Source organism: Pipistrellus hanaki, assembly GCF_964339955.1.
Source record: "Pipistrellus hanaki genome assembly, chromosome: X".
Classification (NCBI taxonomy): domain Eukaryota; kingdom Metazoa; phylum Chordata; class Mammalia; order Chiroptera; family Vespertilionidae; genus Pipistrellus; species Pipistrellus hanaki.
Genome location: NC_140524.1, coordinates 83,448,091 through 83,592,269, shown reverse-complemented (window position 1 = coordinate 83,592,269; position 144,179 = coordinate 83,448,091). Strand labels below are relative to the sequence as shown.

At 37.3% G+C, this 144,179-nt stretch overlaps 1 pseudogene across 1 annotated transcript; it reads right to left on the bottom strand.

Moving 5' to 3' along the window:
• Positions 1-12,623: 12,623 nt before the first annotated feature.
• LOC311615501 (cerebral cavernous malformations protein 2 homolog) lies at positions 12,624-13,518 on the bottom strand (annotated as a pseudogene). The gene has a single exon. The product of its transcript is annotated as a cerebral cavernous malformations protein 2 homolog (transcript).
• Between the last annotated feature and the right edge of the window lie 130,661 nt (positions 13,519-144,179).

The following is a 144,179-nucleotide window of genomic DNA, read 5'->3' as shown; positions in this document are numbered from 1 at the left end:
GTATGTGTAGGTGAAGGTCCACAAAGGCAAGAAAATAGGGATAGAAAGAGACTTGGCGATAAGCACACAATGCAGATGATGTTTTATTAAATTGTACTTTGAAGCCTGTATAGTTTTGCAAACCAATGACACCCAAATAAATTCAATTTTTAAACAAGATGTAGATGTTTGATTTCTTTATTTTTTGTTCAGATTAAGTCTTAGAAAGGGAAACTCTTGGATTCAAACACTCATAATTGATGGAAACTAATTGCTATATTTACATGTTTAAGTGCTTCAAAATAATATAGGAAAGAAAAAATATAAAATGGATATATGGGGGTAAATGATGATGGAAGGAGACTTGACTTGGTGTGCTGAACACTCAATACAGTGTATAGATAATGTGTTGTAGAATTGTGCACCTGAAACTTGTATAATTTTGTTACCCAATGTCACCCCAATAAATTCAATAAAAAGTTAAAAAAATCCAAAAGATGAAAATTTGAAATGCTTAAATTAAGCTTCAAAAACCAGGGCAGGCATGGCCCATATAAGGATGAATAGAGCAAAATTTAAACATTACATAGTCAATGTTAACTTTTGGCATTTTATGTTCTGCCACTTTGAAAAATATCAGAATGGATGCTGCTTTTAGTTACTATTTTAGGTTAATTTTCAGTCTGCTGTTTGAAGTTCAGGGTGATCTTGTGTACAATATAAATCTCATTATATCCATGTGTACAATATAAATCTCATTGTATTGATTTATCCACTTCAAACGTGGTATGACTGTATACTTAAATGATCAGTTCATATACAATTCATTGTTTGTAACAATGCTGACAAAATCCTCTTGTTTGTTTGTTTTGGAACCACAAACCAATGAATGTGAATTACCTTTAGTTTATGGGGCAGGCATTATACAGTAAGATTTATATCTCTTATCTTAGGTTATTACTATGTATACTAAATATGTTTCTAGCCATTTTCTAGGTAAAGTAAAAGAAATGAATGCATAGTTATATGGCCAGGGAATAGGATGAGCAGAGTTTGAATTCCTATCTTATTGACCTTTATGTTCAGGATCCAGGTTTTTGTCACTTTGCACACAGCTTCTTTTGGCATAAGGAAATTGTTTTCAATAAATATATTTCTATTATTTCAAAACATATACCTAATTGTTCCTATATTAGTATAGTTCCTATTTGTTGGCTCACCACAGAACTGTTTTTTCAGAGCATGCAAAGCCATGCTAAGACAAAGTCTATGATAGCCACCTACTATTGCTCTTTCAACATCCACTGATCATTTCAACTTACCCACAGAATCTTTCCTCTTTGCTATATGCCTTAAGACCAATGTTGATTGTGCTCTACTTCAGTAGCACTTTTCCAGGCATTTTGAGCTTTGCATGCCTTGATGTCCTGCTGCCTGAACTCTGGCTTGCTGCCTGTTTTACCTCCTTATCTTCCCCCAAATATGCTGTTTCTAATGGAAGCAGAGGTGATATGAAAGCAAAGCAAAGAGGCCCCGGCCATATGCATGCTTCCCAAAGGTACAGTGTCTTCTGTGTAACACTCTGAAAGTAATGCAATTTTTAAAACACCTCTTTTTGGCTTAAAAAGAGATATTTTAAAAATAAAAATGTCAATTATTTATCTTTTTTTTCTTACCCAGGTCCATTCTTTAGACTGTGTAGGCTGAAGAGCTTTGTGGTTTAGGTTCTTTTTTTTTTTTAAGTTCTTTATGATTTATTTTTTTTTTTTAGAGAGAGAGAAAGGAAGTAGAAAAGGGATAAAAACATTGATGTGAGAAAGAAATATTAATTGGTTGCCTCCTGCATAAACCTCAACTGGAGATTGAACCATAACCTGAGTTTGTGCTCTACCTGGAAATCAAACTGGCAACTTTATGGTGCATGGGAGAATGCTCAACCAACCGAGACATACTGGCAAGGGCCTGGTTTAGATCCTTAATGAATGTATTATGAAGGCAATGCTAATCAATAACGAAAGTGCCTCTTTCAGTCTGCCTGCCTACATACTTATCAACCTATATGTCATTTCTTTCTCTCATTTCTTTACTAGTTCAGTGTTAGGGTAATGGTCACAATGTGGAAAGATCAGAGTAGCATTTGTGACAATAATTAGCAGTATCATTGAAGAAATAGTTATTGCATTTCTAAAATTTACTGCTATGCAATTGACTTCTTTATCTCTAAATTTGATTTTAAAATTTTGAAAAGAAAAAAAAAGATAATTGCATGAGGTGATGATTTTTTTCATCTACAGTGCTTTAAAAAATAGAACTTGGAAACATACATGAAGATAAGCATAAGCCTTTTCAACAAATTGTGTTGGTAAAACAATATTCACATGCAAAAGAATGAAGCTGGATCCTTGCCATCCGTCATATACAAAATATAACTCAGGACCTAGCCAGTTTGGCTTAGCGGATAGAGCATCGGCCTGTGGCCTGAAGGGTCTCAGGTTTGGTTCCAGTCAAAGGCATGTATCTTGGTTGCAGGCACATCACCAGTAGGGGGTGTGAAGGAGACAGCTGATCAATGTTTCTCTCTCATGGATGTTTCTAACTCACTATCCCTCTCCCTTCCTCTATTTAAAAAAATCAATAATAATAATAAAAAAAACATAACTCAGAATGGGTCAAAAAACATAAGTGTAAGAGCTAAAATTCCAGAAACTCAGAAAACATTGAGAAAAGCTTCATGACATTGGATTTCCCATTAATTTTTGGAAATGACACCAAAAGAATAAGCAACAATAACAAAATAGATAAATTGGACTGTATGGAAATTAAAAATTTTATACATCAAAAAAACTATCAAAAGAGTGAAAGGTAACCCAAATAATGGTAAGAAATATTTGCAAGTCATATGCTAAATATGGGGCTAATTTCTAAAATATATAAAGAATTCCAATGATGCAATGACAACAACAGCAACAAAACAACCCAAAATATTTAAAATTGTACAAAAGGCTTGAACAGACAATTCTCTAATATACTATGGCCAATAAGTACATGAAAATATATTCAACATCACTAATTATTAGGAAAGTGAAAATCAAAACAATGAGATGCCACTTCACACACTTTTGGATAGTTATAAGGCTATTATATAAGTCTCACTTATTATTTAATCTAATGAACAAAATAAAGTGAACAAAATGGGTCCAGAGGCATGTAGGCATGATATATCAGGCTGATATTGCTCACAGGGGAGGGGATAGATGGGAAGAGGTTAACCAAAAACTTATATACATACTATCTAATGGAAGAGGAATATGCAAATTGACCATACATCTATCACACCCACAAGCCACACCCACCAGCCAATCAGGAGCGAACATGCAAATTAACCCAACCAAGATGGCTGCAGCCATGGAGCCAGCAGGAGGCTTGGGTTTACCCGGCTATAGAGGAAGCCCAGCTTCCCCTACACCCTGGCCAGCCATGGACTCCACTCAAGGCTACAAAACTTTCAATTTTAGAAGATAAATATCCCAACAAAAATGGTGGCAGCCACAAAGCAAGCAGGAGGCTTGAGTTTCCCTGGCAGTGGAAGAAGCCAAACTTCCTGGCCTTCCGGGCCTCCACTCAAGGCTACAAATTTTTAATTATAGAAGATAAATAAATCCCAACAAAATTGGCTATGGCCAAATAGCGAGCAGGAGGTTTGGTTTTCCCTGGTGATGGAGGAAGTCAAGCTTTCCACCGCCCCTGGCCTGCCCTAGCCTTCACTAAAGGCTACAAAGTTTCAATTATACAAGATAAATATATCCCAGATACCAAGGCCTCCACTTGTGTCACTATGGTGTGTGGCCTGCCTGGAAACAACCACAGGCCCCTTGCCCAGGCCACGCCATTCTCCAAGGGAAACCCCATCCTGATCCAGAACACCCTTCAGTCAAACCAGCCGGCTCTCACCCAGGCACCAGGCCTGTATCCTATCTAATAAAAGAGTAATATGCAAATTGACCATCACTTCAATACACAAGATGGCTGTCCCTATGTGGTCAAAGATGATTGCCCCCATGTGGACACAAGATGGCTGCCATAAGATGGCCAGCAAGGGAGGGAAGTTGATGTTTGCTGTGATCAGGCCAGCTTGTGAGGGCAGTTGGAAGGGACCAGGCCTGGAAGGGTGGGCAGTTGGGGGTGATCAAGCCTGCATGGGAGGGAAGTTAGGGGTGACCAGGCCAGCAGAGGAGGAAAATTGGGGGTGACCAGGCCTGCAGAGAAGGGCAGTTGAGGTGGACCCTGGCCTGCAGGGGAGAACAGTTGGGGGTCAACCCAGCTGCAAGGGAGAGCAGTTAGGGGTGACCAAGTCTGCAGGGGAGGGCACTTAGGGTCAATCAGGCTGGCAGGGGAGCAGTTAAGACATCAATCAGGCTGACAAGCAGAATCAGTTAGGGGCAATCAGGAAGGCAGGCAGGTGAGCAGTTGGGAGCCAGCAGTCCTAGATTGAACACGCCCCCCATGCACGAATTTTGTGCACTGGGCCTATAGTATATGTATAACCAATGGACACAGACAATAGTGTGGGGAAGACCTGGGGTGGGGCAGGGACTGGGAGTAAAGGGGTAGAAGGGATGAAATTTGGGAGACATCTGTAATACTTTCAAGAATAATGAAAAAATTAAAAAATAAAATCCTGCCATCCTCTTGACTTAGCATCACCCCCCTATAGAATGGGGCACACAAAGGTACCTACCCCATAAGGACAAGATGTTAAGATACTGAAATTTTCATTTGAATTTACCGTATTTTCCGGCATATAAGACGACCCCCTAATTTTACAGTTAAAACATAGGTTTAGGCCTATATTCGCTGTATAAGACTACCACCCACTTCCGAGGCAACACCAGTTCTTTTTTTAATAGACTGCCTCTCTGACTCTGGCCAATGCAAGCAGGCTTTTTATGCATGCAAATTACACATGTTCTGTACCCGAAGCTACACTGTGTTCTAGTAAAAAGCCTGCTCAGATTGGCCAGAGTTAGGGAGGCGGTCTATTAAAAAAAGAACTGGTGTTGCCTCGGAAGTTGGGGATAGTCTTATACAGCGAATATAGGCCTAAACCTATGTTTTAACTGTAAAATTAGGGGGTCGTCTTATACGCCAGAAAATATGGTAGACTTAAGTTTAAGCCTGGCCTCTGCCTGTTCCCATTGAAAGATGACACAGTTTTCCCCTCTGGCAAGAGATAGAGTTCAAAATATGTACACAGATAATAATTTAATAAAAAAATTAATTAATTAATTTTTAAAAAAAGAGAGATGGAGTTATTTTCTGACACCCATGGGGACTGTTCTGGGACCCAGCTGCTTCCTATAATGATCCCATTTGTTAAGCACTTTCTCTGTGTCAGGCTCTGGCTGTGCCTGCTCTGTGTGCCTGTTCACTCATTTGAGAGACAGGTAATAGGTAGAAAGATTCCAATGGGAAAGATGGGTGGAGCTCCCAACACGGTGCCTAATGTTAGGAGCCTGGGTTCTGTGGTGAGCCCTGCCCTTCTGAGTCCTGTTATCACAGTGGTGGCTATATAACACATCAACTACAGTTCTTGCACACAGCAGGGGCTCAATAAATGCCCTCTTTGAGATTAAATAAACCTGGATCTAATCCTGGCCCTTAGGCTTTGGACACCTCACTTTCTCCTCCTGAGCCTTGGTTTGCCCATCTGAGAAACAGATTCACCATGGGAACTGGGCAGGAGCAGCACCCAGCACCCAGCAGAGCCTAAGACTGAGTGGCCAGAATGGCAAGTATTAGGTAGAGCATTCTTACCTCGGTGGGATGGCAATGACCTTTCTTCCTGGCAGGTCAGTGGGCCAACCTGCCCTTCAGATTGTGACACTCCTCCCCCAACCATGACCTCACCCCCAGAGTGGCCAGTGGAACTCTGAGGGGTTTGTGAGGTCACCCCATTCTGCTCCACAAACACTCTTGTGAGGCAGCAGCAACTGGCTGTCTGTCCCAGGGAAGCTTCAGAGACCCTGGGACTCTGGAGCCGTGGTCACACCAAAGCTCCTGAGAGGGACACAGAGCATTGGGAACCAAGGACACTCCAAGTGCTGACCCCGGGAGGCCAGAACCAGGGGCAGAACTGTCGTGGGCTTGCGGAGTGTCATTCAGCAGTTCCGGGAGGCCCACCGCCACCAGGCCACCATGGTCCTCAGGTGGCTATTGCTCCTGGTGATGGCTCTGCTCAAAATCACGACAGGAGCCATGGACTGTACCTTCTGTGAGCTGACTGACTCGTCTGACTACCCTGGCATCCCCATGACCTGTGGTGATGACAAGGAGTGCTTCATGGGCAAAGGGACAGACCCAGGCCTCGGCCCCATCATCAAAAAAGGTACCATGGACATGAGTTCATATAGTCGCCTTGAAGAGCCTGTCACCTACCAGGGCATTACCTACAGCCTCACCTTTACTTGCCGTTATGGAGAACTGTGTAACAGGTCCCTCAACCCCACCCCCACAGGCAGCCTGAAGGTGGGGGCCACCTGCCTGGCACTAGGCTTGCAGCTGCTGTTTCATTAACTGAACAGTGTGAAAAGCAGGGCCTGGGGCTGGTTTGAATGCTCCACTGCTCCTTGTGGGTCCTGATCTTCCCCATCCCCTTTCCCCCATTAAATGGCCAGAGGATGTAGACAAAAAATAAAATGATAATGATGATAAAGCTGTACAGTACTTTTTCATGGCAATGATAGTGTAACCAACTTTAGAAATAAGTAATAGTTCTCATGCTTTTAGAACTAAGGGGAGTGATCAGTTGAGAAAATTATTCAGATAATCTAGGACCAGAGGCCAGATATTTAAATTGTGGAAGGTGTTTGCTAAAAAGAAAATACAGGCCATTGTTGGCTGAACTGCATGTTGATATTTTAAGAATGGATGTATCACATTATTTAGCAGTTCTCAAATTTCCCTGAATATTAGAAACACTTGCCACCCTCAGATATTAAAACAGAATCTCTGGGTTTGGACCCAAGGCATTGGCTGTCTGTTTTTTCTTCTTTGTTTTACCTAATATTTTATGTTATTTCCAGGACTAAAAATACACATATGATAGGCTGTATAATAGGCTGTATAATATTGACCCACAGATCATTAAGGTGCTTATTATTTTTAAATATTTTTCTTTATTGATTAAGGTATTACATATGTGTTCTTACCCACCCTATTGTTCCCTACCCCTCTACTCATGCCATCACCCCCGCCCCTAGTGTCTGTGTCCATTAGATACATGTCCTTTGGTTGATCTTTCCTCCGTATCCCTACTCTCCCCTGCCTTCCCTCTGAGGTTTGATGGTTTGGTTGATGATTTTTTGTCTTTGAATCTGGCCATGTTTTAAAGTTCCATAAGAGTTGGATGGAGGGGTCAATGGAGGATAATGATTTCAACAACAAGAATAAATTTTAAAAAAACAATACAATAAAATAAAGTTCCATGAGTACCACTGGCAAACCAGAGTGACACATTCTGCAAGATTTTCTTGGGTGATTGTCCAAATTGGAAAGAAGTGAAATTGTCGTTATTCACAGATGGCATGATATTATATATAGAAAACCCTAAAGATTCCACCTAAATACTACTAGATTTACTAAATGAGTTTGGTAATTTAGTTGGATACAAAATCAACAACCATAAATTAAAGGCATTTTTATATACCAACAAATGAACTCTTAGAAAATGAAACTACAAAACAATCATATTTACCATTGCAATAATAAAAAATAAGATACATTGGAATAAACTTAATCAAGAAGTTAAAATACTTGTATTCAGAAATCTACAGGGCATTGAAAAGAGAAATAGAGGAAGATACAAACAAGTCAAAACATATACCGTATTCATGGGTTGGAATAATTAACACCTTTAAAATGTCCATAGTACCCAAAGCAATTTAGAAATTCAATGTAATCCCTGTTAAAATACTAATGACACAGTTCACAGATCTAGAACGAATATTTCCAAAATGTATATAAAATAAAATAAAAACCCTGGATAGCCCCAGCAATATTGAGCAATAAGAAGAAAGTTGGGGAGATCACAATACCAGATATCAAACTATACTACAAAACCAGGATAATAATAATAATAAAAAAGCCTGGTACTGACACAAACAGGCATATAGATCAATCTAACAGAACAGGGACCCCATAAATTGAACCACATCATTAGGGTCAATTAATATATGACAAAGGAGGCAAGAACATACAATGGAGGAAAGGCAATCTCTTTAATTCAATGGTGCTTGGAAAATTGGATAGGTACGTGCAAAAAAAAAAATGAAACTACATAAACAACTTACACAACACACAAGAATAAACTTAAAAGATGCTCATGTAAGTCATGAAACTAAAAATCCTAGAAAAAAAAAAAAACATAGGCAGCAAAAACTCACATAGCAGACATTTCAACAATATATTTCCTGGGGCAAGAGAAACAAAGAAGAAAATAAACAAAGGGGACTACATCAAAATAAAAAGCTTCTGCATAGCAAAAGCAAGTATCAGCAAAATGAAAAGGAGACTCATATTATGAGAGAACATATTTGCCAATGACACATTTGATAAGGGGTTAATTTCCAAAATATAATTCATACAGCTAAAAAGAAGGGAGACAGATAACCAGTTTAAAAAATGGACACAAGACCTGAATAGGCACTTCTCCAAAGAGGACTTATAGATGACCAATAGACATATAAAAAATTGTCCAATGTCACTAATCATCAGAGAGATGCAAATTAAAACTATAATGAGATATCACCTCACACCTGTCAGAATGGCTACAATCAATAAATCAACAAACAACAAGTCCTGGCAAGGATGTGGACAAAAGGGAACCCTAATACACTGCTGGTGGGAATTCAGATTGGTGCAGGCACTATGGAAAACAGTATGGGAGTTAGTTAAAAAAAAAAAATGGAATTACTGTTTGGCCAAGTGATCCCACTTCTATGATGATTATATATTAAGAATCTCAAAACACTAATCAGACAGAATATATGCACCCCTATGTTCCTAGTAGCATTATTTACAACTAGAGGCCTGGTGCACGAAATTCATGCATAGGGCATCGGGGCGGGGGGGGGGTGGGTAGGGTTGTCCCTCAGCCCAGCCTGCACCCTCTCTAATCTGGGATCCTTCGATGGATGTCCAACTGCCTGTTTAAGCCTAAATGGGCAGTTGGATATCACTCTCACAATCCAGGACTGCTGGCTCCCAACCGCTTACCTGCCTGCTAGCCTGTTCATCCTTTAGCCACTCCCCTGCCAGCCTGATCAACATATAACTTCTCTCCTGCTGGCCCCATTGCCCCTAACTGCCCTGCCCTGCAGGCCTGGTCACCCCTAACTATCCTCCTCTGCTGGCCTGGTTGCCCCAAAATACTGTTACCTGCTGGCCTGGTCACCTCTAACTTCCTTCCCTTGCCAGCCTGGTCACCCCTAACTGCCCTCCCTGCAGGCCTGTGTACCCCCAAACTGCCTCCTCTCCCAGCCTGGTCACCCCTAAATGCCATCCCCTGCAGGCCTGGTCACACCAACTGCCTTCCCTTGCAGGTCTGGTTTCTCCCAACTGCCCTCCCCTGCTGGCCATTTTGTGGTGGCCATCTTGTGTCCACGTGTGGGCCATCTTTGACCACACAAAGGTGGCCATCTTTGATCACATGGGGGTGGCCATCTTGTGTGTTGGAGTGTTGGTCAATTTGCATATTACCTCTTATTATATAGGAGGACAGCTAAGATCTCAAAACTTCTAAGTGTCCATCAGTAGTTGAGTGGCTAAAATAGCGATGGTATATTTACACAATGGAATATGACAGGGCCCTAAAAAAGAAGGATCTCTTACCCTTTGCCACAGAATGGATGGATTGGAGAATATTATGCTGAGTGAAATAAACCAGTTAGAGAAAGACAAATATCATAGGATCTCACTTATAAGTGGAATCTAATGAACATAATAAACTGACAAAATAAGTCCAGGAGCATGGAACAAACTAATATATATCAGGTGGGAACAACAGAGACAGGAAGATATTAATCAAAGAACTTTTATTGATTTGTTCATTTGAAACTTGTATGGTTTTACAAACTCACGTCACCCCAATACATTCAATAAAACATTAATTAATTAATTAATTAATTAAAATGGTATATAAAAAAGTGTATTTTCTAAATTAACCATTTTCATACTTGTATCAAGATATAATTTTTATATATCACTAATAACTTATAGTAAAAATAATCTACACTAGTAAAAGAGAAAAATGCTAATTGACCATACCTTCTCTACACCCACAGCCAATCAGAGTGAGTATGCAAATTAAACTAACAAAGATGGCGGTTAATTTGCATATTCAGAGTGAGGGAGGAGTGAAGACTAAAGATAGTATGGAAGGAAGAGGGAGCAAAAGCAGAAAGCGAGGTAACTGCAGGAGGGAAAGCATGGGTTCGGCAGGCAGCAGCAGGTGGCAGTGGGAGGCATGGTACATGGCAGCTGGCAGCTGAAAAATGCAGTTGGCAGTGGAAGGGAAGGCACAGGCAGCGGCAGCAGGAGGGAAAGTGCAGGGGGGGGGGCAGTGGCTGTGGGAGGGAAAGAGGGGGGTGGGGAGTGGGGAGCAGAGGCAGCAGGGAAAGCGCGGAGTGGGGATGGAAAAGGTGCAGTGGCAGGAGGGAAACCCACCAGAAGTCCTGTTCTTGCAGGAATCTTCCTGCAATGGGCATCTATTCTTTAATAAATGAGTCAAAGTTGTTCTTTTGAGTGGTAATGAGATCTGTAATAAGGACCAATCTCACCTTCCTGCTCTGACACACAAATAGAAAATTAAAGAACTTAATTTCTGCAATCAGAATAATTGGTGTATGACAGTAGAAGTTGGAAATCAGCACAAAATGTAAGAGAAAAGGGGGAAGAGATGGGAAATAAGATAGGGAAAAATAAAAGAGAGAGGAGAGGGAAGAAAAGAAAGAGCGAGGGAGAGGGAGAGAGAAAGAGAGAGAGAGGAGAGAGAGAAGGTAAAATGTTATTATACATATATTTTTTATCACAACTTCAGTCCTTTGACTTTTAACTTAAGGGAAAAAATTATTGTATGTCTTGCTGTAGCTTCATCAATTTAAAATTGCAATGGTGCTTACAAATCAATTCTGATGATACCAATGTTTCATGACACTTTAATTTAATCAGATCATCATAATTAAATTTTCCAAGTGATTAAATCACCTTTTATAAAGTATATTACTTTTATTTCAATTATTAATTAAATTTAATGAACATAGCAAACTCTCCTGAGTCTTTCCCTAAGCTATTGTCTGTGTTTCCTTACACCCCGCCAGTTCTTTTTAATTTCCAAACAGCAATAGATTGAGGACATAAATGCAGTAAACAAATAAGTGGAATTCAGTATATCTTGAAACTTGTCCATGAAGAATGATCATACTAATGGAATCAATCTTAGAAAATATTTAAGACTAGTATTTGTGTGGATATATAATGCCAAAATATAGAATATAAATGTTATTTCTGGTGTCATACATTTTGACTGATAATGAAACTAATATTTTAATATTTCAAATTTCAAATGTCAAAGGAGGAAGAATAAGACAGAGAAGAAGAGGTAAAAACAGCAGGAACTGCTGCCACCACTCCTATATTTCTTAGAAGAAATGATAGAAGTTTTTCAAAAGATAGTCTAAGAATGAAAACTATATTTTTAAAGATGACACTAACTCAAAAAAACATCAAAAATGATCAATTCAGGTATAGCAATAAACTATCATTTTGCAAGTTACAATCCACAATAAGCAAAAGCAAAAGGACAGACTAGAAAATTTTTATGTTTTGGAAAATTGATAATTGCCCACAATAGCAAGTATGCATTTATTCTTTTTTTTTCTTCTTCATATTGCAGTCAACTTCTTTAAAGGTTTCTAAGAGTTTCCATAGGAATGTTATGTGTAAAATCAACATCTGTGTGGGGTCTGGCCTACAGGATATCCCGATACAGCTGTGTGCAGGTGGCATGGGGTAGCCTCTGCCCCACATCAGAGTCTCTTTCACAATAGAGGGCCATATTTGTTGGGGATGGGGATGGGGGAGCTGGGAGGAGCAAGGGGCTGGTCCAGCCCTAGCCCTACATTGTGAGGACAGACCAATGGGAGCTTTGGCACTGTCAAGTCAAGTCCTGGTCCATCCTGGAGCCCAGCACCTTGATGTCATTGCTGATGTATGTGATTATGTGGTCCCATTAGTTCAAATTGAAGGTCATGGATTAGTTGTTGGAATTGCCTGATTCCCTGTTCCTATTCGATGTGGAAGTAAAGGTGGAGCTCATTGCCTGCCTGTATTGGCTGAAGCCGTCAGTGATTATGTTGTGGCTGTCCTTTTCCCTGATTGTCTTGAGTGAGTTCTCAAAGTGCTGGCTGTCATTCTCAGGGTTGAAGGGCCACAGACTGAGCAGCAGGAACTTACACCTGTCCCCACAGAACTGCAGCAGGTTCACACAGAACTTGAGCACCAAGAACTGTTGAGGTACTCATGAAGCAGAGCTAAAAACTGCTGGATCTCCTGAGAGGAGATCTTGTTGTGCAGTATGGCATGCAGTCCTATAGTAGCTCCATGGCCGTGGTGCTCAGCTTGCTCTTGTGAAGTGTCTTGGCATAGGGCACTGTGAACATGCAGGACAAGATGTCACCTGTGTGCAGCACTCAGGAAAGAAGAAGGTGCTGGCATCTATCTTGTATGACTTCTTCATGTCCACCTTGGTGGAAGAGTCATCACTACTGTGGGAGGACAGGTGGTAGTTGGTGTCAAGGTCCCATCAAATATAGCTTTGTCCATAAAGTTGATGGTGAAGTCCGTGTACATGATCTGGAAGATCTACCTTCGCTCCTCTATTGCCACATTGCTCTCCATGGCCAGCATCACCAGGCAACAGACCTCCACAGGCCCCACTCTACTCTACAACATGGAGCTTGTGGTTAGGCCTCTGTAACTTTTAACACGCATACTCTGGCTGAGGGAGACACTGGGTTCTATTGGTGTTTTCAAGACCACCAAGTGCAAGGCATCATGCCACATATAGGATATAGCCTTGCCACATATAGGATGTCATAATGGGGACCCTGAGGATGCTTTCTTCCCTGTCCCTCCAGGCCAGCTTGACATTTTAGGTAGACAGGCTGATGAGCTCATCATGCTCCTGGATCAACTATCCGAGAAGCTGGTGAACTCTGTTTTGTTGTCTATGAGATGCAGGTTCTCTGCCCTACAGGATGGTTTTAGGTTTATGGACATTAACTTATCCAAATACTTTATCTCCTTCGCAATGTAGTTGCTCAACAATCTGTCAGGCTTCACTTACTCAGGCAGGGACAACACCCCAATGTGCATAGGGCACTGCTCTGTCATCTTATCTCTGCTCTTTTCACCTTTGAAGATGACTTTCTTAATAGTGGACATAATTCCAGGTTTCTTGCCCTTCTTGCCATCCTCCTCCATGTTACTGAGTGGTTCCCACAGCCCTGACTGCTATGAGAGCCCATGTGAGGCATAAAATGTGTGCATGTAAAATATTTGAGTCTTGCCCTTAAAATATTGTGGGCAGACTTTTCTGATTCTTCTTGATCTCTGGGGTTTAGTAATAATAAGAGGTGTCACCTTGGGCCTATAATTAGAAGCTATTTGTTGATTCATGGACTTTGTATCTAATAGAATCGTGAAAGGAAAAAAAAAATTCTACAACATTTAACCATTTGGGGATATTTTTGATACAGTAATGTATGATATTCCCTAATAATACATTATTTCACAAAGTGATAATATCCTTATTTTATAAAGATATCCTATAACAAAAAATGTAAGATTAACTATATAATAAAAAAGTAGCAAAAAAACCATTATAAGGAAATGTAATAAAAATAGGTCTTAAGCATATGAAGAGTTGCTAAATTAACTCATAAAAGAAAAGATGAAAGCTGAGATTCCACTGAGAGGGCATTTTCAATTATCAGATTGACAAAGACCTGAAAAGTTTGGTGAAATGCTATGTTCATGAACATAAGAGTGAAAATACACTTTTATGTATTAATGATTGGAGTACAAAAGTATAACATTCACATGCACACATACTCCTTGCCCTAGCAAATTTAATTCTAGGCATTCATCATATAAACATACATGCACCAATGTGAAATGGCATACCGTATTTTCCAGCGTATAAGACGACTTTTGAAACGAAAAAAAAATCAACCGAAAATCAGGGGCAAAAGACCAAAATTGCACAAAAATTACCTGCAGATCTTGATGGCAAAGTAAGTCTTTTCTTTGAAGTGGGGGGTAGTCTTATACAGCGAATATAGGCCTAAACCTATGTTTTAACTGTAAAATTAGGGGGCCGTCTTATACGCAGGAAAATACGGTAAATAAAAGGTAATTTATTTCAGCATTGTTTGTATTAAGAAAAAGTCAGAAGTGACCTAAATATCCATGGTAATATATTGGCTAATTAAATTATGGTATGTCTAGAAAATGAAAAACTATAGCATCCTAAGAAATATTGAAGAAATTCCTAATGCACTGATATGGAAAGTTCAAGATATATTTTATTTTTTATATGAAATTATCAGTGACAATGGTTAATAAAATTAGATTATTTTCAAGTGTAACAATTCTACAATGCATCGTTTGTATATTGTACTGTGTGTTCACTACCCAAAGTAAAGTCTACTCCAACATTTATCCTTATTTACCCTTTACTACTTCCCCCCACCACATTTTCCTTCTGGTAATTACCACAGCATTGTCTGTGATAAAGAGTTTGTTTGTTTTTTCTTAATCCCTTAACCTTTTTTACCTAACTCCCACCCTCTCACCTCTGACAGCTGTCAGTATGTTCTATGTACACTGTATATGTGGGTCTGTTTCTATTTTGTTTGTAAGTTTATTTATTTCTGTTTTGTTTTAAATGTATTTTATTGATTTAAGAGAGGAAGGAAGAGGGAGAGTTAGAAACATCAATGAGAATCATTGATTGGCTGCCTCCTGCACGCCCCCTACTGGGGATCAAGGCTGCAAACCAGGCATGTGCCCTTGACCAGTATTGAACCCAGGACCCTTCAGTCTGAAGGCTGATACTCTATCCACAGAGCCAAACCAGCTGGGGCTTGTCAGATTATTTTGTTAATTAGATTTCACATATAAGTGAAATAATATGGTATTTGTATTACTCTTACTGGTTTATTTCACTTAGCACAATATTCACCAGCACCACCCATGCTGTCCCAAAAGATAAGATTTTCTTTTTTTTTTTCTTTTTTTTTAATGGCTGGCATATTTACCACAGATTTTTTTATCCACTCATCTACTCAGAGGCACTTGCAAAGTTTATAAATCTGGGCTGTAAGAAGTAGTCAAATGGCCAAAACAAAACACAATGAAATCCATTTGAAGTTTCAAGGACTAAAACGGAGAACAAAACAATAAAGACAATACCATTCAACAGCAGGAATTTAACAGTGATCTTGGAAAGTGCATGTATTTTCAACTTATTTCTCATAATGTGCCTAACCTCATTTTGGGAGAGAGTGTGATATACAGAGAGAATGAACACTCCAGAATCTTGCTATTTGCTAGCTATGAGGTCTTAGACAATTCAAATAATCTTTATATCTGCTGTTTCTGTAGGCTCAAAATAGAAATATAATCAGCTAAGTTATCATTTTGCTGTAAGGATTAGAAAGTTTGTGTATTGCCACACATGGGTATGTGTATTTGTGTGGGATATACAGAATTGCAAATGTACAATTTTTTACCTAACAATAGCTAATAATATGGCCATAATCACCATTCTTTCTTGTATTCATTCTCCACAGTGCTCCTGAACCCCTTCAAAAGACACTGTTCTTTTTGAGAAGCTAAAAGCTGCCCACATAACCCTGTCTTGATTGATAACCATGCATAGTATATTCAAGAAATCCAGTTTGATTCTAATATTCTGCAACCTGTCTTTCTTCCTTAAATTCTGGGGTTAGCTAAATATTGTGTAGTGCCCGAAATATATGCAATGTTTGTGGGCTTTTTTAAAAAGGAGCAGAAATAACTTTGAATACAATTATTAAAACAAAAAAGAGAGTATGGAGATCCTTCAAAAATTACAAAAGAAAATACATCTGCCATGTGGCCCTGAAATACCACTTCGAGATACTGATCTGAAGGAAACAAAAATACTAATTCAAAAATTATTTTTAAAAGATGTCTTATGTTCATTGCAGAATCTGCACTAATAAAATAGAGACATACAAATTGACCATCACTCTGCTACACCCACTAGGCAATAAAAGTGAGTATACAAATTAACTCAACTAAGATGGCATCTGCCACTGAGCTGGAGTGAGCAGGAGGCTTAGGTTGCCTTTGGCAAGGGAGGAAGCCAAGTTTCCCCCCTGCCCTGGATGGCCCTAGCCTCCACTCAAGGCTACAAAATTTCAATTAAGGAAGATAAATAAATCACAACAAATATGGCAGTGGCCATGGAGATGGAGTGAGCTGGAGGCATCGGTTACCCCCAGTGATGGAGGAAGCCAAGTTTCCCGCCTACCTTGGCTTGCCTAGGCCTCTGCTCAAGGCTACAAAGTTTCAATTAAAAAGGATGAATAAATCCTAGATACCTACTTCTAGCCAGCCCTGGCTTGTGCTTGGGTCTCCGGGGGGAATGGCCAGTCTGCAAACCATCACAGGCCCCTTGCACAGGCCACCCCATGCCCCAAGGGAACCCCCACCTTGATCCAGGACACCCTTTAGGACACACCAGCCAGATCCGACCCATGCACCAGGCCTTTATCCTATCTAATAAAAGAGTAACATGCAAATTGGCTGTCACTCCAACACAAAAGATGGCTGCCCCCATGTGGACAAAGATGCTCCCCCTATGTGGACACAAGATGGCTACCACAAGATAGCCAACAGGGGAGGGCAGTTGGGAGAAACCCAGGCCTGCAGGGAAGGTAGTTGGGGAGGACAAGGCTTACAGGGGAGGGAAGTTGGGGGACAGGCCTGAAGGGGAGGGCAGTTGGGGGGGGGGGCCAGGTCTGAAGGAAAGGGTCATTGGGGGGTACCAGCCCTTCAGGGAGGGAAGTTGGGGGGGACCAGGCCTGAAGAGAGGTAAGTTGGGGGTGACCAGGTCTGTAGGAGAGGTCAATTGGGGGTGACCAGGCCTACAGGGGAGGGAAGTTGGGGGTGACCAGGCTGGCAGGGGAGGGCAGTTAGGCACCAATCAGGCTGGCAGGAGAGTGGTTAGGTGTTGATCAGGCTGACAGGCAGAAGTGGTTAGGGCAATCAGGAAGGCAGGTAGGCGAGCAGTTGGGAGCCAGCAGTTCTGGATTGTGAGTGGGATATTTGACTGCCCAAAGGGGGCCCCCAGTTGGAGACAGTGCAGGCTGGGCTGCAGGACACACACAACCCCATGCACAAATTTTGTGCACCGGCCTCTAGTTATTTATAATCGCCAAGATATGGAAGAAATACAGATGTCCATTGATAAACACAAAAATAAAATATGGTACAATGAAATATGCTTATCAATAAAAAAAAGATTTTTTTTTGTGTAATAACATGGGTGGAACTAGAGAGCATTATGCTAAGTGAAACAAGTCAGACAGAAAGAGACAAATGCTGCATGATTTCACTTACATGTAGAATCTTAAAGAAACAAAACAAATGAATGCACAAAATAAATCAGAAACAGATCCATAGATAGAGAGAGCAAGCTAATTATTGCCAAAGGGGAGGTGGATTTATAAAATAAATAAAATAATAAATAAGTTCTCTGTATAGAGTGTGAAGCAAAAGTACAGAAGTAGTTGATTAATTATTGAACAAATGGAAACCCCACAAAAAACAATGAGAACAATAAAAATAAGTTATTTCAGCTCCTACCAGAAAAATACATTTTATCTGTACAATGTAAGGCAGTAATGAGCAAAAATAAAACAAGAAATACACTATGTAAAACAAATGAAGGGGAGAAATAAATCACATTTAACAAAAGGAAAGCTGACAATTTTATATGGTAGCATACATCCTTGGCTCCAGAAGACTTTAAGGATATTAAAATAAAATTATATGCTTTACTCCACCCATAAACAGAAATCATATCTGAGTTAAGTAAATCCAATGAATATATTTTGTAAACATATTTTCAGATACATTTTTTTCCTTAAGAATGTATCATAAAATGTATAGTTTCAACATTAGGGAATTTATACTTCATATTAAACTTTAAAGGAAAAATATGATCATTATCTCAATAGTAGAATTTTCCTAATAATTTGAATCAAAGAGAATTTACTGAATTTGATAAGCAGTGATATTCAAAAATTTACAGCAAAAATCGTACTTAATGGACAAACTTAAGGTACATTCCTCTTAAAATCAGGAACTAGTCAAAGATGTTCTTTAATACAAACACAAATTATTCTTTAACTTGTGTTACTGACCATTGATATAAGACAATAAGATGGTAAGAACCTGTGAGTAATATTAGGTGGTCAGACTCCAGAGACTTTACAATTTAAAAAAAATTAATAAGAAATGGTCCCTGCCCTTGAGGAACTCAATCCAATAAGAGAAATGGCATCTATCTTTAGGCAAAGGGTAGAGACTGGTGGAAGAAGTACTCAGAAGATGATGGGTTCATTTCCAATCTTGGCCACACATTAGCATCACCAGGGAGAACTTTTACTAGTAAACATCCTAATATCCAGTCCACACTCTGAAAGTGGAATCCAAGCATAAATGATTGCTTAAACTCTCCAGATGATGCCCACAAGCAGCCAAGATTAAAAGAGCAGTATCTCGCTTGACTCAGAAGAAAACATCTGGAACACCTCTTTCTTAGAAACATTTGGCAATAATGTGGATAAGAACAAGAGGTGGAAATAACAGTTTAGTTAAAGGAGAAAACAGAGTTATGGTATGCTGAGATAGAAACAAAAATTAATTTTTAAGATATACCTGGAGAATAGCTGAAATCGGAATAGCTGGAGTGGGAAATAAGAAAATGTTTGTTTGTTTGTTTGTTTTTTGTCCTAGAGTTTCTTTGTATGGCAAGGGAAATTATTTGGGGTTGGAAGTTGGCATGATAGAAAAATGGAGAGAGAGAGAGAGAGAGAGAGAGAGAGAGAGAGAGAGAGAGAGAGAGAGAGAGAGAGAGAGAGAGAGAGAGGAGAGAGAGAGAGAGAGAGAGAGATTCATACATATTTCCCCATGTTATGAAATGCCCATGATAAATACTGAGGCCATGTATAGTTTTATGGTTGACAGCTTCAGCTGTATATCCAGTTGACAGATGACATCAGTTGTCAGCCATATGAGTTGACAATCTTGGACATAAAGTCTAGTCTAGCCTTCATAAGTCTGTACGGCTAGTAACTATTTTAGTTTGTTTAGCTTCTCTCCTTGTATAACTGCTAAATGGATTATCACTGCTTTTGTCAAGTACAGAAACAAATTATAAATGGGAGGAGGGTGAAGAAGTCTAATGGTAAAATACAGGTTTCAGATTCTAATCCAGTTTTAGAAATCACTCATAAAACTATAAAACTGAGCCGAAACTGGTTTGGCTCAGTGGTAGAGCATTGGTCTGCGAACTGAAAGGTCCCAGGTTCGATTCCAGTTAGGGGCATGTACGTTGGTTGTGGGCACATCCCCGGTGGGGAGTGTGCAGGAGGCAACTGATCGATGTTTCTCTCTCATCAACGTTTCTAGCTCTCTGTCTCTCTCCCTTCCTCTCTGTAAAAAAATCAATGAAATATATTAAAAATCTATAATAATGAAGGCTGGTCTAATTGTAGAAAGGCCAATTTTACAATTTCTAAATCATTCAATTAGATGGTTATTCATACACCCTTTTTGATAACTGTGTAACTCTCATTGGCACCCAAAAGCACAGGTCTTTCCAGGAAACAATATAGCCATTTCATTACTTTCTTGGGTCAGCACACAGATTTGCTGAGCTAGGTTTCCAGAATTACTGAGTCATAAAAAAACAACAAAAAAAACAACAACAAACAAACAAACAAAAAAACACACACAATTGGGCCAAAAGCAGTCAATTGGAATAGTCAATACCAGCAGCCCGGGAATGAGAGCCATATAGAATCCAGTATCCACACTAGAATATCCAGTTACACCATCTTATATAGTTTTTCCTCTTCTGGTATTACATTTTAAAAAATATTTAATGAGATCTAATTCACAAATCATAAAACACCATTTAACTGAAAAAAATCAATGTTTTTTTAGTATAGTCACAGAGTTGTACAATAATCACCACAATCTAATTTTAGGATACTTTAATCACCCTGAAAATAAATCTCATACCCAATATCTGTTATTCCACATTCCTCCCTCCACTCTCAACTTTAGGAAATCACAAATCTACTTTCTGTCTTTGTAAACTTAGCTCTTGTGGACATCCTATCTAATAAAATAGTAATATGCAAATTAACCATCACTCTGCTATGCCCACCAGCCATGCCCTCCAGGCAATCAAGAGCACATATGCAAATTAACCCAACCAAGAAAACTGCGGCCACATAGAGAGCAGGAGGGAGGCTTGGGTTTCCCTGGCAATGGAGGAATCCAAGCTTTCCACACAACCTGGCCAGCCCAGGCCTCCATTCAAGGCTATAAAGTTTCGATTATCAAAGATAAATGAATCCCAACAAAAATGGTGGCAGCCACTGAGATGGAAAGAGCAGGAAGTTAGGGTTGCATTCAGACATCTCTTGAGGGGTCCCAGATTGGAGAGGGTGCAGGTGGGACTGAGGGACATCTCCCCTGTGCACGAATTTTGTGTTCTGGGCCCCTAGTCCTATATAATAAAGAGTTAGTATGCAAATGGTCATCACACCATAATGCCATAATGGCTTAGAAACTCAACATTGGGCAGAGAGGAATGGGGACCAGCCAGGCACAAATGAGCTCACAAGAGAGGAATGTGGACCAGCGAGGCTTCAGCCTGGGTGAGGGACAAGCCACCTACCCTATGGTCCTGGGTTCCAGTGGCTGTGCCTGCACCTCTGGCCCAGGAGAGGCACAAGCAGCCTGCCCCATGGTCGCAGGAACCTGTCATCGGGACCCGGTAAATGATGCCTGCTCACAGTCCCCTATAGCTGCCACCAGCCCTGGTGAAGCCAGCCCAGGTCCTGGGTGCCTATGGTTGACCAGAGGAAGGGAGGCCCATGTCCTGGGTGCCTGCGACCAGCCAAAGGAGTTAATCCCGGGTCCTGGATGTAGGGTGAGGCAGAAGCAGTTAGGGGCTATCAGGCCAGCAGAGGAGCAGTTAGAGCACATGTGTCAAACACAAGGCCCGCGGGCCAAATCCAGCCCGCCAGGCCTTGCAATGTGGCCCGCACCGCACTGTCATCACTGCACTCCGCTGTCAGTTTATGACATTGTCAGTTTATGACTGTTCAGTAAACCATTCGGCCCGCGATTTAGGCTGGATTTTAGATTTTGGCCCCTTCTCTGATTGAGTTCGACACCCCTAAGTTAGAGGTAATCAGGGCAGTAGGGGAGCAGTTAGGGGCAATCAGGCAGGCAGGCAGGCAGAGGGGTTAGGAGTGATAAGTCAGACATACAGGAGAGCAGATAGGAGCCAGCAATCCTGGATTGTGAGAATCATTTGGACATTCCCCAAGAGGTCTTGGATTGGAGAGGATGCAGGCCGGGCTGAGGAACCCATCCCCCCTGTGCATGTATTTTGTGCACCAGGATCCTAGTTTCATATAAAATGAATTAAATATGTGGTATTTATTAATTAGCTTGTTTCACATAATTATTACAGTGTTCACCCAAGTTGTAGTGTATGTAAATATTTCATTACTTCTTATGACTGAATATTTCATTCTACTGACATACCACATTTTGTTCATCTATTTATCAGATAAAGGAAATTCCAGTTGTTTCATACCTTCTGGCTATTGTGAATATGCTTCTATGAATATATGTGTAGAAGTTTTTGTTTGAACACCTGTTGTTTATTTTTTGATATATCCCTAGGAGTAGAATAATAAATATATGTTTAATATTTTGAGGAATTGCTAAATTGTTTTCCCAAGCAGCTGGACTATTTTACATTTCCACAAGCAATGTGTCCTCATCTTCACTAACAATTATAATTGTCTGTCTTTTTTTATGATAGATAAATCTAGAAAGTGTTAAATAACACTTGTCAATTCCTGATAAAAATGAGGCTTTCATTTTTATAAAACTTGCCATTGTAATCAAAATACCCTAGTATTACTGGCACAAGAAAAAGCATATACTAGTAGATCAATTGAACAGATCAGAGAGCTTAGAAATCAATCAATGCCATTATGGTCAATTAATATTGAACAAAGGAGGCAAGAGCATACAATGGATAAGAGACAGCTCTTCAACAAATGGTGTTGGGAGGTTTTAAGTCATTATTTGAATGCATTTTTATTTTATTTTATTTATTTTTTTTTTACAATTTTTGTCTCTTTTCTTTCTGGTACTCACATTAATAGTATGTTGGTTAGCTTTGTTCTGTCCAGGTTTATCTGATATCTATGAATTTGTTTCTTATTTTTCATCTTTGTTGTACAGATTGCATAGTATCTATCAATCTCTCTTCAATTTCAGATTCTTTTTCTGTCAGCTCAAATCTGTTGAGCCCCAATCTGTTGAGGTTTTTTCCATTTATATTATTGTATTTTTCTTTTTTTATGTTATGTATTTTATTTAGTAATTAATTACATTTTGTATTATGACATAGAAACCTGACAGTTTTGGGTTTTGGGGTGTGTTTTTTTGTTTGTCCCCCCCCCCCCCCAGATTTTTAATATATTCTAATAAAAACAATATGCAAATAGACTGTACCTCCACTACACCCACCAGTCAATTAGGAGCAAATATACAAATAAACTCAACCATGATGGCTGCAGCCACAGAGAACAGGAGGGATGCTTTGGTTTCCCCGGCAATGGAGGAAGCAAAGCTTTTCTCCTGCCGTTGCTGGCCTAGGCCTCCACTCAAATCTACAAAGTTTTAATGATAGAAGATAAATAAAACCAAACAGAAATGGTAGCAGCCACAGAGCTGGAAAGAGAAGGATGCTAGGGCTTCCCCTGGCAATAGAGGAAGCCACGCTTCTGAAGTTCTGGCCTTCCTTGGCCTCCACTTCAGGCTTTAACAATTCAATTATAGAAGATACATAAATCCCTACAGAAATGGCTGTCACCACAAAGCAAGCAGGAGGCTTGGCTCCACTCCAGGCAACAACATTTCATTAGTAGAACATAAATAAATAACAGATACCAGGGCCTCCACTTGGGTTGCCGGTGGGTGTGGCTGGCCTGCAAACCACCACAGGCCCCTTGCCCAGGCCAGCCCACACCCCAAGGGAACCCCCACCCTGATCAGGGACACCCTTCAGGGAAAACCAGTCGGCTCTCACCCATGCATCAGGCCTCTATCCTATCTAATAAAAGAGTAATATGCAGATTGACCATCACTCTAACACACATGATGGCTGCACCCATGTGGTCAAAGATCCTGCCCCCATGTGAACACAAGATGGCCATCACAAGATGGCTAGCAGGGGAGGGGAGTTGGTAGGGACCAGACCTGCAAGGGAAGACAGTTGGTGGCAATCAAGCCTGCAGGGAAGGGCAGTTAGGGGTGACCAGGTCGACAGAGGAGGGAAGTTGGGGGTCCCCAGGCCTGCAGTGGAGAGCAGTTGGCGGGTACCAGGTCGGCAGGGGGTGGCAGTTAGAGATGACCAGGCTGGCAGGGTAACAGTTAGGCATCAATCAGACTGGCAGGAGAGTGGTTAGGGGGTGATCAGGCTGGCAGGCAGAAGTGGTAAGAGGTAATCAGGAAGGCATGCAGGTGAGCAGTTTGGAGCCAGCAGTCCTGGATTGTGAGTGGAATGTCTGACTGCCCATTTAGGCGCAATCATACCAGGATCAGGCCTAAACAGGCACTCTCACATCCTTTGAGAGGGCCCAGATTGAGAGAGTGCAGGCTGGGCAGAGGAACACCCCCCTGTATGCAGGAATATATATATATATATATATATATATATATATATATATATATATATATATATATATATATATATATATATAAATTCAAGATACATTTTTATTTTCTTTATTGATTAAATATTATATACATCTCCATTTGCCCCCATTTGCCTCTCCCCAACCACTCCTACCCCCTAGCACATGCCCTCACCTCCACTGATATCTGTGTTTATTGGTTATGCTCATACGAATGCATACAAGTCCTTTGGTTGATCTCTTATCTCTGCCAAACCCTTCCTTGCCTTTCTTCTGAAGTTTGACAGTATGTTCAATGCTTCTCTGTCTCTGGATCTATTTTTGTTCATCACAATAGATGGCAGTTGGTGTTGTTCATTATATTCCACAAATGAGTGAGATGATGTGATATTTATTTTTCTCCAACTGGCTTATTTCACTTAGCATAATGCTCTCTCCATGTCAATCCATGCTGTTGCAAATGGTAAGAATTTCTTCTTTTTTACTGAAGCATAGTATTCCATTGTGTAGATGTACAATACCACAGTTTTCTAATCCATTCATCTGCTGATGGGCACTTAGGCTGTTTCCAAATCTTAACTATTGTAAATTGTGCTGCTATGAACATATGGGTGCATATATCATTTCTGATTGGTGTTTCTGGTTTATTGGGATATATTCCTAGAAGTGGGATTACTGGGTCAAATGGGAGTTCCATTTTTAATGTTTTTGAGGTAATGCCATGCTGTTTTCTATAGTGGCTACACCAGTCTGCATTCCCACCAGCATTGCATGATGTTTCCTTTTAAATTCAAGAATTTCCTTTTGAGTCTTATAATTTCTCTTTATTGACATTCTTTATCTTTTGAAACATTGCCATCATACCTTCTTTTAATTTTTAATGTGATTTTTTTTGCTATTTAAACATATTTGTAAAATTTTATGTCATTATCTGGTAAGTCTAACATCTGGGGACCTTCAAGGTAACTTCTATTGTCCATATTTCATTCTAAGTATGGGTCACATTTTCATGTTTCTGTTAATATCTCATATTGTTATTTACTGGAAATTTTAGATAATACAATGTAGCATCTATTAATATTAGTCCTCATAAGCTTCTTGTAGTTGATATCTGATTTTATATTTCTTTAATGACTTGTATGTACTTCTTTATCAGTCTCTTTCTCCTATAGTGTGCAACCTTGGTATTTTTTTTCCTAAGGATGGACATTGTCTTCCTGTCAATGAATTTGTTTTTCATTGTTTTAATCCTCACTGAGTTTATTTTTCAATTGATTTTAAAGAGAGTGGAAGGGAGTGGGACAGAGAGAAAATAGATGTGAAAAAGACACATTGACTTGTCACCTCCCACAGCTGTTCTGACTGGGAATTGAGCCTGCTACCAAGGTACATGCCCTTAGCCAGAATGGAACCTGGGACCCTTCAGTCCATTGGCCAACACTCTATCCACTGCGTGAAATTGGATGGGGCTATTTCTAATTTTTGTTGTACTCTCTTTTATTATTTATTTATTTATTTTAAAATGTTTGTTGTTGATAGTATTACATATGTCCCCATTCCACCCTTTAACCCTCTCCATCCAGACCTCATCTCACCCCCAGTCTTCACCACATTATTGTATGTGTTCATGGGCTATGAATATGTGTTTTTTGATAAATATTTTCCAGTTCCCTCCACCCCCATTCCTTCTGAGATCTGTCCGTTTGTCCAATGTATCCATGACTCTGATCCTATTATGCTAACCAGTTTATTTTGTTCATTAGATTCCACATGTGAGATCAAGTGATATTTATCTTTCTTTAACTGGCTTATTTCTCTTAGCATAACAGTCTGTCCATCCATGCTGTTGCAAAGATGAGTTCCTCCTTTCTGTAGTACTATAGCATTCCATTGTGTAATTGTACCATAGCTTTTTTATCCACTCATCTACTCATGAGGACTTGGGCTTTTTCCAGATTTTAGCTACTATAAATGGTGCTGCTATGAACATAGGCATGCATATATTTTTTTAATGATTGTTGTTTCAGGTTTCTTAGGATATATTCCCAGAAGTGGGATCAATGGGTCAAATGGCAGTTCCATGTTTTATTTTTTGAGGAAACTCAATACTCTTTTCTATAGTGGTTGTACCAGTCTGCATTCCCACCAGTAGTGTACTAGTGTTCCCTTTTCTCCATATACTCGCCAACACTTTTCATTTGTTGATTTGTTGATGGCAGTCATTATGACAGGTGTGGGGTGATATCTCATTGTCATTTTGATTTGCATCTCTGGGATGATTAGTGATTTTTGAGCATCATATCTAATAAAAGGGTAATATACAAATTGACTGTCACTGCAACTCACATGATGGCCACCCCCATATGAACATAGATGGCTGCCACAAGCTGGCTAGCAGGAGAGGGAAGTTGGGGCAAGGGGAGGGCAGGCCTACAGGGGAGGGCAGTTAGGGGTGATAGGCCTACAGGGGAGGATAATTAGGAGCGACCAGGCTGGCAAAGGAGGGAAGTTATGGGTGATCAGGCCAACAGGGGAGTGCAGTTAGGGGTGACTAGGCCAGCAAAGGAGGGCAATTAGGAGCAATCAGGCTGGCAGGGGAGCAGTTAGGTGTCAATAAGGCTGGCAGAGGAGTGGTGAGAGGGTGATCAGGCTTGCAGGCAGAAGCAGTTGGGGCAATCAGGCAGGCAAATGATTGAGATCCAGGAGTCCTGGATTGTGAAAGGGATGGCCTAGACTGGAGAGGGAGCAGGCTTGGCTGAGGGACACACACACACACACACCTGTGCATGAATTTCTGAATTTCATGCACCGGGCCACTAGTATTGTCATATGTCTCTTGGCCATCTGCATTTTTTCTTGCAGAAGTGTCTTTTTAGGTTCTTTGTACATTTTTAATTGTCCTATTTGTCTTCCTTTTGTTAAATTGTCTGAGTTCTTTATATGTTTTGGAAATTGCCCCTTTATCAGATGTATCATTGGCGAATATGGTCTACTATGCAGTGGGTTCTTTTTTCATTTTATTGATGGTTTCTTTTCCTGTGCAGAAGTTTTAATTTTGATATAGTCCCATTTATTTATTTTCACCTTAGTTTCCTTGGTCATATGATATGTATCAGTAAACATATTGATACATGAGAATTCTGAGACTTTACTGTCTATGTGTTCTCCTAGGATTTTTTTTTATAGTTTCTTGAGTTACTTAATGTCCCTTTTGGGTTTATTCTTGTGTATGTTATAAGAAGGTGGATTCGTTTTACTTTATTGCATGTATCTAATTTTCCCCAACACCATTTTTTGAATAGACTATCTTTCTCCATTGTCAAATATTATTTGGGTTTAATGGCTTGGGTCAATTTCTAGGGTCTCTGTTATGTCCCATTGACCTATGTGCCTGTTCATGTACCAGAACTAGGCTATTTATATTATAGTGGCTTTATAATATAGTTTAACATCTGGTATTGTGATTCCTCCAACTTTGTTCCTCTTTCTGAAGATTTCTGAGGTTATTCAGTGTCTTTTTTGGTTCCATATATATCTTTAGAATATTTGTTCTAGATCTGTGAAATATGCTGTTGGTATTTTAATACCATTTTTTCTTCTTGTCTGATTGCTGTGTTAGGATCTCCAGTACTATGTTGATAAGAGTGGTGAAAGTGTGCCTTGCCATACTAGCAGACAGCAGCTGTGCATCGCTAAAGGTTGCCCAGGACCAAATCAGAGAGGGTCAGACCTGCATCACCATCATTTGTCCACCATCCATTACTGACATGTACACATAAGGAACTGTTTAACATTGAAATTGGGACTTAAAAGAACTGTTGGCCCAGAAAGAAACTCACTGCAGACTGATTTATTTGCCTCTCAGCATAACCATTATGGCTTGTCTTATTTTTGGTTCTTACAAGTGTATTTTTTGTATCACATGATCTCACACATCTAGGGGAAATAAGGAAAAAACATAAACTGATGAACAAAAACAGACACAGAGACAGGTAATTATTGATCAGACTGTCAAACCTCAGAGGGAAGTTAGTGGATGGTGGGGGAAAGGGGAAGAGATCAAGCAAAGGACTAGTATGCATGCATATAAGCCTAACCAGTGGTCACAGACAACAGGGAGGAGGGGGCATACGTGGGGAGGGGTTTCAGATGGGAATGGGGGGAAGAGGACAATTATGTGATACCTTAATCAATTTTTAAAAAAGAGTGGTGAAAGTGGGCATCCCTATCTTGTTCCTGATCTCAAGGGAAACAATTTTGGTTTTTGCCTATTGAGTATGATGTTAGGTATAGGTTTTTTATGTATGGCCTTTATTATGTTGATATATGATCACTCTAGTCCCACTTTGCTGAGATTTTTTTAATCATAAACTAGAGTCCCAGTGTACAAAATGTGTGCACAGGGTTGGGGGGAGTGTCCCTCAGAGTAGCCTGCAGCCTCTCCAATCTGAGACCCCTTGAGGGATGTCCAACTGCCCGGTTAGGCCTGATCCTACTGGTAGGATCAAGCCTAAACGGGCAGTCAGACATCCCTCTCACAATCCAGGACTGCTGATTCCCAAACTGCTCATCTGCCTGACTTCCTGGTTGCCCCTAACCACTTCTGCCTGTCAGCCTGATCACCCCCTAACACTCCCCTGCCAGCCCGATTGATGCTTAACTGGTACCCTGCCAGCCTGATAGCTTCTAACTGCCCTCCCCTACAGGCCTGGTCACCCCTAACTGCCCTCCCCTACAGGCCTGGTCTCCCCCAACTGCCCTTCCCTGCAGGCCCAGTCATCTCCAACTTTCCTCCTTTGCTGGCCTGGTCACGCCCTAACTGCCCTTCCCTACAGGCTTGATCGCCCCCCAACTGCCCTCCCTTGCAGGCCTGGTTCCTCCCAACTACCTTCCCTGCTGACCTAATCGCCCACAACTGCCCTCCCTTGCAGGCCTGGTCCCTCCCAACTGCCCTCCCCTGCTGGCATCTTGTGGCAGCTATATTGTGTCCACATGGGGACAGGATCTTTGACCACATGGGGGAAGTCATCTTTCATGTTGGAGTGATGGTCAATTTGCATATTACTATTTTATTAGATAGGATAGAGGCCTGTTGCATGGGTGGGGGCCAGTTGGTTTTCCCTGAAGGATGTCCTAGATTAGGGTGAGGGTTTCCTTGGGGCGTGGGGCAGCCTGGGTGAGGGGCCTGTGGTGGTTTATAGGCTGGCCATGCCCCCTGGAGACCCATGTGGAGGACCTGGTATCTGGGGTTTATTTATCTTCTACAATTGAAACTTTGTAGCCTTAAGCAGAGGCCAAGGCAGGCCAGGGCTGTTGGAAAGCTTGGCTTCCTCAGCTTCCTCCATCTCCTGGGGCAACCATCGCCGCCTACTCTCTTTAGCTTCATGGATGCCACCATTTTTGTTGGAATTTATTTATCTTCTGTCATTGAATCTTTGTAGTATTGAGTAGAGGCCTGGTCCAGCAAGAGCAGGTAGAAAGCTTCTCTTCCTCCATTGCTGGGGAAACCCAAGCTTCCCGCCTGCTCTCTGTGTCCTCACCCATCTTGGTTGGGTTTATTTGAATGTTTGCTCCTGAATGGCTGGTGGCATGGCTTGTGGGCATGGCTTGTAGGTGTAGTGGAGATATAGTTGATTTGCATATTACTCTTTTATTAGATAGGGTGTGTACTGGATTTTGTCAAATGTTCTTTCTTTGTCATGTGGCTGGCAGTGACTGTGTGACTTTTTATCCTTCATTTTGTTTATGTGATGTATCACATTTATTGATTTGTGGATACTGTAACAACCTTGCATCCCGGAATAATTCCCACTTGGTCATGATGTATAATCTTTTTAATGTATTGCTGGATCTGATTTTCTAATATTTTGTTGAGTATTTTAGCATATGTGTTCATTAGGGATATTGTCTTATAATTCTCTTGTAGTGTCCTTATCTGGTTTTGGAATTAGGATAATGCTGGGCTCATAAAAACTTGGAAGCATTCTGTCCTTTTGAATTTTTTGGAATAGTTTGAGGAGTATAGGTATTAGTACTTATTTGACTGTGTGGTAGAATTTGCTTGTGAAGCCATCTAGTTCAGGACTTTCATTTGCTGAGAGTTTTTTTTAATTGTTGCTTCAATTTCATTAGTTGTTATTGGTCTCTGTGCTCTCTTTGAGACTCTGTTTTCTTGACTTGAATCCCTGCCTGTCAGATATTGCCTGTCTTTGAGGCTTGTTCCACCCATCACCTATGCATAGCTCTGTGCTATGGAACAGGGGCTGGATGCAAGAAAACCTGATTTTCACTAGCTTCCCCATCAGGATACTCTCTGTGAGGATCTCTCTCTCTCTCTTTCTCTCTCTCTCTCTCTCTCTCCCTCTCTCTCTCTCTCTCCTCTCTCTCTCTCTCTCTCTCTCTCTCTCTCTCTCTCTCTCTCTCTCTCTCTCTCTCTCTTTCCTCTCTTCCTCTCTCTTTCTCTCTCCTCCCCTTTTCTCCCTCTCTGTCTCTCTGTCTCTCTGATCACTGTTGGTACATCTGAATGCACATGAAATGGGGGAACTGGTGTTATTTTTTGATTGCTGCTACCACCCACTATTAATATTCCACAGCCTAGGATTGCAGAAAATGAGAATCTGCCATTTTTTACATGCTAGAATAGTTTCTAGGAAGCTGGAGATGATAGAACTACCACTTGCCTGCCAAGCCCTCTGGGGGAGATCTCATGAACATATAAAACAGTGTGAGAAATGATTTTCTTTTTTTAATTTCATATACTTCCTGACCCAGATCCATTCCACCTAGCAAGAATTTCAGGTGGAGAACTGGATCCCACACAGCCACTTCCAGCAACATGATATAACTTTCCATAGATCAGAGAAATAAAACTGACATCTACTAATGTTCGCTGGCTACCAAAATCACTCTAAACAGCTCTTACGCCCCAGGAGTCTAAGGGAAATTAGAGCTGCTACTTGGCTTCTGAAGTTACTGGAAGAGTAATTTTGTAAGGCAGAGGCATAGGGATGTAATTGCAGTCACTAACTCAAATGCCAGGGACTCATATTGTTTTTACCCCATCTCCATAGATTTTATTTAATAATTTTCTCAATTTGCTATCAGCCATTTAATGAATCTCCAGAAACTTTGAGTGACTGACTTTGTTACTTGTTATGAGCTCAATAGATGTCTGTCCAGAGGAGAGTGCTTGATGAACTCCTCTAACCACCATTACCAAAGATCTACCCAGCCATTACTGAGTGCAACTGAATAAGTCACAACAGTTAGAACCAACTAGGTGAGACTAGTTAACTCACATAACTGTTAAATATATAAATATATTGTTGTTTTAAGTAACTAATTTTGGGATGGTTTCTCATGCAGTGAGTGGTAAATAATCAGAATATATTGTTGAATTTGTTTCTATTTTTTCTATTGTCTACTGTCACTATTGACTGAGTAAAAGTTGTAAATCTGTATGAAGAAAAGTAAATAAAATAATTATTAGCATACATAAACATATTTTTAAAAGACATATTCACATATTTTTGGAAATTACATATCATGAATAGAATTTTTCATTATCTTTTCTAGGTTAAAAAAGTCAAGCCAAAATATATTTACAATCCTGTTTTAAATACCACACTCCAGGTGGACAATGCAATCAATCACATGAAGTTCCAAGATTCTTCAGTTATCATTTTTTATTCTCTATCCATCTTGTCTTATCCACTACAACAAAGGACACAGTGATAGTCCCTCTACCTCAAAGTAAAGGAAATACCTCTTGACATGAGCCTCATATATTTCCTTTTCCCTTATTATAATCTATAGTTTTCTGAGTCTGCAAGCAAATTTTTCTGTATCTACTTCCCCACCAATTTTAAGGGGTACTCATAGGTTTTAACTGCCTGTTAAATGTGAATGAACTTCATCCTGAATGAAAATAACTAATGTATTGAACTTTAATATCATACTTTACTAACACTTTCAAATACCTGCAGATCTCAATTTAAAGCATGTAATATAAAATCAAAGTATTACTCTTAACTTTGAAACAAATAATATTTGCTGAAGTTATTTAAACCATTTCCCCTAAGAACAGGAACAAGACAGGGATGCCCACTCTCATTTCTCTGTTCAACATAGTCCTGGGAGTGATAGCCATAGTGATCAGATAAGGAGAATAAATAAAAGGTATCCAAATGGCAAAAGAAGAAGTAAACCTGTCATTATTCACAGAAGTCATGATATTGTACATAGAAAACATCAAAAAATGACTAGATTTAATAAATGAATTTGGCAATGTAGCAGGATATAAAATTAACACCTAGAAATCAATGGCTTTTTTATACACCAATAATGAAATCACAGAAAGATAAACCAAAACAAAATAAAAAATAAAAAATCCCATTTACCACTTCACCAAAAAATAAATAAAATAAAATAAAATAAATAAGACACCAGTACCTCGGAATACACTTAACTAAAAGGTAAAAGACCTGTACTCAGAAAACTACAGGACATTTAAATGATAGAGAAAGACATAAACAAATAGAAGCATATACTGTGTTCATGGATTGGTAGAATCAACATCATCAAAATGCCCATACTACCCAAAGCAATCTATAGATTTAATGCACTCCCCATTAAAATGTTAACGGCTTATTTCACACCTAGAACAAACTCTCCAAAACTTCATATGGAATAAAAACACACCAAAGAGCCACAACAATCTTGAGAAAGAAGATTTAGAGGGATCACAATACCAGATATCAAGATAAACTACAAAGCCACTGTTCCAAAACTGCCTGGTACTGGCACAAGAACACACATATAAACCAATAGAACAGAATATAGAATCAGAAATTGACCCAAGCCATTATGCTCACTTATGGGACTACATCCCAAGAAACCAGAAACACCAATCAGACAAAGGAGGCAAAAGTGTACAATGGAATCAAGACAGTCGCTTCAACCGAAACCGGTTTGGCTCAGTGGTCTGCAGACTGACAGGTCCCAGGTTCGACTCCAGTCAAGGGCATGTACATTGGTTGTGGGCACATTCCCGGTGGAGGGTGTGCAGGAGGCAGGTGGTCGATGTTTCTCTCTCTTCGGTGTTTCTAGCTCTCTATCCATCTCCCTTCCTCTCTGTAAAAAATCAATAAAATATATTTTAAAAAAAGATAGTCTCTTCAATAAATTGTGTAGGGGAAATTTCACAGATACATACAAAAATAAATAAATAAATGAACTAGACCACCAAATTACACCATATACAAAAGTAAACTGAAAATGGATAATGGATTTAAACATAATATGGGAAACTATAAAAATCTTAGAAGAATACATCGGCAGCAAAATATCAGACATATGTCATAGCAATATCTTTACTGATACAGCTCCTAGGGTAATGGAAACTAAGAAGAAAATAAACAAATGAGACTACATCAAAAGAAAAAGCTTATGCACAGCAAAAGAAAGGATCAGTAAAACAACAAGAAATACCACTGCTTGGGAGAACATATTTGCCAACATTATCTCTGATAGGGGCCTAATCTCTAAAATTTATAAGGAACTCATACATCTTAACAATACAATAAAAATAGGTTCTAAATAGACACGTTCAAAGGAGAACATACAGAAGGCCCAGAAACATATGAAAACATGCTCAAAGTCACTAATCATCTGAGTGACGCAAATCAAAACAACAATGAGGTACCATCTCACACCTGTCAGAATGGCTATCATCAACAAATCAACAAACCCCAAGTGCTGGCCAGGATGTGGAGAAAAAGGAACCCTCGTGCACTGCTGGTGGGAATGCAGACTGGTACAGCCACTGTAGAAGACAGTATGGAGTTTTCTTAAAAAGTTAAAAATGGAACTGCCATTTGACCCAGTAATCCCACTTCTAGGACTATATCCCAAGGAGCAGAAACATCAATCAGAAAGGATATATGCACCCCTATATTCATAGCAGCAGAATTTATAAAAGCTAAGATTTGGAAGCAGCCTAAGTGCCTATCACAGATAAGTGGATTAAAAAACAGTGGTACATCTACACAATGGGATATTATGCCACCATAAAAAAGAAGAAACTTACCATTTGTAACCGCATGGATGAACTGGAGAGCATTATGCTAAGTGAAATAAGCCAATCAGAGAAAGATAAATATCACATTATCTCAATCATATGTGGGATATAATTATCAACGTAACTTGATGAACAAGAATAGATCCAGAGACAAATGGTAGGGGAGGGGGGATTAGAGAGCAACTTAAGGACTTGTATGCATGCATAGTAACATAACCAATGGACATAGACACCGGGGTGGTGGGGGCTTGCACAGGGTGGGAATGGCTGGTGGGGGTGGTCAATTGGGGAAAAAGGAGACATATGTAAAACTTTAGATAATGAAAAAATAGAAAACAGGTCAGATTTTGGGGAAAAAATAGTAAAAAAAAAAAAAAAAAGATGTTAGTCTTTGAAAACATACAGATGGCAAATTTGCAAAAGAAAGATAGTCTATAATGCAAATTGAAATCTCACTGAGGTACCTTTCAAAATAGCTAAAGCTAAGCAAACCAAAATAAAACTCCCTATATTAAGAGTTGTCAAGAATGTGTAATCACTGGAATCCTTATCTGTTTCTACTGATGTGAATTCAAAATGGTACAATCATTTTCAAAAGAAGTTCAAATCATATATACTTATAATACAACCAGCCCTTATGTTCCTATTTATTACCCAAGAGCAGTAAAATCGTATGTGTTTATAGAGTTTAATATAAAGGTTCATAGCAGCTTTCTTTCAAGTGTAAAAAATGAAACCAATAACCTAAACTTCTATATGCCTATAAATAGGTGAATTATAAAATAATTTTGATATATCCAAATAATGGGATATTACTAAGCATGAATATAAAAAAATAATTATTTATATAGTCAATATCACTAATGGATCTGAAAATAATTATGCTGAGTGAAATAAGCTCACCTTATTAACACTAAAATGCAATACCTTTCTAATTTTATGGCATAATACCAGAATCACTGTTGTGTCCATATGCTTATTCTCTGGTCTATTAGCAAAGAATATGTTTTATTTTCCTTTTACTCATCAGAGTGATAACTTATTAAGTACCCAATAAATATGAGTTGAATGAATGTGTGCATTAATGAATGAATGAGGTGATGAAATATTGAACATTTTCAAAATTGCTCCTATAATTTTCACTCTTATAAGGTTATGTTACATACCTTCACTGTAAAATTTTAAACAATACATTGTAAAGTATAAATTATATAACATTTTTTCATTCTCTCTTCCTCCATCTGTTCCTAACGATAAATTCCAGGATTGAACACTGCTAACAGTTTCAGGATTTTCTTTAGGAAATTTCATAAGAATCTCAATAACTTCAAAAAGGGACTATGTAACCAATGTAAGTAAAAATTAGGGTCTGTTTTAAGAAAATACTCAAATAAGTGTACAACTCTCAGAAGAGTCTAGAACACATGTGTCAAACACAAGGCCCGCGGGCCAAATCCAGCCCGCCAGGCCTTGCAATGTGGCCCGCACCGCGCTGTCATCACTGCACTCCGCTGTCAGTTTATGACATTGTCAGTTTATGACTGTCAGTAAACCATTCGGCCCGCAATTTAGGCTGGATTTTAGATTTTGGCCCCTTCTCTGATTGAGTTCGACACCCCTAGTCTAGAATAAAATGTCCATTTGTAAAATCAATTTTCTCCAAAACCAATAATAAGTCAATTGTAGCTTATCAGAAATATTATATATAGGCAAATCAAATTATTATATTTATTTAATACTAGAGGCCTGGTGCACAAAATTTGTGTACTGGGGGAGGGTGTCCCTCAGCCCAACCTGCACAGTCTCCAATCTGGGACCCCTTAGGGGATGTCCAACTTCCTAAACAGGCAGCCAGACATCTCTTTCACAATCCAGGACTGCTGGCTCCCAACTGCTCACCTGCCTGCCTGATTACCCCTAACCACTTCTGCCTTCCAGCCTGATAACCCCCTAATTAGCCTGATAACCCCTGCCAGCCTGATTGATGCCTAACTGTTCCCCTGCTGGCCCCATAGTCTCCAACTGCCCTCCCCTGCATATTCCCTCTTTATTAGATAGGGTTTTTTCTTTGACATATTGGACAGTGTACCTGCCGTGGTCTTGTCAAACCAGTAAAAATGTAAACCCAAACTACAAGTGTCATAAAATAAACTTCTTAAGCAGAAATTTCATGAGACCGTGGAAAGGTGATATCATGTGGTTGTTTCGTCCTTTTTTCCTTCTCTTTCCTTCTCTTGATGTTTCACCTTTTGTCCTTTCTTTATTTTCTTCTTTTCTTCTTTTTCTGTCTCTAATCACTCTGCTGGGGGCAAGGGAAATTCCAAGGCTATAGGTGTGTGTGGGGAGGGGGGGTCACTGGGCCTAGGCTGCTCTAGGGAAGGGATAGCTCTTAGGGGCACAGCTGCCTCCCAGGCCTACACCCCCAGGCTGTGGATGGGAGCTAATCTCTGGAGAGTCCGGAGGGTGGAGATAGGAGGGTGGAGATAGGCGGTTGTAGGCACCTCCCAGGCCCACAGCCCAGGCTGAGGCTAGGAGCAGATAGCACGTGGGGGTGGGGTGGTAGGTGGGTGGGAGGGATGGGGGGAAGGGCGCAGCCGCCACCCAGGCCTATGGCCCAGGTTGCAGCTGGGTGCTGGTCATGCCAGGGGTGCAAGGCCAATTTCATGGGGGTGGGGAGGTGCTTCCCCCCAGGCCACTGCCCAGGTCACAACTGTGAGCGGATCATGGCAAGAGGGTGGTCTGCCTCCCAGGCCACTGCCCTTGTCCGAGGCTGGGAGAGAATTGCGCCTGGGGTGCAAGGCACCTCCCAGGCCAACAGCAGGGGCTTCATGGTGCCTGCTCTCAATGGCAGACCTCCTTGGGCCTGAGAGGACTGGGCTCCACCATCTTGTGTCTATGGGTGTCACCATTTTTGTTGCAGAGTAATGGTTAATTTGCATATTACTATTTTATTAGATAGATTAGCCATGGTATAAAAGGGAAAGGGAGCTAGTTTTTATGCTTATCATTTAAACTGAATTTGAAATGATTACAAGTTAAATGAGTTTAAACACTGATCTAAACCACTCAGAAAATCATATCTCATGGGGGTGCTACAATATGGAAGGTAAAACTAGAAATATCTAGCCTTAGAGCTATTGCTTTTTAGCAAATTTCAACTGCAAGTTAGAAAAAAAGATAAATGGATATTAGTATACAAACACTTATAGGTAAGTAACCAGTAGAATATATGTATGATCAAGATTTCATCATGTGATGATGAGAAGAGAGAATTGAGATATACTGTATACAAGTACAAGGGTGATATGTGACTTTATGTTATTGAATTAATGTTTGTGTCCTCTCAAAATTCATATGTTGAAACCTAATCCTCAATGTAATGGTGTTTGGAAGTGGGCATTTGAGAGGTGATTAGATCATGAGGGTGGAGCCCTCATGAATAGTATTAGTGCTCTTGCAAAAGAGAACCCAGAGAGTTCCCTTCACACTCCCTCCATGTGAGCACTCAAGAAGAAGACATGCTCAACCAGGAAGTGGGTTCTTACCAGACACCGAATTTGCTTGTGCCTTGATGTTGGAACTTTCCAGCCTTCAGAACTATAGGAAATACATTTCTGTTGTTTATAAGCTACCCAATCTATGGTATTTTGATATAGGAGCCTGAATGTACTATAACATCTTACATAAGAACCAGATAGAGAAAATCATCCTACCATGTGATGAAGAAAGTACTAACGGTGAGCAGAAGGCAGTATCATTGTTAAATCAAACCTTGAAACAACAGCAAACATATTCCACTCCTTTATAGTGTTAGTCTTAACATACCTAGACCATATTCAACAGTGCCTAGGATTTAACTATGTTTTATTGTCCATTAATAAAATAATTACTTCCCCCAAAGACCCCATACAGTTAATCTCTAAAGGGAAATTGAGCAGTTATGCATCTGAGCAAAAATATGTCATTTATCTTACATTTTCAAGCAGAATGCCAATTCTGTCAGGAGCTTGCCTAGGCCCTAAAGCACATGGCTCTCTCTTTAGTCAACACCACAGATAATAGGAGCTCTAGTCTGTCAAGGATTTCAGCCATAAACTGACAGAATCAAGGGCTTGCTAAAATCTCACTGGCAATATCTGTTAGTTACAGGAGACATTTAACTATTTATTAAATGCTAATTAGATACCCAGCCACATGTTGTGAGAAAGCATTAGGTATCATAAATATAAAAACTCTGGGAAAAACAAGACTCCAAATTCACTGTTTTGAATAAGGGCTAAGAGAATGATAAGGGTTTGGCTTCTGGAAAAAAATTCCCAGTATAATCCTATTAATAATTTTTAATTGTTAAGAATTATCATTCAAGATTAAATTTTTTTTAGATAGTTTGACTAGAAAATTAAAACAGAGATATCCATATGCCTGTGACAATACTGCACCACTTGAAATTCATGTGCAAGTTTCTTGTGAATATGATTTACTTATCTTATTCCTCTCTCCACCCACTCAACATATTGCATGAAGCACTGTAAAAATTAAATATATCTTTAATAAGTAGTAGACCTTAATTTGTAATATCCTGAAAATATTAATTTATTCAACAAACATTTATTGGTTACATATTATGTTATGGGCATTCTGCTATGTACTAAGTGTGGATTGATGAAATATAAGCATAATCCTGTGTTCATGCTAGAAACAGGTGATAGAGATACTAGTAGATAATACACAAGGGTGGTAAATAATTTGTCATAAAGGAAGAACATAATTCTTTGATAAGTAATATAATTGAGATAATGTATTCATTGGAAGGGGACTTCTCAGGTGTTTCCAGTTAAAAGGAGTCAATCATGAGTGCCAAAGCATAGTGGACAAGGAAAATAATTTAAAGGTTAGATGAAATATTTTTATAACTCTAAGATAGTTTCTAAGAAAAAGTTATAAAAATTTTGAAAATTACTTTTATCCTACATGTTTCACATCTAAAAATAGCAGAGTGATCTTACTAAGCATAATGGGGAAAGAAAGATGTCTGCATCTTTGCCCACTGTTTCTTAACACTCAGTGTTTGCCATTTATAGAAATTTGTGTTAACAAGAGATACTGGAATTTGTTACCACCATATGCTTCTCCCTAGTGATACAGGTAACATGAAAAAAAATTTAAAGTCAAGGATTTATAGCTCAAGCCCTCAAACTGGCATCTGCTACCATTTTAATAGGACATGCTGAAATCAATTAATGGTTCCTTTTTACTACTGAAATATACTTTATGTATAGCACTTGGCTTGATGTTATGCCTCTATCCAATCTGTTGGCATTCTCCATACTCTTCTCTGTGTGGTAGCTCTTTCTGTATAAATATTATGTTTTTTCCAAAATATTGGAAGATTCGTGAGAGTAGGGATTTGGTGCCAATTCTGTGAAAAGGGGCAGTGACTTATAGATAACAGTTATTTCTTGGACATTGCTACCTCTGAAGAAATCTGGTTAAGTGCAGAGAAATTTCTATAGGAAACGAAACTTTTATTTATAATATTTTTACATATAAAAGGAAGACAGTAGCTTTGGAACAGAAAAAAATCTATCTCTATATTTCATTGTAAATGCTAAAAATTCAGTGGATTTGTTTCAAGGGAAGGGAAATTGGGCTTTTACCCTTTTATTTGCTTTTCTGCCATCCTTTCAGAAATAGAAATTTTACAGTTGGTCTCCCTTATGCTGTCAGAGTGATTTCGCTGTTTTCTGTGGATGTGACAAGAGGGAATATTCCTGTCTTGTCATTGACAGCAATGTTACACATGTACATCAACTCTGAATGAATTCCAAATGTTTTAAATAGGTCCATATAAAGAAATGCTTGAAGTAAATGATGAAAAAAGAAGGTTGCCAAGGGAAAGAGAGCTAGTTTTTATGCTATTAAGTTCTCAAACATCAATTAATATTCAAGTTCTTCATAACTTAAAAAACAACAATGAAACAATCATCTCCTGTGTATGATAAGTGACAATCACTTTAAGACTAGCATACTTTTCTTTTTAAAACAAGGATGTAAAAGACACTAAGAATGAAACTTGCATGACTACCTTTAAGAAAAATCCAGTCACTTATATCAAATTTAATATTCACAATAAATACCAACATTTATATTTATAACATGGTATTCCCTACAATAAAATTATATCAAATTGACCAATACTTAGTTTTAATATATTAATATATTTTACACATTCAAATATCACTCCATTTATAAAAGAATAATATTTAAGTTTTTGTGAAATATAGCAGCACAGCAGAACATTTAGAAAATATAAGCTTACATTTGCTTAATATAATACTGAAATGTTTTCCTCGTCTACTCATCAAAGATGTAAAAGTTTATTGGCTGTATAAATATGGTCACTATTTCAAGTTGAAAAGTACTTCTTTGTCCTGGCATCAGGTGGACCAGATTAACTTCATTTCTACCCTTAGCAATTTTATTTTTTCTTTCTTTTTAATATACTTATTGTTTAGAGTTCTATAGATGTCTCCCCCTTGCCTCCCCCATTTCCCTCATCCACCCAGATCCTACCCCACCGTAGGACTTCACCACCCTATTGTCTATGTCCATTGGTAATGCATATATACACACATGTTCTTTGGTTAATCTCTTCCTACCCACTACCCCTTTCCTCTGAGGTTTGTCAGTCTGATCCAAGTTTCCATGCCTCTAGTTCCATTTTATTAATCAGTTTATTTTTTATTAGATTCATTGTTTATTTATTTTGATTTTTAGATTCAATTGTTAACAGATATTTTGTTCACAGTTGTTTTTTTTTGTTGTTTTTTTTTAATCTCTTCTGCTTCTGCTTCTTCTTAAAGAAGACCTTTTAACATTTCTTGTAATTCAGGTTTGGTGGTGATGAACTCCTTTAGCTTTTTCTTATCTGTACCAATATTTATATCGTGGTGAGAGAAGGAGAAGAGAGGGAGCAAGAAATTGAAAACCTATTTGAAGAAATGACAGAAAACTTTCTTTACCTGATAAAAGAAATAGACATACAAGTACAGAAAGTGCAGGGAGTTCAAACCAAGAGGAACCCAAAGAGACCCACACCAAGACACATCATAATTAAAGTGAGAAAAATTAAAAACAAAGAGAGAATCTTAAAAGTAGCAAAAGAAAGTTACCCACAAGAGAGTGCCCACATGACTGTCAGCTAATTTTTCAACAGAAACTTTGCAGTTCAGAAGAGAGTGGCATGGAATATTCAATGTGATGAAAAGTAAGGACATACAACCAAGATTATTCTACCCAGAAAAACTATAATTTAGAGTGGAAGGTCAGATACTCTTAGTAATTTTAGACTTACTCTTAGTAAGTTTAGTATATGCTACATTTCAGCCATCATCTTCCACTAAGTCCTTTATTAAAGACTTTATACTTACCTGGTAGTACCTATACTTCCCTATTACTTCAAATAGCCTTTCCAGTTCCTTCTCTGGTTCTGAAGTATTTTTGTTTTTATAGAGGTAAGCATATATATAGAGGTGGTATGTTTTAGTGGTCAGTGGCACATTCTTGGATTCAAGTAATCTAATTTCATACCTTCTGATTCTTGCTAGCTGTGTTAATTTTATTAATTACTCAAGCTCTCTTTTATTCAGTTTCCTCATCTGCAAATATAGAAAATAGCAGTAACTTCCATCATGAAGTAGTTGTAGGGGTCAAATATGGCAACACAGATAAAGTGCTTAATGCAGGTAATGATAATAGCAAATATTGCATTCAATTACCCACCATTCTCCTTGTTATTGCTGTTATAAGGGAAAAGATGAATGTCATATAAATGGAAATTATATTCAGAATGAGTGAAAAATGTATAGTTACCAAAATGTGTAAAATTTTTATTCTATATACTATATAAATGATTAGAAAAAAAGTAAGATTTTAAATCATTTATCTTTGTAGACTTTGTTGAACTTAATATTTTAACGAATTTTATTTCACAAATCGATTTTTTGATAGAAGTATATTGCTTGCAATAATCCTCGCTATATATATTTTGGTGATGTTTAAGAACATCATAGATTACTACAGGCCTGGTGCATTAATTTGTGCATAGATGGGCTCCAACAACCCCCTCCCCCATGGGTGCCTATATGGCCAGGCCAGCTGGAGGGAGGGAACATATGAGGTTGGCTGGTTGGCCCTGCCCCTGATTGGGGTATGGAGGGTGATTGGGGGCAGGGCCAGCTGGGGAGAGGGGCAATTGGAGGTTGGCCAGCCACAATGTGAATCATAGCAACTGGTTGTTCCAGTCATGCCAATGTTCTAGTAGCTTGGCTTTTATATAGAGAGATTTTTCAAAAAGTACAAAATGCTCCCAATTTTCTGGTTTTGCCCAAAGCAATCAGGTTTCCTTACATCCATTTGCATAACATTCAAGTTTCAATTTCAAATCATAAATGTTTGGGGATAAATTATGCTAACAAAGATGAAATGGAAATATGAGAAGTTATAGTTTTCTCTTGAATATTTTAATTTTAAAAAAATCTTTATTGGTGAAAGTATTACATAGGTCCTCCTTTTCCACCCATTAAGCTTTTCCAGCTCACTCCCATCCCCTCAACCTGGCCCTCACCACCCCATTGTCTGTTCATAGGTTAAGCATATATGTATACAGATTCATTGGTTGATTTCCAACCCAGCAACCACTGCCTTTCCTCTGAAGCTCAACAGTCTGTTCACATTTCTATATTTCTCAGTTTATTTTTGATCCTCAGGTTATTTGATTTATTAGATTCTACATATACGTGAGATAATGTGATATTTATCTTTCTCTGACTGACTTATTTCGCTCAGCATAATACTCTCCAGGTATACCCATACTGTTGCAAATGGTAAAAGTTCTATTTTATTGCCACATAGTATTCCATTGTGTGAGTGTACCATAGTTTTTTTGTGTTTTTTTTAAATCTACTTATCTGCTGATGGGCATTTAGCCTGTTTCCAAATCTTAGCTATTGTAAATGGTGCTGCTATGAACATAGGGATGCATACATTATTTTTGATGAGTGTTTCAGGTTTCTTAAAATATATTCCTGGAAGTGGGTCAAATGGGAGTTCCATTTTTAATTTTTTGAGGACACTATATATGGTTTTCCACAGTGGCTGCAACAGTCTTCATTCCCACCAGCACTGTACTAGGGTTTCATTTTCTTTACAACCATTCTGACAGGTATGATATGGTACCTCATTGTCATTTTGATTTGCATCTCTTGTGTGATTAGTGGCTTTGAGCACTTTTTTCATATGTTTCTTGGCCTTCTGTATGTCCACTTTGGAGAAGTGTCTATTTAGGTCCTTTGCCCATTTTTTAATTAGATTGTTTTTCTTCCTTTTATTAAATTGTGTTACTTCCCTATACATTTTGAAGATTAACCCCTTATCAGATAAATCATTGGCAAATATGTTTTCCCATGTAGTGGGCTCTCTTGTTATTTTGTTGATGGTTTCTTTTGCATTGCAGAATCTTTTATTTTCATGTAGTCCCATTTATTTTCTCTTTATTTTCCATTGTCCTAGGAGATGTATCATTAAACATATTGCTGTGAGAGATGTCTGAGATTTTGATGCTTATGGTTCCTTCTAGGACTTTTATGGTTTCACTAGAGGCTCAATGCATGAAATTCATGCAAGGGTAGGCCCTCCTTCCTCCGTCTGCCTACACTGGCTTCCCTCTGGCACCCGGTATCCGGGCTTTCTTTCAGCCACTGGCAGGCACCTTGGACCCAGGCTTCCTTCCAGCCCTGGCTTCTTCCGGAAGGACGTCTGAAATGAGGTCCAGAATGATATCTGGTCTAATTAGCATATTATCGTTTTATTATTATACATGTTTTACATTTAATTATTTTATCCATTTTTAGTTTATTCTTGTGCATGGTATAAGTTGGCAGACTAGTTTCATTTTTTTGCCTGTATCTATCCAATTTTCCCAACACCATTTATTAAAGAAAACTCTTTGCTCCAATGTATGAAGACAGGAGACTGTGTTGCCTCTTTTGTGAAATACTGAGCATAGTGGCTTTGGTAGATTTCTGGGTTCTCTGTTCTGTTTCATTGATCTATATGCTTGTTCTTATTTTCCAAAAGGGAGAGAGGTAAGAGTATCTAAATTAGGCCATACTCTTCTAATTTTAGAAAGTAAGTTAGTTCTTATTTAATGGGAGCAATAAGTATTTATAAAGATGTGATATCTTTCATATGTTTATAAATTTGTAAAATCCCTAGCAATAAAAATGATTAATACCATTGGCAGGAAGAGTTTATTATACAAAAATATATAGTAAAGATACTAAATACACAGCTTCTACTTTACATGATTATTGTACCACTTCATTTAAAAAAAACTTTTTCTACTTTATTGTTATTAATACACTTTTGCAGTAGAAAATTATTTTCTATTTCTCATTAGTAATATATCAACATGAAAATAAGATACAAACAATGTAAATTCATAATGGCTGCCCAGTAATTCATAAATCATCACATTTTAATGTTCAATTCACAAGACATGAAAGAATCTCTTTTGCCCAATTAAGATGATGATGACAATGCCAATAGTGATAGTAAAACTGACATGTACTGCAATTTTGCTATGTGTCAGGTACAGTAAAAATGCATATACATATTCTTTTCCTGTATCACAATAACTTTATAAGGTGTGTATTTTTATCAATAATTAAATTAAAGCTAAAAAAGATTAATTTATTTTATTTTTAATTTAATTTCTTTATTGTTTAATGTATTATTTAAGTCTCCTTTTCCCCTATTGACCTCTCCCAGGCCACCCCCAACCTTCAGAACATGCCCTCCCCCTCCCCCGTCTGTGTTCATTGATTATGCTCATATGCATGCATACAAGTCCTTTGGTTGATCTCTTACTCCCTCAACCCCCACCTCCCCTCATAGTTTGGAGAGCCTGTCCAATGCTACTATGACTATGGTTCTATTTTGGTTCATCAGTTGATGTTGTTCATTATATTCCACAAATGAATGAGATCATGCAATACTTTTCTTTCTCTGACTGGCTTATTTCACTTAGCATAATGTTCTCCAGTTCCATCCATGTTGCAAATGGTAAGAATTCATCCCTTTTTTTTTTTTTTACAGCAGCATAGTATTCCATTGTGTAGATAAGAATATACAATGAAGTCAAGACAGTCTCTTCAATAAATGGTGTTGGAAAAATTGGAAAAATATATGAAAAAAATGAAACCGACCACCAATTTACACCATACACAAAAATAAACTCAAAATAGATAAAGGACTTAAACATAAGATGAGAAACCATAAAAATACTAGAGGAATCCACAGGCAGCAAAATCTGACATATGCTGAAGCAATATCTTCACTGATACAGCTCCTAGAGCAATGGAAACTAAAGAGAAAATAAACAAATGGGACTACATCCAAATATAAAGCTTCTGCACAGCAAAATAAACAATTAACAAAACAATAAGAAAGCCCATTGCATGGGGGAACATATTTGCCAATATTAGCACCAATAAGGGCTTAATCTCTAACATTTATAGGGAACTCATACAGTTTAGAAAAAGGAAGGTAAACAACCCAATCAAAAAATGGACAATGGACCTAAATAGATACTTTTCAAAAAATATATAGAAAAGCCTCAGAGGGAAGATACAGGAGGGTGGGGTAAAGGGGAGAGATCAACCAAAGGACTTGTATACATCCATATAAGCCTCACCAATTGACACAGACAACAGGAGGTGAACACATGGGTAGTGGGGGGTAAAGGGGGGATAAAGACACATATGTAATACTTTAATCAATAAAGAAATTTTAAATAGACCAAGAGACATATGAGAACATGCTCAAAGTCATTAATCATCCAAGAGATAAAAATCAAAACCACAATGAAGTACCATCTCACACCTGTCAGAATGGCTATCATCAACAAATCAATAAATGACAAGTGCTGGCGAAAATGTGGAGAAAGGGAACCCTAGTGCACTGCTGTTGGAAATGCAGACTGGTGCAGCCACTGTGGAGAACAGTATGGAGTTTCCTCAAACAACTAAAAATGTAACTTCCATTTGACCTAGCGATCCCACTTCTAGGACTATATCCCAAGAAACTAGAAACACCAATCAGAAAGGATATATGCACCCCTATGTTCATAGCAGCACATTTCACCATAGCTAAGATTTGGAAAGAGCCTAAGTGTCCATCAGCAGATGATTGGATTAGAGATAAACTCTTCATTCCTTGAAAAGATCTACTCTTTTACCAAGAGGAAACATGACCAATTATGCTGTTATGAACAAATATTCTAGATTTAAATATGTACAGATTCTATATATAGAATATATATTGACATGTGTGACAGACACAGTTTCATATATACAAATGGCAATTAGTTAAATTCATTTTCTCTTTGATTTTTTAAATATGAAATAAATTAAACCAAATGGGGCTCTAGTTAAAGAACTAATACTGTATAATGTGGGAAATAAGAACATAGAAAACTAGTAGTTTTGAAATTTGAGGTTATATCAATCACCTGGAGGGCTTGTTAAAATGCAGACTTCTCAGGCTCACTCCCCACATCAATTTTGATAGGTCTGGAGTGGGACCCAAGAATGAATATATATATTGAACTACAACAGGTTTTATACATCCTATCTAATAAAAGAGTAATATACAAATTGACCATATCTTTGCTACACCCACAAGCCATGCCCACCGGCCAATCAGGAGCCAATATCCAAAAAACACTCAACTAAAATGGCTGTGGCCACAGAGAACAGGAGGGAGGCGTGGGTTTCCCTGGCAATGGAGGAAGCCAAGCTTTCTGACTGCCCTTGCTGGCCTAGGCCTGCATTCAAGGCTACAAAGTTTCAATGATAGCAGATAAACAAATCCCAACAGAAATGGTGGAAACCACAGAGCTGGAAAGAGAAGGAGGCTAGGGTTGACCCTGGCACTAGAGGAAGCCAATATTTCTGCACATACTGGCCTGCCTTGGCCTCCACTACAGGCTACAAAGTTTCAATTATAGATGCTAAATCCCAACAGAAATGTCTGCTGCCATAGAGCAAGCAGGAGGCTTGGCTCCACTCTAGGCTACAAAGTTTCAATTGTACAAGATAAATAAATCCCAGATACCAGGACATCTGCTTGGGCCAGCCTGAAAACCACCACAGGCCCCTTGCCCAGGCTGCCCCACGCCCCAAGGGAACACCCACCCTGATCTGGGACACCCTTCAGGGCAAACCAGCTGCCCCCCACCCATGTACCAGGCCTCTATCCTATCTAATAAAAGAGTAATATGCAGATTGACCATCACTCAAACACACAAGATGGCTGTGCACATTACTGAGGTATTATCTATACTAATAAAATGGTAATATGCTAATTAGATTAAAGGTCAAAGATTCTTCCCTGATGTGGACACAGGATAGCCACCACAAGATGGCCAGCAGGGGAGGGCAGTTGGGAGGAACCAGGCCTGCAAGGGGGGCAATTGGGGGCAATCAAACCTGCATGGGAGTGCAGTTAGGGTTGACCAGTCTGGGAGAGGAGGGAAGCTGGGGGTGACTGAGTCTGCAGGGAAGAGCAATTGGGGGGACCCAGCCCTATAGTGGAGAGCAGTTTGGTGGGAACAGGTCTGCAGTGAGGGCAGTTAGGAGTCATCAGGCCTGCAAGGGAGGGCAGTTAAAGATGACTAGGTCCTACAAGGGATGGCAGTTAGGGGCAAAAAGGGAGCAGTTAGGCATCAATCAGGCTAGCAGGGGAGTGGTTAGGGGGTGATCAAGCTGGTAGGCAGAAGCAGTTAAGGGGCAATCAGTAAGGCAGGCAGATGAGCGATTGGGAGCCAGTAGTCCTGGATTGTGAGAGGGATGCCCAGATTGGAGAGGGTGCAGGCTGGGCTGAGGGACACCCTCTCCATGTACGAATTTTGTGCACTGGGCCTCAAATGTGTGTGTATATATACACTGAGTGGCCAGATTATTATATTATGATCTCTGAATTAATAATAATCTGGCCACTCAGTGTATATCCTATATAATAAAAGGCTAATATGCAAAGTGTTCCCTCAACCAGGAATTCAACCAGAAAGCAGCCAGCTAACCGCCCATGTTCCCTCCCCCTGGCCAGGCTGGCTGGACCCCAACCATGCATGAATTTGTGCACTGGGCCTCTAATATTTATATGGATAGATAGAATGATGGATATAAAGTGAAAAATAATACTATAGCTTCCTGTCCCTCTGCTGAGATATCTCTTAGGTATGTTCTATATTTCTTCTCAAAGTTTGGTCCCCAACCTCCTCAAGATACAATGAATTTTTCTGAAGTAAAAAATCTGTTTTACTTCAATGAATTTTCTATACTCTTTTGTCATTGCTTGCATTCTGTGATTTAAAAAAATGTAGGCACTTTCCTAAGGATGACACTCCTTAAACATTCGTCTTTATAAACTTGTAATCCATGCCAATTAACTAAGTATTTAGGGTCTACTGTAAAAATAAAGAAATAAGAAGTGAAGAAGGAACACGGGTATAGAATAAAAATGGCGTCAAATGAGTACCTATCAATAATAACCTTAAATGTAAATGGATTAAATGCTCCAATCAAAAGACATAGGGTAACAGATTGGATAAGAAAACAAGACCCATATATCTGTTGTCTACAAGAAACCCACCTCAGAAAAAGAGATGCACACAGACTGAGGGTGAAGGGATGGAAAAAAGTTTTCCAGGCAAATGGAAATGAAAAAAAAAGCTGGGGTAGCAATACTTATATCTGACAAATTAGATCTCAGAGTGAAGGACATAACAAGAGATAATGAAGGCCACTTCATAATACTAAAGGGAACAATCCAACAAGAAGAAATAACCCTGGTAAATATATATGCACCCAATACAGGAGCAACCAAATACATTAAAAAACTGCTGGAGGACATTAAGGGAGAGATTAATAGCAATACAATCATAGTAGGAGATTTTAATACCCCACTGTCACCCTTCGACAAATCATCTAAACAAAAAATCAGCAAAGAAATATCAATCCTAAATGACTCACTAGACCAGATGGAATTAATTGACATCTTCAGGACACTCCACCCCAAAGCCACAGAATATACATTCTTCTCAAGTGCACATGGGACATTCTCAAAGATAGACCACATTTTGGGACATAGGCAAAGTCTCTTCAAATTCAAGAAGATAGAAATCATATCAAGTATCTTCTCAGACCATAATGGCATAAAACTGGAAATTAACTACAATAAAAATAATCCAAAGAAATCAAACACATGGAGACTAAACAGCTTGCTATTAAACAAGGACTGGGTTACCAGAGAAATCAAGGAAGAAATTAAAAACATCCTGGAAACAAATGACAATGAAAGCACAATAATCCAAAATCTTTGGGACACAGCAAAAGCAGTTTTGAGAGGGAAGTTCATATCCTTACAAGCCTATTGCAAAAAACTAGAAAAAATAGTAACAGATGATCTAACTCTACAACTCAAAGAGTTAGAAAAGGAGCAACAAGAAAAACCCAGTGTAAGCAGAAGGAAGGAAATAACAAAAATCAGAGCAGAGATAAACGACATAGAGACCAAAAAAACAATACATAAGATCAACAAAACCAAGAGCTGGTTCTTTGAAAGAATAAACAAGATAGATGGACCGCTAGCCAGGCTAACCAAGAAACAAAGAGAGAGGACTCAAATAAACAAAATCAGAAATGAAAGAGGTGAAATAACAACAGACCCCACCGAAATACAACGGATTGTTACAAAATACTACGAACAACTCTATTCCAACAAACTGAACAACCTGGAGGAAATGGACATATTCCTAGAAAAATACAAACTTCCAAAACTCAATCAGGAAGAATCTAAAAATCTCAATAGACCAGTGACTTGGGAAGAAATTGAAACAGTCATCAAAATGCTTCCAGCAAACAAAAGCCCAGGGCCAGATGGCTTCACAGGAGAGTTTTACCAAACATTCAAGGAAGAACTAAAACCTATCCTCCTCAGACTATTCCAAAAAATTCAAGAGGAAGGAACACTTCCAAACTCCTTCTATGAAGCCAGCATCACCCTAATACCAAAACCCGATAAAGACAACTCAATGAAAGAGAATTACAGGCCAATATCCCTCATGAACATAGATGCCAAAATCCTCAACAAAATTCTAGCAAATCGGCTCCAGCAGAGCATCACAAAGATCATACACCATGACCAAGTAGGATTTATTCCAGGAATGCAAGGTTGGTACAATATCCGCAAATCAATAAACGTGATACATCACATAAACAAGTTGAAAGATAAAAATCATATAGTCATATCAATTGATGCAGAAAAAGCATTTGATAAAATCCAACACCCTTTCCTGATAAAAACTCTTAACAAGGTGGGAGTACAAGGATCATACCTCAACGTAATAAAAGCTATTTATGATAAACCCACAGCCAACATCATACTCAATGGGCAAAAACTAAAACCATTCCCTCTAAAAACAGGAACAAGACAGGGATGCCCACTATCGCCACTCCTCTTTGACATAGTACTGGAAGTACTAGCCATTGCAATTAGACAAGAGGAGGAAATAAAAGGCATCCAAATTGGAAAAGAAGAAGTAAAGTTATCCTTATTTGCTGACGACATGATATTGTATATAAAAAACCCAAAAGACTCCATTAAAAAACTAATTGGCTTAATAAATGAATTTGGCAATGTAGCAGGATACAAAATTAACACCAAGAAATCTATGGCATTTCTATACACCAACAGTGAGTTTATAGAAACAGAGACTAAAAAAGCAATTCCATTTACGATCGCACCAAAAAAATTAAGATACCTAGGAATAAACTTAACTAAGGAAGTAAAGGACCTATACGTGGAAAACTACACGACACTGAAAAAAGAAATAGAGGAAGATGTAAACAGATGGAAGAACATACCATGTTCATGGATTGGTAGAATCAACATCATCAAAATGTCCATACTTCCTAAAGCAATCTATAAGTTCAATGCACTCCCCATTAAAATACCAACGGCATATTTCACTGACCTAGAAAGAACTCTCCAAAAGTTCATTTGGAACAATAAAAGACCCCGAATAGCCACAGCAATCCTGAGAAAGAAGAGTAAAGTAGGAGGTATCTCAATACCAGACTTCAAACTGTATTACAAAGCCACTGTTCTCAAAACAGCCTGGTACTGGCACAAAAACAGACATATAGATCAATGGAATCGAATCGAGAACCCAGATATCAACCCAAATCACTATGCTCAATTAATATTTGACAAAGGTGGCACTAATATACAATGGAGTCAAGACAGTCTCTTCAATAAATGGTGTTGGGAAAATTGGACAGATACATGCAAAAGAATGAAACTAGATCACCAACTTACACCATACACAAAAATAAACTCAAAATGGATACAGGACTTAAACATCAGACGGGAAACCATAAAAATACTTGAAGCATCCACAGGCAACAAAATCTCAGACGTATGCCAAAAAAACTTCTTCACTGATACTACCCCTAGTGCAATGGAAGCTAAAGAGAAAATAAACAAATGGGACTACATCAAAAAAAAAAGCTTTTTTACAGCAAAAGAAACCATCAACAAAACAACAAGAAAGCCCACTGTGTGGGAGAACATATTTGCAAATGTTACCACTGATAAAGGTTTAATCTCCAACATCTACAAACAGCTTATACAACTAAATAAAAGGAAGATGAATGATCCAATTAAAAAAATGGGCAATGGACCTAAATAGAATATTTTCAAAAAAAGACAGAAGGAAGGCCAAAAAGCACATGAAAACATGCTCAAAGTCACTAATTATCCAAGAGATGCAAATCAAAACAACAATGCGGTACCATCACACACCTGAAAGAATGGCCAACATCAACAAATCAACAAACGACAAGTGTTGGCGAGGATGCGGAGAAAAAGGAACCCTCGTGCACTGCTGGTGGGAATGTAGACTGGTGCAACCACTGTGGAGAACAGTGTGGAGTTTCCTCAAAAAAACTGAAAATGGAACTCCCATTTGACCCAGTAATCCCACTTCTAGGAATATATCCCAAGAAACTAGAAACACCAATCAGAAAGGATATATGCACCCCTATGTTCATAGCAGCACAATCTACAATAGCCAGAATTTGGAAACAGCCTAAGTGTCCATCAGCAGATGATTGGATCCAAAAACTATGGTACATCTACACAATGGAATACTATGCTGCCATAAAAAAGAAGGATTTCTCATCATTTGCAGCATCCTGGATGGAATTGGAGAACATCATGCTGAGTGAAATAAGCCAATCAATGAAAGAGAAACACCACATGACCTCACTCATTTGTGGATAATAAAGAACATTATAAACTGATGAACCATAAGATAGGTATAGAGACAGTATATCAACAAGTAGACTGTCAAGTTACAGCGGGGACGGGAGGAAGATCTGGGGGAGATAATAGATCAACCGAAGGACTTGTATACATGCATATAAGTGCAACCAATGGACACAAAACTCTGGGGAGGGAGGGGATGTGTGGGAGGGAGGGAGGGGGTCAAAAAAAATCAATAAAATATATTAAAAAAAATAATAAAATAAAATAAAAAAATAAATAAATAATAAATAAAAAGAAGTAACAATAAAAAAAATAAAAAAAAAAAATTTGCTTCAGTTGGGAAATTTGTTCCTCCATTACTGTGGGAACCCTGTTCAGAGCACACCAGATGTTCAAGACCAATTTGAATGTGGGGGCTCTGAACAGAGTACACCAGATGTTCAAGGCCAATCTGAGCATAGGAATCCTAATTAGAGTGCTCAATGTTAATTTGCTATATGCAGGTGCAAAAGCAAGGACACAGCAATTGTACTGTACTATGCAATATTGCCCTTCTATATTGTAAAATAATGATGTCACTATTTTGGCAAAAAGTGTCTTTTGCTTAAGTTAATATAAAATATGTGTGGGGAATATGCATTACTGACCAGCACTTGCTAGTTGTTTTAGAAGGATGGCTCCTGTGTTTGCTACTCTATTAGCAAGGGCTACTGTACGTACAATGGCTCCTATGTTTGCTACTGTGTTGGAAAAAACTGATTTGTCCAGGGGTCCTCAAACTTTTTAAAGTGGGGGCCAGATCACGGTCCCTCAGAGAGCTGGAGGGCCGGACTATATGAACTACTAATTCCTACTGTAACACTTCGGCTGCGCTCACTGCCCAAAAAACCTGGCGGGCAGGATCAGACTCCTCTGCGGGCCGCATGTGGCCCGCGGGCCGTAGTTTGAAGACCCTGTTCCTTAGTAGCAATTCTACTTAGGCTACAATAAAGGCTTTCTTATATGCCTACAACTGCTCATATTATCTTCTCCATCTACTACCTGGCATCTATGAAGGTCCAGTTCCTAGCAGAGGGGGACCTGTACTCCCAAAGTTGGTGTAGTTAGGCAGGAAAAAGGAGTAACTCTTCTCACGATTGGTACAATAAGCAGGATTAGGGAAGAATTTACTCTAACACATTACTGAGGTATTATCTATACTAGGGGTGTCGAACTCAATCAGAGAAGGGGCCAAAATCTAAAATCCAGCCTAAATCGCGGGCCGAATGGTTTACTGAACAGTCATAAACTGACAATGTCATAAACTGACAGCGGAGTGCAGTGATGACAGCGCGGTGCGGGCCACATTGCAAGGCGTGGCGGGCTGGATTTGGCCCGCAGGCCTTGTGTTTGACACATGTGATCTATACTACTTAAATGATAATATGCTAATTAGACTGTACATCTTTTGGACAGACATCCTTCTGGGCAAAGCTCCGGTGGCAGGGGCCAAGGCAGAGGTAGTTGTGGACGATCAGGCAGGCAAGGGGGGGCAGTAAGGGTCAACCAGACCAGCTGGGGATGGCATCTAGGAGTGATCAGACCAGCAGGGAGGTGGTTAGGTTTGATGAGGCAGGTAGGGGAGCAGTTAGCTGGCATCAGGAAAGTAGGCAGGTGAGCGGTTAGGAGCCAGTGGTCCCAGATTGTGAGAGGGTATCTGACTTCCAGTTTACTCCAGATCCTGCAGGGATACCCCAAGGGACCCCGGATTGGAGAGGATGCAGGCCAGGCTGAGGGATACCCTGCCCACTCCCCCTCGTGCACAAGTTTTGTGCACTGAGCATCTAATCTAAAATAATTAAATGTAATATGCTAATTAGACCAGATTAAGCTGGGGCTGCCAGGGAAGACTGGTTCCCAGATACCTGCTGGTGGCCGGAGGGAAGGCCAGGTCCCAGGTGGCAGGGGGAAGCTGGTGCCAGCAGCTGGGGGAAGGAAGACCTACTCTTGCATGAATTTTGTACATCGGGCCTCTAGTTAAGAAATAAAGCCAAGGGCAATGTTACCATGGCTACCTAAACACATCCAACATTTGGGTAATTTGACATGATAATAAATGGTAATTACCTTCTAAGTGAGCCCAAAAGTAGTCACATTTTTTTTTTTCTGGCAGAGTGATGCTTTCTTGTCAGCTCTGGCTTAAAGTAAACCCCACACAGACATCTGCCAGAATGAAGACTTACCAGTGGGAAGAGCCTCCAGCAGGGGCCTAGACATTCTTTCATCAACAAAGATGCTTCAAATAAAATATACTGAACCTATCAAATAAACAAATGTTCCATATTCAGAAATGGATTTCTGAATCTAGCAGCTTAAATAATATGGAATATGCTAAAACTGGAATATTTCATTTGTAAGTGTAAAAATAGCACAATGAACTCATGTATCCATTGAAACTAGCTTCATCAATTGTTAACTTTTTGCCAAACTTGCATTATCTCATTCTTCTTACTAAATATACACACTGACACACATACATACACACATACATGACTAATACTGCTGAAACACTTGAGAGTTAAAGACATCAAGTCATTTATCTCAAAATTTTTGACAATTTTAAGCAAATACAGAGGTGACAAAGGTAGGTTAAATTACCAGTCATCATTATCTAAAAGATAAATCATAAGTAAATATATGAAATAACAAAAATAATAAAATAAATAACAAAAATAAGTAATATAATAATTATTAAATAACTAGAGACCCAGTGCATGAAATTTGTTCACAGGTAGGATCCCTAGGCCTGGCCTGCAATCAGAGCCCATTGGGGCCTTCCTCTCCCCAGCTGCTAGATGCTAGCTGGAACATATAAAACATATGCTTACACATAAAATTAGACAAAAATACTATATAATGCCTCAACTATATTATTATAGAAAAATATAAGGGAAGTATCATGGAAAAATTAAAGGATAATCATCTATATTAGGCATCAGAATGAAAACATCATATTGGTGATTTAAGTATTACAAACTATACTATTACCATCAGTGATATTTTCTAAACCCTTAGTTTCTGATTATTCTGAAACAAAATAAAGTACAAGCTTCTCTGACTGTATACAATCATTTAATTATTGGAAAATTAAAATAATATTAAAAGATTAGAAAACATGCTTTGTGTTGCTGTAGAAAAACAGTGCCTATGCTTAGACATATATAAACAGGCTTCTTGATTACATGAATATTTGGCTGTAGGGTACTATAAAGTTGAGTGGAATAGGACACTTTTCTACTGAGAAGGATTGAGCCGTGCACTACAGGATGCATTGCATATTGGACTTACCCCACAATTTCCAAGACACCTCTCTGGGAAATACAGCTTTCAGTGTGAATAAGTGATTTACACAAAGCAGAATAAGCACATAAATTATTTAAAATTATATGGCATTAGATTTATTAAATGGAAATGTATGTCCTAAAACATAATTTTAATCCTTTTTTTTATTCAGCAACTCATTAACAAAACCCAAATTGTTATCATTTAACAACAACACCAACAACAATTTAAGGCCTGGGAACCTAAGTTTTTATGATCACTGTAATACAGGTAGCTGCAAGCAGATTTTTTTTCTAAGATTATAAGCACCAATGATGAGACTCCAGATAGAGCATTAATACAAAATATTCAAGAAACTTAGTAGATCATTCAAGTTACCTTAATATATGTGCTGAGATCATGCCACACACTCCCTGCCCCTGCAGCAATTCCTTTGAAGAGTGTTATTATATAATGAAGATGTAAGCAGTTTTCCTTTTGTACCTATGTAACTCCAATATCAAAATAGTAATATGTTCATAAAAATATGAGAAATTGAAAATAGCTCTAGTAACCTATCAATAGGACATTAAGACAAGTGTATACTGAACTTAAACACCAGTTAAATATTTTCTTAAATTATAACTACATTCCTAGTGATCCTGGGTAACATTTTAGTGTATTGATTTAAAGGTAAATATACCAGTTATTTGAAATTAACTTTATTTGAATGATGATAATGTTTTATATAATGTTTCCTCTCAAATGTGCATTTAAAAAGTTTAGTTTTAAAATACAAAATTATTACATAATTTTTAAATGAGAAATAGTAGATATATATATACACATAGGGGTTAACTAACATAGATTTATAGTTGTATGCATGGAAAATAAAACAATAATTAACCAATAATAACCCTATCTAATAAAGATGGAATATGCAAATTGACTGTAACTCCACAACAAAGATGGCAGCAACCACAGCCAATAAGGAGGGGATATGCAAATTGACACAACAAGGTTAGAGGTGGAAGGTGGCTCCAGGCCAGAGCAAAGGTGGAAAGTTAGCTCCGGGCCGGAGTGAAGGCAGAAAGGCGGCTCCAACCAGAGCGAAGGTGGTGCCAGCAGCCAGGAGCAGGAGGGCTTATTCTTGCATGAGTCTTTGTGCATCGGGCCTCTAGTATAAGAGTAAAGTCTGTTTTCCATACTCACAACTATAAAGCTACTAGAGGCCTGGTGCACAAATTTGTGCACAGGTGGGGGTCCCTTGGCCTGACTGGTGATTGAGGCCAATAGGGACCATCTTGTCCAGTCCCAATGGAGGCCGATCAGCTGATTGGGGGTGGCCAGCCATGGGGAAGGACCAAGGGAGGTTGGCCAGCTGCAGATGGTTGACTGTGGAAGTGCACTGACCACCAGGGTACAGTTCCTGCATTGAGCATCTCCCCCGAGGTGGTCAGTGCACATCATAGCTACTGGCCAGTCGTCTGGTCACAAAGGTCACTTAGGCTTTTATATATAAAAGTAATATGCATGTTTGCATATTAGTGGACACAGACATTAGTGTGATGAAGTCCCACCCCTCTACACACACACACACACACACACACACACACACACACACACAATTTCTCAGTAATGTACTCTTCTCTAAAAATACCAAGGGGCTAAATTGTGAAAGATAATATTAAAATGTCTACTTCACAATTTAGCAACTAAAATCACAAGAACATAATTGAATTGAAAAAGGAATCTTAATTACAAGAGGGTAAAAGGTGCTTCCCTGATCTAATCTGGGTGTGAGTAGAGAATACCAGGTGTTCTTGTAGCAAATCCTATATAATAAGAAAGTAATATGCTAATTACCCGTTATGCCCGGAGGTATAATGACTGTGTAACAACCAGATCATGGATCTGCAGGAGAATGGGGCAGCTAACTACAAGCGGGGGAGGTGGGGTGAGAGCTATAGGAGGGGGCAGGGAAGCAAGCTATGAGGGGGAGATTGAATGAGAGGGGGAGGGGGAACTACAGGAGGGCAGCAGTGACCTACTGGCACAATTGGATTTGTGTGCAGGGCCACTAGTATTATATAAAAAATAGCAAAGTGGAGAAAATAATTCTAAGTTTCTTCAAAATACTTTAAAGTAAAACATATCAGTGATGTATTTAGTCACTGGTCTTTGTTCTTTTCCAGTTATGATCAGAAAAAGGATTCCCACCAGCAGTGCACTAGAGTTTCCTTTTCTCCACATCCGTGCCAACACTTGTCATTTGTTGAATTGCTGGCAGCCATTCTGAGAAGTGTCAGGAGATACCTAATTGTGTTTTAATTTGTATTTTTCTGATGATTAGGGGCTTTGAGCATTTTTTCATATATCTCTTGGCCATCTCTATGTCCACTTTGAAGAATTATCTATTTAGGTCCTTTGCCCATTTTTTAATTGGATTATTTGTCTTCCTTTTGTTAAGTCGTATGAGTTCCTTATATTTTTTGGATATTAACTTTTATCAAATGCATTATTGGAAATATGTTCTCTCATGCAATGGTCTTCTTTTCATTTTCTTTATTTATTTTTCCTGTGCAAAACCTTTACATTTGTATGTAGTCCCATTTATTCATTTTCTCCTTTATTTCCCTTGCCCTAGAAGATGTACCAGAAAATACTGCTATGAGAGTTTTCTGAGATTTTGCTATCTATTATATCTTCTAGGATTTTTATACTTTCATAAATCATATTTTGAGTTTATTTTTGTGTATGGTGTAAGTTTGTGGTTTATTTTTTTTTCCATGAACCTGTTCATTTTTTCCAACACTATTTTTTGAAGAGTCTATTTTTATCCCATTTTATGCTCTTAACTCCTTTGTCTAATATTAATTGAGTATAATGGCTTGAGTTGATTTCTGGGGTTTCTGGTCTATTCCATTGATCAATATACTCGTTCTTGTGCCAGTATATATTACTAGTGAGGGAGAAAGGGAGTGGGAGAGAGAGCTAGAAACATCAATGATGAGAAGGAATCATTGATTGGCTGACTCCTGCATGCCACCTACTGGGGATCAAGCCAGGAACCCCAGGCATGTGCTTTTGACCAGAATCAAACCCAGAACTCTTTAGTCTACAGGCCGATGCTCTATCCACCGAGCCAAACCAGTCAGGGTCCAAGCTGTTTTGTGTGTTTTTTTTAAAATATATTTTTATTGATTTTAGAGAAGAAAGGGGAGGGAGGGAGGGATGGAGGGAGGGAGGGAGGGAGGGAGGGAGGGAGAGGGAAAGAGAGAGAGAAGAGAAACATCAATGATGAGAAAGGATCATTGATCGACTGCCTCCTGCACGCTCCCCAGTGGGGACTAAGCCAGCAACCCAGGCATGTGCCCTTGACCAGAATCAAATCTGGGACCCTTCAGTCCCCAGGCCCATGCTCTATCCCCTGAGCCAAACCAGCTAGGGCAGGGCCCAAGCTGTTATTACAGTAGCTTTGTAGTATAACTTGATATCTGGTATAATGATTCCCTCAACTTTGTTCTTCTTTCTCAAAATTGCTGCATTTGTTGTTTGTCCTTTTTGGTCCCATATAAACTTTTGAAATGTTTGTTCTAGATGTGTGAAGTATGCCATTGGTATTTTAAAGCGATTGCATCAAATCTGTATATTGCTTTGGGTAGTATGGACATTTTAATGATGTTAATTCTACAAATCATGAACATGGTTTATTCTTACTCTTGTTTATATATTCCTTTATCTCTTTTTTTATGAGTACAGGTCTTTTATCACCTTGGTTAAGTTTATTCCTAAGTATCCCATTTTTTTGTTGCAATGGTAAATGGGATTATTGTTTTTGTTATTTTTAGTTTCTCTTTCTAATAATTCATTATAGTGTATAAAACTGCCATTGATTTATGGGATTAATTTTATATTCTGCTACATTGCCAAATACATTAATTAAATCTAGTAGTTTTTTCATTAAGTCTTTAGAGTTTTCTACATACAATATCATGTCATCTTCAGATCATGACAGTTTTACTTACTCCTTTCCGATTTTGATGCCTTTTATTTCTTCTTCTCATATGATTACTATGGCTATTCAGCAATCAGATAAGAAGAATGTCCCTGTCCTGTTCCTGTTCTTAGAAGAAATGGTTTTGTTTTTTGACCATTGAGTATCATACTGGCTGGAAGTTCGGCATATATGGCTTTTATTACGTCGAAGTATGATACTTTGCTAAGAGTTTTTATCATAAATGGGTATTGAATTTTGTCAAATTATTTTTCTGCATCTACTGTTATGGTCATGTGATTTCTTGTCTTTAGATTTGCTTATGTGATGTATATCATTGTTGATTTATAAATATTGCACTAGCCTTGCAGATCTAGATTAAATACCACTTGTTCAATGTGAATGATCTTTTTAATGTATTGCTGGATCTGGTTTACTAATATTTTATTGAGTATCCCATCTGTTTTCATCAGGGATATTTGCCTGTAATCCTCTTTCTTTGTAGTGTCTTTATCTGGTTTTGGAATTAAAACAATGGTGGCCTCATATAAAGAACTTGGAAGTGTTTCATCCTTTTGGATTTTTTTGAATACTTTGAAGAGAATAGGTGTTATTTCTTCTTTGAATGTTTGCTAAAACTCCCCGTGAAGCTGTCCCAATTAGGGTTTTTACTTGCTGGGAGTCTTTTGAAGACTCCTTCACTTTAATGAGTTGTTATTGGCCTATTTAGGTTTTCTGATTATTCCTGATTCAGTTTTGGGAGATTGTATTATTCTAGGAACTTTTCCATTTCATCCAGGTTGTCCAGCTTGTTGGCATGTGGTTATTCATAGTATTTGCTAACAATCATTTGTATTTCTGTGTTGTCAATTATTAATTAACATATTTTGTTTCTGATTTTATTTGGATCCTCTGCTTTTGTTTTTTAATGAATTTGGGTTCATCAAACTTGTTTATCTTTTCAAAGAACCAGTTCTTGGTTTCATTTATCTTTTTCCTTGTTTTCCTTATTCTCTATAAAATTTATTTACCCCTCTCAACTTGATTATTTTCTTTGTTCTACTTCTCAGGGCTTTTCTTTTTATTCTCTTTTTAATTATTTAAGCTTTATGGTTATGTACCGTATTTTCCGGCGTATAAGACGACCCCATAATTTTACAGTAAAAACATAGGTTTAGGCCTATATTCACTGTATAAGACTACCCCCCACTTCCGAGGCAACACCAGTTCTTTTTTTAATAGACTGCCTCTCTGATTCTGGTCAATCTGAGCAGGCTTTTTACTAGAACACAGTGTAGCTTCGGGTACAGAACATGGCTTTTTACTAGAACACAGTGTAGCTTCGGGTACAGAACATGTACACTGTGTTCTAGTAAAAAGCTGCTCAGATTGGCCAGAGTCAGAGAGGCGGTCTATTAAAAAAGAACTGGTGTTGCCTCGGAAGTTGGGGGTAGTCTTATACAGCGAATATAGGCCTAAACCTATGTTTTAACTGTAAAATTAGGGGGTCGTCTTATACGGCAGAAAATACAATAGTTCATTAATGTTTGTTAATTTTTTTTTTTTGAGGTAGTGTTGTAGTGCTATGAACATCCCTCTCAGGACCGTTTTTGATGTGTCTCAGAGATTTTCAGTTGTTTTTGTTTTTTTCCAGAAAGTTTTTTTCTTCTTCTTGATCTCATTGGTAATCCATTCATTTTTTTTTTTTTTTAATATTAGGCTATTTAGCCTCCGTGTGTTTGAATGTTTTATTACGTTTTACTGTAGTTGTTTTCTAATTGTATGCCATTATAATCTAAGAAGATGTTTGATATGATTTCAATCTTCTTGAACTTGTAGTGATTTGTTTTCTCTCCTACTACGTGGTCTATCTTTGAGAATTACATATGTAAACTTGAGAAGAATGTATTTTCTGTACATTTGGGGTGAATTGTTCTATAAATGACAATTAAATCCATATGATCTAGTGTGTCATTTAGAATCACTATTTCCCTGTTGATTTTTTGTCTGAAAGATCTATCCAGTGAAGTCAGTTGGGGTGTTAAAGTCCCTAATATGACTGTATTGCTATTGATCACTCCCTTAAAGCCCCTCCAGAAGTTTTTGTTATATATTTGAGTGCTCCTATATTGGGTGCATTTATGTTTGCCAGGCTTACTAGCATATCCTCTTGTTGGATTGATCCTTTTAGTATTATAGAGTGCCCTGTATTGTCTCTTGTGATGTACTTCATTTTAAGGTCTATTTTGTCAGATATGACTATTATTACGACAGTTCCCTGTCCAAGCTCTAACTCCAGAGCCCTCAACCCTAGATTCTTCTCACATAGTATTAGTCCACTCTTCCTTCCCTCTTCTGGATCCAAAGGTGAGTGGCTGCACAAAAATTTTGAGCATTAGCCCTTTAAGATGTTGCCTGCATTTCTAGCCATCTCTCCCTGGCAGACAGCAACTCCACTGCTTTTCACTATCAAATGTTATGTGGGCATCTTTCTTAGTTCTGGTGCTCTGGGTTGGGAAGTCCAGCTTGGGGTTTAGATCCCAGAGTTCTCAGTGGGAACCCCTCATACTGAGTTATCCCTCTGGAATTTCAACTGTTTTTGGTGGGAGCCTAGCCAGCACTCTTGTGCCTCCACACTTCCTACTAGTTTTTATGCAGTCTCCACTTTAGGTCCTTGGAATAAGGGTTCCAGGCATGTTTCAGTTGATTATTCAGGATGGCTTTTCTATATTTTAGTTGTAATTCCAATTAGGTCCTGCAAGAGTGTTTAAATTACTTTGATGCACTGTTCAAGCTGGTGTTGTTCAACGGTTAACTGGAATAAATGTCTATTACATGCTAGTTACTTGATCAGACATTAGAGAAAAATGGAAAAATAAAAGGTCATCTATTGTTTCACAGCCTCAGGAGCTTTTCAGCTGATATCTTAAACTGGTTCCCCTATATGGAAGGCAAGATGAGGCCTGTATTCCTTGATCTCTCAAGGCCATGACCTTAGAATGTCTCCAGTGTGGGAACATGCTAGGTAGAAATCTCCTTCTGTTTTAATTGTGAGAAATATATTTTTAAGAAGTAATTTGGCTTCCAAATGTGTAAAACCACTACATAAAATTTACTCATATATCATACTAGAGGCCCAGTGCACAAGATTCATGCACTGAGAGGGGGTTCCTCAGCCCGGCCTGCCCCTATTTGCAGTCTGGTATCCCTCACTTCTTACCACCCGCCTGCAGCAGAGGTGGGAGAGGCTCCTGCCACTGCCATTGGTCTTGCCAGCTGTGAGCTTGGCTTCTGGCTGAGTGGCACCAGATCTTATAATAAAATGAATCACCACAAAAGAACATTTTTATAGAAGTTAGTTAGATATTACCTGTTTAAAAACTCAACAGATTGTAAATATAGTCACGCAATTATTTATGGCTACATTAGTTTATTTTATTTGTAAAATATTAATGTATTTACTCTTTGATATTGAACATAAAAATATTAGTTATAGGTAGAGTCATAAAATAATAATATAAAAGTAAAAATACTTTAAAGCAACACACAAAATATGATATTTAAAATATATTCTCTAAAAAGAATATTCCTTATGTCCCAGCAATTCTACTCTGTGTATGTAGCCAAAGATACCACAAATACTAATTCAAAAGAATATTGCATCCCTATGTTCATTACAGCATTATTTACAATAGCCATACTATGGAAGCAACCCCAAGTGCCCATCAATAAACAAGTGGATAAATAAGTAGTGGTACACGTATAGAATGGACTATTGCTCAGCTATAAAAATCTTACAATTAGCAACATCATGAGCTTACTAGATGATAGTAAGCTCAGTGAAATGAGTCAGAAAAAGAAAAATCGTATTTCACTTATATGTGGAATCTAATGAACAAAATAAATTAACAAACAAAGCCGAAACAAATTCAGATACAGAGAACAAACTGATGGATGCCAGAAAGGAGGGGTTTTGTGGACTGGGTGAAAAAGGTAAAGGATTAGAAGCATCAAAATGGCAGCTACAAAATAGTCATGGTACTAAAATTAGCAGGGGGAACAGTTTGTAAAGTATATCATTTCATAACCACTATGTCGCATATCTGAAACTAATACAAAATAATACAGTAACTAGTAAAAATAAGAAAAAATGGAAATATGTAAATATCTATAAAATTGTATTCCTTCTCTCTGGATATGTAAACCTGTATGGGTATCTTTAGTTGGTTATAAACTCACTAAAATTTATTAGAATAAAGGAGAACTAGATATGTTTTCCAGCTACTATCTTGTTGATTCTGCATTCTGAAAAAAAAATTATGAAATAATGATGTAATCTAATATGTCCTTTCCAGAGCTGATTTCTCATAGTCTCTTTTTTCTACATCTACTTTACCTTCCCCTAAATTAGATTTTTCACCTGTAGATCTTTCTCTAGTTAACTGTTGTCTTTACTTAGACTCATAAACCAGCTTTCTCACACTTTAAAAGAAAACCTAAGCAACATATTAAAACCAGAAGAAAAAGTGGAGATATGGTAAAAAGGCCACTTTAGGTGCATGGTGTTGAAGATTGAGTTTTAGTTGTTTCCAAAAACTCTCCTCAGTATTCACCACTGAATTGTGGAAAATTTTCAGCAAAGTACTATCTCCAATTCCATAAAATCAACTAAAACAGTTTAATAGAACTTGCTGTGATGATGACATGTTCTTGTCCAATAAGATATTCATTATACACATATGGCTATTGAAAAACTGATATGTGACAAGTACTAAATTTAAAATTTTTCATTTTAATTAGTCTAAATATAAATTGCTACATGTGACTAGCATATCCAAAATACTAACATTTTATGCCCTTGATCCAAAGGAAATAATTTTAGGGTAAAAAAGAGTAAATAAAATTTCAGGATGTATTACTTTTTGGTATTTGTATTTATTTATTTTAAAATATGTATTTTTGAGAGTATTATAGATGTATCCTCCCTTTCTCCCTCTCCCAATGCCCAGATCCCACCCCACTCCAGGCCTTCACCACCCTACTGTCTATATCCATGGGTAATGCATATATGCATATGTTTTTTGGTTAATCTTGTCCCCATCTGAAATTTCCTTATCTCTGAGATTTGTCAGCCTATTCCATGTTTTCATGTCTCTAATTTTGTATTGATTTCAAGGAGGAAGAGAGAGAGAGACTAGGGAGAGAGAGAGAGAGAGAGAGAGAGAGAGAGAGAGAGAGAGAGAGATCAATGATGAGAGATAACCATTGATCAGCTGCCTCCTGCAAGTCCCCCACTGGGGATCTTGCCCATAACCCAGACCCTGAATTGAACTGTGACTTCCTGTTCCATAGGTCAATGCTCAACCATCAAGCGACACTGGCTGGACTCTGATTATATTTTATCAGTTTATTTTGAGTTTTAGATTAAATTGTTGATACATATTTATTGCCATTTTATTGTTCATATTTTTTATGTTTTTCCTTCTTAAAAAAGACACTTCAAAATTTCATGTAATATTGGTTTGATGGTGATAAACTTCTTTAGTTTTGTTTGTTTGTTTGTTTGTTGGTCTGTGAAACTCTTTACCTGACCTTCAATTCTAAATGATAGCTTTGCTGGGTAATCTTGCTTGTAAATCCTTACTTTTCATCATTTTGAATACTTTTCTCCTCCCTTATGTCCTACAAAGTTTCTGTTGATAAATTAGCAGACAGTATTATGGGAGCTCCCTTATAGCCCAGATAAGGCCATTCATATGGAAAAGCCACTGCAAATAGCCTGGGTTGGACTGCACGTTGGCTTGAGCAGGATGTCGGGAATTATCTGGGTGGGGAAAACAGTGTGAGCCAGTTTGATGGAAACTCAGATATGGCCCCTTGTTCCAGGATTTCAGGGAAAAGAGTTGAGTCTTTCACCATTAAGTGAATCATTAGCTGTGGGTTTTTCATAGATGCTTCTTTATCATTCCTTTTCATTTCTTATTAGTATTTTTATCAGGAATGGGTGTTTTATTTATTTAAATGACTATTATGTATTTATTAATAAGATGATATGGTTTCTTCCTTTATTTTATTCCTATAATGTATTACATAAATTTTTTGGGGGATGTGAAACCAACCCTGCATTCTTTGGTTATTCCCACTTGGTCATGGTACATATAATCCTTGTTAAAATTTTTGTTGTTGTTAATCCTCAACCAAAGATATTTTTCCATTGAATTTTAGAGAGAGTGGTGTGGGGGGGAGTTAAAGAAAGATAAACATTGATGTAAGTGAGATACATTGATTTGTTGCCCCCGACATGAGTCCTGAACAAGGCCAAGATCAAGGATGCAACAGAAGTACATGCCCTTGACCAGAATCAAGCCTGTGGCCCTTCAGTCTGCAGGCCAATGCTCTATCCATTGAGCCAAAATGGCTAGGGCTGGATTTCTTTCTCTAGAATTTTGTTGAAGATTTTTGCATCTATTTCAACATGATTCATTGGCCTTTAGTTTTCATATGGTATCTTTGTTTTTGCCATTAGGGTAATACTGCCCTCATAGAATGATTTGGGAAGTATTCCTTCTGTTACTAGTATATTTTGGAGGATTTTATAAAAAATGTTATTAAAACATTTTGAAGATTTAATCTCCTCAGCAGAGCTGATATTCAATTCTATTAAATTATCTTTTTGAGTTTGATAGGGAGTTTTGAGTTACTGCTGGTAAATGGCTGGTGTGTTACAGGAAATATTTGTACTTTGTAGTCAGATAACAACACAAAGTAACTTAAGCACAGTTACTATACCTCTTTTCCTGGGAAGTGAGAATTTTCTTTCTCACTTTTTCCAAAGCTGGTCACTGTGGAATGCCCAGTTGCTACAATGTGTGGTGACTACAAGGGGGCAGATGCTCAAGGCAGAAGCTGCCCCCTGGTGGTCAGTGCACTCCCACAGGGGATGCACTGCTCATCCAAGAAGCTGGGCTCCCAGCTGGCGAGCCCAGTGGTGGTGGCAGGAACCTCTCCTGCCTCTGCTGCAGGCAGGTGGTTAGGAGCAAGGGGTACTGGACTTCGAGAGCGGGTAGGGCCTGAGGGACCCTCCCAGTTCCTCTAGTAAAGAATAAAAGCGCATCTTATATATGCAAAAGGAACTACCAATAATTTAACTAATTGCCTAAGCAAAGCTCAATGCCCTTTAATGGAGGATCACTCTCCACACTGTATCACAATGTCCATCATGCAATTAAAAAAAAAATTCATCATATGGAAATAGGAAAATGCATTCCATAACCAAGATCTGGAAAAGAATGTCAATGTCCATTATAGGAAAACTACTCATGCATGGGTTCACACATGTAAGAGTTTCTTCTTCAATCATAGTCCTATCTTTGCTTTTCGTGTCTCTGACCATTTATTCAGCAGCTAGTGGAAGTATTTTCTGGAAAATAGCTATATCCTTTCATCAAATGTATTTTCTTTTTGCTGAATCTTCAATAACAGGTTGCTCATGGTATCCCCAAAATCATGTCACTTATTCAGCAAATTGGAAATAGTGATGATGAAATAGTTAGGATATCTAACTTGAATATGGGTTTTATGAGGATGGTACTATGTCATTTTTCTTTCTATTTATATATTAAATGTATTGGGGTGACATTGACTAATAAAACTATGTGGGTTTCACAGGTACACTTCTATAATATACCATCTGCATATTTTATTGTTTGTTCAACACCCCAAGTCAAGTTTCCTTCCATCACCATAGTACTATGGCATTTCCCCCCAGTATGAATCCTTTAAGTTTCTGATGAGTGCTGAAAATGGATTGGTATCCTCCCTTCACACTTTAAATCTTCTACTATGATACAAGTTTAAAAACAGGTTCAATCTAGCTGTAGTCATAGATCTCTGACACAGATGTGTCCACTAATACCTATGTATCTGTTAACATCTTCATACAATAGGTATTTTTATTAATTTTTCTTCTTTATTAATGCTAATTACCAATCCTATAGCTCACTAGCTAATTTTCTAATATTTTCTCCCATGTACTGTTCCTTTGTCCATCCTTGACAAATCCATGAGCATATAATGACTTTCTCTTCTCTTTTCTAAGTGTTGATTAATTTTAACCTCTTTCTACCAAGGGACATTTACTACATGTAGTATTTAAAAGTTTATAGGTAGAATTCCAGCAAATAAACTACAAGCTTAAAAGCTACTTAATAAACTATTTCACTTGTTCTGATCCTGTTCTTTCTACTGCTTTAGGGAAGACTATTGTGCTTATTTTCTGTAGTAAATATTTTTAATTATTTTAGGCATATCAGAGAGAACATCAGATAAAGTCTAAATTCCTTATACTAGTAAATTCATGTTTCTACAATCTAAAATAAACCATATTTTCAAATTTCAGATGCTTCCCTAATGCTATATATTACCATAACTGCTAACTAATTACCATCCTTTCCCTCCAACCACAGTGTTTTAACATCATTACTCTCTAGAGTCCTAAAAATTTCAAGGGTCAACTCAAAAATCATCACCTCCTAGAAGCCTTCCCTTCTATACCTCTCCCTCTGCCCATTTTCTCTCCATCCAAATTGCAATGAACTGTCCACATATGTCTTGATATAATCACTAAGTTGGTATTATTTACATAAAATGTAAGTAAGTTCAGTATATGAAATATCTCAACAACTAGATATAAAGAACATGCAAATGTTGATGATATCTTATATTTCCTTATATCCCCAATGTGTAACAAAGTATCTTGCACTTAATGTCTCCTTCTCCCCACATATGCATGCTGATAAAAATGTTGTTATATTAAGTCATGGCAAAAGCCTACACTTTAGAAAAAATTAATTTATCTCGTGTGTTTAAAACAAACTTACAAATAAAATTAAGAATGAGAAACTAAACCTTTTCTAAAATTTTGGTTTATTATCTTCAATAGTCAAATAGAAAATACCTACTTTTAACAACATAACATGCTTATTTTCTCTTACTTATTTTTCAGTTCTTCACAACTTTTTCTAACCAAAAGCAATTTTAAAGTTCAAGACTATAATTATAAGATGGTTAAAGACTATAATAAGATGATTAAAGATACTGTAATTTATTTCAATAAATTATCTTAGTAGTACAGCTCTATAACTTTAGTGATTTGCTTTTTTTCTGCACAGAAGCTAAAGGATAGCTTTATAGTAATAATATTGATAGAACTTATACATAGTTACTGATAAAATTGAAAGCCCTGTGCTCACTCTGTGTTCAACTGTTTCTCATCAGATGTGTGTATTTTTTTTCCCTGTAATCCCTGATCTGCTGCATCTCGGTAGTCTATCCAGGTTTCAAATGATCTTTACTGAATGTCACTTTTATTCAGTGTTTAGGATTCTCTTATCTGCTGTTTAAATCTAACTTATTTAGTTGCATTTTTCCTGGAAGAAGCATGTTAATAAAGTGAGGAATATTGTTTTGTCAGTTTCCCATTGGGAAGATAAAACTCAGTAATCTTTTTGCATAGCAGAAATAAAAATGGACAAATGCAGTCAAGCCAGAACAATACACAGGAGATTTCAATTTGATGTCCTATAAAGGCCATGGAAAGAAGATGCATGTATTCTCTCTGCTCAACAATTTAGATATAATCAAGACAAATTGTACATTTATATGAAAAGGCATAGTAGATAAAACAGGATATTTGCTTTCACTTTTCAGATGCTTCTAATGCAGGGATAACAGAAATATATTTCAAAGTATAACCTATTTTTATTTTTAAAATATATATTTTATTTATTACAGAGAGAAAAGGAGAGAGGGATAGAATTATCAATGATGAAAGAGAATCATTGATTGGTTGCCTACTGTATGCCCCACACTGGAAAACAAACCTGCAACCTGGGCATGTGCCCTGACCCAGAATAGAACTGTGACCTCCTATTTCATAGGTCAAGGCTCAACCACTGAGCCATGTCAGCCTAGCAATTTTAAAAATCCTTTATCACAATACACTAAGGCCTCTCAAAGAGAAATTTTGCATATTTTTAAAAACTAAATTGAATCATGCCTTTCAAGTTCAACTCCTATGCTTTCCAAGATCCATAATCTACCATTAACATTCAATGTTAAATAATGATGAGTATCACTCCACATCTAACAATATCCTTTCCCCATTAGCCCTGACCCACCCATTGATAAGTTAAATCCTAGAAGAATCATTAACTCAATTGAAAAAAATAGACCTTTTGTGTTCCTTTTATTCCACTTGGGTAAGATCTGAAAAATGTCCGTTTCTTCTCCAAGCTTTCTTCAAGTCTTGCTTTTAGTAAATTATCATAAAATCCAAACATGGATGAATCAATAGGTTTTAACCAACGTATCAGAAGTGCTTAAATTTAGACAAATAAAAAAAGCATCACAAGTCATCAATGATAAATTAGTTTGTCTGCATTAGTGACATCAGACCAATATAAGAAAGGACTTCATTCTGAGCTATTTAGCCCCTCTAGCATAAGAAGATTCCATTCATTAAAGAAAAAATTTAAAGGACAATATAATGTTTCCATCTACCCACTAAAATTATTTTCTTCTTGCCTTTATCAACTTATTCAATTTTAAAAAATATTTAAGCTGTTTCTTTCGCTCATTTTTTGTTCTGTTTTAGCATGTTTGCCAAATGCAACAAGACTACAGTGTGATAGAAGGATTATAACATAGCTTCCTACCTGAATTTCATCCAAGATTTTGAACCCACAGAAGAACCACTGAAGTTAGGGGATATTTGGGATTTCAAAGGAAGCAATGTGTTGAGAAAAAGGTGGGTGGAGGAATAATTTTAAAATTATAAAATTAGCTTAGTTATAGATACTTCATGAGTCATAGATGAGTAATTAAAATATATTTATTTTTGAATGAATTATAATAGTCTCTCTGCTCTTAGTCACTCTTTCCAACCTTGTCAGAATTTTTCATCAGTGTTTTCTATTTAATACCATGAGCACAAGGAAAACTATAGATGCCATTGGCCTATGGCAGATGGTATGCATGGACACAGAATCAAGTTTATTAAGTTACCTTCAGATTCTACATTCATACATGCTTCACATTGTATAATTTTTTAAATAACAAACAAATATTAAGTTTTGGGGATTTCTTTACTGTTCATTGCTCTTTTCACCCCCAATTTTTCATCAGATTTACCTTCTGTATTCTACCTCTAGAATTCTTAAATACCTATTCCAGAGGTAAAAAAGAGATTCCAGCATATTATAATTTATTTCTCAGAATGATCCTTCCCTCATTGTCTTAACTTATTGATTTTCCAAGAAAGATACCACTTTTCCAAGAGTCCCTCAAAAGTAAATGCTGCTTTTCCTACACCTTTCCCTTCATAAGATTCTGGTTGTTATTACTAAATTTTTCAATGTTTGTTCAAATCTCTCATATAAGTATCTTTGAGAACTTGATCACAGGTTCATTATCCTTATTTTCATCTTTGGATATATTGGTTATTCATCTCCATTTAGGACTTGGATATCTAAACTATAGCCTTTCCAGCAACCACAAATTCTTCCATCAAAATCAAGAATTTTAATGTAGATTTCACTTAGTGTATCCATGTTATCAATTCTCATTCAGTCCTCAATTCATTAAAATGTTTCACTACACTAACAGTTATTGCCAAGGTCACCAATTTCATGCTAATTGCTTAATCTGATATCCACACTTTAGTTATTATCTTATTAAACTTTTCTGCCTGATTTATACTGGAGGCCACACACCTGGATAACTGAAACCCTCCTATGTGAAATTCTGAGACATATTCATGATTTTCTTCTTCTACCTTTTAATTTTCATTTCCTTTCTTTGCTTCTTATAAATCAGAATGTCCAGCATTCCATATTCACATATCATAATTACTCAACCTGTGCATTCTCCTTTTTTGTTTTAATCAAACATCAAGTTGCAGCAATCACCTTTATGCATATTATTCCCCAAATATAATAACAGTCTTTACCAATTTATGAGCCTCATACAGATATAATTTTTCAAAATGGGTCTATTTGAAGGGCTCATGGAAATATAGAAACAAACATATACAAAACTAAATTCATCAACCTTCAGTACTCTTTGCGTACAAATATTCCGGGAGTTGTAAGATCATTGAACCATAATATCATCTAGTTATGAAATTATATAGAAAGATTTGATAAATAATTGTAGAAATTGGATTTACACAGTGTTATACCTAAACCCTTTCTTAATCAACTCATTAGTAAATATTTCAAAGTAAAATCAGTTAGTAAAATGTTAATCCTTATTAGTAAAACCATTATAAATCCTAACTACTAATAAGGACAGACTTCGTGTAATGAAAAGGAAGAAATATAATGTCTAAATCACAAGAAACTACAGTCTTCTCATTCCCAGAACCAATCAGATCTGATTCCATTACTCTGAGGTTGTTTAGAGTCTAGTCAGTATCTACAAAGCACAGTGTGGAAGAATTTTCCTTTCTCTGTGTGTGAGTCAAATTAGTTAATGTTATCTTATAAACAGGGGTTTATGTTTCAACTCTATATATGAATCAATATAATTTGTCTCTATTTCCTACTAACTTTACAAAAATATGTAGTAGAAGCTGAAAAACTTCGAGATTTCCACCACCTTACACCACACACAAGAATAAATTAAAAATGGATAAAATACTTAAATATAAGTCATGAAAACATAAAAATCCTGGAAGAAATTATAGGCAGTAAAATGTCATGCATCTCTCAGAACAATATTTTTCCGATATATCTCCTAGGGCAAAGGAAACAAAGGAGAAAATAAACAATGGGACTACATAAAAATAAAAGGCTTCTGCACAGCAAAAGAAACCATTTAAAAAAAATGAAAAGAGACCCCACTGTGTGGGAGAACATATTAACCAATGATACATCCAATAAAAAGTTAACTTCCAAAATATATAAAACAACTTATACAACTCAACACCAGGAAGACAAACAACCTAATTTTAAAAATGGGCAAAGGACCTAAATAGACAAATTTCCAAAGAGGATATACAGTTGGCCAATAGACATGAAAAAATGCTCATCATTACTAATCATCAGAGAGGTACAAATTAAAACTACAATGATGAATCACTCCACACCTGTCAGAGTAGCTACTATCAATAAATTAACAAACAACATGTGGTGGTGAAGATGTGGAGGAAAGGGAACCCCAGTGCACTGTTGGTGAGAATGCAGACTGGTACAGCCATCGTGGGAAACAATATGGAGTTACCTCAAAAGTTAAAAATGGAACTGCCTTTTGACCCAGTGATCTCACTTCTGGGAATAAATCCTGTGAATCATAAAACAGCATTCAGAAAGAATATGCACTCCTATGTTCAGAGCAGCAATAGTTACAATAGCCAAGATCTGGAAACAGTACAAGAGTCCATCAGTAGATGAGTGGAAAAAAACGCTGTGGTACATTTATACAATAGAATACTAAGTGGTTATAAAAAGAATCCTTACCCTTTACAATGGCATGCATGGACCTGGAGATTATTGTGCTAAGTGAAATAAGCAAATCAGAGAAAGACAAATACATTTTGATATCACTTATATCTGGAATCTAGTGAACAAAATCAGCTGATGAAAAAATTGGAACCAGAAGCATGGATACATGGAACAGACTGGTCGGTGCCTGATGGGAGTGGGGTGAGGTAACTGGATAAAAAAGTGAAGGGATTAGCTAAAGAACATATATGCATAGCACAAGGACAGGGCAATAGTGTGGTGAAGGCCAAGGGAGGGGAAGGCATGGGTGGGTGGAGATGTGCAAGGGGGAGTACTAATGTTGCAATAATGTCAACATTAAGTATTTTGAATTAAAAATCTTTAAGGTTAGAAAAATATTTAGTTTGAGCTAAATCTTGGCTACAATTCATGATGCTTATGTTTCTTCACTGCTATCTCCAACTTCCCTCTAACATTTTATTTTTAGATCAGCTAGCAGTTCCTAAATCAGGATTTGGTAATTCCCTCACTTTATTGGGAAAGTTTAAAAAATAATAGCTTCTACAATAAACAGAAGTGCCTTTGCCTCTAGTCATTCACTTTACCAGCAATTCCAATATTTCATCAGTACCTATGAACAAAACAGAATGCTCAGAGAAGGCTATTAAATCTGTTCCCTCTGCACTAAGGCAGAAATGGCTTACTCAACCATCATAGGCTCTGGAGAAAGTAAAGTTATAGCCCCACTTTACCACAATATTAACCACTTACTGGTTTTCCTTGGCTTTAATCTTGAATCATGTTCTTAAGCACTAGACAGAAATCTGTGTTGTTGTGTTTGTGTATTTTTTTGTTTGTTTGTTTTTGCAATATTTTTCTTTGCTAACTCAATGTACCTTGCATTTCAATGTCTTTGGCAAGAACAATCAATTTTAAAAAGAGGGGCATAAGTCTTTGCTTACATATACCTTTGGCAGAATTCTTAACTTCCATCCTCCCTCTCTAAAAAGCACACATCTTAACTTTAGCAATCATGGTTTCAAAGACATTTGTCATTTATGTGTTAAACAGTCAATGATATTGTTACAGTCAATCTTATAGTTAGTCCAGGTTATAATTTACTAGATGCCTGGTGCAAAAATTCATGCACCAGTGGAGTCCCTCGGCTGGCCTGTGGGATTGGGCCAAAACCAGCTCTCCAACATTCCCTGAGGTTCCAGGATTGTGAGAGGACACATGTCAGGCCAAGGGACCCCACTGGTGCACAATTGGGGTCAGGGAGAGACAGGGAGGTTGGCAAGTTGGGGAGGGACTATGGGAGGGGTCCAGGGCATGTCCAGCCCATCTCACTCAGTCTCTAATGGCTGGACCCCAGCAGCAAGCTAATCTACCAGTTGAAGCATCTGCCCCCTGATGGTCAGTGCATGTCATAGCGACTGATCTATTGGTTGACTGTCTGCCCCCTGGTGGTCAGTGCATGTCATAGCAAGTAGTTGAGCAGCCTTAGCATATCCTTAGCATATTACAATTTGATTGGTAGAACAGATGACTGGACGACTATACACTTAGCATATGAGGCTTTTATTATATGGGATAGCTATTATATGGGATACCTATAATACCTGCTGGAACATCTCTTAATTTCCTTTCATCAACTCTGTTCTCTTCTAATTTTCCTCCCTCTGTACTGCAGGAAGAATATTTTCAAGCCTGTGGATCTGATCAAGTCTCACTTCACGTAAAATGTTTCAATGCTTTGTATCCCTCAAAGGATCAATACAACCATAGGTGGTTTTATCTACTCCACCAGACTTATCTCGTATGCCCTTGACTTATTGCTATAATTACTATTTCTTCCAACCATTAGCCTTACTGTCTGGAACCTCCCTCCTCTTATACTCTTTTCCCCACCATTATAGGCAGAAAAACACTTTATTCTTCAGATAAATTTCAGGTAGCTTAGAGAGAGCTATATTGATCCCAATTTAGTTTGAATTTCTTTACTACCTGTTTTCATAAAAACTATGCTTCCTATTTATCTAAGTGCTTATCTTGGATGTTATCTATGAATTCAACAGGAAATATTTAATCAAGTAACAAAGTTTCTCACCTGTGACATCACTGATTTTTTTTGCTGAATAATTCTTTGTGGTGGGTTGCCATTTTGTATATTGTAGGATGTTTATAAGCACTCAGGTCTCTATCCACTAGATTCCAAATAGCACACTGCCTCCTGTCTACCACTAAGTTTTGAGAATTATGTCTTCAGACATACTAGTGTATATTGGATTAGGGTATAGTTATCACACCATTAACTCCAGAAAAGTACTGACATATGTTTTCTATGATCATTTTATCCCTATGTCAAGCATAGTGCTAGGTTTTAGAGGGTGCCTACTATTTTTTTTTTTTTTTGAGAGAGAGAGTAATGGAGAAGAAATTTTGATGTGAAAATGTAACATCAATATGCCTGCCTGCACGCTCCCTACTGGGGATTCAGCCTGCAACCTGGTCATGTACCCTCACCAGGAATCAAATCAGCAACCTTTCTGTTCACTGGATAATGCCCAAACAACTGAGCCTTACCAGCCAGGGCAAATATTTTGAAATGATAAATGCTTGACTATGAAATTATTTTTATAGCTAAATCTGAAAATGCATTTTACCAAAAGATGAAAGTCATGAAAAATGCATTTGATAATTTATTTTTTAAACTTTTTATTGAATTTATTAAGATGATATTGGTTAATAAAATTATATAGGTTTTAGGTGTACAATTCTATAACACATTAACTGTATATTGTATCTGTGCTCACCACTCCAAATCAAGTCTCCTTACATCACCATTTATCCCCCTTTACTCTTATCTACGTCACCCCCCACCCCACTTCCTTCCTCTCTGGTAATCACCATGCTTTTGTCTATATCTATGAAGTTTCTTTTTTTTTTTCTCCTTAATTTACTTTAAAAGCTCTGAATTACTAAGGAAATACATGTATTATTCTATACATAAAACAAATAAGCTAATTTAACTCTCCTTTAACACATTTCAACAATCTAAGCATTTTTTAAAAATTGAGACATATAATGTATACAATCTACAGTTTAATGATGTTCCCCACTTTCAAATTATTCTACCCCTACCAAGAGAAGTGCTTAGATTGATAAAGGTAAAATGTTATACTTAATTCCTGCAAATTCCTTAGCTCAATCTGATATTAAAGTCATAAGCTGAAACTTATTTTCTACATGACTGGATACAGAGATTAAGTTTGGGCTACTAAAATTAGTAGCTGGTCTTGCCAGTATTTCATGTTTTTAAACATTTAACTTTGGAACAAAAGATTAATATTATACCTCAAGGGGATTATACCTTTATGTTATATCTTCTACTACTCTTTTAATTCAAAATGGAAGCTGTTAATGTCCATAAAAATAATAACATTTCAAATGTCCTAAACCTTGAGATTGTGATATTATAAGAACAATTTTATCAGTCTACCTTTAATTCATCACATTGGACCCAGCATTCTGCAGCTGTGTTCTTGGGTGCATTATAATTAAGCTAATCATGGATATAAGTTATTTATTAGAATGCATCTACTTAAACTAATCTCCCAAACTCTATATATCTGTAGTCAATTTATCTATTCTTAGACTTGTTATCCAAAATAGGATAATCACTTCAGATGAGACTAGATACAGTATTTATAAAGATTTCATGAAGGTTATGGGTTACAGCATGGAAAGCACATATTGCACCATATACACTGACACCAATGTTTAAAATGACGATCTCTGTTCCCTGGAGACAAGATGGCAACCAATCATAGGGACTTGTTCTGAGCCTAGTCCCAGAACAGATAGAATCAGCTTCTAGAAGTTGCCCAGGGACTACAGATTAGCAAGCTAAGGGATAGCAGAACTCTAAAAGAAGGTAAGGGTCCTCTGGACAGGATTTCCTGACCAAGCAGCCAGCACTGTGGTGGTGGTGACCTCTCCTGGAGCTACAGGCTCAGAGGGAAGGCTGTGCCATCTTACCAAGAAAGAAGGACCTTCTCTGAGGCCTGGAAAACCCACAGCAGAGGAGGCCATCGAGCAGCTGTGACAACCCAATCGGCACAAACACGTGGATTCAAGGGAGTTCTCCAATCACCCACGGAAAGGTCAGAGTTTGTGGGGAAAACATGAGGGTTCTGGGTAACCTCGGCACAGGCAGCAACTGTACCCATGGCGCGCCCCAGCGGCCCCATGCCCCAGCGGAGCGGGCCCCGCACCCACAGTGGCCCAGCGCTGCAGCGGCCCCGCATCCCAGAGGCCCAGTGCCCATAGCGGCCCAGCACCCACAGCAGTCCAGCACCCCAGCGGCCCCTTGCCCAAAGCTGCGCCAAAAGAGACAGTGGCTGCAGAGAGAATCGCACGCTGCAAGACCCAGTGCTGGGTTTGGCATGATCTTCCCCCAAATCAGGTCTTTTTTAAAAAAAACACTTAGGGACTCGGGACAAATTGTTAAGAATCGGGACCATCCCGCCAAAAGTTGAACATCTGGACACCTTGGTGCAGACCCATCCTGCGCCTGATCCCCTTCACCCCCTTGCTTCTGAGTACTAGGGAAGGACTGTCCAGTTTGGCATATCCTGGGAGACTGCAGGGGGAAATTGCCTTCCTGGGAACAGGGGATCAGAGCGAGAAGAAAGATCTGGGAGCCTGCACCCAGGCAGCTTTCCTCAACTAAACATAGAGCCATAGAGAAAGAAGGCTAGAGCAGCCAAAAAGACTGGGAAGTCAAAGCAGAAACACTGCCACCTAGGGTCTGAATTACAAACTGATTTCCTTCCCCTTTTTTTTTTACCTTTCTTTCTTTTTTTCTTTTTTCTTTTTTATTACTTTTAATTAATCAAAAGTAAGTGGACACAAATAGCTAAGAAATAGCCTACTTAAAATTAAGGACTAGCTTACAAAACTGAGGTGCAGGGAACTGCAATACTGTCTGGACTGAGAAATAGGAGTGCCAAATATAATAACAGAGGAAGTGAATGACCACTACTGCACATTTTTATGCTAATTTTTCTATTTTTTATTTTATTTTCATCTTTTACATCTTTTAGTTTATTTTCAGTTTTTACATCTTTTAATTAAGAAACGAATTTTTTTTCTTTTTTCCTCACTTGACTTTACCTTTCCAATTATTACATTTTTCAATTTCAGTCATCCTTATTACTACTGCTATTTTGCATTTTTTGTTTCCTTTTTTTTGTACCATTTTAATTTCTTTTTATTTTACATTTGGATCAGTTTTCATTCTATTTTAATCTCTACTATAGCATCATTCAACCCTATCTCAACTTTGACCTTTATGCCATCATTCTCTTACTAACCTTTACCCTATTCATCTCCGGTTTATCTTATCCCTTTCTGGCTTTAGTTTTTCCCTATTCTTTCTGTATAACCCCTGCTAAAATTCTCACCATACTTATAGACCTAATTTTTAACCACTGCTCCAAGTGCATAAATATGACTCTCTTCCCTATATTAACTAGCTAACAAAAGAAAGAAAGAAAAAACTGTTTTCCTCTCTATCCTTTTTGTTATTGTTTGTGTGAATGTTGATTATATTGAATTTTTATGCTTTTAGTAAAATTGATATGCTGATTCTTTTGTTGTTATTGTTGCTTAGTATTTTTCAATTGCTTTGTTTTTGTTTATATTTTACTTCTGTTTATCGTAGCCTTGCTTAATAAGAGTGAATATTGTAGTTTGTATTAATCTCCAAGTATTGTTCCTGGCATTTGCGGGGATTAGTGGCTGTTCTATGGGAATTCTCTTGTTTCCCCTTTCTCTCTTAGTCTGCTTCTTCTCTCTCTCTCTCTCTCTCTCTCTCTCTCTTTCTCTCTCTCTTTCTTTTTACCTTTCTTCTTTCTCCCCTACCTCCTAATTTGCCTTTCTCTAGTGATCACATTCATTAGAGGTTATTAATATCATAAATACGTTCCTATTCAGTGCTTTTTGTGTTGTACCTGGTAGTGTTGTATTTTGTGCCTTTAAATCAATGCAGGAGAAAGAAAACCACATAGCCAGACATCCTGAAAAGAGAAACCATGGGAAGACAAAGAAATAGCCCGCACATAAAAGAAAAGCAGGCATCAACAGAAAAGGAAGTAAACGAGTTTGAGGTACGCAACCTACCAGAGCAAGAATTCAGAGTAATGATCATAGGATGGCTAAAAACAATGGAAGAGAAATTTGACAATAACCAAGAAGAAATGAAGAAAAACCATAAGGAACTGAAGAAGAACCAAGAGGAAATGAAGATGAACCAAGAAGAAATGAAAAAAACGACATTGCTACAATGAATAACTCAATAGAAAGCATCAAGGGTAGACTAGAAGAAGCAGAGGACCGCATCAGTGAGCTAGAAGACAAGATGGAAAAAAATACCCAATTAGAGCAGCTTCTAGAAAGAAAAAAAATTAAAAAGCAGGAGGAGAGCCTACAGGAGCTTTGGGACAATACAAAACAAAACAATATTCGAATAATAGGGGTTCCAGAAGGAAAGGAAACTGAGGTAGACATGGAAAACGTATTTCAAGAAATAATGGCGGAAAACTTTCCCGAGATAGAAAAGAAAAAACCCACACAAATCCAAGATGCTCATAGAGTACCAAGCAAAATGAATCCCAGAAGACCAACGCTAAGGCACATTATAATTAAATTGGCAAACACCAACGACAAAGTAAGAATCTTAAAAGCAGCCAGAGAGAGTCAGAAAGTTACATATAAAGGAACCCCCATCAGACTAGCAACTAATTTCTCAACAGAAACTCATCAGGCCAGAAGGGAATGGGATGAAATACACAAAGTCATGCAAAGGAAGGGTCTGAATCCAAGAATACTGTACCCAGCAAGGCTATCAATGAAAATTGAAGGGGAAATCAGGAGCTTCACAGACAAAAAAGGACTAAAGGAATTTATCTCCAACAAACCAGCAAGTCAAGAAATGCTAAAGGGTCTACTGTAAAAATAAAGAAATAGGAAGTGAAGAAGGAACACAGGGGTATAGAATAAAAATGACATCAAATGAGTACCTATCATTAATAACTTTAAATGTAAATGGATTAAATGCTCCAATAAAAGACATAGGAAGACAGATTGGATAAGAAAACAAGACCCATATATCTGTTGTCTACAAGAAACCCACCTCAGAAAAAAAGGCACACACAGACTGAGGGTGAAGGGATGGAAAAAGGTTTTCAAGGTGAATGGAAATGAAAAAAAAGCTGGGGTAGCAATACTTATATCTGACAAATTAGATCTCAGAGTTAAGGACAAAACAAGAGATAATGAAGGCCACTTCATAATACTAAAGGTAGCAATCCAACAAGAAGAAATAACCCTGGTAAATATATATATGCACCCAATACAGGAGCAACCCAATATATTAAAAAAACTGCTGGAGGACATTAAGGGAAAGATTAATAGCAATACAATCATAGTAGGAGACTTTAATACCCCACTGTCACCCTTTGACAAATCATCTAAACAAAAAATCAGCAAAGAAATAGCAATCCTAAATGACTCACTAGACCAGATGGAATTAATCGACATCTTCAGAACATACCACCCCAAAGCCACAGAATATACATTCTTCTCAAGTACACATGGGACATTCTCACAGATAGACCACATTTTGGGACACAGGCAAAGTCTCTTCAAATTCAAGAAGATAGAAATCATATCAAGCATCTTCTCAGATCATAGTGACATAAAACTGGAAATTAACTACAATAAAAATAATCCAAATAAATCAAACACATGGAGACTAAACAGCATGCAATTAAACAAGGACTGGGTTACCAGAGAAATCAAGGAAGAAATTAAAAACATCCTGGAAACAAATGACAATGAAAACATAACAATCCAAAATCTATGGGACACAGCAAAAGCAGTTTTGAGAAGGAAGTTCATATCCCTACAAGCCTATTGCAAAAACAAGAAAAAATGGTAACAAATTATCTAACTCTACAACTCAAAGAGTTAGAAAAAGAGCAACAAGAAAAGCCCAGTGTAAACAGTAGGAAGGAAATAACAAAAATCAGGGCGGAGATAAACGACATAGAGACCAAAGAAAAAATACATACGATCAACAAAACCAAGAGCTGGTTCTTTAAAAGGATAAACAAGATTGATGAACCTCTAGCCAGGCTAACGAAGAAACAAAGAGAGAGGACTCAAATAAACAAAATCAGAAATGAAAGAGGTGAAATAACAACAGACCCCGCCGAAATACAAAGGATTGTTACAAAATACTTTGAACAAATCTATTACAACAAACTGAACAACCTGAAGGAAATGGACATATTCCTAGAAAAATACAAACTTCCAAAACTCAATCAGGAAGAATCTAAAAATCTCAATAGAACAGTGACTTGGGAAGAAATTGAAACAGTCATCAAAATGCTTCCAGCAAACAAAAGCCCAGGGCCAGATGGCTTCACAGGAGAATTTTACCAAACATTCAAGGAAGAACTAAAACCTATCCTCCTCAGACTATTCCAAAAAATTCAAGAGGAAGGAACACTTCCAAACTCCTTCTATGAAGCCAGCATCACCCTAATACCAAAACCAGATAAAGACAACTCAATGAAAGAGAATTACAGGCCAATATCCCTCATGAACTTAGATGCCAAAATCCTCAACAAAATTCTAGCAAATCGGCTCCAGCAGAACATCACAAAGATCATATACCATGACCAAGTAGGATTTATTCCAGGAATGCAAGGTTGGTACAATATCTGCAAATCAATAAACGTGATACATCACATAAACAAATTGAAAGATAAAAATCATATAGTCATATAAATTGATGCAGAAAAAGAATTTGATAAAATCCAACACCCTTTCCTAATAAAAACTCTCAACAAGGTGGGAGTACATGGATCATACCTTAACATAATAAAAGCTATATATGATAAACCCACAGCCAACATCATACTCAATGGGCAAAAACTAAAACCATTCCCTCTAAGAACAGAAACAAGACAAGGATGCCCACTATCGCCACTCCTCTTTGACATAGTACTGAAAGTATTAGCCATTGCAATTAGACAAGAAGAGGAAATAAAAGGTATCCAAATTGGAAAAGAAGAAGTTATCCTTATTTGCAGATGACATGATATTGTACATAAAAAAAACAAAAGACTCCATCAAAAAACGAATTGACTTAATAAATGAATTTGGCAATGTAGCAGGATACAAAATTAACGCCAAGAAATCTATGGCATTTCTATACACCAACAGTGAACTTATAGTAACAGAGACTGAAAAAGCAATTCCATTTACCATCGCACCAAAAAACTTAAGATACCTAGGAATAAACTTAACTAAGGAAGCAAAGGACCTATATGAGGAAAACTACACGACACTGAAAAAAGAGATAGAGGAAGATGTAAAACGATGGAAGAACATACCATGTTCATGGATTGGTAGAATCAACATCATCAAAATGTCCATACTTCCTAAAGCAATCTATAGGTTCAATGCACTCCCCATTAAAATACCAACGGCATATTTCACTGACCTAGAAAGAACTCTCCAAAAGTTCATTTGGAACAATAAATGACCCCCAATAGCCACAGCAATCCTGAGAAAGAAGAGTAAAGTGGGAGGAATCTCAATACCAGACTTCAAGCTGTATTACAAAGCCGCTGTTCTCAAAACAGCCTGGTACTGGCACAAGAACAGACATATAGTTCAATGGAATAGAATCGAGAACCCAGATATCAACCCAAATCACTATGCTCAATTAATATTTGACAAAGGAGGCACGAATATACAATGGAGTCAAGACAGTCTCTTCAATAAATGGTGTTGGGAAAATTGGACAGATACATACAAAAGAATGAAACTAGATCACCAACTTACACCATACACAAAAATAAACTCAAAAATGGATACAGGACTTAAACATAAGATGGGAAACCATAAAAATACTATAGGCATTGACAGGCAACAAAATCTCAGACATATGCCAAAAGAAATTCATCACTGATACTGCCCCTAGGGCAATGGAAGCTAAAGAGAAAATAAACAAATGGGACTACATCAAAATAAAAAGCTTTTTTCACAGCAAAAGAAACCATCAACAAAACAACAAGAAAGCCCACTGTATGAGAGAACATATTTGCAAATGTTATCACTGATAAAGGTTTAATCTCCAACATCTATAGGCAGCTTATACAACTAAATAAAAGGAAAATGAATGATCCAATTAAAAAATGGTTAATGAACCTAAATAGAATATTTTCAAAAGAAGACAGAAGGAAGGCCAAGAGGCACATAAAAACATGCTCAAAGTCACTAATTATCAGAGAGATGCAAATCAAAACAACAATGTGGTACCATCTCACACCTGTCAGAATAGCCAACATCAACAAATCAACAAACAACAAGTGTGGGCGAGGTTGCGGAGAAAAAGGAACACTGGTGCACTGCCGGTGGGAATGCAGACTGGTGCAACCAATGTGGAGAACAGTATGGAGTTTCCTCAAAAAACTAAAAACTGGAACTCCCATTTGACCCAGTAATCCCACTCCTAGGAATATATCCCAAGAAACTAGAAACACCAATCAGAAAGGATATATGCACTCCTATGTTCATAGCAGCACAATCTATAATAGCTAGAATTTGGAAACAGCCTAGGTGCCCGTCAGCAGATGATTGGATCCAAAAACCATGGTACATCTACACAATGGAATACTATGCTGCCATAAAAAAGAATGAATTCTCATCTTTTGCAGCAACCTGGATAGAATTGGAGAACATCATGCTGAGTGAAATAAGCCAGTCAATGAAATAGAAATACCACATGACCTCACTCATTTCTGGATATTAAAGAACATTATAAACTGATGAATCAAAAGACAGATATAAAGACAGTAAAGCAACAAGCAGATTGTCAAGTTACAGCGGGGAGGGTAGGGTGATCTGGGGGAGATAAGAGATCAACTGAAGTACTTCTTTACATGCATATAAGTACAACCAATGGACACAAAACTCTGGGGAAGGAGGGTATCTATGGTGGGGGCAATGTTAAAATATGTACACAGATAATAATTTAATAAAAAAATAAAATGCCGATCTCCTGAAACTTAGGGACTCTCTTGAACATTTTATTTTTTAGTTAATAATGCTAACTACTAAAATTGATTTTTATATAAACCAATAGTTGCATAATGACATATGGAAAGGAAAGTATAAGGTAATTGTTTCAAAGAAAATCAAGCTGATTATCAAAAGTACTTTTTAGTCAAAATTGCATATTATACTAGATATATCCATGATAAAATACAAGTATTGGCAAAAGTAGGTTTATAGTTATGAGGATTCACATAACTATAAAAGAACAGTTTATTCTTGTATTATAACTTATTAGTTATTATATTATTTTTACACAAAAACTATAAACCTTTTACTCATTCCTATATGTATACTTCTTTCCTAGTAATTTTTACTAGGAAAATACAGCCAACTCATAACAAAAGATTTAGGTTCTAAAATTTAACAAAAATATAAATATTAAAAAATTATTATTAAATATTCCTTAGAGACATATCATATTGGAAACCAACATTGCTCAATTAATGTATATATTGAGGACCAACATCTCACATTTTAATTGCCACCAGACAATTTTTCCTTCACCATGGGTACAGCTGGCTTATTCAATGGGGTACCTGAAGAAATAGTCAATTAGTTTGTTCTTAGAAGCCTCACACTCAAGAAAATGAAGTACTCTTAGTATGAGATATACATGAAAATTCAGTATCTTGTGTGAACAGCAAATTCATATCTCTTGCCTTAGCTTTCTCTAGGGAATGTGCTCAAAAATGAGAGGAAGATAAAAAGCCCATAATACTATTTATATTTTATGTCCAGCTTTGTTCTGTAGTAAATTTGTTAAATGCATGCTTTTTCTAATTCCAGACTCACAGAAATGGGTTTATATTCATTATATATTGGCAAATGATATAAATGTACAAATCATTTATCGAGATACGAGTTTAATCTAAAATGTTGTCTTCAACCCTTTTAAATTTGGCTTCAAATAGTACAGAATTCAATTAGTTATAAGATTATAAAATACATAGACCCTAAATTTATAAGATCAATTATAAGTGTGTATTTTTTCCCCTGATTTCCAATCGTTTCCCCCCCCTGTAAATCCCACTTCCCCACCTCTGTTATTTAAGAACATTTATATGCTCTCCACTAACCATGAGTTCAGGTCTAAACTATGTCTCTGGAGTTTTGTGTTCTACAATCTGATCCTCATTTACTTTGATCTTTATATACCACTAGAGGCCTGGTGCACAAAATTTGTGCACAAGAAGGGGGTACCTTCAGTTTGGCCTGCACTCTCTCCAATCTGGGACCCCTCAGGACCTCTGGATCATAACCAACCACCTGCCTGCTGGCATGATCCCCCTAACTTCTCTCCCCTGCCTGCCTGATCACCTCTAACCTCCCCTGCTTTGGACCCATCCCACATGGCTTTGTCCGAAAGGACATCCAGAAGATATTCAGTCTAATTAGAATATTACCGTTTTATTAATATAGATGACACCTTGTCCTAAAAATGCAATTTGTTCCCAGGTTTTCCTATAATGGAAGGGGAGCCCACAGTAGCATCCTGGGTTCTGATCAGGGCTTATGCACTTGTGCTTTATCTCAGCAGATGCGATTCCTAGAAGACTCTTAAAAAGTACCTTGAAAATTTCTATCAAATTTGCCAAATCATCCTCCAAAATTTTTGAACCACTTTAAACTCCCATCAGCAACCATGCCTGTGCCCACCATCCCACTTTGATGCCAATATCATTGATTTTTCTCCTGTCAGTCAGGATTCCTTGGTATTTGAGCCAACCTTATTGTTCAGCTGGGGACTTGATTTCCTGAGACAGAATTATGGAGGAGGAAAATAGTTTTCCTCTACCTTTCTGAGTTCTTAGCAGAGGCCCTTGTAATTAAAGACAGATCACAGAGAGAAAAATAAAAGTTCATTAACATGTGTATTTCGTGTTTATGTGGGAGATCCCAGGGAAAAATGAGTAACTCCCCAAGGTGGTTTAGAATGCAGATTTAAATACCTTCTTCCTAGGGAAAGGAGACAGGATATGTTGGCCTCTTAGAGGAGAGTAAATAATTTTTAGGAAAGATGAATTGGGAGTGGGGGGGGAATAGTTTGTAACAAAGTTTGTGTGTGATGTCATCTTCTACTCCCCTGTACTGTGGCATGAGTCAGTTTTCTCTCCCTGATGACACATCTCCCATCAAGGGCACTTATGACATTTTAGCTCCTTTGGGGGTTTTAGGCAGATCAGGAGACTTCAGTGAAAGCCTTTGCATGCATTTGCTGTTTTTCAAGTATCTGCAACTCAAGATCATCAATATAACAACACAGCATATGTTGGGGTGGCATGCTCTCTGACCTTCAGAATAAACCCAACAAAGCTTGTTTCCTCTCTTAGATGATTTGCCACAGTCGTGTAATTCCCTGGAGACAGTATTCTGACCAGACCTTCCTGGGAGTGGTCATAACATACCTTGTGCTTGTAGAAAGGTGTGGGCCACATCACTAAATAAACTAGGGGCAGTTTTCTCATCTTGTGGAAAGGGAGATAAAGTTATGATAGTTTATCTCCCTTTCTACAAGTTTCTTGAGGGTTTGGGTCTCTGCTGCCCCCATCCCCCTAAGCAGCCTCAGTGCTGCCATAGCATCTCCTGGCCACTATGGGTGTCACCATCTTTGTTGGGTTAATTTTCATACTCACTCATGATTGGCTGGTAGTGTAGCAGAGTGATGGTAAATTTGCATGTTTCTCTTTTATTAGTGTAGACTAGAGGCCTGGTGCACTGCCCACCAGAGGGCAGCTTCTGCATTGAGCATCTGGCCCATAATGGTCAGTGCACATCATAGCAACCAGTCATTCTACCATTTGGTTGATCTGCATACCCTGTTTCCCCGAAAATAAGACAGTGTCTTATATTAATTTTTGCTCCCAAAGATGAGCTAGGTCTTATTTTCAGGGAATGTCTTATCTTTCTATGCGCTAGGTCGTATTTTTGGAGGATGTCTTATTTTCAGGGAAACACATTATTAGCCTTTTATTATATAGGCCTGCTTCTATATATGTAGTAGTACTGCTCTCTTATTCATCATCGAAATATGTAATTTTATTTCTTGCATCCTTACAATGTGTTTACCCAATCTCTGTGATCATGAATTGTCTCCCCATCAATAATTTCCCATCTACTCCAATCTCCTTTATAACCAAAGCAAGTCATATATTTCCTAATTGTGCCACAGTATTTCCTTCTTTTTTCTTAGTGCATATGTTGGCAACTGTTAATGCTACATCCTTATATAAGAAATCTATATTGTAGTTGGAGACAGGTATGTTCATATATTATTTCATTAAATACCCCCCCCAGAACAAAGCAAATGTAATTCAGTAGAGAACAATAAAGAGGCCAGGGTGCAGGCAATGCTGTGAAAGAAGTGAAAAGTACCCATCTCAGTGAATGTGGGCCAACTTGAGAGTTGGCCCACATTCACAAAACATAAAATTATTATTAATTCTAGTATAGTTTTAATAAATAAAAATACTTGATTTTCAATATGTGCTAATAGTAGGGGACTTAATCTATTCAGTAGCTCTAGTTCTCAAAATGTGCTATTTGGAGGACTGAAAAGTATTTTTATATAAATATATTTTATGTCTAGCTTTATTTAGATTAAAAGCCAAGAAAATATTATATATACTGTTATCAATTTTTATTGAAATATTATAAAACGCATCATGCAAAATATTTGCAATAGTTATTTTCTGCATTATTCTAATTGTATAGTATATGTGACAACTGTACAATGATAGCCTACTGGCTTTTAACATTTTCAAATTAAGCTTTTGTACTTAGTTTCTGTGTTTTTATTTAATTTGTAATAGTATCCTATGAAAGAAAAAGTCTCGAGTCTTCTTTGAGAGCTTGATTTTCCTCTTTGATTTTTGTACTTTGTTTATGAGAAAAAATAACTACTTATGGAAATGCAGTATTTTAGATTTTAGCAATCAATCAAAAGCAATAAATACTGCACAATCAACATCTTAAGAATGCACTTAGGTATCTTATTGATCCCCAGAACATTAAAGCTCTTACTAGCATTATGACTACCTTCTGCTCTTGGATGCATATGCCATCCCCAGAGATTTGATTTTTTTAAAATATATTTTATTGATTTTTTTACAGAGAGGAGGGGAGAGGGATAGTTAGAAACGTCGATGAGAGAGAAACATCGACCAGCTGCTTCTTGCACACCCTCTACCGGGGATGTCCCCGCAACCAGTGTACATGCCCTTGACCAGAATCGAACCTGAGACCTTTCAGTCCGCAGACAGACGCTCTACCACTGAACCAAACGGGCTTTGGCGAGATTTGATTTTATAAAGACAAAATTACAACTAAATATGGACCCTGTAAATGCCTCTAAATGCATTTAGAAAATTTTTATTATATTATCCTTGTTGGATACAGCATACATACTCTTTAAAATAATGAACTTATTTAATAGATGCATTTCCTTCTACTGCTACATTTGGAAGTTGAAAATTTGGTAAACATTAAGTTACCTGTGAAAAAAATATATAATAGTTTACATGGATCCTGCAGAGATATTTTCAATGTTACACATGTATGAAATTTGAGGTTAAATGAATTTGATACAAGTTTACACATAGTATTCCTTTGGAAAGATAAAGCATACCCACTTACTGAATTAGATTATAAATCTTTCATTTTGGGGAGGAAAAAAAGAGATACAATTAGTTCTACTATACAATTTGTTTTGAGCACACACATTTGCTTCAATGAGATTGATATATTAGGGAACAATATAAACATAACAGAAATTACACACTGCATTTATGCAATTTATTCCATGAGAACTAGTTGAACTCAGAAAGTTGCATCTCAGTAAATGGAACAATGTAGGACTACACAACACATATTCCTATAATTTAAACATATACCAGATACTTGGCTCATGGCCTTCTACATCTGGCATTAAATTTTACTTCTGATCTCCCACTTTTAGATATCCCACCTTTTCTACATCCACAATAACTAACAAGTGCATATCCTTCCCATTCCCATTTCAGAAAATACTCTCAATTTTTTCAAGATGAATGAAATACTATTCTAGGAACTATTGCACAATGAAAAGGTGTATAGTGAAAGTTGCATGCTCTACTAAACCAATAGATAAATTTTAGTAATATTAAAAGTTAGAAAGTTTTTCAGTATAAAATATATCACAAGATATACCTTCTCACCAGCAGTGAATAAGAGTTCCCTTTTCCTACAACATCTCCAACACTTGTTATTGCTTGTCTTGTTGATAATGGCCACTAACAGGTGTGAGCTGGTATGCCATTATAGTTTAGATTTGCATTTCCTTAATTTCCATTGAGGTTGAGCATATTTTCTATATCTATTGATTGTTCATATGTCTTCTTGGAAGAGGTGTATTTTCAGGTCCCCTACCCACTTTTTGATTGGATTGTTTATTTGGTGTTGAGTTTTACACGTTTTTTAAAAAATATATTTTGGAAATTAAACCTTTGTCAGAGCTACTTTACATAAATATCATCTCCCATCTGGTTGGCTGACTGTTTGTTTTGTCTGTTTCTTTTGATGTATAGAAGCTTTTTAGTTTGATATAGTCCCATTCATTAATTTTTGCCATTACTAGTCCTTCTCTTGCTTATGGGGTCAAGTTCATAAAAAGCCCTTTATGGCTGGTACAACCACTATGGAAAGCAGTCTGGTGATTAAAAAAAAAGAAGAAGAAAGAAAAGAAACAAAAGAAAAGAAAAGAGCTTCCATATAACTCAGCAATCCTATTCCTGGTTATATACCCAAAAAAACTGAAAATCATGTATTCACAAAGATATATGCAGTATTATTCATGGTGGCAAAGAAATGGAAACAGCCAAAACGTCCTGTGATGGAAGACTGGATAAAGAAGATAACATTAATATATATATATATATATATATATATATATATATATATATATATATATATATATATATATATATATATATAATGGAATACTACTCAGCCATAAGAAAAGATGAAATAGAGCCACTTACAACAACATGGATGGACCTTGAGAACATTATGTTAAGTGAAATAAATCAAGCAGAAAAAGCTAAAAACCAAATGGTTTCATTCATATATGGGATATAAAACTGAAACATGAATACAAACAGCAGTTTTGTAGTTGCCAGAGAGAAGAGGGTCAGAGGGAGAGGGGGTCCTAATATAAGATTTGACTTTGGGTGGTGAGCACACAGTGCAATATATAGATATTGTAATACAGGAATTCATACATGAAACATATTTGTTCATTTCACCAATGTCACACAATCATTTTAAATAAAGTTATAAGTTAAAAAAACGAGGTATACCAAAAGATATTTTTAAAACAGAAAAATAAAATGAAATGTTTTCTAATTTAAATATGGATGTTTCAAAAACAGTGTTTTATCATATAGAATTAGATGATCATATATTTAAATTTTCTATTATAGAATAGTGACCCAATTTGAAAAGGAAAGAAAACACATGGAAAAGGTCAGAGAATCAGCACTTATCTTTTATTCAAAATGTATGTATAGACACTTTTTAAAGAAAGATATACATATGGCCAACAGATATATAAAACAATGCTCAACATCACTAGTTATGGGGGAAATGTAAATCAAAACCACAAATAATTATCACCTCACACCTGTTAGAATGGCTAATATATATATATATATATATATATATAGTAATAAGAAGTGTTCGGAGGATGTGGAGAAAAGGTATCCATCCCTCAAACATTGATAGTATGAATGTAAATTGTTGTAGTCACTATAAAAAGCAGTATGGATATTCTTGAAATAACTGAGAATAGAGCTTCCATATGACCCAGCAAATCCTCTTTTGGGTATGTACCTGCAAAATTTGAAAACATCCTTTATAATAAAGAGCTAATATAAAAATGGTCATCACACCCTCACACTGTCACACCATAATGGGTCAGGCACTCAAAACTGGGGAGAGAGGAATGGGGACCAGCCAGGCACAAATGAGCTCATGAGAGAGGAATGGGGACAGCCAGGCTACAGTCCAGGAGAGGGACAAACCACCTGCCCTGCAGTCCTGGGCGCCAGCAGCTGTGCCTGCGTCTGTGGCCTAGGCAAGGGAAAAGCTGCCCACCACATGGTCCCAGGCACCAGTGGCTGGGGTTGTGGCCTGGGAGAGGGACAAGCTGCCCACCCCATGGTCCTGGGTGCCAATGCTGGGGCTGGGACCCAGAAGAGGAGCAAGCTTCCCACCCTGTAGTCCCAGATGCCAGCAGTTGCGCCTGCTCCTGCAGCCTTGGTGAGGGACAAACTGCATGTTCCACGGTCTCAGGCACCAGTGGCTGCGCCTGTGCCTACAGTCCAGGAGAGGGACAATCCACACGCCCCACAGTTCCCATGGTTCTGGGTACTAGTGCCTGTAGCTGTTTCCCAGGAGAGGGATAAGGTGCCACCCTGTGTTCCCAGGCACCTTCGGCTGCTGCCTGGGCAAAGCCACCCGCTAACAGTCCCTGAGGCTGAGATTGACTCTGACAAAGCAGCCCGAGTGCTGGGTGCCTGCAGCCAGCCAGAGGGAGGGAATCCTGGATCCCGGTTGCATGGTGAGGCAGAGGTGACTAAGGAGGATCAGGCCAGAAGGGGAGTGGTTAGGGGCAATCAGGCAGGCAGACAGAGGTGGTTAGGGGCATTCAGGCAGGCAGACCGAAGGGTTAGTGGTGGTGAGCCAGCAGTCCCAGATTATGAGAGGCAGTAGGACATCCCCTGAGGGGTCCTGGATTGGAGAGGGCGCAGGCCAGGCTGAGGAATGTCCCCACCCCCTGTGCATGAATTTTATGCACTGGGCCTCTAGTTTATTCACAAATATATGTATACCTTTATGTTCACTGCAGCTTTATTCAAAATAACCAAGACATGGAAACAACCAAATTTCCCTAGATGAATGACTGAATCAGAAGATGTAGTTCATGTGTTCAATGGAATACTATTCAGCCATAAAAATGAATAATTGCCATTTTAACAACATAGGTGTATCTTATAAGTATCATACTAAGTAAAATTAGACAGAAAAGTACAAGAATCATATGGTTTCACTCATATGTGGAATATAATTCTATTGACAAATATAACCCCAATAATTTAATAACATTAAAAAACTAGATGTAGGATATCCAAGATGGTGGGTAACAGGATGGCAGTGAGCAAGATAGTATGAGAGAGTGAGAAAGCAAAAGGAGAGTGTGTGGACATGTGGGGAGTGTGTGTATTTGTGAATGAGGGACAGTTACATTCTACAGGACTGTCAGGGACTGGCAGAACAGGCTCCCCTGCCAAGGCAGCCTCTACTACCACTGAAATCTATGCTGGGGTGACCAGCTCTGCATCAAAGACTGCACCATCTTGAAGTGGATAGTGGCTGTGATCAGAAGACCAGCCTTACCTTCACCCAAGCAGATCTTAGATACCACCTGGGACCCTACAGCCACAATGCCCAGTGATTAGCTGCCTTAGCTGTGAACCCACGAACCCCAAAACTCCAGCTTCTTTGGCCATGGGCAGCTAAAAAGTTTGTCTATGGGGAGACAAGGTGGCGGCTGAAATAGGCAGATGGGTCCTGTGCCTTCTCACAGAGCAGATAGAAGTAACAGCTGAATCCAATAACATCCACCCAGAATTGATGAGGCAATTCATGGAAAGAAAGGTCATAGATTACCTAGGGAAATCCCTGCCTCCTCAAATTCATCTGGGTGTTTGTTGTTTGGGTATTTGTTATTTGCATTGTTTTGGATTAGTTGTTGAGTGTGTGTTTTTTGGAGTTTTCTCCCCATATACATATAATTCCCCCCTTCTTTTTTCTTCTCTTTCTTTTCACTCTTACATTTTTTCTTTTCTCAATATTATTTTTGCAATCTTTTCTATCCCCTAATTATCTCTTCTCTGATGGTTAGCTTTATTTGTGGTTATTAATATTGTGGAGACATTTGTGTTTGGTGCCCTGTGCATTGTGTCTTGCTGTGTTGTATTTTGTGCCTTTAAATCAACACAGGAGAGAGAGAAAGCTACATGACCTGACACCCTGAGAGGAGCAAAAATGGGGAGACAAAAAAAACAGCCTACATATGAAAGAAAAGGAGGAACCATCAAAGCTCTGTGCATATGCATGGCCTTCTTGATTCCCAGGAAGATACTGGAGTTCTCAAAGTATCTTCTTTCCTAGATTCTCTTGTTATTACCTTACTAGAGGCCCGGTGCACAAAATTAGTGCACTGGGGAGTGTCCCTCAGCCCAGCCTGCACCCTCTCCAATCTGGGACCTCTTGAGGGATGTCCAACTTCCATAGAGATCAGTTCTAAACCAAAAGGCAGACATCCCTGTCACAATCCAGGACTGCTAGCTCCCAACCACTCCCCTGTCTGCCAGCCTGATCATTCCCTAACCACCCCTCTGCCAGCCTTATCAACACCTAATTGCTCCTCTGCCAGCCTGATTACCCCCAACTGTCCTCTCCTGCTGGCCTAATCACCCCTAACTGCTCTCCTCTGCAGGCCTGGTACCCCCACCTGCTCTCCCCTGCCAGCCCAGTCACCCTAACTACCCTTCCCTGCAGACCTGGTCCCCCACAACTGCCCTCCCCTGCTGGCCTGGTCACCCACAACTATCCTCCCATGATAGCCATCTTGTGGTGGCAATCTTTACCACGTGGGGGTGATTATCTTTGACCACATGGGGCCAGCCATCTTGTGAGAGGGTGTGAGGGTCAATTTGCATATTACCTCTTTATTAAATAGGATTGTTTCCCTAAATTTTTATCCTCACACCTATATTATTGAGTCTTCCCTTTATTCCTTTCCTATTAAATATAAGAATAACCTGACTATTACAATGGTATCACATGGATCCACCAGACAAGGAAAATAATGACAACTCTCTTGTAATAGGACCTTAAAAAAGCTCTAGACTTACTCTGCCTCCAGGTTGCTGGTTTTCAGAGTTACTTCAGAAAAGGGAGTGCAGGGTTGCTATTTTACCAAGATCCAGTTATAGTTCTTGAATAAAAACTGCCTAGATTGCTGAAAGCCTTTGCTTAGTTTCCAGAGTTTGGAAAATTTGATTCTGAGAATGTTTTCCATGCTTTTATTACTTTTGTGTAGGGTGTATTTATGGAAGTGCTTATTCTGCATGTTTTTCTCAAATCCCTACCCAATTTTATTCTTCTGACATTTTTAAGTTCATAAATCTTTCTAAATTTTAATTCAATTTTTCCTGAACATTATTCTGATTTTATAGGAATATAATTATAGAATACACAAAGAAAGATTATTATTTTATTCTCCCAATTCTATGACTTTTATTTTTTTCAGTATTATTGCACTGATTCATATTTTTAATACCATGGTAAATAGAGTTAATGATAGTAGCCATCTTCCTCTTTCAATCTCCATGAGAAAGCTTTCAGTTTTCACTATACTCATTAAGGTGAAAAGACTTCTCTTCTCATCCTAGTTTACTAAAAAATTTTACCCTGTTTTAATACTAGATTTTATTACCGTGTTTCCCCGAAAATAAGACATCCTCCAAAAATAAGACCTAGTTCATGGACAGATAAGACATCCCCTGAAAATAAGACCTAGCACAACTTTGGGAGAAACAATTAATATAAGACACTGTCTTATTTTGGGGGAAACAGCGTATTTCTCTGCATCTTTTGAAATTATTTTAGGGTTTTAATTTGTTAATTTGGTGAATTACTATGTATGTATAGATGTATTTAATTCCTTCCCTGCCCCTTACCCATCCTTCCTGTGACAAATCCCTTAAATGTTCAATTGCCAAAACCAATGACCATTTCCAAATCTTCATCATGATTATTACCTTTTCATGATTTAAAATGGAACCAGCACAGTGCCTTGAACAGAGTATTTAATTAGTATATAGAATATCTCTTCTCTTGTCTCTCAAAACAGGAAACTTATATTTGGTCTCCTTTTACTTGTAAAAACTTTTATTTCTCCTTCAACCTCAGTATGTAGGATTTCTTTAAAGCCTCATATTTAAGACTTGGCAAAGTTTTGTTCATCAATTTCATTTTTTCTCCTGGGCAAGAAGACTACATTACTAAGTTTTAATTGAAATTTAGTTTGTGGATTGACATCTGACTGGTTTCTGGCTAATAGACTGTGAGAGAAAGGTATGCAGGTTCCTGTCAGTGCTAACTATAAATATACTTGATCATATTTCATTTTTCTTTTATTTTTTTTTATAATGAATGATCATATATTACACGTTTTAAAGATGGTGATATCATATGATTAATGAAGCCTAAATCCATGAGTCTGAAAAAGTCACCCAGAATTGCTCCCCAAACAAAATTGGCTGTAAGGTGTAGTATAAGAAATAAAGTTTTGTTCTGTTACTAGTAAGCCACTGAGATTTGACAGGTATCTGTTAATTGCTTTAACTTAGTCAAGTTACTTGCCTCTAAACCTAAATTTCCTCAAATAAATGATGGACACAATTACATAAATCCTGTATATATAATTGTCATAAGGATTTTTAAAATATATTTTATTGATCTTTTACAGAGAGGAAGGGAGAGGGATAGAGAGCCAGAAACATCAATGAGAGAGAAACAGCGATGAGAGAGAAACTTGGATCAGCTGCCTCCTGCATAGCCCCCACTGTGGATGTGCCCGCAACCAAGGTACCTAACCCCGACCGGAATCGAACCCTGGACCCTTCAGTCCACAGGCTGACACTCTGAGCCAAACCGGTTCTGGCATGTTGTCATAGGGATTTAAAGGAAATACATGTAGTAGGCAAGAGCAGTAATTTTCAAGAAATAATAATAGTCTTATCTACTTTGTATTATATTGGATGAGGGTGCTAGTCCTTTCTAAGTTATACTGCATATTATCCACTGTATCTAGTCCTTCCCAAGCTTATTCAAAAACTCTTCACCATGATGCTAAGAGATAGAGATTATTCTCTTGATTTTACTAAAGAGGAAGCTGAAGCTCTGTGAAGTTAATTAACTCACCAAAGTCATAGAGCCAGAAAGTGTTGCAGTGTGTTTACAAATCAAGTCAGGACTTATCTCTGTGACTTCTAGCTCTGTGCCCTTAATACAGTATCAGTACTTTGATATATGATGGCCATTATTATGACACTTATTGACTTCTATTTTCACATACTTTACGTTGGTAGCTTCACATCAAGCTACAATTTCAATGATCACATCAATAAAAATGGGCTCTGATAGTTGTGTCTTTATTCCAAAGCTCTTCCCCAATCCATAGACCTCATTGTCAGCTTCAAGCTAGACCCATAACCTTGTGATGTCTCAAATTCTGTACCTCAGGGGGGAAAAACTCTCATCATCATTTCTATTTCCTTTTCTTACTTTCACAATTTTTTAGAAAATAATATTTCTACATTGAGGCATAGTTGACATATGATGTTATGTTAGCTTCAAGTATACAAAATAATGATTTTATATTTTACATATTTTGGAATAGTCAACACAATAAGCCTGGTTAAATCCATCAAGATATATAGTCACCAAACAAACAATGATAAAGACTTTTATGAGTTACTCCCTTTGTAATTTTTAATTACAGAATACATTACACTGAGTGGTCAGACTGTTATGCGTTTAGAAATCATAATAATCTGGCCACTTGGTGTATTGTTAACTATAGTCACCATGCTACACATTTCTTCCTCATGGCCTATTTATTTTATGACTAAAAGTTATAAAATAACTTTAGCCACTCTGCACCTCCATCTCTGGAAACCACGAATCTGTTCTCTGTACCTATAAGCTTGATTTTATTTTGTTGTCCAATTTTCCCATATAAGTGAGGTTATATGATATTTCTCTTTCTCTTTTCAATGTACTTCATTTAGCATAATGCCTTTAAGGTTCCCCTGACTGAATGTATTTCAGTGTGTGTGTGTGTGTGTGTAAAGGCTATATATATACAACATACATATATACCACATTAACTTTATCCTTTATCTCTTCACCAACCTATGGACTGTTAGGTTGCTTCCCTATCCTATCCTGGCCATTGTAAATAATGCTGCAATGATCATGGGGGTACACATATCTTTTTGAATAAATGTTTTCATTTTTATTTGGATTAATACTCAAAAGTAGAATTGCTGGATCATATGGTGATTCCATCTTTATTTTGTTGACGCATCTCCACTGCTTTGCATTATTTAAATGCATCCGTGCTTTTAACATAATGAGGTATAGTAAATTATAAAGTCAGCAAGCAATTATAAAAATGCTTTATTGTTTACTTTTCAAAAAATGAATATCTGGGTACACTCAATTCCTAACAACCTGCTGTGGATAACAATGAAAAAACTGTTTCAGTTGAATAAATTTCTCCATTGTCTTAGTATGTGCCTAAAATCAAATAATTACAAGTGATTTTTGGAAAATTCTAAATTTTTCATATTACATTGGTAACTGTAAATCATGTCATTATCATTAAAATATTTAAATATGATCAAACTATATGTATACCCCAGGTACTTCTCCCTGTAGCTCAGTTTCCTCCTCTGTTAAGATACTAACACTGTCTTCACAGACCATTAGAGAGATTATACTGTATATGTTCTGCATGTCAAGTGCTTAGAATAGACCTTGGTAAAAGGAATTGCTACTAAAGTGTTAGCTAGCCAAAACTGGTTTGGCTCAGTGGATAGAACATCGGTTTGTGGACTGAAAGATCCCAGGTTCGATTCAGGTCAAGGGCATGTACATTGGTTGTGGGCACATCCCGGGTAGGGGTTGTGCAGCAGGCAGCTGGTCGATGTTTCTCTCTCATTGACATTTCTAGCTCTCTATCCCTTTCCCTTTCTCTCTGTAAAAAATCAATAAAATATATTTAAAAAATAAAAATAAAGTGTTAGCTATTATTATGTATTTCCTGCCTACTTAAGGAGTAACACTTAATATAAGGATGGGTCCTATCATTGTTATTAGCACCCATTTCTATAATGAACATACATCTTCTTACTTATTAACAGTTAAGCTACTGCTATTTGGATTAGTAGTATATTTTAACATCTATCATAAAATCATTATTATAATTGGGAATTCATTTTTTTAAATTTTCTTTGTCCCAACATTTACTATGATATCTATAAATGATGTATCAATGAGAACTTCAGTTGATCATAGAGATATATCATAGGATTTTTCAATCCCATTAAAATGTTGGAGATTCTATTTTAGAATTCATTCAAAATTAATTATAGGGCAGAATTAAGAATAACAGAATTTTGTGTTTGACTTTAAAATGCTAATTTTCTGTGTCTTCTAAAGGATTTCCAGATTATGAAGTAAGCTCTTCTCAAAATACTGCTATAAATTATTTCAAAGTTAAGAGACATTCCTTCATAATCATAAAGTTAATGACAGTCATATAAAAAAGCAGAAAATAGAGGTGAATGGCCCATTGGATTAATGATGCATATATCATACATGATATCTTGAATAATGCCAAGAAATCAAAGGATGTTAGAAGCAACAATATAAAAGATGAGGGATTTTGAAGGTGAGAAAATCACTTGGGGGAAAGCTTCCTCTGATTCTGAGCCACTATTTTATTCTAATAGCAGCTTATGAGATAATATACTTTCCCAGGTTTCCTTCAAGCTATATGAGAAAAAAAATAGAATTGGTAAAAATGAAAAATGACAACATGGTAGAGCTTAAAACGGTGTTGGTAAACATACAATATTTTGTTATGCATCTGCTACACATTGGGTGCCAGAGATGTAAGAAAAGGACTGACATAGTAACATACCTTTTGAGAGAAGATAGGCAATAAGCAATTAAGCAACAAGCACACAAATAAAGTCATTTTAACACATTTAGTGATTTTAGTAAATGTTAAGAATAAAATAACTAGAGTCACATGATGAAGAATAAAACTAGAGGCAGGCATATTTTAAGTATGGTCTTAATGGAAGCCTTCACTGAGGAACTGACAAGGAAAGCATTTGAGCTGTAGCTTATTTGTCCTCTGTGCCCAGACATTGCATTATCAATGAATCATCACACATTTTCTAAAAATACTGGATGAAAATTCAATATCTTTCACAACTTCCTCCTCCCAACTCCACAGTGCATTTCTGCTGGTATGCAAGATGAAAATGACTTATATTCTAAGTTTTGATTTCTTATAGCAATAATTTCTTTTCAACATGAATCCTAATTCTATCTGCTGTTCATTTCCTTGCCCAGTAAAAACTCTCCAGGAGTAGTCCATCCATCCAAGACAGATCCCTGGCATATTCTTAATATCCACACTGTAATGCTACATTTTCTATCAGCCTATCTGGTTTCCTTATTCATCAGTATCATAGACTTGACAATTTTGACGAACACAAACCAGTTCCTTGGCCCAGTTAATAAAGTTATATTTTTTATAAATATTGTATATTCACCTTTCTATCAGAGAGACAATTTTACAACATTTAAAAATCAAACTCTAATGCTTGGGACATAGTACTTGACCCCTTTAGCCCTGGTGATGGATCCTAGAACTCTCTAAGGATCTTAATTTAAAAAAAGTTATTAATACTCAGTCAAGGATATTTTTTCCATTGATTTTTTTAGAGAGAGTGGAAAGAAGGGGAAGAGACACAATGAGAGACATATCCATGTGTGAGAGAACCACATTGGATGGCTTCCTCCTGGTGTCCCAGCCAGGGCCAGGGATAGAGCCTGCCACTGAGGTATGCACCCTTTATACTATTTTACTGATTAGCTAAAGTTTCTTAGTGTCACAAATGAATTTTTTACTTTCTGATGTATTTTTGAAAAGCTTCTTATTATATTATCAAAGAATGGATTTGTATTATTTTTATTACAGAAATAAAGAACACTTTATTTTCATTCATCTAGCAATCAAGTACAATATTTGCTGATGTTTTTGTATTGATTCTAAATATTTTGAGTCATTGAATATATAAGAAATTTTGTAACTTTTATAAACATATACATTTATTAATTTTATTATTCTTTTCCAATTAAAATTTAGACATTGCTTTGAATCTTTCTAGTGTTATGTTTTGGAAAAGTCTAAGACTTACTTTATTTTTGTACTTAAATACACATCTTTGGTTGGTTTATTAACTTGTTCTAGTTAGACATTTTCAGCAAATAAAATTAAAATACCAGGTTGATTCTTCAAAAAATTATGAAACTTTTTTACAGCTCAATTCAATTTTCATCTCTTTCATTGGCTATGGTTTTGTCTTTGGCAAACACAACTGTACAAAACATTCTTCTTCGTTTTATTTTCTATATCACTTTCAGTTTCATAATTACATTTTTGGTTTGCATTGAAAAAGGATTAGTTCCCCAATTCTATTCGCTACAGATTCAATTTTCTGTAATGTTATTTTTGTTATAAGCACCCTGATGAAGTTCTTAATTCCACTATTATGTTGTTAGCTTCCTTGCAGTCTTTACTTAATATTATTCAAGTTTCTTTTTACTCTCCACATATATTTTACATGATTTTAAATTTAGGATCTCTATATGACATTTTGAAATTTATTCATGGAACCCAGGAGGGGTGTGTGTGCACACACATGCTCATGTGCATGCATATCTAATTTCCTTAATTTTGTATATTTAAGACATACATTTATAGTTTTCTAAAGCTTTGAGAGTTTTTCATGGATACCAGACTGCTTTATTTATTCATCCTATTCACCCTTCCTTACAGAACAATGAAATATATTCAGACATATTGTTTGCAATCTTTGGATTGCCCTTGGAGCCACTCATGTCCAATAGAAGGTTGATATGATACAGACTTAAATTGAAAGCTAAAATGTAGATGGATGTACAATTCTTTTAGACAATTTTGAGTTTAATTTAGAAGTTTATCAACATGGTTTTGTGGGCCTGAGGTACAGTTGTCCTGCTAGCACTCTATAGGACTAGGATAAATGATTTCAGCACTGTGCATTGTGGATCTGGAGGAGATTTACAGATGCTTTGGGTCAGCTCAAGGAACAAGCAGGGGCTTAGATTAGTGTGATCTGGGAATCCTTCTTCTAGGGATGTTCCACTTTTACAGTTTTAAGTATTTGATTTATACATAGAATCGATGAAAAGCTTCTGCTATTAAAAAAAATCAAACCACAGTATCTCACTGATCACTAATGCTTAAAGTCTATATCAATCACTTAGTAAGCTTTATAAATTGCAGGTTCTGGTTTCTATACCTGATGGAGGTCAGAATTCTGCATTTTTAACAGGCTCCTAGGTAATGATAATGATACATTCGATGGACATTCATTAACTGAGTGGTCTAAGTGTATGAGGAATCTAAGCTCTGCTTTAACACCCTATCCTATATAAATGTTTATCCTATCTAATAAAAGAGTTATATGCAGATTGGCCATCACTCCAACACACAAGATGGCTGTCCCCATGTGGTCAAAGATCCTGCCCATCTATGGACACAAGATGGCCACCACAAGATGGCCAGCAGGGGAGGGTAGTTGGGAGGCACCAGACCTTCAAGAGAGGGCAGTTGGGAGGGACCAAGTCTGCAAGGGAGGGGGGTTGGAGGCGATCAACCCTGCAAGGGAGGGCAGTTAGGAGTGACCAGGCCAGCAGAGGAGGGAAGTTGGGGGCAAACAGACTGGCATGAGAGCTGTTAGACATCAATCAGGATGGCATGGGAGTGGTTATGGGGTGATCAGGCTGGCAGGCAGAAGCTGTTAGGGGCAATTAGGAAGGAAGGCAGGCGAGCATTTGGGAGCCAGCAGTCCTGGATTGTGAGAGGGATGTCCGACTGCCCGTTGAACATCCTTCAAGGGGTCCCAGATTAGAGTGGGTGCAGGCTGGGCTGAGGGACACCCCCCCATCCCATGCACAAATTTTGTGCACCGGGCCTCTAGTAGTATATAAAACAGTATACATGTCAGAATGCATTCTTCCCAGATATCCTTATATCCCTATTAATTGTATTTCCTGTGAAAAATTGTAGTTTTACAATGCAATGTGTTGAAAGCCCTGCTCTTAGAACACTAGTGTTCCTTACTAGTATCTGTAGTTTGCTTGCTTTTTGTTTGTCTTTTTGTGCTGATTTGTTAGAGTGGCAGCTCTCTATCTTTATTTAATCATGTCTACTGAGTTAGGAGAGCTTCACAGACAAATTCTGTCCTCCAAGATGGAAGCAAATTACTTTGCAGCCTCTTTAATAAAAAGAAAAGAATCATATATATTTCTGAGTATAAAATTCATATAAGTTGAGTGTGGTCTGTCTACCATTTTAAAGGCATTTTTTATGAAAAAGGGAATTCTGAATTGTTAAGGGTAAGAAGTCCAGGAAACATAAGAACCTTCTTTGTTTTACAATAAAATTTATGGGTTCTTCTCTTCTACTTAAATTTTATATATATATATATATATATATATATATATATATATATATATATATATATATAATTGCTTGAAGATCAGTAGATTCCAATTCTTTCTACAATAACATTTCTAAAACAACTAAGTTCATAATGACTTTATAAATAAAATGTATGCCATAGTAATTTAATAAACTAATCAAGTCATGCACATTTTTGTTCTCTGAAAAATAAGCGTTAAAAAGTATATTAAATATATTTTTTTTTATTTTTCATCAACATATAACTGGTGATTTTCCTCCCACATAAGTAGGGATGGTATTTTTCTTTTTCTTCTATTTTTTAAATATATTTTATTGATTTTTTACAGAGAGGAAGGGAGAGAGATAGAGAGCTAGAAACGTTGATGAGAGAGAAACACTGACCAGCTGCCTCCTGCACACCCCCTACCGGGGATGAGCCCACAACCAATGTACATGCCCTTGGCCAGAATCGAACCCGGGACCTTTCAGTCCGCAGACCGACGCTCTACCACTGAGCCAAACCGGTTTCAGCGGGATGGTATTTTCAATGCCTTCAGATTTTCTTGAAATTATTTTATGTCTAGCCAGAAATCAAAGAAATGGAGAGTATAGTAAAAACTATTTATAAGTAATGGGCAATGATATCCAGCGTTGAAAATAAAGGATAGGAAATACTTGTCATCATACTTCACTCAGCTCAGGTCCACTTTCAGTTTATCTTAAATCATGTGTAAGAAAAAGAGGAAGAAAGAAATTATAGAGATACATCTACTCTTCCGTTTAAAGGTAGTAATCAGTAATATATTTTCCAAATTCCTGTTGCTCTTTTGAGCACCTAAGTAATATATTATTTAGAGCAAAATTCCTAGTAAAGATGTTACACCTGTGTATATGAGAGAATTATGGTCTATTCAAAACTAACACATAATTTAACATTTCTCAAATAGAAAGAAAATTTACTAGGAAAATATTTAGGCATCTCTGTGCACCTGTTATGGATATTTTTTTCTGAAAGTGAACTGGAATTTTAAAATTGTGCAAAGGGCTCAATTTCCATGTAATGTTATTTTCCAAATCTTTTGAAGTACAATCTATAATCTAATGATTCCAGAATTTTTATCATTGTTCTATATATCATACATTAAATATATATATTTTCATAAGCTATAAAGATATACAGAATGCTTTCTATTCTCATATTTGGCCACTCCTTTTGAGAAATAGTTCATGTATGTTATTTCCATATGGTGCTGTATGAAGTGCATGGCATCACTGCTTCTTCTGTGGATTTCTTCTATGAATGATCCCCCTTAAGAAAGTTCTGTGCCTCTTGAATTGTGCTACATCACTATTTCCTCTTAAGGTCCTTCTTGATGTGTATTCTTTGTAGAAGACATACATGAAATTCCATGTTCAGATTAGAGATAAAAGTCTGTGTAGATATATTATCGCCTAATTTAAGCAAAAACTGTAAAGTACCATCTCAATTCTCAGATACGTAGAAATGTGTAGATAAATTGTGTAGAAAAAAATTATATTTTTGTAAACCTGTAAAATAGAGGTTTATTGTTTAACAAAAAGGCATATAAATATGTGTAAAATGTGCACATACCCTTTTTCACAAATAAAAATTATCTGTGTCAAAATTCTTACAGAATAACAAGCTACTGACTATAAGTATTATTTTAATTTATTACTAATGTTACTGAATACATAAACAATTAAAGTATTAAATGGTATATCTAGAGCTTGTTTTTCTAAGAATATTTTATTTTCTAAAGAAGATTCATTAACAGTTAAATAAGCTTATTTAATTCACTTATAAAATGTAGCTAAGTTATATATGTCAATCCATATAATCATTTTATTTTTTTAACAAGTATTCTTAAAATCAATGTAATAATTATATTATTCATCCAAGTTCTTACTGTCTAACTATAATAAGATCAAAAGTCCTTTTCCCTCCAGAAGTCTCAGTTTTCATTTGGGTGTGATTTCTTTTTTTCTCCCATTTTACTTTGTAAATTTAATGGCACTAATAGTCTCTTGTAATATTTGCATTACTATACCCTACAATAGGGGTGTCGAACTCAATCAGAGAAGGGGCCAAAATCTAAAATCCAGCCTAAATCGCGGGCCGAATGGTTTACTGAACAGTCATAAACTGACAATGTCATAAACTGACAGCGGAGTGCAGTGATGACAGCGCGGTGCGGGCCACATTGCAAGGCCTGGCGGGCTGGATTTGGCCCGCGGGCCTTGTGTTTGACACATGTGCCCTACAATAATCAGCATCGGGAAAGCATGTCATAGATCTGATCCCTTATTTCATGTTTTAAAAATCACATGGTTGTGGTAGATTCCACCAATGTCCATGATTAATTTCCTTTTCCCTGTATCCATACACTTTTCTGGGAATCTTTGCATTTCCCTCTGCCAAATTCTAGAAAATTTGTATTCAGCTGGGAAAATACACACAATCTTTAAGTATAATTTAATGGTATGCTGTTGTCTTTTTCAATCTGGAGGGATAAACAAGCTCCCAACTGCTCTAAACTCCAGTTTAGAGACTTTGGGGACCCAGTTTCATAAAGGGAGAAACTGGACTGTCTGGGATCCTGGTGGATCATGAGGGTGGCTTTCTCTCAGAGGTGCTTGCAGTGATCATTGTTCCTGCATGGTGCCTCAGGACACAGAGACCTAGGGACCTCTTAGGGGCAGGGTTGACAGACAGCCATTGCTGTTTGCTCTGCCCTGGTGATTCCCTGAGATTCTACTCCACCCAATTTACAACCCCTCCCAAGCTGTGCACACAGACTTTTGCATATGAATGGACTTGCCTTTTTCAATCAAAAACCTAACAAACTGCAACTGGGTAAGAGAGCTCCAAAGTGTCCAAAAGAAGGCCTAAGGCCCTGCAGCAGCAGCCTGCATTGCTTTACAGCTGGGCCTCATCTGGGCACATCCATACCCCAAACAAAGAGGAGGAATCTGAAAATCTCTCTGTAGCTCCTGCTGGGTGGTCTCAGGCAGGGGCTGACTTTGCACATCCTTGGAGATCCAAGAGTCAGTGTTTCCAATGGTTAGAGTGAAACCATCCAGATTACAACTCTTCAGATCCATAAGAGACACACTCAGGGAGAAGATTCAGTGAGTGCCAAAGTCCTGTTGAAGCAAGTCTTGCCCCATAAGGCTGTCTCCACCACAGAAGTACTCCCAATGTAGACACAAATGATCCTCACAGCCAATTGGCCTGGAGGTCAATTCCTACCAGTGATACCAATAGCAATCAAGGGTTAACTACAACAAGACTGTGCACACAGCCTACAAATGGACTGCACTAAGAGTGTCTACCTCAAGTGACTAGGAAGGCTGAGCCACTGGACACTGTAGGACACCTACCACACAAAGCTACTCTTTCAACACAGGGAAGCAGCCAAAATGTGGAGACAAATTAACAGGTCACAAATGAAAGAAATGGAAGAAAGCAAACTACTGGATATAGAGTCAAAACCACAATTATAAGGTTACTCAAGAATCTTCTAGAAACCTCCGAGAAATATAGTGATACTATCAAAGATATGAAAAAGGACCAATCAGAAATTAAGCATACAATGGATGAAATAATGATATACAGAGATCCAACAGCAGACTAGAGGATCATAAGAATCAAGTAAAGATTTGAAATACAAAGAATAAAAATAAATAAATAAATAAATAAATAAATAAACAAACATCCAACTGGAAAAGCAAAAAGAATCCAAAAATATGAAGATAGTGTAAGGAGCCTATGGGACAACTTCAAGTTTACCAACATCCGAATTATGGAGGTGACAGAAGAAGATAGAGAGCAAGATATTGAAAATCTATTTGAAGAAATAATGACAAAAAACTTCCTTTACCTAATGAAAGAAATAGACTTACAAGTCCAGGAAGTGCAGAGAGCCCCAAACAAGAGGAATCCAAAGTGGAGCACACCAAACACATCATAATTAAAATGCCAAGGGTAAAAGACAAAGAGAATCTTAAAAGCAGTAAGAGAAAAACAGTTAGTTACCTACAAGGGAGTACTTACAACTGTCAGCTGATTTCTCAACAGAAACTATGCAGGCCAGATGGGAGTGGCAAGAAATATTCAAAGTGATGAAGAGCAAGAACCTACAACCAAGATTATTCTACCCAGCAAAGCTGTCATTTAGAATTGAAGGTCAGATAAAGAGCTTCACAGTCAAAAAAAAAAAAAAAAAAAAAAAAAAAAAAAAAAAAAAAAAAAAAAAGCTAAAGGAGTTCATCACCACCAATCCAGTATTATATGAAATGCTAAAGGGTATTTTTTTTAAGAAGAGGAAGAAGTAAAAGGTAAGGTGATAATAAATACATATCTATCAACAAGTGAATCTAAAAAAGATCAAGTGAATAAAAAAATCTGACAAACAGAATAAACTGGTGAATATAATAGAATCAGGGGAATAGAAAGGGATTGGATTGACAATTCTCAGGGGAAATGGGGTATAGGGGTGCGGGAAGAGACTGGACAAAAATCATACACCTATGGATAAGGACAGTGCGGGAGGTAAGGGCAGAGGGTGAGGTGGGAACCAGGTTGAGGGGATATATGGGGAGAAAAAAGAGGAACAACTAATAATCATAACAATAAGTATTTATTTTAAAAAAGAACAGAAGGTTTCAAGTTGAAAGGATTCATTCCTATATAGGAGAATATGACCATTGTAAGGCATTCTCATGGGAGAGAAAAAATAAGTAAAGTTTAACTTGATGATGGTTATATAATAGGAATGTAAATATAATATTGGGTTCTGATATCCAGATTTGATTTCCAATACCTTTCTCTAATAAAATGATCAGAGTTTGAAGAAATGGCTTATTCTAGGAACGGCTGAAGTGGCAAATATTCAGGATGAGCCTGGAAACAAAAAGTAAAGAAGTGCCCCTACACACATGCATACATACACATACACAGAAGTGGCCATGTAAAAGGAATATAGAAACCAACTAAGAGATGTTCCCATGGTCAAAGCTTGAGAAATTTGTATATTGGGGGAGAGTAGACAAATAGGCCATGCGGAATTTCAAGCTGTAGAAACTTCATCTTTAAGGAGATGAAGCTTAATTCCTCACTTCTTAATTGTGACTTCCTTACAAAAGGTAAAGTGTGGAAAAGATAAAAGAGTGACCTATTAATGAAGAAACTTGACAGACATTATCTCAGCAATGTGATGAAGGTCAACATCACAATGAGAAGTCACGTTGATAGCACATATCCTTGATATCACATGAAGAGACCAGCACTTTGCCTCTGTTATACAACCCCAATTAACCCATAACCCATCTGATTGTGAGAGGAACATCAGACCAATTCCAATTGAGGAGAAATTCTATAAAACATCTGGCTAGTGCTCTTCAAAATTTCCAAGATAATAAAAAATAAGGAAAGTTTGAGAAACTGCCACATCCAAAAGGAGTCTAAAAATACATGACCATTAAATATAATGTGGTATCCTCTATGGAATCCTATGACAGAAAATGAGCAGTTGGGAAAACTGAAAAAAATTTGAATAAAGTCTGAACTTCAGTTAATATAATAATAATGTATCAATAATGGATCATATTTGTGACAAATGTACCATAGCAATGTAAGATGTTAACAGGGGAACTAATATGAATTTATGGAAACCCTCTCCACCATGTTTGACAGTTTCATGTGAATCTAAAATTATTCTAAAATAAAAATGTCATATAAAAACATAATGCCAGGACAGCTCAGAAAAAGTGTGACTATCTACCTGTGGAGGGATCAGGGGAAGGAAAAGCATTTAATTCTTTATTTCTCTCATGTATTTATTTTATTTTTGTACCCTAGGAAAAGATTTAAGAAGAGGCAATGTTTGAGTTTGGTATCAAAAGAGGAATGGGAGCTTGCCTGAGAAAGTATTTATAAACAGAAGGAGAAACAGGTAAGGACAAGAGGTGTTTAGACAAGAAGGACATCTTTAGGGCTACCAGATTTATGATGTTTCTATAAGTGGAGAAAAATTGTGGCTAGAATACAAAAGGGTTTGCATAACATGATAAGGACTTTGGATTTTACCTTGAAAATAATAGACTCAAGAGAAATATCGAAGCAGAGATGGAACCTGTTTTTGTTCTAAGGACAATAACCCTGATGGCAGTGGTGGAGATGATATGAGGAGAATCTGGAGGCAAGAATCAATTTAAGAACTTTCTATTGTTTTCTCAGTGCAAAATATAGATTTAGTGGCAAACTGAATGTTCAAGGTGAGGTAAGAGAAAAGTAAGTTCAAAAGGATTTGAATTTTGGTTTACCATGTAAATGAAAGTACAGTTATCTGAGGGGAAAAGGGAGATACTAATATTCTGAGTTCACAATAGGAATAAAGAAGAGATTACAAAACACTAGCATAATAATCACAAGGCTTGCTTTTTATATACATTTCCATTTTTCTCATCTATATTTCTGTGCTTCCATATAGGATAGCACTCATTTTGATTTAATATAAATATACCATTCAAGAAAAATTCACAGGCAGCAAAATCTCAGATATATCCTGAAGTGATATCTTCACTGAAACAGCTCCTAGGGCAATGGAAACTAAAGAAAAAATAAATAAATGGGACTACATTAAAATAAAAAGCTTCTGCACAGCAAAACAAACTATCAACAAAACAACAAGAAAATCCACTGCATGGAATAAAGTATTTGCCAATGTTATCTCCAACATATACAGAGAACTCATACAACTTAACAAAAGGAAGATGAACAACCAAATCAAAATATGGGCAAAGGACCTAAATAAATACTTTTTGAAAGAAGACAAAAGGAAGGTCAAGGGACATATGAAAACATGCTTAAAGTCACTAATCATCCAAGAGGTGCAAATCAAAACAACAATGCGGTGCCATCTCATACCTGTCAGAGTGGCCATCATCAATAAATCAACAAATGGCAAGTGTTGGCAAGGATGTGGAGAAAAAGGAACCCTCGTGCACTGCTGGTGGGAATGCAGACTACTGCAGCCACTGTGAAGTGTTCCCTCAGTATGAAATTCCCTCAAAAACAAAACAAAACAAATATGGAACCAATTGACCCAGTAATCCCACTTCTAGGAATATATTCCAAGAAATTAGAAACACCGAACAGAAAGGATATATGCACCCCTATGTTCAGAGCAGAGCAATTTACAATAGCTAAAATTTGGACACAGCCTAAGTGCCCATAAGCAGATGAGTGTGTGTGTGTGTGTGTGTGGGGAAGGTGGTACATCTACACAATGGAATACTATGCTTCTATAAAAGGGAAGGAACTCCTACCATTTGGAACAGCATGGATAGACCTGGAGAGCATTACTAGTATACTAAGTGAAATAAGTCAGTCAGAGAAAGATAAATATCACATCATCTCACTCATTTGTAGAATATAATGAACATAAACTGATGAACAAAACTGATAAACAAAAACAGATTCAGAGATAGAGAAGCATCGATCAGACCATCAAACAGAGAGAAGGTAGGGGAAGGTGGAGGTAAGGAGGAGGTATCAACTAAGATCATATAAGCATAACCAATGGACATAGACATCAGGGGCGTGAGGGTATAAGGGGGGTGGGAGTATGAGAGGTGTGGGGGGAATAGGGGGATAAGGACACATATGTAATACCTTAATCAATAAAGCAATTTTTAAAAGTAAAAAAAAATTCAATAGATAGTTTTTATTTTTCATTGAGTTTATTGGGGTGAGTACAGTTAATAAAACTATACAGATTTCAAGAGTATAACTCAATAAAACATCATCTGCACACTGTGCTAGGCACCCATCATCCAAAGTAAAGTTTTTTTTTTTTCTATTTTCTATCATCCTTTATATCCCCTTTGCCCACCTCCACCCCCCATGTCCTTTTCCCTCTGGCTATCACCATATTGTTGCCTATGTCTATGTTTTTCATATATACATAATATATCTCCTACCTAATAAAAGAGGTATATGCAAATTAACCATCACTCCACTATACCCACAAGCCATGCCCACCAGCTCATTAGTCCCAGTATGCAAATAAACCCAACCAACATGACTACAGCCACAGAGAGCAGGATGGAGGCTTGAGTTTCCCAGGCAACAAAGGAAGCCAAGCTTTCCGCCTGCCCTTGCTTGCCTAGGCCTCCACTCAAGGCTACAAAGTTTCCATTGTAGAAAGTAAATAAATTCCAGATACCAGGGCCTCTGTTTGGGTTTCCAGGGTGTGTGGCTGGCCTGCAAACCACCACAGGCCCCTCGCCCAGGCTGCCCCACAACCATGGGAACCCCACCCTGATCCGGGACAACCTTCAGGGCAAACCAGCTGGCCCCCACCTGTGCACCAGGATTCTATCCTATCTAATAAAAGAGTAATATGAAGATTGACCATGACTCCCAACAAAAATAGCTGTCCCCACGTGGTCAAAGATGGCTGCCCCCATGTGGACACAATATGGCTACCACAAGATGGCCAGCAAGGGAGGGCACTTTGGAGGGACCAGACCTGCAAGTGAAGGCAGTTGGGAGGGACCAGGTCTTTAAGGAAGGACAGTTGGAGGTGATCAACCCTGAAGGGGAGGGCATTTAGGGTGACCAGGCCATCAGAGGAGGGAAATTGTGGGCAAATAGCCTGGCAGGGGAGCAGTTAGACATCAGTCAGGCAGGCAGGCAGGCATAAGCAGTTGGGCCAATCAGGAAAGCAGGCAGGTGAGTAGTGGGAGCCACCAGTCCTGGATTTTGATAGGGATGTTCGACAGTTGGACATCTAATGAGGGTTCCCAGATTGGAGAGGGTGAAGGCTGGGCTGAGAGACACCAACCCCCCAGCCCCATGCACAAATTGTGCACTGGGCCTCTAGTATATATATATAAATATATACATACATATACATATACATATACATATATACATATACATACACACCATACACACACACACACACACACACACACACTGATATATATATCACTTAATCCCTTCACTTTTTTTCATCCAGACCCCAAAACTCCTCAGGGGTGGAAGGTGACCTGGCAATCAGGGGAAGGTAATGCCCCATCACACCTCTGCTGCTGCCACTGCTGGCAGCACAAGCTTCAACCAGCCTGTTTACCTCAGCCTAGGGTAGCCTTGGGCAGCTGGGCAGATGCCATCTGAGGCTTGCCTGTGCCTCGGGCCAGCCCTGAGTGGCTGGGGGTAGAGGGAACTCTGGAGGCAGGTGTGAGGAGCCACAGGGCCCACCTGGGGGCGGGCAGGGCTTTGCTGGGTTCCTGTTGCCTCAGTGGGGCTGAGGGGACTGGGTGCCACCATCTTGTGGCTATGGACGCCAACATCTTTGAGGGCAGGGCAGTCAATTAGCATATTATCTCTTTATTGGCTCTGGGCATCACCATCTTTGAGGGTGGGAAAGTCAATTAGCATATACCCTCATTATTGGTTGTGTGTGCAACAATCTACGAAGGTGTGAGTGTCAATTAGCATATTTCCTCTTTATTAGATAGGATGTAAAATGGGTTTATTATTTCCAATATATAGGTATGGAATTTAAAGCTTAGATAGCTAACCTAGACAGTTATTAATATAGTAGGTTACAAAGCCAGGTGGAGATCCTATGCCTTCTGTGTCCTGTTCTATTCAGCTTTCTTTCCATATTAGAATTTTGCCTGTTTTAATAGAAATTGAAATACAGTAGATTGCATAATTGGTAATTGTTTAGGCAGATATGGTCTCAGATTCTAGCTTTGCCACTTATTTGGATAACTTTTGGAGGAGTTACCTCTCTAAATTTCAATTACTTAATCTGAAAAATGGGATACTATTTGCCTTCTAAGGTATTTAGGCATTGATAAGAGCAATGAATATAAATCATTTGGAAAATTGTTTGTATATAGGAAGAACTCATAATCTACTTGATATTTTTATGTGAATCTTGTAGCATAAAACTTATCTCCATGAATGGCACTTATTTGCTGTAAAAGTAGAGTTGCTTAGTCCTAAAAGTAAAGCATTGTAGCCTAATGCACCAATATCCTTCACAAGATCAGTTCTGTGTTTTCAAGTGACCAGCTAGGTATTCTGCTTTAGCTGTGATATATCATAACTGGTATTATCATTTCATTGCTATTATTATACACAAGAGAATTATGGATAACTTATATCTAGGAAAATTACTATGAACATTAGGATCACAAGCCATACAGTACACAGCCTCCAATTTGATACTTCAAGAAAACAGCAGAAAAACCACTTTGGCTCATTAGCCTCTCAGTTTGTAATGCTACACACTTTGACACTGTCTCTTCCTAAATTATCTTACTCTGACGCCAGCTTAGAAGTGGCACCCTATGTATTATAGTTATACTTACTTCAAGGTTCTACCTACTACTGTGCCCCTAACAATAAGACCCATAGAAGTGGGTTTAATCTCATTCTTTTAGCAACTGTTGATAAGATCACAATTAAAAAACTTAAAATAGCATAGTAGCACATAGTATCTTCCCCCTTCTTGATTTATTAAAATTATGGTGAGCACTTTTTATTTACCAGATATATGTTTTAAAGGTACCCAAGACATACTCCCATCAAAAGAGCTCACCATCTAGGTGGAAAGTCATAATAAAGAAGTATAGAGTGATTGTGTGATAAGAGCTGAGATAATAAAAGTCAGCTTAGTTTATGTAGGGACCATGTTCTTTTGCCATATTAATAAATTTAAATGTATTAATTTGTGTGTTTTTTTTGTTTCGTTTTGTTATGTTTTAAAAGCAGGACACATCTGACATGACTGTCATAGGAGAAACAATCAGGTTTTCTCATTGTAAAGAGTATGTGTAGCCATTTTTATGAGAGTTTGTGATAATGACAGATATAAATATTTGAGTGCTCAGTATGTGACAGGTGCTGTTCTTAGTGAATTATTATCTCACTGGATCATTACAACAGCTCTATGAGGTTTACATTACTATAATTTCTACTAGTGGCCTAGTGCACAAAATTTGTGCATGGGGGATATCCCTCAGCATGATCTGCACCCTCTTCAATCTGGGACCCCTCAGAGGGTGTCCAACTACTGGTTTAGTCCTGATCCCTGTCCCTCTCACAATCCGGGACCACTGGCTCCAAACTGCCTGCCTGCCTGATCTCCCCTAACCATTCTGCCTGCTGGCCTGATCTTCCCCGACTGCCTCTGCCTTGGCCTCATCACCATGGATTTTTCCAGGAGAATGTTCAGAAGATCTCCCTGTTTCATTAGCATATTACTCTTTTATTAGTATAGATACGAGAGGGCCAGTGCATGAATTCATGTAGAGGTGGGATCCTGCCAGACCAGCCTCAATTGGAGCAGATTGGGGCTGGGCCTGTTGGGAGGAAGAGATGGCAAGAGGTTGGCTGACCAGCCCACTCTGATTGGGGCCTGATCAGGGCCAGGCTGGCTGGGGGGAGGGGCTGTGCCAATTGGCTGGTGGGCCCTGCCCCCAAATGGGGCAGGAGGGGGCTCATTAGGAGTCAGTGGCCAGCAGAGGTTGGCTGGCCAGCCCCACTCCCAATTTGTGTGTCGGGGCTGATTGGGGCTGGGGCAAGCTGGGTGGAAGGGTTATGGGTGGTAGCTATAGGCTTTGTACCTGATCAGAGTGGGAGGGCCGATCAAGGGCAGAGCTGGCTGGGGGAAAGGGCTGTGGTCCAATAGGGGTGGTGGGGGCTGATTAGGGCTGGGGCCAGCTGTGGGGAGGGGCTGTGGGCAGTGGGCCAGCCATTCCCATCCCTGAATGGGTTGGAGGGGTTAATTTCGGGCAGCAGCCTGGGGGAGGGTCCATCGGTAGTTGGCCAGCTGGCTCTGCCCCTGATTGGAGTGGGGGGTCCAATGGGGGGCAGAGCTGGCTGGGGGCAGGAGCCGCAGGCCAATTGGGAAGATGTAGACCCATCAGGGGTGGGGCCTTCCTGGGTGAGGGGCCACAGGCAGTTGGTCAACCAGCCCTGCCCCTGACTGGGGTGGGGGGCTGATCTAGGGTGGGGCCAGGCAGGGGGAGGAGCAGCAGGCTGATCAGGGAAGTGGGGGCCCATCGTGGCTGGGGCCAACTGTGGGGAGGGGCTGTGGGAGGTCGGCCAGCTAGTTCCAACCCCTGGATTGAGCTGGTTCACTGGCCACAGTCAGCGTCATAGCCACTGGTAATTCTGGTCATTATGGCATTTCGGTCGCTGGCTTTATATATATATATATAAAATCAGTTTAGTAAAAAAAAGATTCAAAAAACATGCTCAAAATCTCACAATTTGAAGATTAGGGAGCCAGGATTTAAAATCACCGAGTACAACTCCAGTACTAAGAGCTTAATATTCTGTTGGATAGTCTTTTCCAAAATGGAAAAATGTAAGTGTAAGAAAGTAAGCAGATCCTATTCATTAGATTTCACATATAAGTGAAATCATATGGTACTTGCTTTCTCTGATTGACTAATTTCACTTAGCATAATACTCTCCAGATCTAATCATGCTATTCCAAAGGGTAAAATTTTCTTCTTTTTCATAGCCAAGTAGTAGTCCATTGTGTAAATATTCCATCTTATCCACTCATCTACTAATGGGAACTATATAATTTTATTAACAAATGAGGCTCCAATAAATTCAACTAAAAAAAAAAAGAAATTAAGCAGATCCCAAATGCTATGCTCTCTGAGCTCAGAGCTGATTAGATAAGATACCCAGTGTGCCCTGGCTTTCCTTGCTCATTAAGGAACAGGAAGAAGTGATGTGGCTCTTTCTATTTCCCCTCCCTTTACCACCATCGGTCTAGTAACAGGTACAGGAATAAAATTGAAGCTGTGTTATGTTCCTCTAATAAATCATTGTATAGAAAGCATTAAATGATAAACATGGGTCTACCACAGATTACTACTTCCTTAGTCCATATATATACAATATTTTAAAATATATTTCATTGATATTTTACAGAGAAGAAGGGAGAAGGATAGAGTGATAGAAACATAGATGAGAGAGAAACTTCAATCAGCTGCCTCCTGCACACCCCCTACTGGAGATGTGCCCACAACCAAGGTACATGCCCTTGACCAGAATCAAACCTGGGACCTTTCAGTCTGCAGGCTGATGCTCTATCCACTGAACAAAACTGGCTAGTACTGGTCTATATATTCGTATATGTAAAAATAGAGCTGTGTTGTAAAACAACCTTGGAAAATACCTAGATGTAACCAGTTTAACAAACCTGCTCCCAGCAATATTTCTCAGAATCTTAATTTATAATACATTGTGAATTTTCAATAGAGATGCAAGATATTCCAAAATTACTTAACCAAGGAATTTTTATTTCTTTTTTTGAAGACCATTCTAGAAAGTTCAATATCATTTCAGAAAATAATGATCACAACAATCATTTATATCTCTCCATCTCTTAGGTAAATCAGATGTCTTTCTATAGGCCTTGTTGCTTAGCTACAAAGTACCAGAAGAGCTAAATGAATCATCTGAAAATAAAATTATCAATAAAGTACATTATCACAATCTATTATTAGTATAGTCATTTGGCTTTTTTTCATATTAGGAAGGAAGAGACATGTTTAAAACCTATAAGGTAACACAAGGTTCCTGATAACTTGATTAAATAAGCATTAGAGCACATTTTGGGATTGCTTTATTGTAAATAACAGAATTGACAACTATGTTACAGGATCTACATGAACCATTCCTGTAAAAGTGTTCCCTAGAGGAAATCAAGTAGATAACTTATACAAATACCAAATAGGTAGTTCCCATTTTCTGAATGGGGAAAAAAAGGCTAGCAGAAGCTTTATCTTACATGCAAAATATGAATTATTTGCTTTCATTATGTTTTTTATTTTTAACTTCTTAGCAATGTTCCCCTTTTCAAAAATATTTTATTGTTCCTATATAACGCATTCAGATTCATTTGTTAGTTTGATAATTTCCTTCAATCTGTATTTCGCCATAATTTTTAGCTCAGTACCTGACACAGAGGAGGTGTCTAATTAATATTTCTTTAAATAATATTTTTGATTTGTACTTTTCCAAGAGAAAATAAAACAATTTTACTAACTACTATTAATTAAAAACAAATGATTTTTTTTCTTTTCTATTCACACTACCCTGTTCTCAATTCTCATACCTAATAATGCTTATCAAAATTCTTCCTTCTTCTCCATATTCAGTGATAATTTTAATGATCTCAGCTTCTGCAAATAGTAATCAGCATTTCCAAATCTGTTTAAGTACTAGTAATAGCAGCATCCTTCGTAACAGCCAAGAACTTGAAACAATCTAAGCATTCATCAACTGGTGAGTGGATAAGCATACACAAAAAAAGAATGAAGTATATGCTACAACATAATTAAACTAAACATCATGCTAAGTGAAAAAAAGCCAGCCACTTAAGATAACATATTTTATGATTCCAACTATACAGCATTTTCAAAGAAAATGGACATTCTGTAAAGACAGAAAGAATGGACATTCTGTAAAGACAGAAAGCAAATTAGTAGGTGCCTAGGGTTGGGGATGAAAACACATTAATTATAACTGCACATGTGGTGAAGAAAATGCTGTAAAACTTCATTGTAACAATGGTTGGAAAACTTGATAATTTATTAAAAATCACTGAATTGTATACATATGCTAGTACATTTTATGGTATATAAATTATACCTCAATAACAATGTTTGAAAATAGTAGTGAGTACTACTGGACTTTCTCCAAATGAAGCTTCTTCCCAGATCATAAGCTAACATATCTTTGTTTTACTTACTACTTTTCCTATGGAGACATTCATTCTGTACCTAAAATATTTTTGACATTATTATTATTATTCCAACAACTATTTGTGACTTGTGATAACTACTTTAGAAGTACTTATTTAGTGAATATGCTTTTGCCATGAGGAGATACTCATTTCATTTTCAGTATAGCCAACTGTAATACCAAACTTAGGCTCGCAAGCCACATGAGGCTCTTGGGCCCTTGAGTGTGGCTCTTCCACAAAATACCATAGCCTGGGTGAGTCTATTTTGTAAAAGTGGTGTTAGAAGAAGTTTAAAAATTTTGTCTTTCAAAAGAAATTTCAATCATTGTACTGTTGATATTTGGCTCTGCTGACTAATGAGTTTGCAGACCACTGCCTTAGATGAATGCCTTTTTGTTCTTGGAATTTTATATCTGAAAAAACATGATGTCACCCCGTTTATAAATTATTTAAATATTCTCATTCAAATGGAATATCTTCTAAATATAGAAGTTAAGTGTTCAGAGTTTCCCTAGCCGGTTTGGCTCAGTGGATAGAGCATCAGACTGAGAACTGAAAGGTCCCAGGATTGATTCCGGTCAAGGGCACATACCCTGGTTCTGGGCTCAATCCACAGTGGAGTGTGTGCAGGAGGCAGCCAATCAATGATTCTCTCTCATTATTGATGTTTCTCTCTCTCTCTCCCTCTTCCTTCCTCTCTGAAGTCAACAAAAATGAACTTAAGAAATTCAAGTATTTCTTTTAAACTGTTCAGAGTTGATTATTGTTCTAAGAAAGCTTTTAGCAAAGTTTAGTTCCATTTTATTTTGTTTAAATTCACAGGAAATTGAGTTACATTGGCTCATTATAAATATTGCAAACTTTCACACACATTTTTGAACCTGAAAGCTAAATGTATAGATTTTTCACCAATCTTGTGATTTGAGTTTTCTTATCAGGAAGAACTGAATGCAATTGTCTTTTGGTAAATGTGATTTTCCTAAGAGCACAGTTCTCACATAAAATGTTTTCCCTCTTATTTTTTGAAAATATATAAGCCAAAGTAATATTGACAATTACAAGAATCTAATTTTTTTTCTGATAGTCTTTGAATATTTTTCTTAAAAAGAGATAATTTTGAATTCTATCTAAATCTTAGAAAATGAATATCAAATGGCATTTATCCTTAAAACAATAAATTCAATTGAGACTGGATTGCTGTAGGTGTCACTGGGTGAAATTGACCTATGAACCAAATGACTATGAGAACCAGCTGCTATTACAGTGAAAGAACTGCTATGCAAGAGACACCCCCATCTCAATGTACTTTATTTATTTTTTACTTCTCTAGTTGTAGGATTTCCAATATGACAGCTTTCAGATATTCCTGAATGATGGTTTTTCTGTATTTTAGTTATAATTTTAACATGGTTGTTGGAGGTGGCAAGTGCTGTCATTTATCTATGCCACCATCTTGGTTCTAACCTGAATTTATCTTTGAACCTCTGCTTTTTTTCCTTCCTGCTAATTAATTCTTAAGTTATAAAAGAATTTAACAGCCCTTGTCAGTGTGGCTCATTGGTCAGAGTGTTGGCCCACTTACAGGAGGGTCATGGGTTTGCCACTCAAAGGCCCGTACCTAGGTTGTGGGTTCTCTTCCTGTTCCCAGTTGGGGTGCATGTAGGAGGCAACCAGTGTATGTGTCCCTCTCACATCAATGTTTTTTCTTTTACCTTCTCCCTCTCTACCTTCCATTCTCCCTGAAAATCAATTTGAAAAATATTCTCATGTGCAGATAACAACAAAAAATTAAACTGTAAAATCTAAAATGAATCAGTAAAAGAGTGGCTGAAAATATGAATTTGATGGTAACCTGGATAAGTAAAATTAAATAAAATATTTAAGTAATAGATTTCTCAGTGTATAATGCTGGAAAAGTTTTCACTATCTTTGAGTGCCAGGTCATTTGTGAAATATTAATAGAATTAGAATAAGGAACAAATGAGATAACATGTCAAATATTTTGCACATTGCCAGATACAAGGTAAGCAGTCAATAAATGAATAAGAAATAATAATCCTTTATTTGCACAGTAAATACAATGAATCAAACCTATCTAATAAAAGAGTAATATGCAAATTGACTGTCACTCCAACACACAAGATGGCTGCCCCTCGGTGGTCAACGATGGCTGCCCCATGTGGACATAAGATGGCAAGCAGGGGAGGGCAGTTGGGATGGACCAGGTTTGCAGGGGAGAGCAGTTAGAGGCAATCAGACTGGCAGGGGAGTGGTTAGGGGCAATCAGGAAGGCAGGCGAGCAGTTGCGAGCCAGCAGTTCTGCATTGTGAGAGGGATATCTGACTGCTTATTTAGGCCCAATAATGGTGGGCAGTTATACATCCCTCAAGGGGTTCCAGATTGGAGAGAGTTCAGGCTGGGCTGAGGGCCATAACCCCGCCCCAACCCCCACCCCCATGCACAAATTTCATGCACCAAGCCTCTACTCTGGAATAATGGTGATGGTACAAGCTATTCTATTTTTCTTAGGATTTTTCTACCTTAATTGGACAACATAAAGAGCATTGAACTTAGTAAATATTTATAGATAGTATTCTCAAATTTTATCCAAACCAAGAAAAATCATTGTTAAATGATTGGCATAAATAGACAACTAAAGCTAAATATTTTTTCACAAGTGAAAGGTATCTTTGTAAACAGCCTCTAGTTCTCATAATTTCATCATTCCAGCTTTTGCCTCTTTCTTACTCAAAGCCCCTGTCCAACTAATTCAGCTCCAATGACTTTTAGATATAGTAAGTGACATTAAATGGCACTATTTTGTTCACAACTTCATTTAACATACTTTTCCTTATAATTTAGAAATCATAAATCACATGCTTCAGGAGCATGTTATTAGAAATATTCAGCAACATTTAATGCCACAATTCTATTCCATAGTTACTATTTTATCTTCCTATTGTATAACAAAAACGCCTAATAAAACATTTCAAAGGATTCCCAAACCAGGGCCAGGAACTGAATGCCATGAAATATTGTGTATGCCTTCTCTAGCCACTAATTTTATTGAATGATAAAACTTTATGCGAATTGATATTCCTGACAACCATAAAGAAGTGAGACAACAGATTCTCAATTTATGTTCTGTTTTTATAATGTAGGTGGGATATCACATGTGCAGGAATGTTTCCTTCTAGGTGATAAATGTATGGTTTTAAGATGCCCATTCAAATGATAGGTCATTTATGACAATTTTATCTGCTCATAGTAATACATTGACCTAGAAATATCATTCACTACTTTAAGTACCACATTAAGAGTGTTAATGTTATTTATAAATTCTTTATTTGTAAAGTTGAGAGGAAATTTTTTCTTTCCAAATCAATTGTTTGTGATTTTGGTTTAACTGTCCAACTAATTGTGTATTAGAAGCTATGTGACTAAATTTACCAAGTGCCTTAGGAGAAAACAAACGGAGTCTCATTCATAATCCCTATAATTTACACCAGTGCTTATCTATCTTCAATTTTTATAGAAATAATCAAATGATCTTATCCAATTTTATATTCAAATTCAGTGGATAATTTAAAGAAGCCATTATAATCTAAATCTTAAATCCTATGGGGAAGTAAAAGGGAAAAAAATAACTTTGTGACAGCAAATAACACTGTATACTATAGAGCAGCTAAAAACCTTTAGGCTTTTATCACTCTTCAGGAATAATTATATATTTTTTTTGTTTCTCTCTGCCCACACACAGCTCACCTTATCGTAAATCCATTCTGTAAACTCTATGTAAAGTGGGCTCAAATGTAGACAACTTACATTTGTAATAGCAGTGTCTGAAATTTTAGGAGTTTAGACTTCATAGACATAATACAATGAATGGACTACCATTATTATAGTTATTAAATCTATGATTGGCTAGACCTCATTATATAATACAATAATATATATCATTTTATTACAAAAGTTTAATATATTTCTAACTATATAACTATATAAATTCTTTTATAAGCCTTTGTATTTTATATTCTGTATTTAAAAGCATTTTCCTTAGAAGGAATTCCTGGGTTTTATCAGACTGCCAAAGGAATTCATGTCACAAACATTCTTCTCAACCATAACCTATGTCATCTGTATCTCTGGTTAGATTTTAATTCACCCAACAACAATCCTGATGCTCCCTCACCAATTCACAGGTTGGTCTAGGCTTTTGCCCATAATTCTCTCATAGTACCCTGTGCATATCAGCATAAGTGTGTTTATCACTTTCTTTTGCAAGTATACATCCTTGCATGTATCTCTACCATACTCCAAAAGTGCCAAAAGGAAGGAAACATAAGTATTTAGGTAACCTTACATCTGACACATAATAATCACTTTGTACATTATTATTTGACATTTTAAGAAAGAAAATAAAACTTGATGTGTAATTTAAATAAAGCATAAAAATTGAATGGGATGGAGAGAAAGACTTCCAGTAAGAAACAACATACTCAGGATGGCCTTTGCAATAGTTAAGTGTATCAAATAAGCACATTGTACACCTTAAACTTGAACAATGCACAAGGTTATATGTCAATTATATCTCAATAAAGCTGAGGGAACAAAGAAGATATGGAGAACAGTGTTAAGGCAAGCCTGCTTGAAAGATCAATAGTCTATTTGTATAATTGGAGAAGTGGAGGGAACATGTTGGGTCCCACTGCAAGTGAGAAGTCTTAATTGGATTATAAGTGCATTCCTGTCTTAACAGATCCTTGATCTTCACTGACTCCTACCTAGGAGGTAAAAAAAAAAGGGAACTTGCTATTAATTCACTCCTTTAATTAGAGCAAGTATACTCTATGAAGAGTTAGAAGTTTGTTGTTTAACAATTTGGTGACTACAAGACAGTGATTGCTTTATACTTTCTCCAGGTAACAGTTTAACCCCAAAGTTTCCAGATGCTCTGAAAATACAAATATTTATTAGTACTCCATTTATTATGTTAACTCATTCAGTTGGAAGACATTTAGTATTCTAAAAAAAATCAGCAAAAATGGTTAACAAATTCCTAATCAATATTTTAAAGGACAGGCATTTAATTAATGGGAGAAGCTGTAATGTGATAGTATTTATCCATCACTAACAATTCACACACTAGAAAAGTATATGGAAACTCAGAAAAAATCCCCCCCCCCGTTTTTACCAACCTCTTCTGAGCTACCATCAATGATTGTCTAGTTTATAAAAAAGCCATCCAACTGGGCTTCCTGATGACTTCATTGCACCTTTTCATCTCTTCCCTACACATTATACAGGGTTATTCTTAAAAAAAAAAATACATAAAAGCCAACATTTTTACAATGTCCACTCAAAGCCCTAAACACTTTATCTCATCTCCTCTTTCCCCTTATCTCACTCTTTGCAATCACAATGACCTTCTTGTTGCCACTTAAATTGACCAAGTTTGCTTCTGCCTTCTGGTCATTTTCCTTGTTGTTCTCTCTCTATATGGAGAGCTCTTCCCTCTGATCGCTACACAAGTCCCTCTGTCACTGAGTACAGTATTTTCTCAAAAGTCACTATCTGAATAAATCTTCCATGAAACAGATTTTTAAATATATTATCCTCATCATTCCTGGGAGTTCTTACCCACCTCCACCCTTGCTTTAATTTCCTCTATAGTACTTATCAATAATTGAGATATCATTTGTATTTGGAAAACATCAACCTTATTCTACATAAATATAAGCATCATGAAAACATTCCTTATTCTTCTTTTTATTGTTTACTGCTGTGTCCCCAAAATGTAGATCATTGCCTGTTCTCTACAGTAGACAGTATATACTCTTTTTCATAGAAATGAAGGATGAAAATAATGCAATCAAGATGGAAACAAAGAAAGAAGAGGCCCAAGTATGAAGCACTGATATATACATGCATATACATTATTGCTTCTGTAAAAAATGCCACTGAAATCTTGATAGGGATTTTACTGAATCTATGGGTGGCTTTTAGTGATATTGACATTTTGACAATATTAATTTTTCCAATCCATGAACACAGAATACCTTTCAATTTATTTATACAATCTTCAATTTCTTTTATCAATGATGTTTTCCAGAATAAAGATCTATCACCTCCTTAAATTTATTCATATTTTTATGCTAATGTAAATGTTTTTTTTTCTTAGAAAAACTTTTGTTAGTGTGCAGAAACACTACTGATTTTTGTCTTTTAATCATGTATCCTGAAACTTGATTGATTTGCTCCAAGTTTTTTTGGTTGAGTCATTGGAATTTCCTACATTATAAAATAATTTCATCTTCAAAAGAAACAAGTTTCCTTAAATTCTTATACCTCATTGCTTAATCTAGAACTTCTATGTTGAATAGGAGTAGTGAGAATACGCACTTTTTTCATATTCATAATTTTAGAGGAAATGCTTTTAATCTTTAACATTGATTATGATTTAGCTGTGCATTTGTCATAACTGGCAACCACTTATACGAATGTCAACTCTATTGCTTGAGAGAATAATAATTAATGTAGTTCTTAAGTATTGTAAAGATTAAATGTGTGTATCTTTGACTTGGTAATTTTAAATTTTTTCACTCAGAAGTTCATAAACATAAGGGCACAAAACTTGTTTTAAAGTATGTGTCTACATGTGACATAAAAGACATCTATACAATTTATTTTCTTAGCTCTAAAATCAGGGTCCAATTTTTTAGAAAGTGATAAGACATTGTCTGAGTACAGGTTTCTGCTCACTCATATATCCACAGACTTATCTAATACCCACTGATTTTCTCAGAATCAAACAGCTAAATCCTAGAAAATGACCTCCTCATTGCAGGGCTTATTATCACCAATCTTCTCTCTCACTGAATCTTTTGATATTTATATATATTGTATCTTTGTCCTAATTTCATTCAAATAGAATTAACTGCCCTATACAAACATTGTGTAAAGAACTGTTCATGTTCTTCCTTGTTCTCACTGAAATAAAAAAGAATAAAAAATGTATATGGTATCATTATTCTGCTTTAACTTTGTATAAATTTGAAAATTGTTCAGTTTACTGCAAATTAAGACACACAGAGACCTGCAGCTCATGTGATAGAGTACCTCTCTAAACACTTCTTACTGTCAGGAAACATCTATTGGGATGAAGTCTAATAAAAAATTATTCTATCCAGCTGCTACCCATTCAGACTGAAGCAAAATTGAAACTCCAGTTCAGAGACTAGTATAATCCAGATAACTGAAACCACATTTCTAAATTCTAAATCTCCAGAGTCATTATCTTCTGTTTTCTGTTATTCTCCTTAGATTCCTCATGTTCTCTTAAATGTGCTTTCTTTTTTCTCATCTGACCTTTTAAGCATAAACTTCCCTCTCATAAAACAGTATGGCTCTTAACAACACATACAAAGAAGAAAGTATGTTACAGGTGTATGAGATTAGCCAATTACAGTTTAATAAAGTAATGGTTATTCATGCTTAGAAGGGAAATTAAAGAAATAGGAAATAAGAGAGAATGTTCATATAATGAATATATGTGTATATATACACTCTTAATTCATGCTAACTCAAAAGAACATGGAGATAATAGGATACGAGTAATAAGTAGTACCAAAATTTGAGCACATCTAAAACAAGATTCTTAGAGTATGTAGTTTATTTGGGAAGTACAGGAAATGCCTGCTGGGCAGTAGATACATAAAAGGAAAAAAAGGTAAGGAAGGATATGATGATAAGCAAGGTATCAGAGCAGGTGAACTGAAATTAATCCTGTGTGAAACTGAAAAACGTGTAAAATTTACATCTCAGAATGTTTGCACTGGAATTGATAGGGGACTCCTGAGAATCATTGGTTGAGGTTGCTTAGAGTGTCAATTCCCTAGACTTGCTACATGTGTGAACAGAGTAAGCGCTGAAGGTTCCCAGGGGTAGAAAATTAAGCTCAGAGATGGAGATCCTGGCAGGAGGGTACTGAGTGACTCAAGAGCCTGACAGGGAGGGGGAACTTCCTAGAGGAGGAAAACAGGTGTATCTTAAATGATGAGTAAGAGGAGGTTACTATGTGGAGAAGAGGGGTAATCAGTGCATGACGAAAAGGAACAGAAAATGTATCACAAAGGCAGGAGTTCAGCATTTTCCTTAATGTGCAGTACTTTGATTCCCTAGAAACTCTTCAGATTGATAGTCATTACAAGTGATAAGTCACTTGAGAACACTGAGACACAGATTTAAAAAATTTTCTACATTATTAATCTCTGCAGTACAGACAAGTAAGTGTGGTCTATTATTTTTAAAAGGCTCTATCATATTCAAGAATTGGAAGACAATATTGTAAACATGATCATTATCCACAAATTGATCAATAGATTCAATGCATTTCCAATCAAAATCCTAGCTGGGAATTTTTTTTTGGGGGGGGGGGGTAGGGCATAAAAATTGACAAGGTCATTCCAAAATTTATATAGGAAGGCAAGGGACCTAACTAGCTGAAGTAATTTTGCAAAAGAATAAGTTTGGAGGACATATGCTACCTGATTTTAAGATTTATCATAAAGAGACTATGTGGCAAAGCAGCACTGGGATAATTTTAGGTGTACAGTATAGTGGTTTGATAATCATAAAAAGTTTACAAAGAGTTTCTCCTGATACATGCAGTCCCCACCTGGTACCATATACTAGTATTTATCACAATATTATTGACTATATTCTTTATGCTATACTTTATAGGCAGTTCCAATTATTTGAAAATGCAGTCTCCTTGCTTCATTTGGGGCCAGATTGTGCACTGGGTCTACTGCTAATCTGAAGAGTAGCTGTTGGGCCTGGTGTGAATTAAAATATCACAAAATTTGTTGTTCTTAACGAAAATCAGACTCCCTTTTTTGAATAAGAATCCCCGTGGTTGCTGAAATAGGTTAATTTCCAGAGTTTAAAAAAACTGAATTTGACAGACTTTGTCTAGTTTTTGTCTTTATTTTTGCTTTTATAGATGGTCAGACTTTCTATTTTCTTACTCTGTTATTTTTTTATGTCACTTTTAAGTTAGTGACATAAAAAGCAAAAGTTAACAAGCAAAAGTTTTCAATTTTGAGCAAATCCATTTTTTTAAATTGTCTGCGTTTTTTATGGTTTTATATCGAAGGAATCTTTGCCTAGCCATTGGTTATACAAAACTTCTTATGTTTTCTTCTAGAAATTTTATGATTTTTTAAAATAAATTTTTACTTTTGGTCTGAGAAAAGAGTCAACATCAATTTTCCCCACATGGATATTCAGTTTCCCTGTACACATTATTGAAAAGATATTTTGAAAATCAGTTGACAATGTATGTGTTGCTCTGTTTCATGATGTATAAATTATACTCCAACAAAACTATAAATAATACCATTAGTAATTGCCTTCATAACTTACAGTATACATTTTGGCAATGTGAGTCTGCCTCTCTTCCAATCAAGAGATGGAATTCATTTTTTCCATTCTTTGGTTTTGGATTTTTCATCCTTTGGTTTTGCTTTCGGAATGTACATGTGCTTTGTTTTGGTCAAGTAAATTATAACAAATGTGACATATCCAGATACTACTGGGAGATGAGACCATCCCTGAAGTTGGCACCAGTCAGGCCTTCCTAGAACATTCAGTCCCAATTGAGACTGGCCATAAATAGATAATAACACAACCAACTAATAAACCTCAAATAGTAGTTAATCACATACGTTTAAACCACTGTTGGTGTGATTCTTTACATAGCCAGCAGTAACCGACATGGGATGTAAAGCTGCTTTAGTAAGAATTGAGATTTGTAGAAATTCCTTAATAACAGGTAACTCTGCCATGTAGAAAAGTGTACATGTTATATCTGAAATGCACATTAATTCACCAATATTTCTGTCACCTCATGCCATTTCTGAATTATGGCATTGCAGATGTCAAACATCCTGTAGAGTTAATTTGAAAAGGGAAATATATCACTAGCTAATGAAATATTACTTGGAAGTCATGTATCTAATAACATTATTATTCTCTTCATAGAGTCTTCCTATGTCATGATGTAAAGGGACTTTGTTCAGGTTATTTCTATTTTTTGTTCTCTACATCATGCTTATTGGGTGTATTTTAAAATAAAATTCATGCTTTTTATATGTACATTCATATGAGTTTCAACAAAATGTATCCAGTTCTATAACTTCTATAAAATTCAAAATATAAAATATTCCCATCAACTCAAAACATTCTCTTGTACCCCTCTGTGCTATTTTTTTCAGCCCTACTTCTAACTGTTAAGAATCACCAATCTGGTTTCTGTTCCCATAAATTTGTCTTTTCTAGAATGTTCATGTAAATTGAGTCATGCAGTATATAGCCTTAGTATTTATATATTTTACTGATTTTTTTACAGAGAGGAAGAGAGAGGCATAGAGAGTTAGAAACATTGATGAGAGAGAAAAATGGACCAGCTGCCTCCTGCACACCTTCTACCGGAATGTACATGCCCTTGACCAGAATCGAATCTGGGACCTTTCAGTCCGCAGACAGATGCTCTATCCACTGAGCCAAACCAATTTTGGCTCACTTAGTTTTTGAGAGTAATCTACTAGCATTAGTTTGTTCTGTTTTTATTGTCTCATAGGTACATTCTTTTTAAAATATTTTATTGCAGTGAATAAAGAAAATTGCACAAACATGTACAGCACTATGATTTAACACAAAAGTAACAGATGGATGTAAGCATCACTAGGGCAAGAGAAGTAGTCAGTTACCAGCACAGTAAATGTCCCAGTGGTATACGGGATCTTAAACTCAAGAACCATTCTCCATTGCAAAGGTAACCAGTATGCTCATATGATTTATATGAGCTCATATATATCAGAAAGAAAGGAGGAGGGATATAACAGAAACATCAATGATGAAAGAGAATCATTGATCGGCTGCTTCCTGCACACCACACACTGGGAACTGAGCCCACAATCCAGGCATATGCCTCAACCGGGAATCAAACCATGACCTCCTGGTTCACAGGTCTTGACAGGATGCTGATATTTAAAACCATAATTCAGCAGAATGGTGGACTAGAGTGGAGACTAGAAGACTCTAAGCTCTTATTACTCCACAGAAACAGAATTGAAGGTTTACATTATAAGATTGCAAATTTTATTTTATTTACACACACATACACATTATTCAGCCATAAAAGGAACGAAACTCTGACACATAATACAACGTGGATGAATCTTGAAAACATTAAGCTAAGTGAAATAAATCAGACTCAAAATATCAAATATTATATGATACCATTTTTATGAGTTACCTAAAGTAAGTAAATCCATACAAGCAAAAAGTTGAATCGAGGTTACTAGGAGCTGAGTTGGGGGGAGGGTTGTTTATTAGGATCTTTTGTTTAACTAGAGTCCCCGTGCAGGAATTTGATAGGGGCTGGGCCAGCCAGGGTGGGGAGTGTGGGGTGAGTTGGTAGGCCACCAGTGGTAGGCCAGATGGCCCCACCCCCAATCAGGGTGGTGGGTGGGTGATCAGGGCTGGGGCTGGCAGGGGCGAGGGGACACCAGCCAGCCCCACCCTCTGGTTGATCTCCCAGTTGCACTCTTGGTCAAACTCTCAATCAAGGGGACAATTTTCATATTAGCCTTTTATTATATAGGATGAGCTCAGAGCTTATGTTTGGGATGATGAAAAGTTCTGGAAATGGAGAGTGGTGATTATTGTATAAGATTGTTATTGTACGTAATGCCACTGAAATGTACGATTAAATATGGTTAAATTGGTAAGTTTTGTTATGCATATTTTACCATAAGAAAAAAATAATATTTGCCTTATTTTAAAAGTATGTAAATTGAGTCACACAGGCTGTTATATGCACAGTTCATCCATGTTAATACATATAATTGTTGTCCATTCACTTTCATTGCTGTATAGAATTCCACTCTGTGGATATTATAGTATTTACATATCTATTCTACTCCTAGTAGATATTTTGGCTGTTTCCAGCAATATTTTAGTTTCTATAATAGGAGAAAACCTTTAACTTGTTGTCATTACAAATTGCAGATAAATGGGATAAAATACCATAATTATTCTCCTAGGTTAAGTAAGAACTCTTTTTAAAAATATATATATATATTTTTTATTGATTTTTTTACAGAGAGAAAGAGAGAGGGATAGTTAGAAACATCGAACAGCTGCCTCTTGCACACCCCCTACTGGGGATGTGCCTGCAACCAAGGTACATGCCCTTGACCGGAATCGAACCCGGGACCTTTCAGTCCGCAGGCCAATGCTCTATCCACTGAACCAAACTGGTTTCCGCTAAGTGAGAACTCTTAAAGTACCTTAGGTATAGTTTATTTATAATATCTTCAATTTATATCTAAGGCAGCCAATGCCTGCCTTTCATAAAATTTTAGCTCTGTTCATACCTGATTGCTATGTGACAAAAATTAAATACCTTCCATACATACTGTTTTTCTTTTTGCCCTAAATGCCACATAACAGTGTTATGAAAATTAAGTTCAAAAGTTCAGGAGGAGTGAGGCTATTTCTCTAAGTAAAATTCTTCATTTTTTAAAACTCAGACAAGCACTGTAATGTTAGAAAATATTTAAGTATTATAACAGAGATTTGCATATATTTATATATACGGGCAGTTTTATGGCTAATTATGCAACAATTATTAACTATACCTTTCTTTTCCTTTAGAAATTTTTAAATAATCTTGCAAGTTTTAGAATTCTTCTACATTTTTATTTCTATTGCATTTTACAAGAAAGGTTGTCAATGGCATCCTGTCAAATTTGTGTATAATAACAAATCTAATTTCCTTTTTCCAGGTTATTATGAAATTACCTTTACAGAAGTGAGAAAATGCCAACGCTTAGAAAGCGTTTTCTTCAGTTAAATTAGCTTTGGAACCTTACTTGTCTACACTTTAGGATAAATTTGTTACATTAACATTGGCATGTAAATGCAAACATTTCAATGATGATGATTTGGATAACTTTCAGTTTTAAAGTTAATCAGCTTGGAACCCCTGATCTGCCTGATATCCATGGATACCATAGGCTGATCACAGCATATTCCATCATCTGAATAAATTCATATGAATAGAAATAACTATATTAATTAACAACACAGAAAAGTTTAACCAAAACAAAGAGAAGGGTAAGTACATATGTTAAAATCAAGCTGGTAATTTATGCAATGTTAAAAGTTTATACAGCATGTCACATAGTACTAAATATATAAATCATTAGTGTTTAGGGAATGATTAGTATTGTACTTTGTTTTCAATATTAGTATAAAATGGTAAACAATGAAAGCTAAATGGCTAGCAAATGAGCTCTAATTACTCAAAGGCTAGATATACTACTTTCACCTTTTAAAGTTGGAACAAAATTTAATTTCAATATATTAATCATTTAGCACTTTGCAAATTAAACAGTTTCTAACATGCAAGAAATTTAAATGTGCACAAATGATATCTGTGCACTCCCATGGTTATAAGATTAATTATAAGTTTTACTGCAATCTATAAGCTAACCTTGGTATTTCTATGTTTGCAGTACTTAAGATCTACTGATTATTAGTCCTTGAGCATTTGCTCAAAATGAATTTTAATTATAGAAATAGCAATAGAGAACATTTGAAGTCTTAAAACAAAGTGGTTATTAATTACATTCTCCAATAATCTAATTTCAGACCTAAACCTATATTATTGTTTAAAATGTTATTATTTACTGGCAACTATAAACTGCTAAATAACTTTATTTTAAAAAGTTGTTTTTATTGTTTGAAGTGTTAAATATGACCCTTTTATTGACCCTCATTGATCGCTTCATTTCCACCCCACTCCCAATATAAAATTATTCTGGCACACTTGTGGACTTTGATTAATTACATCAGTAATTTATCTAAACTCAGATATTATAGGCCCCAGAAAGTATGGAAAACAGCCTGACATTATAGCTCCAGAGCTCCTGGTGGTAGACAAGAGGTGTTTAGTGATGGAAACAGCACATATCTTAACAAACATTCTATACTCTCCACTTCAGTCACAACTTTGTGGACAATACATTTGATCATCTCCTGTTATCTATATCTACTGGTTTGTCATTAATAGAATGAAGGAAAAATCATATATATAAACTTATAAATCTTAAGGCTTGTTGAGTTTTCTTAATTTTTTCTCAATTACACAACATTATTTTCAGCAAAAATAGTGCCTCATGTGGAGAGGTCTAACAAATATGCTTTCCAGGGCAATGTGATTACTGATTACTCTGTTAAATGACTCTGAAATAACGTTTATTTCCTAAATTGTGTTTAGGGTGATGTTACTTGTTATTTACATTATTGTTAGTTTTCTATTGTCAAATTGATTTTAAAAATCCAGCTAACTCTATTTCTTGGACATTAACAGAACCTACTGAACTTTCTCAATTTTATATACATACACATAACGCATAGTTTTATTTAACCTATGTACTCTTAAACAAATTTGATCTTATATACCCCTTTCATTAAATTGCTATTATCCTTTTGTAAAATACTAGAGAATTCTTGTCTAGAAAAATATGCTTTTCAGGTTTTGTCATGTTCTGAAGATTATTAATATTACTAAAAATATAAAAAATATAAAAGTATACACCAATACTCAGTGGCATAAAATAATCACCACACATACATAAGGTAGCTGAGTTTGTGCTGATCTAACTGTGGTCAGATAAGTCAGCTATTCTCCATGTATCTTTCTATTTTTTTAAAAATTCAATAATTAACTTTATTTATTTATTTTTTAAAATATATTTTATTGATTTTTTTTGCCCCCCTCCCTCCCTCCCATTCATACCCTCCCTCCCCAGAGTTTTATGTCCATTGGTTGTACTTATATGCATGTATACAAGTCCTTCGGTTGATCTATTATCTCCCCCAGATCTTCCTCCCCTCCCCACTGTAATTTGACAGTCTGTCTGTTGCTTTACTGTCTCTATATGTCTCTTGGTTCATCAATTTATAATGTTCTTTATCATCCACAAATGAGTGAGGTCATGTGGTGTTTCTCTTTCATTGATTGGCTTATTTCACTCAGCATGATGTTCTCCAATTCCATCCAGGTTGCTGCAAACGATGAGAATTCCTTCTTTTTTTTATGGAAGCATAGTATTCCATTGTGTAGAATCTAGATGTACCACAGTTTTTGTATCCAATCATCTGCTGACGGGCACTTAGGCTGTTTCCAAATTCTGGCTATTGTAGATTGTGCTGCTATGAACATAAGGGTGCATATATCCTTTCTGATTGGTGTTTCTAGTTTCTTGGGATATATTCCTAGAAGTGGGATTACTGGGTCAAATGGGAGTTCCATTTTCAGTTTTTTGAGGAAACTGCACATTGTTCTCCACAGTGGTTGCACCAGTCTGCATTCCCACCAGCAGTGCACAAGGGTTCCTTTTTCTCCTCAACCTCGCCCACACTTGTCTTTTGTTGATTTGTTGATGTTGGCCATTCTGACAGGAGTGAGATGGTACCGCATTGTTGTTTTGATTTGCACCTCTCAGACAATTAGTGACTTTGAGCATGTTTTCATGTGCCTTTTGGCCTTCCTTCTGTCTTCTTTTGAAAATATTCTATTTAGGTCCATTGCCCATTTTTTAATTGGATCATTCATCTTCCTTTTATTTATTTGTATTTGTATAAGCTGTCTATAAATGTTGGAGATTAAACCTTTATCAGTGGTATTATTTGCAAATATGTTCTCCCACACCGTGGGCTTTCTTGTTGTTTTGTTGATGGTTTCTTTTGCCATAAAAAGCTTTTTATTTTGATGTAGTCCCATTTGTTTATTTTCTCTTTAGCTTCCATTGCCCTAGGGGCAGTATGAGTGAAGAAGTTCTTTTGGCATACGTCTGAGATTTTGCTGCCTGTGGATGCTTCTAGTATTTTTATGGTTTCCCATCTGATGTTTAAGTCCTGTATCCATTTTGAGTTTATTTTTATGAATGGTATAAGTTGGTGATCTAGTTTCATTCTTTTGCATGTGTCTGTCCAATTTTCCCAACACCATTTATTGAAGAAACTGTGTGGACTCCATTGTATATTCCTGCCTCCTTTGTCAAATATTAATTGAGCATAGTGATTTGGGTTGATATCTGGGTTCTCGATTCGATTCCATTGATCTATATGTCTGTTCTTGTGCCAGTACCAGGCTGTTTTGAGAACAGTGGCTTTGTATTATAATATAGTTTGAAGTCTGGTATTGAGATCCCTCCTACTTTACTCTTCTTTCTCAGGATTGCTGTGGCTATTTGGGGTCTTTTATTGTTCCAAATGAACTTTTGGAGAGTTCTTTCTAGGTCAGTGAAATATGCCGTTGGTATTTTAATGGGGAGTGCATTGAACCTATAGATTGCTTTAGGAAGTATGGACATTTTGATGATGTTGATTCTACCAATCAATGAACATGGTATGTTCTTCCATCTCCTTACATCTTCCTCTATCTCTTTTTTCAGTGTCATGTAGTTTTCCGCAAATAGGTCCTTTACTTCCTTAGTTAAATTTATTCCTAGGTATCTTAATTTTTTTGGTGCCATGGTAAAGGGAATTGCTTTTTTAGCCTCTGTTTCTGTAGTTTCACTGTTGGTGTATAGAAATGCATTGGATTTCTTGGCGTTAATTTTGTATCCTGCTACATTGCCAGATTCATTTATTAAGTCAATTAGTTTTTTAATGGAGTCTTTTGGGTTTTTTAGGTACAATATCATGTCATCTGCAAATATGGATAACTTTACTTCTTCTTTTCCTATTTGGATGCCTTTTATTTCCTCCTCTTGTCTAATTGCAATGGCTAGTACTTCCAGTACTATGTCAAACAGGAGTTGCGAGAGTGGGCATCCCTGTCTTGTTCCTGTTTGTAGAGGGAATGGTTTTAGTTTTTGCCCATTGAGTATAATGTTGGCTGTGGGTTTATCATATATAGCTTTTATTATGTTGAGGTATGATCCATGTACTCCCACCTTGTTAAGACTTTTTATCAGGAAAGGGTGTTGGATTTTATCAAATTCTTTTTCTGCATCAATTTATATGACTATATGATTTTTATCTTTCAATTTGTTTATGTGATGTATCACGTTTATTGATTTGCGGATATTGTACCATCCTTGCATTCCTGGAATAAATCCTACTTGGTCATGGTGTATGATCTTTGTGATGTTCTTCTGGAGTCAATTTGCTAGAATTTTGTTGAGGATTTTGGCATCTATGTTCATGAGGGATATTTGCCTTTAATTCTCTTTCATTGAGTTGTCTTTATCTGGTTTTGGTATTAGGGTGATGCTGGCTTCATAGAAAGAGTTTGGAAGTGTTCCTTCCTCTTGTATTTTTTGGAATAGTCTGAAGCGGATAGGTTTTAGTTCTTCCTTGAATGTTTGGTAAAACTCTCCTATAAAGCCATCTGGCCCTGGGCTTTTGTTTGCTGGAAGCTTTTTGTTGACTGTTTCAATTTCTTCCCAAGTCACTGGTCTATTGAGATTTTTAGATTCTTCCTGATTGAGTTTTGGAAGTTTGTATTTTTCTAGGAATATGACCATTTCCTCCAGGTTGTTCAGTTTGTTGGAATAGAGTTGTTTGTAGTATTTTGTAACAATCCGTTGTATTTCGGTGGGGTCTGTTGTTATTTCACCTCTTTCATTTCTGATTTTGTTTATTTGAGTCCTCTCTCTTTGTTTCTTGGTTAGCCTGGCTAGAGGTCCATCTATCTTGTTTATCCTTTCAAAGAACCAGCTCTTGGTTTTGTTGATCTTATGTATTGTTTCTTTGGTCTCTATGTCGTTTATCTGTGCTCTGATTTTTGTTATTTCCTTCCTTCTGCTTACACTGGGCTTTTCTTGTTGCTCTTTTTCTAACTCTTTGAGTTGTAGAGTTAGATCACGTGTTATCCTTTTTTCTAGTTTTTTGCAATAGGCTTGTAAGGATATGAACTTCCCTCTCAAAACTGCTTTTGCTGTGTCCCATAGATTTTGATTTTTGTGTTTTCATTGTCATTTGTTTCCAGGATGTTTTTAATTTCTTCCTTAATTTCTCTGGTAACCCAGTCCTTATTTAATAGCATGCTGTTTAGTCTCCATGTGTTTGATTTATTTGGATTATTTTTATTGTATCAATAGTTAATTTCCAGTTTTATGCCATTATGGTCTGAGAAGATACTTGATATGATTTCTATCTTCTTTAATTTGAAGAGACTTTGCCTATGTCCCAAAATGTGGTCTATCTTTGAGAATGTCCCATGTGCACTTGAGAAGAATGTATATTCTGTGGCTTTGGGGTGGAATGTTCTGAAGATGTCAATTAATGCCATCTGGCCAAGTGAGTCATTTAGGGTTGATATTTCTCTGCTGATTTTTTGTTTAGATGATTTGTCGAAGGGTGACAGTGGGGTATTAAAGTCTCCTACTATGATTGTTTTGCTATTAATCTCTCCCTTAATGCCCTCCAGCAGTTTTTTTTTGTTTGTTTTGTTTTTGTTTTTTGGTTTTTTTTTTTTTTTATGTATTTGGGTGCTCCTGTATTCGGTTCATATATATTTACCAGGGTTATTTCTTCTTCTTGGATTGTTCCCTTTAGTATTATGAAGTGGCCTTCATTATCTCGTTATGTCCTTCACTCTGAGATCTAATTTGTCAGATATAAGTATTGCTACCCCAGCTTTTTTTCATTTCCATTTGCCTGGAAAACCTTTTTCCATCCCTTCACCCTCAGTCTGTGTGCATCTTTTTTTCTGAGGTGGGTTTCTTGTAGACAACAGATGTATGGGTCTTGTTATCCAATCTGACACCCTATGTCTTTTGATTGGAGCATTTAATCCATTTACATTTAAGGTTATTATTGATAGGTACTCATTTGACGCCATTTTTATTCTATACCCGTGTTCCTTCTTCACTTCCTATTTCTTTATTTTTACAGTAGACCCTTTATCATTTCTTGCATTGCTGGTTTGGTGGATATAAATTCCTTCAGTCTTTTTTTGTCTGTGAAGCTCCTGATTTCCCCTTCAATTTTGATTGATAGCCTTGCTGGGTACAGTATTCTTGGATTCAGACCCTTCCTTTGCATGACTTTGTATATTTCATCCCATTCCCTTCTGGCCTGATATGTTTCTGTTGAGAAATCAGTTGCTAGTCTGATGGGGGTTCCTTTGTATGTCACTTTCTGTCTCTCTCTGGCTGCTTTTAAGATTCTTACTTTGTCGTCGTTGTTTGCCAGCTTAATTATAATGTGTCTTAGCATCTGTCTTCTGGAATTTATTTTGCTTGGGACTCTGCGAGCATCTTGGATTTGTGTGGGTTTTTTCTTCTCTATCTCAGGAAAGTTTTCTGTCATTATTTCTTGAAATACGTTTTCCATGTCTACCTCAGTTTTGTTTCCTTCTGGAACCCCTATTATTCCAATATTATTTTGTTTTGTATTGTCCCAAAGCTCCTGTAGGCTCTCCTCCTGCTTTTTAATCTTTTTTTCTAGAAGCTGCTCTAATTGGGTATTTTTTTCCATCTTGTCTTCTAGCTCACTGATGCTGTCCTCTGCTTCATCTAGTCTACTCTTGATGCTTTCTATTGAGTTCTTCATGGTAGTGATGTCATTTTTCATTTCTTCTTGGTTCTTCTTCAATTCCTCTTGGTTCTTCTAAAATTCCTCTTGGTTCTTCTTCAATTCCTCATGGCTGTTCTTCAATTCCTCATGGTTCTTCCTCATTTCTTCTTGGTTATTGTCAAATTTCTCTTCCATTCTTTTTAGCCATTGGTATGATCATTATTCTGAATTCTTGCTCTGGTAGGCTGCTTGCCTCTGACTCGTTTACTTCCTTTTCTGGTGATGCCTGCTTTTCTTTCATGTGAGGGCTATTTCTTTGTCTCCCCATGGCCTCTCTTTTCAGGATGTCTGGTTATGTGGTGTTTCTTCTCCTGCGTTGATTTAAAGGTACAAACTACAACACTACCATGTACAACACAAGAGGCACTTAACAGGAATGTATTTACAATATTAATAACCTCCAACAAAGGTGACCACTAGAGAAAGGCATATTGGGGGATAGGAGAGAGGGAAGAAAGGTAAAAATAAAATAAAGAAAAATTTAAAAAATAATAATAAATAAAATAAGTAAATAAAATAAAAAAAGAGGGATAAAGAGATAGAAAAAGATGGAAAAAAAGTAATGACAAAATGAAGTTGGAAAATGGAAAAAAAGAAGAGAGAGAGAGAGAGAGAGAGAGAGAGAGAGAGAGAGAGAGAGAAAGAGAGAGAAGAAGGAAACTAAAAGAGAAATGGGAGACAAACCATATATCTGTGGAGAAAATTGCCATAGAACAACCACTGAACCCAGCCAATGCCAGTAACAATACTAGGAGATCAATACAAACTACAGTATCCACTATTATTAAGTAAGGCTATGATATACAGAAGTAAAAGAAACAAACAAAAACAGAGGATTTTTTTTAAATACAAAGCAACAATAACAACACACGAATAAGCATAACAATTTCACTAAAAAGCATAAAAATTCACAATAATCAACCTTCACACAAACAATGAGAAAAGGATAGAGAGGAAAACCGTTTTTTTTGTTTTGTTTTGTTTTGTTTTTAACTAGTTAATATAGTGCAGAGAGTGGTATTTATACACTTGGATCAGGGGTTGGAACTTAGGTCTATAAGTATAGTGAGAGCTTTAGCAGGGGGTATACAGAAAGAAAAGAGGAAAAACTAAAGCCGGAAAGGGATAGGATAAACCGGAGACTAAAAGGGTAAAGTTTAGTACGAGAGTGATGGTGTAAAGGTCAAGTTGAGATAGGGTTGAATGATGATACAGTAGAGATTAAAATAGAATGAAGGTTACTCCCAATGTAAAATAAAGAAAAAATAAAATGGTACTGGAGAGGAAAAAAAGAAAAAAAAAAAAAAAGAAACAAAAATTGCAAAATAGCAGTAGTAATAGTGATGATAGAGATTGAAAAATGTAATAATTGAAAAGGTAAAATCAAGTAAGGAAAAAAGAAAAAAAAATTCGTTTCTTAAGTAAAATATGTAAAAAATGAAAATTAAATAAAAGATGTAAAAAATGAAAATAAAATAAAGAATGGTAAAATTAGCATAAAAATGTCCAGTAGTGGTCACTCACTTCCTCTGTTATTGTATTTGGCACACCTGATTCTCGGAGCAGACAGTCTTGCAGTTCCCAGCATTCCACTGCACCTCAGTTTTGTAAGGTAATCCTTAATTTTAAGTAGGCTATATCTTAGTTATTTTTGTCCATTTATTTTTGATTAATAAAAAGAAAAAAGAAAAAGGAAAAAGAAAAAAAAAGGCAGTTTGTAATTCAACTCTCAGGTGTCAGTGTTTCCGGTTTGAACTCCCAGTCTTTTTGGTTGCTCTGGCCTTCTTTCTCTATGGCTCTAGCTGGCAGAGTGCCAACTGGCTCCCAGACTATCTCTAAAGCTCCGATCCCTTGTTTCCAGGAAGGCAATTTCCCCTTGCAATTTCCCCAGATATGCCCAACTGGGCAGTCCTTCCCGAGTTTTCAGAAGCAAAGGGGTGAAGGGGATCAGGCGCCAAGGTGTCCAGTTGTTCCGCCCTTGTCGAGACAGCCGCGATTCTTAACAATCTGTCCCGTGTCCCCTGGCGTTTTTAAAAAAAGTCCCAGATTACGCCAAACCCAGCACTGGGTGTCCCGGGCAGAATTCTCCCTGTAGCCTTCTTTGGGCGCAGCTCAGCACAGGCGGCAGCACTGCGCTCCCGGCTACAGTGGGGGGCAGGGCCTTGCTGGAGCTCAGCAGATACCATCACTGCCTGCGTCGCGGGACCCAGATCCCTCAAGTTTTCCCCGCAAACTCTGACCTTTCCATGGGTGACTGAAGAACTCCCTTGAAACCAAGTGTTTGCGTCGATTGGGGTGTCTCAGTTGCTCGATGGTCTCCTCCGCTGTGGGTTTTTCCAGGCCTCAGAGCAGCTCCTCCTTTCCTGGTAAGATGGCGCAGCCTTCCCTCCAAGCCCGCAGCTCTGGGAGAGCTGCAGTGCTGGCCGGTTGGTCAGGAAATCCTGTCCAGCGGAACCTTCCTTACCTTCCTTGAGATTTCCGCTGTCCCTCAGCTGCCAATCAACTTTCCCTGAGCGACTCAGATGCTGCTTTTTTCTGTTCTTCCATGTATCTTTCATCCTCCTTAAGACTAATGGGTTAGCAGAGGCAAGTTCATTTTGTATTGATGAAAGAGGCATTAGGGAGCAAATAGGAATATTAAAGCCTAGGTCTGGAACCAAAAGACTTTTACAATTGCTTCATTCTATTTCAAATAGAAGTCACATGACCAAGTGCAATGTCAGGGGTATAGAGAAATATAATCTATGTTTAGGGAAGAACTATGAAGTCACATGAAAATTGTATGAAATAAGAAAGGGTAGCCCTAGTCAATTTGGCTCAGTGAATAGAGCATCAGCCTACAGACCAAAGAATCCTGGGCTTGATTCCAGTCAAGGGCATCTACCTCAGATTCATGATCCTTTCCTGCCCAGGCCCTGGGCAGGGCACAACAGGAGGCCACCAATCTATGTGTTTCTTTCACATCAATATGATATTTCTCTCTGTCTTTTCCTCTCTCTCACTCTCCCTAAGAAATAAATGGAAAAAAATACCCTTTAGTGAGGATTAAAAAGAAAAGGGAAATTTAAAAAAGTGTAATTTTAGGACCAATAATAACATTTATCATATTTTTTTTTCTCATTTCAGGTTGTCAGCTGTCAATTGATATCCATGTCCTTATTATTGCTCTTAATGTATTTCTAGTAAGATGTAGATTGAGAAAATAATCCAAAAATATATGCAAAGTAAAAATAGATAAACTCACAACAGAGGCTATTTGGTTGTTTTCTTTTTTTTTTTTTCTTTTTTTTTTTTCTTTTATTGATTTTTTACAGAGAGGAAGGGAGAGAAACAGAGAGCCAGAAACATCGATGAGAGAGAAACATTGACCAGCCGCCTCCTGCACATGCCCTACTGGGGATGTGCCCACAGCCAACATACATGCCCTTGACCAGAATCGAACCCGGGACCTTTCAGTCCGCAGACCGACGCTCTACCACTGAGCCAAACCGGCTTCAGCTGGTTGTTTTCTTATGAATACAATCCATCATATGTATTAGTTGATAAACTTAGTAGCACATAGTATCTGTTTGTTTAACTCCTGGTTACTGATACCTGAAAAAAGATGATGTGTGAGACTTAGGTTGGCATAAATGTAATGTTTTTATTATCAATATTTACTTCCTTTTCATATTGGCAATTTTTATCTTCTTAATTTATAATTATTATTCAAATAATGACAGGTTATGAAAGAAATCAATGCAAGACAAATTTGAAGAACCACTTAAATAGATATAAACCAAACAACTCTGGAGAACACAAGGATATGGTATAGATTATTGTTTTTTTAATTATTCATTTTATCCTTCCATGTAGGTAGAGTTATAAGTTTTATTCTACTGACTTTGGCTGTTTTGGCCAGTGAAAGTTGAGCAAACACAATATTTAAAATACCTAAACAAAAATGATTAGAGGTATTACTGATTTCCAGTAGTCTTTTTCCTCTTAGTCCTCTGCATGAAATTACAAAATTCCAAGTTGGAACTCACTCTTCAGTCTGAAAAGAAAACACATATGAAAAGAACATACTAGTATATACCAATCCATAGTCTGAGATGAGTTGTGCAATAGGTATGTGCCAAGAGAGAAAAAGAAATACCTGTTTTTACAGACTACTCTGATTTTATGTTTGCTTATTACAGATCATAACTTACAAAATAGACTAACACATTATATTAGTATTTGAGTGTGTGAGAATTCTTAATTTGACTGCAACTAAGTGCTAAATGAGTAGAAAATAACAAAGACAAAGAAACCTTAGGTGACTAAAAGGAGCATACATCCCCTTTTTAACCATTTGCTGTTGGTTTTGTAACCTGCTTAAGTTTTGCTATTCTTGACATCTTGTTCAAAACTTAAATATGAGCTAAATGGTGCACATATATGAATTACTGGTATCTTTTTAAAAATACTTTTGTCCCACTATACCAATAGAATATAAATGCCCCTTAAGAATTCCTTAAGCCTTGGCTTTATATTTCATGTTTTAGGTTTTTCTCTCACAGTTAGAAGAAGCCTTAGATAATTCTCAGACACAATTTTTGACACCCCGCTTACACAATTTAGTATTTTTAAGAACTGTGTTGTACTTTTTTAGTAACAAACCGATACCATATTTATAAGCTTTTCCATCTACATTAGCTATAGTCTCCACGTACTTAGTTTTCAATCTCAGACTGAGTGTGGCCCAATCAATTTTTCTCAATATGAACATTTATGAGAACTGTATTACTAAGAAAATGTTAAAGTACATAAATTATTATTCTAAGCATGTTTCTACATTTGAATAATTAAGGTAGTATACACATAGCTTAATATACAATGAGTGGCCAGATTATTATGATCTTTGAATGCATAATAATCTGCCTACTCATTGTATTTTGCATTGTGTATTATCATTATAAGTAAATAGATTAAGCTTAAAGATCCCTATGGGACAGAAGTTCTTAACTGCTGAGGATTAGTCACACTTTTGAAAATATAATAATATATCCAATAATATATCCTCTATTCCCCAGCTATGGGCAAGAAGCAAGGATGAAATTATGGAGGAAATAAGGGAGTATAGGAACTCCACACAGGACTCTTTCGTATATAATTGTGTGTTTTTTGTTGTTTTTTTTTTACAGAGAGGAAGAGAGAAGGATAGAGAGTTAGAAACATTGATGAGAGAGAAACATCAATCAGCTGCCTCCTGCACACCCCTCACTGGGAATGGGCCCACAACCAGGGTACATGCCCTTGACTAGAATTAAACCCGGCACTTTTCAGTCTGTAAGCCAATGCTCTATCCACTGAGCCAATCCGGTTTTGGCCACACAGGCCTCAAGTTATAGCTCAAGAGACTTTTTGCTGGCTACTTCCAGGGTAGGGTGAATATTGGCCACTCCTTATTAAAGAAAGCTCAGCTAATTAAGTCATAATAAGCCCTTATGAAAATTTACATTATATTATTTGCTGAAATTCTCTTGTAAAATATAGAAGAGAAAAAATTTTAATAATCACCCGAGGATATATTTTTTATTGATTTTACAGAGAGAGCAATGGAAAGAGAAAGAAATATCTATCTGTTGCCCCCTGTACATACCCTGTCAGGGATCCAACCCACAACCTTTTGGTGTGTAGGACAATGCTTCAACCAACTGAATTACATGGTCAGGACTAGAAGAGAATATTTTAGTTAAAAAACATACAGATCTATCACCCATTTTTCTAAAACACCGTAACCATGCCCAGAAAATTACTAGGTTGCTCATAATTTTAGCTTTTAATTTAGGCACTAAATCCACACCTTAATTCATTGTATCCCTACATAAATATATGGCATTAGCTGCATACATTATTTTAACTGAATTATAGGAGATTATAGGGTATTATTGTTCACATAGCTTGAAAAGTGCCTGTTATAACTCACTATGCACAAGCAAATAATTTAGACAGATTTCATGTCAGCATAAGTTAGTTAAAAACACTTAAACTATAAGAGGGTAAATGTTTCAGCCCGCCTCCATCTCAGGAGCAGCAGCTGCACAAAAAGCCAGCCCCTGTCTGAGGAGCAGCAGCTCCATGAGAAACCCGCCCCCATGCCAGAAGCAGCAGCCATTTGAGCAACCCAAACCTGTCTGAATAACAGGAGACACACCAGCAGCCCGCCCTGTCTGAGGAGCATAATCCCCACAAGCAGCCTGTCCCCATCTGAGAAGCAGCAGTCCCATAAGCGGCCCACCTCAGTCAGAGAAGCAGCAGCTTCAAGCACCCTAACCCCATTCAAGGAGCAGTAGCTCCAAGAACAGCCAACTCAGTCCAAGTAACAGCAACCTCACAGGCCTGCCACCGTCCAAGGAGAAGTAGCTCCACGAGCAGCCCACCCCCATCTGAGGAGCATCAACTGTGCAAGCAGCCTGCCCCAACCAGCCAGAGGCATCACCACTGCTGCAAGCAGCACCCAGCAAAGAAGCTGCCACCAACTGAGGAGCATCTGCTCCTGCAACTGCCTGAGTAGCAGTCACCATCTGAGGAGCCATTGCCACCAGAGTAATAGCCCCTGCATGACTCAAAACATAGATCCTTCAGGTGAGAACAAAAATGGGACGAAAAAGAAATCCACAAATGAAAGGAGGAATCAAAAGAAAAGCAGCTAAGTGAAACAGAGGCATGCAATATGTCAG